General features: G+C 43.6%; 1 protein-coding gene, 2 long non-coding RNA genes, 33 other non-coding genes and 2 pseudogenes across 36 annotated transcripts; 22 read left to right on the top strand and 16 right to left on the bottom strand.

The window, feature by feature from the left end:
• Positions 1–3,853: 3,853 nt before the first annotated feature.
• trnal-cag (transfer RNA leucine (anticodon CAG)) lies at positions 3,854–3,935 on the top strand. Its single transcript has one exon. It is a non-coding gene; the product is annotated as a tRNA-Leu (tRNA).
• Positions 3,936–4,226: 291 nt separating this feature from the next.
• trnai-aau (transfer RNA isoleucine (anticodon AAU)) lies at positions 4,227–4,300 on the top strand. The gene has a single exon. It is a non-coding gene; the product is annotated as a tRNA-Ile (tRNA).
• Positions 4,301–4,470: 170 nt separating this feature from the next.
• trnas-uga (transfer RNA serine (anticodon UGA)) lies at positions 4,471–4,552 on the bottom strand. Its single transcript has one exon. It is a non-coding gene; the product is annotated as a tRNA-Ser (tRNA).
• Positions 4,553–6,723: 2,171 nt separating this feature from the next.
• On the top strand, positions 6,724–6,883 carry LOC131727568 (small nucleolar RNA U3; annotated as a pseudogene).
• Positions 6,884–17,791: 10,908 nt separating this feature from the next.
• trnal-cag (transfer RNA leucine (anticodon CAG)) lies at positions 17,792–17,873 on the top strand. Its single transcript has one exon. It is a non-coding gene; the product is annotated as a tRNA-Leu (tRNA).
• Positions 17,874–18,171: 298 nt separating this feature from the next.
• trnai-aau (transfer RNA isoleucine (anticodon AAU)) lies at positions 18,172–18,245 on the top strand. The gene has a single exon. It is a non-coding gene; the product is annotated as a tRNA-Ile (tRNA).
• A 170-nt stretch (positions 18,246–18,415) lies between these two features.
• Positions 18,416–18,497, bottom strand: trnas-aga (transfer RNA serine (anticodon AGA)). Its single transcript has one exon. It is a non-coding gene; the product is annotated as a tRNA-Ser (tRNA).
• Positions 18,498–20,626: 2,129 nt separating this feature from the next.
• On the top strand, positions 20,627–20,844 carry LOC131727579 (small nucleolar RNA U3). The gene has a single exon (XR_009322208.1). It is a non-coding gene; the product is annotated as a small nucleolar RNA U3 (small nucleolar RNA).
• Positions 20,845–21,524: 680 nt separating this feature from the next.
• Positions 21,525–21,606, top strand: trnal-cag (transfer RNA leucine (anticodon CAG)). The gene has a single exon. It is a non-coding gene; the product is annotated as a tRNA-Leu (tRNA).
• Positions 21,607–21,872: 266 nt separating this feature from the next.
• trnai-aau (transfer RNA isoleucine (anticodon AAU)) lies at positions 21,873–21,946 on the top strand. Its single transcript has one exon. It is a non-coding gene; the product is annotated as a tRNA-Ile (tRNA).
• A 170-nt stretch (positions 21,947–22,116) lies between these two features.
• Positions 22,117–22,198, bottom strand: trnas-aga (transfer RNA serine (anticodon AGA)). Its single transcript has one exon. It is a non-coding gene; the product is annotated as a tRNA-Ser (tRNA).
• Positions 22,199–27,023: 4,825 nt separating this feature from the next.
• Positions 27,024–37,426, bottom strand: LOC117395245 (reticulon-4 receptor-like 2; the record flags this gene model as incomplete). The annotated part of the gene is made up of 4 exons (XM_059018931.1): positions 27,024–27,229; positions 35,062–35,791; positions 36,501–36,758; positions 37,241–37,426. Coding segments are annotated over 4 exons (1,380 nt in total), but the record flags the coding sequence as incomplete, so codon positions are not given.
• Positions 37,427–50,948: 13,522 nt separating this feature from the next.
• Positions 50,949–53,792, bottom strand: LOC131727561 (uncharacterized). The gene is made up of 4 exons (XR_009322197.1): positions 53,772–53,792; positions 53,331–53,351; positions 52,662–52,715; positions 50,949–51,669 (listed from the first exon to the last, which is right to left on the bottom strand). It is a non-coding gene; the product is annotated as an uncharacterized LOC131727561 (long non-coding RNA).
• A 7,024-nt stretch (positions 53,793–60,816) lies between these two features.
• Positions 60,817–65,347, bottom strand: LOC131727562 (uncharacterized). The gene is made up of 3 exons (XR_009322198.1): positions 64,144–65,347; positions 62,662–62,953; positions 60,817–61,610 (listed from the first exon to the last, which is right to left on the bottom strand). It is a non-coding gene; the product is annotated as an uncharacterized LOC131727562 (long non-coding RNA).
• Positions 65,348–66,393: 1,046 nt separating this feature from the next.
• Positions 66,394–66,466, top strand: trnaf-gaa (transfer RNA phenylalanine (anticodon GAA)). Its single transcript has one exon. It is a non-coding gene; the product is annotated as a tRNA-Phe (tRNA).
• Positions 66,467–67,995: 1,529 nt separating this feature from the next.
• trnaf-gaa (transfer RNA phenylalanine (anticodon GAA)) lies at positions 67,996–68,068 on the top strand. The gene has a single exon. It is a non-coding gene; the product is annotated as a tRNA-Phe (tRNA).
• Positions 68,069–68,690: 622 nt separating this feature from the next.
• On the top strand, positions 68,691–68,763 carry trnak-cuu (transfer RNA lysine (anticodon CUU)). The gene has a single exon. It is a non-coding gene; the product is annotated as a tRNA-Lys (tRNA).
• Positions 68,764–72,843: 4,080 nt separating this feature from the next.
• Positions 72,844–72,916, top strand: trnaf-gaa (transfer RNA phenylalanine (anticodon GAA)). The gene has a single exon. It is a non-coding gene; the product is annotated as a tRNA-Phe (tRNA).
• A 135-nt stretch (positions 72,917–73,051) lies between these two features.
• Positions 73,052–73,125, bottom strand: trnan-guu (transfer RNA asparagine (anticodon GUU)). Its single transcript has one exon. It is a non-coding gene; the product is annotated as a tRNA-Asn (tRNA).
• Positions 73,126–73,539: 414 nt separating this feature from the next.
• On the top strand, positions 73,540–73,612 carry trnak-cuu (transfer RNA lysine (anticodon CUU)). Its single transcript has one exon. It is a non-coding gene; the product is annotated as a tRNA-Lys (tRNA).
• Positions 73,613–76,949: 3,337 nt separating this feature from the next.
• Positions 76,950–77,021, top strand: trnae-uuc (transfer RNA glutamic acid (anticodon UUC)). The gene has a single exon. It is a non-coding gene; the product is annotated as a tRNA-Glu (tRNA).
• Positions 77,022–77,418: 397 nt separating this feature from the next.
• On the top strand, positions 77,419–77,490 carry trnaw-cca (transfer RNA tryptophan (anticodon CCA)). Its single transcript has one exon. It is a non-coding gene; the product is annotated as a tRNA-Trp (tRNA).
• Positions 77,491–82,327: 4,837 nt separating this feature from the next.
• LOC131727573 (small nucleolar RNA U3) lies at positions 82,328–82,533 on the top strand. The gene has a single exon (XR_009322202.1). It is a non-coding gene; the product is annotated as a small nucleolar RNA U3 (small nucleolar RNA).
• Positions 82,534–83,249: 716 nt separating this feature from the next.
• Positions 83,250–83,360, bottom strand: trnal-caa (transfer RNA leucine (anticodon CAA)). The gene is made up of 2 exons: positions 83,323–83,360; positions 83,250–83,295 (listed from the first exon to the last, which is right to left on the bottom strand). It is a non-coding gene; the product is annotated as a tRNA-Leu (tRNA).
• Positions 83,361–83,707: 347 nt separating this feature from the next.
• On the bottom strand, positions 83,708–83,780 carry trnak-cuu (transfer RNA lysine (anticodon CUU)). The gene has a single exon. It is a non-coding gene; the product is annotated as a tRNA-Lys (tRNA).
• A 1,766-nt stretch (positions 83,781–85,546) lies between these two features.
• Positions 85,547–85,752, top strand: LOC131727574 (small nucleolar RNA U3). Its single transcript, XR_009322203.1, has one exon. It is a non-coding gene; the product is annotated as a small nucleolar RNA U3 (small nucleolar RNA).
• Positions 85,753–86,468: 716 nt separating this feature from the next.
• Positions 86,469–86,579, bottom strand: trnal-caa (transfer RNA leucine (anticodon CAA)). The gene is made up of 2 exons: positions 86,542–86,579; positions 86,469–86,514 (listed from the first exon to the last, which is right to left on the bottom strand). It is a non-coding gene; the product is annotated as a tRNA-Leu (tRNA).
• A 346-nt stretch (positions 86,580–86,925) lies between these two features.
• Positions 86,926–86,998, bottom strand: trnak-cuu (transfer RNA lysine (anticodon CUU)). The gene has a single exon. It is a non-coding gene; the product is annotated as a tRNA-Lys (tRNA).
• Positions 86,999–89,137: 2,139 nt separating this feature from the next.
• LOC131727571 (small nucleolar RNA U3) lies at positions 89,138–89,343 on the top strand. Its single transcript, XR_009322200.1, has one exon. It is a non-coding gene; the product is annotated as a small nucleolar RNA U3 (small nucleolar RNA).
• A 716-nt stretch (positions 89,344–90,059) lies between these two features.
• On the bottom strand, positions 90,060–90,170 carry trnal-caa (transfer RNA leucine (anticodon CAA)). Its single transcript has 2 exons — positions 90,133–90,170; positions 90,060–90,105 (listed from the first exon to the last, which is right to left on the bottom strand). It is a non-coding gene; the product is annotated as a tRNA-Leu (tRNA).
• Positions 90,171–90,517: 347 nt separating this feature from the next.
• Positions 90,518–90,590, bottom strand: trnak-cuu (transfer RNA lysine (anticodon CUU)). The gene has a single exon. It is a non-coding gene; the product is annotated as a tRNA-Lys (tRNA).
• A 2,139-nt stretch (positions 90,591–92,729) lies between these two features.
• LOC131727572 (small nucleolar RNA U3) lies at positions 92,730–92,935 on the top strand. Its single transcript, XR_009322201.1, has one exon. It is a non-coding gene; the product is annotated as a small nucleolar RNA U3 (small nucleolar RNA).
• A 716-nt stretch (positions 92,936–93,651) lies between these two features.
• On the bottom strand, positions 93,652–93,762 carry trnal-caa (transfer RNA leucine (anticodon CAA)). Its single transcript has 2 exons — positions 93,725–93,762; positions 93,652–93,697 (listed from the first exon to the last, which is right to left on the bottom strand). It is a non-coding gene; the product is annotated as a tRNA-Leu (tRNA).
• A 3,204-nt stretch (positions 93,763–96,966) lies between these two features.
• On the top strand, positions 96,967–97,181 carry LOC131727580 (small nucleolar RNA U3). The gene has a single exon (XR_009322209.1). It is a non-coding gene; the product is annotated as a small nucleolar RNA U3 (small nucleolar RNA).
• Positions 97,182–97,828: 647 nt separating this feature from the next.
• Positions 97,829–97,910, top strand: trnal-cag (transfer RNA leucine (anticodon CAG)). Its single transcript has one exon. It is a non-coding gene; the product is annotated as a tRNA-Leu (tRNA).
• A 298-nt stretch (positions 97,911–98,208) lies between these two features.
• On the top strand, positions 98,209–98,282 carry trnai-aau (transfer RNA isoleucine (anticodon AAU)). Its single transcript has one exon. It is a non-coding gene; the product is annotated as a tRNA-Ile (tRNA).
• Positions 98,283–98,452: 170 nt separating this feature from the next.
• Positions 98,453–98,533, bottom strand: trnas-uga (transfer RNA serine (anticodon UGA)). The gene has a single exon. It is a non-coding gene; the product is annotated as a tRNA-Ser (tRNA).
• Positions 98,534–115,618: 17,085 nt separating this feature from the next.
• LOC117395528 (reticulon-4 receptor-like 2) lies at positions 115,619–118,173 on the bottom strand (annotated as a pseudogene).
• Between the last annotated feature and the right edge of the window lie 12,125 nt (positions 118,174–130,298).

Here is a 130,298-nt window from a genome sequence, read left to right as displayed (position 1 = left end):
CATCAATATAAACAAAACAAGATACTCCCTTTAATTCACCGAGGACCTGTTCCATTAGCCGCTGAAACGTGGCAGAGGCGTTCTTCAATCCAAAAGGCATAACGTGGAATTGAAACAATCCAAAAGGGCTGGTAAAGGCAGTCTTCTTCTTGCTATCCTCAGCCATCGTCACTTGCCAGTACCCTGACTGTAGGTCAAGAGAACTGAAAACACTAGCTCCTTTAACCCTTTGTGGTCCTATGTCAGATCTGGTCCGACATTGCAATTATAACTATCCGGTCCATTGTCGGACCCTGTCCGACATCAAAAAACGCAAAAAACAGCTTTCTAGTCGTTTTTTCTCCGGAAAAAGCCAAGAAAACCATTCAATAGCCGAGTGGGAGCAACAGGATCCGAGACAAGCCAATAAAAAAAAGGCGTATCTTTAATAGTCATACTTGCCCCTAGCATCCCATATGGGCGGTCATAAGGAAACAAGCTGGCTGTTACTGTAGCAGTGCACAGAGACTATCACGGACATTTGCCGAGCTTTTTGAGATGTTATAGTAATAAAATAATGACTTGGATTGCATTATTGAGGAGTTTGGTGATAAAACGAGTGATCAGGAGATGATTGATCGGGATGTACGACTATTATTATTATTATTATTTATTTCTTAGCATATGTGAAAGCGATAGCGAACGAAAGGGTGGGGAGGGGCTGGAGATGCCTAGTGAGTGCTTTGTTGATATGCAGGGCCTTTTAAACCTGTTTGACTGTGGAAAAAAATACTTTTAAACAGCACGTCTAAAATTAACTGCACGTGTGAAAATAAATTGGACCTGACGCACCTGACGCACACTTAATAAATGGACTGCAAAGGGTTAAAAGACTAGAGGATATCATGTATCAGGGGCATGGGGTATGCATCAAAATGTGTTTTTACGTTAATCCGCCGATAATCCACACAAAAACGCCAAGATCCATCTGCCTTAGGCACCAGCACAACAGGAGAAGCCCAGGCGGAAGTCGAAGGTTCAATAACCCCATCCTCTTTCATCTGGTGCAGATAATGCTCAATGATGGCTCGCTTCTGTGGAGAGACTCTATAGGCACGTGAACGCACAGGAACTTCATCAATGGTATGTATTACATGCTTTGTAACATTGGTTCTTCCCAACTGGTTTGAACACACCCGTGTCCACTGCCTCATCACTCCCACAAGGTCAGGTCATAACAACGACAATAAATCACTCAACGCACCTGATGGTTCTGTGATAATAGTGCTAATGTGCGCCGTGATAGTTTTTGGGCTCTGAGGTGGAAGCGCATAATGCAAACAGATTCTGGGCAACAAGTCTCTGGGACGCCATGCCTGTTCCCATGCTGTCTTTTCCAGGAAGAGATGAAAGATATATCTCCCTCCATTCCAAACTCCATACTTTCTATTTGCCACGTCAATTCTTGTCTTGGTCTTGTCGAGAAAATCCAGCCCGAGGACGATAGGAAACGCCAGGTCTTTATCTGCCAGGATGAAAACAGGAATTGACCAGAACGTGTCATGAAAGCTGAAAGTAACGTGAGCTTTACCCATTGCTGTGTGAGAGGTTCCATTTGCCAAGGAAAACTGCTGCTCCGCACAAGGTGTCAGTTCTTCTTCTGGACGGCAAAGCCCCTTCCATAGCTTGCAGCAGATTAGAGAGTATGTGCTACCTGTGTCCAGTAAAGCTTGTCCGCAAACCCCTCTTGCTTCTATCTGCACTGCTAAAAGTGATAAAACATCCAGGCCAGGTTTCATTAAACGTTTTTTTAGGCCTGCTGTGGATAACACTCACCTCTGCCAGTTTCTTTGGCTTCTTTTGTGGGCGTGACTATGGAAGGTTCTTGTTATTCACCTTCGCCCAATATTCCTTTTGATTAGCCCAGTCTCTCTCAATCATCGTGCCCACCTGCACGAGCTCAGACACAGACTTAATTGCCCCACGCAGCCCACTAGCAAGTTTGGGATTGGCATTATTGAGGATTCGGTGCACCACGTCTGCTTCTTCAATCTTCAGGTCTCCACTTAATGCACAAGGCACGATAGTCATCGGCAGAATCTCAAATGCACTCCTGGGGGGACTGCACTCTGTTCCTCAGTCGATCTTCTATTTCGGTTTGGAAATCGGAGGGTAAAAAAAGCCTAAAAAAAGAGATTTTAAAAGCATACCATGAATGTAAATTGTGGCGTTCCGCAATCCACCAACTTTTTGTTGATCCTTTCAGAACAGACGACAAGGTAGCCATCAATCCAGGGTCAGACATAGGGCGCAAGGCTAAAAACTCCTCACACAGCTCCACATATATCATTGCGTCAGATGTTTGTTCATCTGTACCAAATTCTGGAAAATTAATTCTAATAGGCAACTTTGACCCTCTTCCTTCACTAGGTAATGCTTCTCAGCCTGGTTCACAGCTGGAACCGAAGACAATAAAGGGATACTAGCCTTTCTGGCTAATTTGTTAAGTTTATGCTCCCAAGCTTTATCTCGCTTGCCTAAAGAATCAATAATAGCCTTTTCCAATTTTAACACAGGCTGTACTACAAATTCTTGAGTTTGCCCAAAACGTGTTCGCACCTGCTCTCTGAATATCTCCTCCCGATTAAAGCTACTCGTTTGAGCTTGATGTACATCCTGCTCTACATTCCTTATACGGTCATTTATGGCTTGTATATCCTGTTTCACTTGTTCCAACTCCTGTACACTATTAACCAAGTCTCCTTCATCTTCACTCTCTGGCTCACTCAGATATAAGAGACTAAGAGAAGAAGCTAAATGATCTGTTTGATCCCTCCTAGTCACCACAGGTGCATTTATGTCAGTAAAAGCAACAGGGTCTGAACAACCAGTGTCAGTAACAGCAATGGGCGAGAGTGTGGTAGAATCTGAAGCCATGATAGACAAAATTGCACAGATGCACAAAGGGAAAGGTGTATACCCACTTTTTTATAATTCTTAATTGAACAAGTATGTGACCACTTTGAGATAATTACATTTTGGATTAAGGTGTCCTGCCAGACTAACTGCAAACAATTAAGTTGCAGATGGGAGTTTCTTACCCCATTATATGTGGTCGGTGTCACAAACTCATGTCATTTATTTGATTTCTTGTCCTTGCCATTTACAGCATGTTGGTAAAAGTACTAGACAGTTACGATTGCACATTAATGAGCGATCATAAAAGTTCAATTAGGAGAAAAGATATCCACTCACCACTAGCTAGACATTTTATAGATGCCAAACATTCCGTTTCAGATCTTAAATACCGTGGCATACAAAAAATATTTCAAGCTTGAGGAGGTGATAATCTCGATCAAAAACTATTACAATGTGAATCCAAATGGATTTCTATTTCCATACGGTACAACCCGAGGGATTAAATGAAGAGCTAGGATTATCATGTTATCTGTGATATAATGTGCAAGCATACTTGTCTTTCATAAGAGCTGAAAATAAATGATAGCGCTTTGAGATAATGTCTGCTACTGGCGGATTGTTTACAAATGTACTCAATTATGTTACAACCTTTTTGTCTATGAAAGATATCTGTAACATTTATGTAATGCCTGTGTGGTTTTTTCATGAAGTTAATTTGCTAACAGACTGTTCTGATTTGTTTCTAACCGTGAAGCGATCACTCTGTTTGATGTATATTTTCTTTCTGTAAGAGGAGTGTCCTTGTGATCCCATATAAAATGCGACGAAACAGGTCGCCCTCCTTAATATAAACAGATAAAGAATAAGTTCAAGCACACACCAGGTCATTTACTGTAGCGTCAGACATTGGAGGTTCAGCAGTGTACTGCAGTGTTGTGCAAAGTCGTCGGTGTAAGTCAGGATGGCTGAGCGGTCTAAGGCGCTGCGTTCAGGTCGCAGTCTCTCTGGAGGCATGGGTTCGAATCCCACTTCTGACAAATCTGTTTGTTTATTCTTAAAACGTCCACCGAATGCTTGGTAATTTGATTTGTTTTTCTTGTTAGTATTCAAATCACAAGGTCGTTAAATGAGAGAAAGTCACCGCAAGCCTGCACCTCACCACATCCTTCACACTGTTAAACTGCCTCCTTATGACGAGGCCTCTAATTATGCCTTTCCAATACTTTGAATGTGTTATTGTTGTTTAACATGAGAACATCTTGGTAGAACAATCATAATGTCCGCAGGACTTATTTTCCTCGGGTTCTAGTATCAAGTTTTCAGTGTGTGGCCGGTTAGCTCAGTTGGTTAGAGCGTGGTGCTAATAACGCCAAGGTCGCGGGTTCGATCCCCGTACGGGCCACGGCTTTTCTTCTTTAAAGAAACCACAGCATTTGTAATGGTGCCAAAATGAACATTCTTTAACAAAATGAACCGAAGCGATATGAAGTACAACCAGTAATATTTCAGACTTCCTGAGCTTTAAACATGTATTAACAATGAACACATACAATCAATTAAAAACAAAGCTTACGTAGTCGGCAGGATTTGAACCTGCGCGGGGAAACCCCAATGGATTTCAAGTCCATCGCCTTAACCACTCGGCCACGACTACGTGCTCGCACGGTTAGTTGTGAAAATATCCAAAAGAAGTAAACGGCTCCCGCAGTAATGCTGTAGATGGCAGTATAGGCTAACTAATGAACCCAAGTCAAATGCCTTTGTTGAAACTGTCAGATTTGTACAAGGCAAGCACACGTGGGAAAAGTAAATACAATATACTTTCTGTTAACGTTCATAATAATGAATACATCTTTATTTCAAAATACGTAGCTATTTAACTGATCTTTTCAAACCACCCCCATCCACAAAAACAAAGTAGTTATTTATTTCAACTGAAAAACTGACTTGCTTCATGGCTGCTGCCAGAGCACTCGAGAACGTTCTGGCTAGCGTGAGCGGACTAAGCAGATAACAAGATCTACAAAATATCACATGCCAATAAAACTTACCATAATTATGTTCATTTTATTATTATTTATTTAGCAGACCCTTTATCCGTGGCGACTTACAGAGACTAGGGTGTGTGAACTATGCATCAGCTGTAGAGTCACTTACATTTACATCTCACCCAAAAAACGGAGCACAAGGAGGTTAAGTGACTTGCTCAGGGTCACACAATGAGTCAGTGGCTGAGGTGGGATTTGTACCAGGGGGACCTCCTGGTTAAAAGCCATTTATCTTTAACCACTGGACCACACAGCCTCCTATAACAAAATCACACCCCAGATGGGACTCGAAACCACAATCCATGGCTTAGAAAGCAAGTGCCTTATCCATTAGGCCACAAGGGCTGACACGAAAAGCACATTTGGTAGTAATAAAGAAAGTGGGAACAATAGTATCGTGGTTTAATACATCATATCCAAGCCATCGTTGGTGTTCAAACACAGCAGAGTGTTAAATTGGGAAAGGGCCGTACTTGTCAGTACGTATTTGACATTCATGTGGGAAGATTTAAGATTGTGAAGAAGTTTAAATATGCTGCGTATTTGCGCATTGGGAACCTTACATAATTAGGTTTTTGTAATGCCACTTTCTTATGGAGAGTAATCAAGGTGACGATACAAGACCAGAGCCAATAAAGCAGTTATTTTCCTGTCCTTTCATTACCATATTCTAGTGTGCTTGTTCAGAATATGCGTGAATCGTGAAAACGTCTTGCGAATATGTGAACAAAGCCAGCATTCACTTTATTGATCACCATGTGGATTAACCGCTATTGGAACACAGATGATTGTGTTAAAGATGTTAATAGACTTTTAATGTACACGTTTTAGAGCTAAACGTTTGTTGAGACAGTTCAAGCGCTTTAGCAGTGTTTAACTATTTCCTGGATGTTTGCCTTTTGGTCTTACTCTGGAAAAAGTAATAATAATAATAAAAAGTAGGCAAAACCATTTTTTGAGAAACCGCATTTGGGAGAAAATCTAACAGTTTGGAAACACATTTGCAAAGGCATTGGATTCTATTGTGGTGTTTCCGAACTGTTGAACGTTTCTCATTACATGCAGGTTTACTGGCTTGACAAAAAGGCGATTGACGAAAAGAATGCTGTCTCGATAGCAAAATCGCGTCAAGCTGAAATAGCTCAGTTGGGAGAGCGTTAGACTGTAACGGTCCCTGCTTCGATCCCGGGTTTTTGCAAACAGCACGACTAGGGCTATTTTTTCTTAATTAATTTTTTGAATTAAAAAAACAGCACATTTTTTCTTCAGTGTAATTGGAGGAAATAAAAACGTATTATAGTGCCATTTTCTAATGCGATAAAGAAATGCAAAAAGCATCATCTCTGCGTGGGCTTGAAACACCAAAATTTCGATTAACAGCCGAACGTGCTAACCGATTATGGTGTTTTATTAGATAACACCCTGGGAGTCTCAACAGAACAGTGTGTATGCATAGAGCTAAAATGGAAACCAAATATATACGATTCAAATGGAATCGTATTCAGATTTTAAGCACAAATTTGATAGACTTCACAGTGCAAAGGAGGAAGGCCGACAATGCAAATGAGGCAACTGGCTCCTACTTTTTAAATCATACGAGAAACTTGAACCCAATTTAGCTTTTAACCGCCTGCAGTCTGGAATGAGTTTGAAATGTTGTTGTAACACCTCACTGGGCAACAGCAATTGCATTATATGAAAGCTCCTGTTTATTTGTCAGCGGCACAGCTACCGGTGCCACTCAGAGTTGGAGGGAGACGGTCGGCCACTTGCCCATAAAACAATACTTTCCGGGATCATTTCTATAGTGATTTGCCAGCGAAATGCGTTTATAAAGTGTTTGGACTCGCTATCCATGAGTAAGAGTGAGAGTGTTCGCTTTTGACCCCTCCAGTGTTCCTTAGGGGGCTGGAGGAAGCGGACATGTTCTGAGTGGGTATCTTACCAAAAGGTCAGCATGACGAACTACAGTTACAAAGCACTGCTGCTTTTTCGATGATTGATTAAAACTATCAATCTGACTGAAAACACGGAGACATTAATTGTGATCGGTTTGATACCAATCGGCTTACATGACAGGTATTGTGTATAGACAATGTCATATACACAGAAATGAACACAGACAGTGTTTTTTCAAGGCTGACTCATTGAAATGTTCGAGAGATCTCGGTGTACTGGACAAATATACTGGATTTTTTCCATGTCGTAATTGTGCCGCCTGTGATAATGCGTTTGAAACTAAGAATTTTACAAGCCATACAATGAAAAAAAAAGAGTACAGTATTTCACAAGTGATGACCTGTGCTTCAACTTGTAAAGGTTTTATTTGAAAGACTAAGGCCAATCTATGTATCTTTAGAAAGAAAAAAGATTATTAAGAGTAATCTTAAAGAAAGTCTTAACCAAACCAACTGACATAAAAAACCTGAATCCATGGTTCTAAACAAACTATCCTTTAATGCATCTCAGCGGAAATATATCTACATGTACCCATATCCACACACTCAATCGAGCAAAACAATGTGTTATGAAAAACAAGCACAGGACAGACAGAGAGAGATATAAATAGATACATTGTTGGGCCCAAACTCCTTGAGATAAGTCCAGCTCCAGGTAAGAAGCAAAAAAACATAATCCAATGCACACAACAAAACAAAGTAACAAAATAAACAAATCCAACAATGAAACGAAGCAAAGCAACAAAGTAAACAAATCCAGCAATGAAAATTGGTAAAAAGGAATGGTCTCACCACTTTCCTGATGCCGATCCTCTTTTAGCTTTCAGATCATTTCCTGCTAATGGCATAATTTTGTATCCACATGTCGCTTTATCCAGCAATTACAGATTACATAGGCTTCTTAGAAAATTCAATCAGGAGCACAGGTGCAGAGGCAGCAGGAGGTCAAAAAGTAGAAAAAAACCACCCACCTTGATAGATAGACCTGTGCTTTTATACTACCCCTCTTAAAGTTGTATACCCACTTTTTTATAATTCTTAATTGAACAAGTTTGTGACCACTTTGAGATAATTACATTTCGGATTAAGGTGTCTGGCCAGACTAACTGCAATCAATTAAGTTGCAGATGGGGAGTTTCTTACTGCATTATATGTGGTCGGTGTCACATATTTCCCCCCCCCCCCAAACAAGAGGCACAACTGGGTTTAAAATCAAAGTAGGGTTTTAAGTTAACTACATTTAAGGTGTCACACTTGTGATCACCAAACTGCACTTGATAATTAACCGGTCCAAGTCGCTTCATTACTGTAAATGGACCAGTCCATTTGGGTGCAAGCTTAGCTGAAAACTTAGAAGCAGCTTCAGATAAAGGGTGTGACCTAACCCAGACCAAATCACCCTCCTCAAATGTTACATATTTACGTTTGGAGTTGTAATAATTGGCCTGCCTAGTCTGAGCCTTATCTACATTACTAACCACCTAATGAACTAACAGCTGTTGCCTTTCAAGTAAGTTTTGTCTTAACGACTCTTGCTGGGGAGCTACATTACAAAGCCGATCCAATGGCCCTTTTAATCTTCTCCCCAATGCCCGTTAAGTGGGACTAAATCCTGTGGATTCCTGGCGAGCAGAATTGATGGCGAATCGGAATCAGTAAATCCACTTATCCCTTTCTTCATGGTTATTCCCCACATAAGAGGTGATCATTGTCTTCACCGAGCGGTTTATAAGTTCTTTGAGGTTGATTTGCAGGTGGTATGCTGTAGTGAGCTTGTTCACAACTCCCCAGGTCTTACAGATACCTTTCAGGAGTTGACTGGTGAACTGGCTCCCTCTGTCAGACACCAAATAGCGTGGTGTGCCCCATCGAGTAAAGATGTCCCTAATCAGGATGTTAATAATCCGGGGAGTCTTGCCATCTCATAATGGAAAAAAACTCAACCCATTTTGAGTAATAATCAACAACTACCACAAGTATGGTGTTACCGCTCTTACTGCGGGGAAATGGGCCCATCAGGTCGATTCTAAGCATTTCTCTCTGTTCGGGAACAGTGGTGGATTGTAAAATTCCTGCAGGTTTTGTGTTCGATGCCTTATACTGCTGACAGGTCTGGCATTCCTTAGTATGTCTCCAAGTTTCCTTGCGAATCTCTGGCCACCAGGCCACCTCCAGCATTCTGAGAAGTGTCTTTAGCCTGCCCAGATGTCCCCCTAGTGGATTGTTGTGGAAGTATTGTAAGAAAGTTGATGTTAACTCAGGGGACCACAAGCTGAAACTTGAATGCATCGCCTTTGATTGGTACCCGCCTATATACAACTCCCTGGTGTTCCACATAGGTGATGCGGTCAGGTTTGGTGGTGGTGTTGGAAGATGTTAATGAACCGAGGATCTCCTGGATGTTCTTATCCCTTGACTGAGAGGCCGCAATTTCGTCAAACAAAACAGGCAAATCCAAGCTGAAGCTCTGTGAATTGCTGGAGTAGACTGCAATATTGGATGGACCAGATACTGGAACCTTCGATAAAGCATCAGGAACGGTATTGAGACTTCCTTTTCGATACAGCACAGTGAAGTCAAATTGTTGAAGTCTGAGTGTCCATCTAGTGAGCCGGGAGGATGTCTTTGGACAATTGAAGGCCCAGGCTAGAGCTGCATGGTCGGTTACAACTTCAAATTGACCAGACTGCACCCAGCTACCTCCAGACCCTCATCTCTCCCTACACCCCCACTCGACCTCTCCGCTCCTCCTGCACTAGAGGACTGGCTCTACCTCCTCTACGCTCCCCTGCCTCCAGAGCCCGCTCCTTCTCCACCCTCACTCCGCAGTGGTGGAATGACCTACCTACAGATGTCAGGACCACCCAGTCCCTGAACACATTCCGGCGCCTCCTTAAGACTCACCTCTTCAGACAGCACCTGTAGAACTCCTCTGTTTTTCCTCTGGGACACTATCATCCTCCCTTAAATGCGCTTTATTTGCTCTTATCTGCCCCCTATTTTACTGCATTTAATCCTGTACTTCAGAATACTGTAATCTGCCAAGTGTTTAATCTGTAGTATTTTGTATTTAATCATATCTTGACGTAACTATCACTGTGTCACAAAGACGGCCAGAGTGGGTGGCGTCAGACCGGTAGCAGGAAGGAATTCAAACACAGACAGACGGTGATGGTGATGAGCTGAGTGCAATGGCTGCACTCAGCGTTTATTAACAAATAAAAGGGTTGTAAACAGTACAAAAACAGGACATGGCACTTGCGCCAAAATAAACAGACATACAAAACGGACTAACACTAAACAAACGGTGCACAGACAGACAAACAGACACGGTGAGAACAAACACTTTACGTTTACGATCTTACTTATTTTAACTCTCCTCTCTCTCTCACCCGTTCTCCTCTTCCGAACACCCAACCCCGACTGCAAGAAATGTGCGTCTATATATACTATTGTGCTGGGATTCAATTACTAATTAATTATTCACTTGAATCCCAGCACGTGAATTAATTCTGTGCAACCCCGTGCTCACATATTACATTTAACCAGCACGTGAAGTGATTTGTGCTCTCCTCGTGCCTAAATACAAATCTACACTTTTTAAACACACGTGAAACACAGACCCGTTTATATCCCGTGTACCAATCTATACACCAACATTTAACATACGCACGCATACATACAACATAGAACACACAAATGCACACAGGGGCGGGGCACTTTGCCACATATACCCCCCCTTGTGCGCAGCACACATGGCCTCAACGGCCACCTCCCCCCTTATAAATCCAGCAGTCCAGGACAAAGTCTCGGGCTGGGAAGGGAGGCTTCAGTAGGCCCATGGCTGGCAATGCTGTCAGCTCCCCTGCCGGTAGTGGCACGGCTGACAGCATGCTGGTCCCGTCCTGCAGCGAAAAAGCTGCGGGGGCGGGTGGTCCCCCGACCTCCCCCTTCTTCGTAGCCGGCAGCTCCCTCCTGTGGGGCTCCGGCCACAAGAACTCCTGCAGCGAAACTGCTGCTGGGGAAAGTGGTCTCCAGACCTCCTCCCCCTTCTTCGTGGCCGGCAGCTCCCCTTTCTGGGGCTCCGGCCACCGTACTCCCTGCGGAGGTACGGGCAGCAGAGGCAGCTCCTGCTCCTCTGCTCCGGGCGGTGGCTGAGGCAGTGGCAGCTCCAGCTCCTCTGCTCCTGGCGGTGGTGGAGGCAGAGGCAGCTCCAGCTCCTCTGCTCCTGGCGGTGGTGGAGGCAGAGGTAGCTCCAGCTCCTCTGCTCCTGGCGGTGGTGGAGGCAGAGGCAGCTCCAGCTCCTCTGCTCCTGGCGGTGGTGGAGGCAGAGGTAGCTCCAGCTCCTCTGCTCCTGGTGGTGGTGGAGGCAGAGGCAGCTCCAGCTCCTCTGCTCCTGGTGGTGGTGGAGGCAGAGGCAGCTCCAGCTCCTCTGCTCCTGGCGGTGCTGGCTCCCTCTGCTGTGGCGGCTGGGCATGTGCGCGCCGTGCTGCCTTCAGCAGCATAGCTAGAGGCTGCTGGGGGACACCAGCATCCTGCCCTTCTCCCCCCAAAAAATTTTCAGGGGGTTGAGCCTGTAACCCCTCCCCTTCCGGCTCTTGGGGCTGAACCAGCAGGCATTTTCCCTCTGCTGGTGGCTTGGGTCCCAGGGCTGTGGAAGCCCCGACTTGCCTCCCTTTGGGCTGTGGACGCAACGACTCCTCCCTTTTGGGCTGTGGACGCACCGACTCCTCCCTTTTGGGCTGTGGACGCACCGACTCCTCCCTTTTGGGCTGTGGACGCACCGACTCCCCCCTCTTGGGCTGTGGACGTTCGGGCTCCCCCCACTCAGGCGTATGACGTTCGGGCTCCTCCCACTCAGGCGTAGGACGTTCGGGCTCCTCCCACTCAGGCGTAGGATGTTCGGGCCCCTCCCATTTGGGCTGTGGACGCTCAGGCTCCTCCCGCTTGGGCTGTGGACGCTCAGGCTCCTCCCCATAACTGCGAAAGGGACAGTGGGTGAACAGGTGATCCTGGTCGCAGAGGAGGCACCCCGGCGATGGCTTGTTACATCGCCGTGGATGCCTGGCCCTTAGGCGGCACTCCTCCTCCCTGTTCTTCACCTCTTTATCCGTCTCTGCCTCCCGCTTGGGCTGTGAATGCAAAACCAGCAGGCATTCACCCTCTGCTGGTGGAGATGGGGACAGCAGGTACTCACCCTCTGCTGGTGGAGATGGGGACAGCAGGTACTCCTCTGCTGGTGGTCCTACTACCTGGGCTGCTGTTCCATTTATGGTTGCCTCCAGGTAGCTGAGGACAAACTCCACACCTTCCTCCAAGGTGTTTGGGGTGTGTTCCTCCTTATAGGCCTCCCATCTCTCACTGTCCATCATCCACAGGGCCCGGACGACTATGGGCAGAGACTGGGCCTCCAGCCCAGCATTCTCCAGGACCCAGCCCCGCAGTTTGATGGCGTCTTCTGCCATTGACTTTTTTCTTCTTTTTTTTTTTTTCCCCCCAAAAACAATATTTGTAATCCTTTATATATGTATTTTTTTTTTAATCCAGACCCCTCCTGGTCTGACGCTTGGAGGCGCGGCTATCCCACGAAGACACCACGTGTCACAAAGACGGCCAGAGTGGGTGGCGTCAGACCGGAAGCAGGAAGGAATTCAAACACAGACAGACGGTGATGGTGATGAGCTGAGTGCAATGGCAGCACTCAGTGTTTATTAACAAATAAAAGGGTTGTAAACAGTACAAAAACAGGACACGGCACTTGCGCCAAAATAAACAGACATACAAAACGGACTAACACTAAACAAACGGTGCACGGACAGACAAACAGACACGGTGAGAACAAACACTTTACGTTTACGATCTTACTTATTTTAACTCTCCTCTCTCTCTCACCCGTTCTCCTCTTCCGAACACCCAACCCCGACTGCAAGAAATGTGCGTCTATATATACTATTGTGCTGGGATTCAATTACTAATTAATTATTCACTTGAATCCCAGCACGTGAATTAATTCTGTGCAACCCCGTGCTCACATATTACATTTAACCAGCACGTGAAGTGATTTGTGCTCTCCTCGTGCCTAAATACAAATCTACACTTTTTAAACACACGTGAAACACAGACCCGTTTATATCCCGTGTACCAATCTATACACCAACATTTAACATACGCACGCATACATACAACATAGAACACACAAATGCACACAGGGGCGGGGCACTTTGCACACACTGTCACTGTCATCTGCTGTATTATTGAATTGTATTTTGTCACACTTGTACTTGCTTGAACCAAAGTCATTGTATTTATCTTGCTCATATTGTATTACTTGTACTGTAACACTTGAAATGTATTTGCTTACGATTGTAAGTCGCCCTGGATAAGGGATCTGCTAAGAAATAAATAATAATAATAATTGTATTCCTTCCAAGAAATAACGCCATTTCTCCACAGCCCAAACGATTGCCAAACACTCCTTCTCTGAAGTGGAATAGTTCTTTTCAGCACTACTGAGGATTCGGGATGAGAAGGCAATAACATGCTCTCCATCAAAGTTCTGAGCCATCACTGCGCCCAACCCCACATCACTGACATCTGTGTAGACCTTAAAAGGTTTAGAAAGATCAGGATGCGCGAGGATGGGTGGAGACTGTAGTGCTGCTTTGAGTTTCATCCAGCTCTCATGACACTCTGTAGTCCAATTCCACAGCATGTCCTTCTTCTTCGGGTTATTTAAGGGTACTGCGATGTCAGCAAAACCTGGAATGAATTTATGGTACCATCCGGTCAACTCCCAAAACCGCTGGACCTCCTTCAGGTTTGTGGGCTCAGGGTAAGACTGAATGGCATCTAATTTTTTTGGATCTGCAGAAATGCCATCTCCCGAAACCACATGACCTAAAAAAGTCAAAGTGTGATTAAACAAATGACACTTCTTTAAATTTAAAGAAAGGTGAGCTTGGTGTAATCTCTTAAAAACCTCTCCAAGGTCCCTTAAGTGCTGCTCCTCCGTCCTTGAATACACATTAGTATCATCAATATAAACAAAACAAGATACTCCCTTTAATTCACCGAGGACCTGTTCCATTAGCCGCTGAAACGTGGCAGAGGCGTTCTTCAATCCAAAAGGCATAACGTGGAATTGAAACAATCCAAAAGGGGTGGTAAAGGCAGTCTTCTTCTTGCTAAACCTCAGCCATCGTCACTTGCCAGTACCCTGACTGTAGGTCAAGAGAACTGAAAACACTAGCTCCTTTAACCCTTTGTGGTCCTATGTCAGATCTGGTCCGACATTGCAATTATAACTATCCGGTCCATTGTCGGACCCTGTCCGACATCAAAAAACGCAAAAAACAGCTTTCTAGTCGTTTTTTCTCCGGAAAAAGCCAAGAAAACCATTCAATAGCCGAGTGGGAGCAACAGGATCCGAGACAAGCCAATAAAAAAAGGCATATCTTTAATAGTCATACTTGCCCCTAGCATCCCATATGGGCGGTCATAAGGAAACAAGCTGGCTGTTACTGTAGTAGTGCACAGAGACTATCACGGACATTTGCCGAGCTTTTTGAGATGTTATAGTAATAAAATAATGACTTGGATTGCATTATTGAGGAGTTTGGTGATAAAACGAGTGATCAGGAGATGATTGATCGGGATGTACGACTATTATTATTATTATTATTTATTTCTTAGCATATGTGAAAGCGATAGCGAACGAAAGGGTGGGGAGGGGCTGGAGATGCCTAGTGAGTGCTTTGTTGATATGCAGGGCCTTTTAAACCTGTTTGACTGTGGAAAAAAAATACTTTTAAACAGCACGTCTAAAATTAACTGCACGTGTGAAAATAAATTGGACCTGACGCACCTGACGCACACTTAATAAATGGACTGCAAAGGGTTAAAAGACTAGAGGATATCATGTATCAAGGGCATGGGGTATGCATCAAAATGTGTTTTTACGTTAATCCGCCGATAATCCACACAAAAACGCCAAGATCCATCTGCCTTAGGCACCAGCACAACAGGAGAAGCCCAGGCGGAAGTCGAAGGTTCAATAACCCCATCCTCTTTCATCTGGTGCAGATAATGCTCAATGATGGCTCGCTTCTGTGGAGAGACTCTATAGGCACGTGAACGCACAGGAACTTCATCAATGGTATGTATTACATGCTTTGTAACATTGGTTCTTCCCAACTGGTTTGAACACACCCGTGTCCACTGCCTCATCACTCCCACAAGGTCAGGTCATAACAACGACAATAAATCACTCAACGCACCTGATGGTTCTGTGATAATAGTGCTAATGTGCGCCGTGATAGTTTTTGGGCTCTGAGGTGGAAGCGCATAATGCAAACAGATTCTGGGCAACAAGTCTCTGGGACGCCATGCCTGTTCCCATGCTGTCTTTTCCAGGAAGGGATGAAAGATATATCTCCCTCCATTCCAAACTCCATACTTTCTATTTGCCACGTCAATTCTTGTCTTGGTCTTGTCGAGAAAATCCAGCCCGAGGACGATAGGAAACGCCAGGTCTTTATCTGCCAGGATGAAAACAGGAATTGACCAGAACGTGTCATGAAAGCTGAAAGTAACGTGAGCTTTACCCATTGCTGTGTGAGAGGTTCCATTTGCCAAGGAAAACTGCTGCTCCGCACAAGGTGTCAGTTCTTCTTCTGGACGGCAAAGCCCCTTCCATAGCTTGCAGCAGATTAGAGAGTATGTGCTACCTGTGTCCAGTAAAGCTTGTCCGCAAACCCCTCTTGCTTCTATCTGCACTGCTAAAAGTGATAAAACATCCAGGCCAGGTTTCATTAAACGTTTTTTTAGGCCTGCTGTGGATAACACTCACCTCTGCCAGTTTCTTTGGCTTCTTTTGTGGGCGTGACTATGGAAGGTTCTTGTTATTCACCTTCGCCCAATATTCCTTTTGATTAGCCCAGTCTCTCTCAATCATCGTGCCCACCTGCACGAGCTCAGACACAGACTTAATTGCCCCACGCAGCCCACTAGCAAGTTTGGGATTGGCATTATTGAGGATTCGGTGCACCACGTCTGCTTCTTCAATCTTCAGGTCTCCACTTAATGCACAAGGCACGATAGTCATAGGCAGAATCTCAAATGCACTCCTGGGGGGACTGCACTCTGTTCCTCAGTCGATCTTCTATTTCGGTTTGGAAATCGGAGGGTAAAAAAAGCCTAAAAAAAGAGATTTTAAAAGCATACCATGAATGTAAATTGTGGCGTTCCGCAATCCACCAACTTTTTGTTGATCCTTTCAGAACAGACGACAAGGTAGCCATCAATCCAGGGTCAGACATAGGGCGCAAGGCTAAAAACTCCTCACACAGCTCCACATATATCATTGCGTCAGATGTTTGTTCATCTGTACCAAATTCTGGAAAATTAATTCTAATAGGCAACTTTGACCCTCTTCCTTCACTAGGTAATGCTTCTCAGCCTGGTTCACAGCTGGAACCGAAGACAATAAAGGGATACTAGCCTTTCTGGCTAATTTGTTAAGTTTATGCTCCCAAGCTTTATCTCGCTTGCCTAAAGAATCAATAATAGCCTTTTCCAATTTTAACACAGGCTGTACTACAAATTCTTCAGTTTGCCCAAAACGTGTTCGCACCTGCTCTCTGAATATCTCCTCCCGATTAAAGCTACTCGTTTGAGCTTGATGTACATCCTGCTCTACATTCCTTATACGGTCATTTATGGCTTGTATATCCTGTTTCACTTGTTCCAACTCCTGTACACTATTAACCAAGTCTCCTTCATCTTCACTCTCTGGCTCACTCAGATATAAGAGACTAAGAGAAGAAGCTAAATGATCTGTTTGATCCCTCCTAGTCACCACAGGTGCATTTATGTCAGTAAAAGCAACAGGGTCTGAACAACCAGTGTCAGTAACAGCAATGGGCGAGAGTGTGGTAGAATCTGAAGCCATGATAGACAAAATTGCACAGATGCACAAAGGGAAAGGTGTATACCCACTTTTTTATAATTCTTAATTGAACAAGTATGTGACCACTTTGAGATAATTACATTTTGGATTAAGGTGTCCTGCCAGACTAACTGCAAACAATTAAGTTGCAGATGGGAGTTTCTTACCCCATTATATGTGGTCGGTGTCACAAACTCATGTCATTTATTTGATTTCTTGTCCTTGCCATTTACAGCATGTTGGTAAAAGTACTAGACAGTTACGATTGCACATTAATGAGCGATCATAAAAGTTCAATTAGGAGAAAAGATATCCACTCACCACTAGCTAGACATTTTATAGATGTCAAACATTCCGTTTCAGATCTTAAATACCGTGGCATACAAAAAAATATTTCAAGCTCGAGGAGGTGATAATCTCGATCAAAAACTATTACAATGTGAATCCAAATGGATTTCTATTTCCATACGGTACAACCCGAGGGATTAAATGAAGAGCTAGGGTTATCATGTTATCTGTGATATAATGTGCAAGCATACTTGTCTTTCATAAGAGCTGAAAATAAATGATAGCGCTTTGAGATAATGTCTGCTACTGGCGGATTGTTTACAAATGTACTCAATTATGTTACAACTTTTTTGTCTACGAAAGATATCTGTAACATTTATGTAATGCCTCTGTGGTTTTTTCATGAAGTTAATTTGCTAACAGACGGTTCTGATTTGTTTCTAACCGTGAAGCGATCACTCTGTTTGATGTATATTTTCTTTCTGTAAGAGGAGTGTCCTTGTGATCCCATATAAAATGCGACGAAACAGGTCGCCCTCCTTAATATAAACAGATAAAGAATAAGTTCACGCACACACCAGGTGATTTACTGTAGCGTCAGACATTGGAGGATCAGCAGTGTACTGCAGTGTTGTGCAAAGTCGTCGGTGTAAGTCAGGATGGCCGAGCGGTCTAAGGCGCTGCGTTCAGGTCGCAGTCTCTCTGGAGGCGTGGGTTCGAATCCCACTTCTGACAAATCTGTTTGTTTATTTATTTCTTAAAACGTCCACCGAATGCTTGGTAATTTGATTTGTTTTTCTTGTTAGTATTCAAATCACAAGGTCGTTAAATGAGAGAAAGTCACCGCAAGCCTGCACCTCACCACATCCTTCACACTGTTAAACTGCCTCATTATGACGAGGCCTCTAATTATGCCTTTCCAATAATTTGAATGTGTTATTGTTCAGTTTAACATGAAAACATCTTCGTAGAACAATCATAATGTCCGCAGGACTTATTTTCCTCGGGTTCTAGTATCAAGTTTTGAGTGTGTGGCCGGTTAGCTCAGTTGGTTAGAGCGTGGTGCTAATAACGCCAAGGTCGCGGGTTCGATCCCAGTACGGGCCTCTGCTTTTCTTCTTTAAAGAATCCACAGCATTTGTAATGGTGCCAAAATGAACATTCTTTAACAAAATGAACCGAAGCGATATGAAGTACAACCAGTAATATTTCAGACTTCCTGAGCTTTAAACATGTATTAACAATGAACACATACAATCAATTAAAAACAAAGCTTACGTAGTCGGCAGGATTCGAACCTGCGCGGGGAAAACCCAATGGATTTCTAGTCCATCGCCTTAACCACTCGGCCACGACTACATGCTCGCACGAGTATTTGTGAAAATATCCAAAAGAAGTAAACGAAACCCGTAGTAATGCTGTAGATGGCAGTATAGGCTAACTAATGAACCGAAGTCAAATGTCTTTGTTGAAACTGTCAGATACGTGGGAAATGTAAATACAATATAATTTTTGTTAACGTTCATAATAATGAATACATCTTTATTTCAAAATATGTAGCTATTTAACTGATCTTTTCAAAAAACACCCCCATCCAAAAAACAAAGTAGTTATTTAATTGAACTGAAAAATTGACTTGCTTCATGGCTGTTGCCAGAGCACTCGAGCACGTTCTGGCTAGCGTGAGCGGACTTAGCAGATAACAAGATCTACAAAATATTTCATGCTAATAAAACATACCATAATTATTTCCGATTTTATTATACATGGCAACTTACAGAGACTAGGGTGTGTGAACTATGCATCAGCTGTAGAGTCACTTACATTTACATCTCACCCGAAAAACGGAGCACAAGGAGGTTAAGTGACTTGCTCAGGGTCACACAATGAGTCAGTGGCTGAAGTGGGATTTGTACCGGGGGACCTCCTGGTTAAAAGCCCTTTATCTTTAACCACTGGACCACACAGCCTCCTATAACAAAATCACACCCCAGATGGGACTCGAAACCACAATCCATGGCTTAGAAAGCCAGTGCCTTATCCATTAGGCCACAAGGGCTGACACGAAAAGCACATTTGGTAGTAATAAAGAAAGTGGGAACAATAGTATCGTGGTTTAATACATCATATCCAAGCCATCGTTGGTGTTCAAACACAGCAGAGTGTTACACTGGGAAAGGGCCGTACTTGTCAGTACGTATTTGACATTCATGTGGGAAGATTTAAGATTGTGAAGAAGTTTAAGTATGCTGCGTATTTGCGCATTGGGAACCTTACATAATTAGGTTTTTGATTAATGCCACTTTCTTACGGACAGTAATCAAGGTGACGATACAAGACCAGAGCCAATAAAGCAGTTATTTTCCTGTCCTTTCATTACCATATTCTAGTGTGCTTGTTCAGAATATGCGTGAATCGTGAAAACGTCTTGCGAATATGTGAACAAAGCCAGCATTCACTTTATTGATCACCATGTGGATTAACCGCTATTGGAACACAGATGATTGTGTTAAAGATGTTAATAGACTTTTAATGTACACATTTTAGAGCTAAACGTTTGTTGAGACAGTTCAAGCGCTGTAACAGTGTTTAACTATTTCCTGGATGTTTGCCTTTTGGTCTTACTCTGGAAAAAGTAATCATAATAATAAAAAGTAGGCAAAACCATTTTTTGAGAAACCGCATTTGGGAGAAAAACTAACAGTTTGGAAACACATTTGCAAAGGCATTGGATTCTATTGTGGTGTTTCCGATCTGTTGAACGTTTCTCATTACATGCAGGTTTACTGGCTTGACAAAAAGACGATTGACGAAAAGAATGCTGTCTCGATAGCACAATCGCGTCAAGCTGAAATAGCTCAGTTGGGAGAGCGTTAGACTGTAACGATCCCTGCTTCGATCCCGGGTTTTTGCAAACAGCACTAGAGCTATTTTTTCTTAATTATTTTTTTGAATTAAAAAAACAGCACATTTTTTCTTCAGTGTAATTGGAGGAAATAAAAACGTATTATAGTGCCATTTTCTAATCATATAAAGAAATGCAAAAAGCATCATCTCTGCGTGGGCTTGAAACACCAAAATTTCGATTAACAGCCGAACATGCTAACCGATTATGGTGTTTTATTAGATAACACCCTGGGAGCTCAACAGAACAGTGTGTATGCATATTGCTAAAATGGAAACCAAATATACACGATTCAAATGGGAATCGTATTCAGATTTTAAGCACAAATTTGATAGACTTCACAGTGCAAAGGAGGAAGGCAGACAATGCAAATGAGGCAACTGGCTCCTACTTTTTAAATCATATGAGAAACTTGAACCCAATTAAGCTTTTAACCGCCTGCAGTCTGGAATGAGTTTGAAATGTTGTTGTAACACCTCACTGGGCAACAGCAATTGCATTATGAAAGCTCCTGTTTATTTGTCAGCGGCACAGCTACCGGTGCCACTCAGAGTTGGAGGGAGACGGTTGGCCACTTGCCCATAAAACAATACTTTCAGGGATCATTTCTATAGTGATTTGCCAGCGAAATGCGTTTATAAAGTGTGTGGACTCGCTATCCACGAGGAAGAGTGAGAGTGTTCGTTTTTGAGCGTGAAGGAGACAGCGAGTGGTTTTTTTTTTTGGCCAACTGCTCCCTTTATTGATGACCGCTCAAGTGTTCCTTAGGGGGCTGGAGGAAGCGGACACGTTCTGAGTGGGTATCTTACCAAAAGGTACGCAAGACGAACTACAGTTGCAAAGCACTGCTGCTTTTTTCGATGATTGATTAAAACTATCAATCTGACTGAAAACACGGATCACATTAATTGTGATCGGTTTGATACCAATAGGCTTACATGACAGGTATTGTGTATAGACAATGTCATATACATAGAAATGAACACGGACAGTGTTTTTTTAAGGGCTGACTCATTTTAATGTTCGAGAGATCTAGGTGTACTGGACAAATATACTGGATTTTTTCCATGTCGTAATTGTGCCGCCTGTGATAATGCGTTTGAAACTAGAGATAGTGTGAGATAATGTCTGTTACTGGCGGATAGTTTACAAATGTACTCAATTATGTTACAACTTTTGTGTCTACGAAACATATCTGTAACATTTATGTAATGTCTGTGTGGTTTTTTAATGAAGTTAATTTGCTAACAGACTGTTCTGATTTGTTTCTAACCGTGAAGCGATCGCTCTGTTTGCCGTATATTTTCTGTCTGTAAGAGGAGTGTCCTTGTGATCCCATATAGAATGCGACGAAACAGGTCGCCCTCCTTAATATAAACAGATAAAGAATAAGTTCACACACACACCAGGTGATTTACTGTAGCGTCAGACATTGGAGGTTCAGCAGTGTACTGCAGTGTTGTGCAAAGTCGTCGGTGTAAGTCAGGATGGCCGAGCGGTCTAAGGCGCTGCGTTCAGGTCACAGTCTCTCTGGGGGCGTGGGTTCGAATCCCACTTCTGACAAATCTGTTTGTTTATTTATTTCTTAAAACGTCCACCGAATGCTTGGTAATTTGATTTGTTTTTCTTGTTAGTATTCAAATCACAAGGTCGTTAAATGAGAGAAAGTCACCGCAAGCCTGCACCTCACCACATCCTTCACACTGTTAAGCTGCCTCATTATGACGAGGCCTCTAATTATGCCTTTCCAATACTTTGAATGTGTTATTGTTCAGTTTAACATGAGAACATCTTGGTAGAACAATCATAATGTCAAGTTTCGAGTGTGTGGCCGGTTAGCTCAGTTGGTTAGAGCGTGGTACTAATAACGCCAAGGTCGCGGGTTCGATCCCCGTACGGGCCACGGCTTTTCTTCTTTAAAGAAACCACAGCATTTGTAATGGTGCCAAAATGAACATTCTTTAACAAAATGAACCGAAGCGATATGAAGAACAACCAGTAATATTTCAGACTTCCTGAGCTTTAAACATGTATTACCAATGAGCACATACAATCAATTAAAAACAAAGCTTACGTAGTCGGCAGGATTCGAACCTGCGCGGGGAAACCCCAATGGATTTCTAGTCCATCGCCTTAACCACTCGGCCACGACTACATGCTCGCACGAGTATTTGTGAAAATATCCAAAAGTAGTAAACGAAACCTGTAGTAATGCTGTAGATGGCAGTATAGGCTAACTAATGAACCGAAGTCAAATGTCTTTGTTGAAACTGTCAGATTTGTACAAGTCAAGCACACGTGGGAAATGTAAATAAAATATAATTTTTGTTAACGTTCATAATAATGAATACATCTTTATTTCAAAATACGTAGCTATTTAACTGATCTTTTCAAGAAACACCCCCATCCACAAAAACAAAGTAGTTATTTAATTGAACTGAAAAATTGACTTGCTTCATGGCTGTTGCCAGAGCACTCGAGCACGTTCTGGCTAGCGTGAGCGGACTTAGCAGATAACAAGATCTACAAAGTATTTCATGCTAATAAAACATACCATAATTATGTTCGATTTTATTATACATGGCAACTTACAGAGACTAGGGTGTGTGAACTATGCATCAGCTGTAGAGTCTCTTACATTTACATCTCACCCGAAAAACGGAGCACAAGGAGGTTAAGTGACTTGCTCAGGGTCACACAATGAGTCAGTGGCTGAGGTGGGATTTGTACCGGGGGACCTCCTGGTTAAAAGCCCTTTATCTTTAACCACTGGACCACACAGCCTCCTATAACAAAATCACACCCCAGATGGGACTCGAAACCACAATCCATGGCTTAAAAAGCCAGTGCCTTATCCATTAGGCCACAAGGGCTGACGCGAAAAGCACATTTGGTAGTAATAAAGAAAGTGGGAACAATAGTATCGTGGTTTAATACATATCCAAGCCATCGTTGGTGTTCAAACACAGCAGAGTGTTACATTGGGAAAGGGCCGTACTTGTCAGTACGTATTTGACATTCATGTGGGAAGATTTAATATGCTGCATATTTGCGCATTGGGAACCTTACATAATTAGGTTTTTGATTAATGCCTCTTTCTTACAGACAGTAATCAAGGTGACGATACAATACCAGAGCCAATAAAGCAGTTATTTTCCTGTCCTTTCATTACTATATTCTAGTGTGCTTTTTCAGAATATGTGTGAATCGTGAAAACGTCTTGCGAATATGTGAACAAAACCAGCATTCACTTTATTGATCACCATGTGGATTAACCGCTATTGGAACACAGATGATTGTGTTAAAGATGTTTATAGACTTTTAATGTACACGTTCCCTTTCAAGTCGAAAATAACCCATCAAGGTATGGGACATTGCCGTCAGGCAGTAGGGATTGGCTGAGCTTTATGTCAAAGCTGCCGATAGGCCTCCGCGCAAGCCTCTTTTGCCTTCAGCCTCAGTAGCGGTAGGACTTAGAGCTATTTAACTGATTGTACTTACTAAAGCTTAGGCTTGAGTAGCTGGTTTATCCCCTTCTCCGAGTTTATTTCAGTTATACTCTCCGGAGTTATTATTATTATTATTATTATTATTATTATTATTATTATTATTATTATTATTGTTATTGTATTATTATTTAGGATTATATATTGTTTTACTTTATATATTCCTTCTCGCTTTGCTTCGGCATCGCGTTTCTTCATGGTCTCCCCGTCTTTCCTCTGTTCTTATAATTTATTGTGTTGGGTTTTTGTATTTTATTGTGTATATATATATATATATTTGTTATATATATTGTATATATTTTGTCTTTCGGACGCGTGTTGCGTTGGCCTTGGCCCACGCGCATTTTGCTTCCCTTCACTATACAGAGGAAGACAACCACCAACGTGCAAAATCCCCAGCATCTTCAGGTAGGTATTGCACAGCATCAGACGCCGTACCAGCACTTAGCGTCTCCGCATGGCGGGTCAGCTGACGCTTAGGCGTCTGTGCTAGTGTTCCAAACTCGGTACTCGCGCTTTGGCGCTCGCGCTCCGGCGCTTTTGGTGTCAACGCTTGTGCGCTTGGTGCAGCGCTTCGGCGCTTTGTGCAGCGCTTCTGCGCTTGGTGCTTAGTGCTTCTGCACTTGGGGCTCAGTGCTCGACGCTTCGACGCCTCGACGCGCGCACCCTCGACGTTTGACGCACGCACCTCGGTGCTCGACGCTTCGGCGCTCGACGCACGCACCCTCAACGCTCAACGCACGCACCTCGGCGCTCGACGCGGCGGCGCTCGACGCACGCACTTCAGGTGCTTGACGCTGGTGTCCGACGCTTTGGCGTTCGACGCGCGCACCTTGGCGTTTAATGCGACAGTGCTCGACGCACACTCTTGGTGCTTGGCGTCAATACTAGACGCTTCAGCGTTCTACTATGTCTGGGTTCCACCGTTGCGTGACCTGTCAGGCCAAGTTGCCTGCTAGCGACCCTCATGAGGACTGCGTCGCATGCTTGGGGCCGGACCATGCCGCATCTGCCCTGGCAGATAGGGCATACTGCCAGCTATGTGCGGAGTTTCAGACACGCACCCTTCGCCAGAGAGCTAGGAAGGCAGTTGGAGGTCGTTCCCCATCCTCGGGCTCGTCCCACACCGTCTTGGCCCCACCATCATCTGTCGTGTCGCTGCCGGTGACGTCTCAGCTCCCTCTGAGCCCATCTTCCCAGCTTACAGCTGGTCAGAGGTCTCCAATTAGAACCGAGCTGGGTGCAGTTGCGCATCTTTTGGTTAAGCTGGCTCAGCTGAATGCGCGAGCACAGGGCAGGAGCATTGCTTCCCTTGTGGTGGCAAGGAGGCAGCTCTGGCTCTCTCAGGCCAGGGTACAGGAGCCTGATAAGGCCCCTTTGCTAGATGCTCCTATATCCCCGGGGCACACGTTTGGCCCAGCGGTGGAGGAGATGCTGCAACGCTCCGTCAAGGCGCGTGAGGCGTCGCAGCAGTTGGCTAAGATGTGGCCAAGCAAGCCTTTCCAGCCAAGGCAGCCGCAGGAGCGCCAATGGCGCAGGGCGCCGCCACAGCAGCAAGCGCACTCACAGGGCAGTAAAACCGTCCCTTTGGGGGTTTCAGCACGCAGCCAACCCGCGTTTGCAAGACCGCAGCGAGGAGGGTGGCGCCCCAGAGGAGGTAGCAGACCACGCCCTCGTGGCTCTGGCCAGGCCCCTCGTGAGCGAGCGCAGCCTAAGCAGCCCTGAGAAACCCCGGCAGCCGTTAACCCACCCCTACACTGTTCCACAGCTCCTGTTCTGGCAACAATGCACCAACGACATCTGGGTGCGCAAAACTATACTCACCGGGTACACCCTTCAATTCCGGTTAAACCCCCCCCCCCCTTCAGGAGAGTGGTGGTAACTGCAGTGAAGGACTCGGTTCAGTCCTCAGCTCTAAATGCAGAAATACAGGCATTGCTCAAATAGCGTGCCATTCAACTAGTAGACCCTGCTCTGACCGACCAGGGGTTCTACTCCAAGTACTTCCTAGTGCCAAAAAAGGACGGTGGGCTCCGCCCTATTTTAGATCTGTGAGTACTGAACAAATACCTATGGGTGTTGTCGTTCAAGATGCTTACGCACAGGCACATTGTCCAGTCTGTCCGGCAAGGCGACTGGTTTACCACCGTAGACCTCACAGATGCATACTTTCACGTTCCCATCTGTCCGGGTCACAGGAAGTACCTACGTTTCGCATTTCAGAGCAGGATCTACGAGTTTTGTGTCCTGCCATTCGGCCTGTCTCTAGCTCCTCGAACCTTTTCGAAGTGTATGGACGCCATTTTAGCCCCCTTGCGGGCTCAAGGCATCCGACTGCTGAACTATCTGGACGACTGGCTCGTCTGCGCGCAGTCAAAGGAGCAGTTGGCACAGCACACAGCTCGAGTTGATGGCGTTCCATCCTCCTCCTTTTTCTTCCCCAGAGGAAGAGCGGTTACACATGCTCTGCCCTGTGCGGGCATTGAGGTGTTATATTGATCGCACAAAGACTGTGAGGCAAACAGAACAGCTATTCATATGCCATTTTTCTAAAACTTTGGGTCAGCCGTTGTCTAAGCAACGCCTTTCTCATTGGATAGTGGATGCTATTCAGTTAGCATATGATTCTATGGGCCTTCCGCCACCAGGGCAGTTGAAGGCACATTCCACTAGGGGTATGGCAACATCCTGGGCCCTCTTTAGAGGGGTGCCGATGTCTGACATTTGCGCTGCAGCCAGTTGGGTTACACCGCATACATTTATGAGGTTTTACCGGTTAAATGTACTGGAATCCTCTGCTCCGTCATTTGGAGCATCTGTGTTGCACTCTATGACGCCTCAGGTTGCGGACGTCTAGAGTGGTTGACAATATGGTGTGACTATTCCACCTTGGGACAGGTGTCATTGCGAGCATAGACGCTGAGGCGCAGCTCCGCATATGTGTAGATGTACTGCCTACGCAGTTGCGTTATGACGTAAGGCTGTCCTACTGCCGAGAATCCTCCCTCGCGACGGCTTGGGTACATTGTTCCCATACCTTGATGGTTATTTTCGACTTGAAAGGGAACAATAGGTTGTGGATGCAACCCCGGTTCCCTGAAAGAGAAAATAACCATCAAGCCGCCAGGTCGCTCTGGAGGCCTTCACGGCCTGAAGGGCAAAAGAGGAGGTGACTCTCCGCGCGCTGCGTATAGTAAGCTCCCAGGGGGGCGGGCTCACACGGCAGCTTGCGCGGAGGCCTATCGGCAGCTTTGACATAAAGCTCAGCCAATCCCTACTGCCTGACGGCAATGTCCCATACCTTGATGGTTATTTTCTCTTTCAGGGAACCGGGGTTGCATCCGCAACTTATCGTATCGATCCCTCTTGTAAGATTGGCGAGCGGCTATTACTCTTTTCTACTACATGAGGCCTCGTGTAGTTGAAGATACCGTGTGGAGAGCTGTTCTGGTGCTGTAAGGAGACCCCACGGGCCTAGCAGCTCGGCTGAATCGGCTGCATACCCCGGCATCCACCGCGGTTCTCCCGCCGACCTTCAGGCTTGGAACAGCGCCTACCCGGCACCGATTGACTTGGCACTGGTGTAACCATCTCCGTGCCGACCGCGCCCACCATCGGCACAGACTGTCTCGGCACCGAGTGTTCGGCACCGACAGCGTTCTCCTCGGCGCCGATCCCGCCTAGTCACCATGTCAGTGCAGTCAACTGAGTCCTCCGCTGGTTTCCACCAGGGCGACCAGTGCGCGACAAAGCTGCCCAGTCAGGATGAGCACCGGTCCTGCGCCAGATGCTTAGGGGCAGACCATGCGGTCAAAGCACTGGCGGGTGAGTTGGACTGCTCTCCATGCAGGAAGTTCTCCAAAAGAACTGAACGCAGGAGAGCAGCCCCATCCCCAGCTGAGTATCTCTCCCCAAGCCATGGCAGAATGAGGTCAGTGGTTCAGGGTCCTCCTAGGACCCCACGTCAGATTAGAACTCATTAATTAGAACTACATTTATTTATTACACAAATAATAATCTCTACATCTGTGAATAACTTATTTTAACATGCTTTGTGTTTTAGTGGTCAGATTTAATTTACCAGCATCAGCCAAATCAATATTGTTGTGCTACATGTATTCATTTATAGCAATATTTATTCAAACATTTTAATAATTTCTATATTTAAAAAGTATGTATTTCTACGTGTATTTGTTTACATTTGCATTCATGTATTTATTCATTTATAAAATCGTGCTGTGTTTTGTACTTGCTCTTACTAGAACTGAAGTCATTGGGCCCGATCTTGGATAGATTTGCGCACCACTTAAACGGCCGTTATGTGCAAATGCGCATAATGTTCTATATTCGAAACGTCCTTTTGCGCGTCACAATCCATTCTGCGCTGTGCAGAAATAAAATGTATGCATCGCACAATATGGGGGGAGTGGCCGACAATATGCGTGATCCTGCTATTTTCAAAAGTATGTGCCAAGCACAAAACCAGTTTTGCGAGGCATAGAATAACGCTTTTAAAAAGCAAGCGTTAACTCCGCGCACATCCCCCCAGGACTCACACAAGCACGGAACAGCAGGAGCTTTCCAAGGTACCGCTATGGGAAACACCCCGCGAGCGCACAAGACTCCGTCCACATCTACAGTGGGACTATTATATGGTGATTATAGGACAGGAATTCAAAAGAACGATTGTGATAATTGCTTCACTGTTTAAAAAAAAAACATGTTTAAAAAACAATCTGCAGGAAGCTGCTATCTCGACCGCTCTTTCAGACTGAAACATTAGGCTACTATTTACTTTTCTAAGCAAGCATTCTTGGTGCTGCAAGAATAGCTCCCAAAACAGAATGGAGAGTACAGTACGGTATGTGACATAGACCGAGCTGGCAAATACAAAACAACTGTCTGGAGAAGGAGCGGGCTCTGGAGGCAGGGGAGCATAGCGGAGGTAGAGCCAGTCTTCTAGTGCAGGTGGAGTGGAGAGGTCGAGTGGGGGTGTAGGGAGAGATGAGGGTCTGGAGGTAGCTGGGTGCAGTCTGGTCAAGGCATCTGTAGGCTAGTACAAGAGTCTTGAACTGGATGCGAGCGGTGATCGGGAGCCAGTGGAGCGAGCGGGAGTAGTGGAGTAGCGTGGGCGAAGCGAGGCAGAGAGAACACCAGGCGGGGAGCAGAGTTCTGGATGAGCTGGAGCGGACGGGTGGCGGACGCAGGGAGGCCGGCCAGGAGGGAGTTGCAGTAGTCTAGGCGGGAGAGTACCAGGGCCTGGACCAGGAGCTGGGTAGCATAGTTGGTGAGGAAGGGTCGGATTCTTCGGATGTTGCTCAGGAAAAATCGGCAAGTGCAGCCAGAGTGGAGATGTGCTGGGAATAAGAGAGGCAGGGGTCCAGGGTGACTCCAAGGTTCTTAGCTGAGGAAGAGGGAGAGAGTGTGGTAGATTCCAGAGGAACAGAGATGGAGAGATCAGAGGAGGGGGAGGAGGAGGGAAAGAAAAGGAGGTCAGATTTAGAGAGGTTGAGTTTGAGGTGATGCAAGTGCATCCAGGAGGAAATAGCAGACAGACAGGTAGAGATACGGGAGGAGATGGTGGAGTCAGAGGTGGGGAAGGAGAGGAAAATCTGAGCATCATCAGCATAGAAATGGTATGAGAAACCATAGGATGCGATGAGGGGGCCCAGGGAGCGGGTGTAGAGAGAGAACAGGAGAGGACCCAAGACTGACCCTTGGGGGACTCCAGTTAAGAGAGGGTGAGGTGTGGCGGTTGCTCCACGCCAGGTTACCTGGTAAGTGCGGTTGGAGAGGTAGGAGGAGAACCAGGCCAGAGCAGTGCCAGAGATCCCCAGGTCAGCGAGAGATGATAGTAGAATAGAGTGATCAACAGTGTCAAAGGCAGCCGAGAGGTCGAGGAGAATTAGGACAGAGGAGAGAGAGGCAGCTCGGGCACACTTAAGTGAGTTGGTGACAGACAGGAGGGCGGTTTCAGTGGAGTGAGCAGAGCGGAAGCCAGATTGGAGAGGGTCAAGCAGAGAGTGGTTGGACAGGAAAGCAGAGAGCTAGCGGTGTACAGTCCGCTCGAGGGTTTTGGAGAGGAAGGGTACGAGGGAGACAGGACGGTAGCTCTGGAGGGAGGTGGGGTCGAGGGTAGGTTTTTTGAGGAGGGGAGTGATAGAGGCTTTTTTGAAGGCAGAGGGAAAGATACCAGAAAGTAGAGAGGTGTTGAGGAGGGAGGAGATGAAGAGGAGTAGAGTAGGAGCAGCAGCTTGAAAGAGGTGAGTGGGGAGGGGGTCCAAGGTACACGTGGTGGGTTTGTGACCCTGGAGCAGGGAGGAGAGGTCAGAGTCTGAGAGGGGCAAGAAGGTGGAGAAGGGGGGTGAGTTAGTAGGGGTTGCAGTGGGTGTAGGAGTTGGAGCGGGAGGGGGTGCGGGGGAGGGAGAGGTGTTAAAGAGTTTGCGGATATCTGAGATTTTAGAAGAGAAGAAGGAGGCAAAGTCATCAGGGGAGATAGAGGAGGGAGGAGGAGGGGGGGAGGGTTTAGGAGGGAGGAGAAGGTAGAGAATAGTTTACGTGGGTTGTTAGTGGAGGCTTGGATTACAGATTGGAAATAAGCACATTTAGCAGAGGAGAGAGTAGAGGAGAAGGAGGAGAGGAGAGTGCGGTAAAGGTCTAGGGCAGCAGGGAGTTTGGTTCTCTTCCATTTCTTTTCAGCAGATCGCAGTGTGATTCTTGCCGAGCGGAGCGCAGAGGAGAGCCAGGGATGGGGAGGGGAGGAGCGAGCAGGACGGGAGGTGAGGGGACAGAGGGAGTCGAGGGAGGAGGTGAGTGAGGAGAAGAGGGTGGAGGTAGCAGAGTCTACGGAGAGTTGTGAAAAGGAGTCGATAGGAGGGAGGTGAGAGAGAGCAGTGGAGGCAAGGACAGAGGGGGAGAGAGAGCGGAGGTTACGGCGAGAGGTGACAGTGGGGGTAGGAGGAGCAGGGAGAGGGGGGAGAGACAGAGAAAAAGAGATGAAATAGTGATCATAGAGGTCCAGGGGGGTGACAGAGAGGGTGGAGGGGCAGCAGGCCCTGGAGAAGGTGAGGTCCAGTTGACGGCCAGCTTTGTGGGTAGGAGGGGACGGAGAGAGACAGAAGTCGAAGGAGTGCAGGAGAGGGAGGAATCCAGCAGAGTGGCTGGGGTTGGAGAGATGGATGTTGAAGTCACCCAACAGGACAGTCGGGGTAGACAGAGAGGGGAGGGAGGAGAGTAGATAGTCGAGTTCATCCAGAAAGTGAGTGAGAGGCCCAGGGGGGCGGTACAGAACAACGAGCAGGAGTTGACAGGGAAAGGTTAGTTGGACTGCATGAAATTCAAAGGTATTGACAGAGAGCGAGATGAGATCGGAGGGGACAGAAAAGAGTAAGGAGGGAGAGAGGAGAAGACCCGTCCCACCTCCCCGTCCAGTGAGACGCGGGGTATGGGTCAGGACGTAGAGAGAGGACAGGGCAGCAGGAGTAACAGTGTTATCAGGGGACAACCAGGTTTCAGTGAGAGCAAGGAAATCGAGCGAGAGGTGGGAGGCAAAGGCAGATATGAAATCAGCTTTGTTAGCAGAAGAGTGACAGTTCCAGAGTGCACCAGAGAGTGTGCGGGAGGGGGGGAGAGGCAGAGAAATGAGGTTAGAGGGGTTGGAGGAGCAGCAGCGGAGGGAGGGCAGAGGACGAGGACGAGAGGACAGAACAGGGATGTGAGAGACAGTCATAGCAGGGCAAGCAGGACAAAAGGCACAGTAGGAGCAGTAGGGTGGAGGGTACAGACCTGACTAGTAGATAGCTTCTTCTAGAGCCCAGTTAGGTTTAGATCTATTGGAATAGCGTCTCAGCGCAGGCCTCCCCTTGCTGGACTCCCACAGCTAGACTCCCGGCTCTTTTGTTGAGGCTCTTCTGTTGGCTGGCGCAGAAATAGGCTGCTTAATATAAAAAGAACAACTGCGTGGAAACCAATCAGATAGCAAATCAACTTCTGTACAATTAAACCACTCACCTGGTACTAATCACACACCAACTCAGCTAATTCAAACACCACCTTACAAAGTTACCAAATGTAGTTAATTAAAAATTACTTGAAGCAGGAACTTGCCTATTGCCTCAGTCCCTGGTTCCTGTAGACTGACCACTATTATATGCCCACCCTTAAATAGAGTTATATTTAAGAGCAAGTAGTAACTGCAGTAGAGTATTTAATTATGGATGGACCAAACTTGCAGGTCGCCACTGTCACATTTTCCAGGAAATCACGGCTAATACTGAGAAAGAAAACAGATGAGAACCTAACAGAAAACTAGTGAAAAACACTGCACTGATTAACTGAACGGGTCAAATGTAGCCTACTGAATTACTGAATTGATGAATTGTTGAGGGGGGAGAGTGGCGCATCCAGCTGAGGCGCTTCATCTGAAATGCAGGGTGTGCCCTATAGCCTGGAGATCGCTGGTTCCAATCCAGACTATGCCATCGCCGACTGTGGAACAATGCCATCGCCGACAGGAACGCCGAGGGGGCGGCGTACAATTGGCAGAGTGCCACCCGGGTTGGGAGGGCTTAGGTCAGCTTGGTAATCATTGTCTCAACAAGCTCCAGCAACTCCTGTGGCGACCGGTCGCCTGCGAGTTGTGGGCGGAACTGCGTTTCCTCCAACACCGCTACAGCCAGGTGCGGTTGTCTTTGCTGTTGCAGTGTGACAAGAGGAGGGTGGCTGACGGCGTTTGTTTCAGAGGATGCGCATGATGAGTCTTCGTTCTCCCGAGTCGATACGGGAAGTTGCAGCAGCGCCATAAAAATAACAATTGGATATTCCAAATTGGGAGATTTTTTTAAAATATTACAACAAAATAAATTAAATAGTTAAGCTTCAAAAAATCTATTTTTGACTGAGCGAGTTAAGTGTGTACGGTATCCTGACAACACAACACGTTGAAAACACAGAAAAGACATTGAGAAAAAAAAGTTTCCTATTTCCTGTTTAATTAAGAAAATACAATAAATAAAGATTATTCTCTTACTTGTCTTCCTGCCATATCCCCTCGTTTTTTCATTTTTTCGTTTTTTTTCTGTTTGTTGTTGGGCTGCCATCTTGGTAAGAGCTTGTCAATTGTCGCATGTGAACACATTCCCTACCAAAATGTCCAGTACAGTACAGTACCGTGCTGTTAGATTAGACTGGACTGTATTGAATTAGCTGGCTCTCAGATCCCCAGTACAGTACCGTGCTGTTAGATTAGACTGGACTGTATTGAATTAGCTGGCTCTCAGATCCCCAGTACAGTACCGTGCTGTTAGATTAGACTGGACTGTATTGAATTAGCTGGCTCTCAGATCCCCAGTACAGTACCGTGCTGTTAGATTAGACTGGACTGTATTGAATTAGCTGGCTCTCATATCTCCAGTACAGTACCGTGCTGTTAGATTAGACTGGACTGTATTGAATTAGCTGGCTCTCAGATCCCCAGTACAGTACCGTGCTGTTAGATTAGACTGGACTGTATTGAATTAGCTGGCTCTCAGATCCCCAGTACAGTACAGTGCTGTTAGATTAGACTGGACTGTATTGAATTAGCTGGCTCTCAGATCCCCAGTACAGTACCGTGCTGTTAGATTAGACTGGACTGTATTGAATTAGCTGGCTCTCAGATCCCCAGTACAGTACAGTGCTGTTTTTAAAATCCATAAAATGTTGTAAAAAGTTAAATTCCTGAGATCTAACAATTATGAAAATGAATGAACAAAATAAACAAATAAAAATACATAAATGAAAAAAATCAATACACAACTTTATAAACAAATTCCTAAAATTACACAAATTCAGTCAATCCAACACCTTTAGAAAAAAAAAAGTACAAAGTAACACGGAACAGTCCATTTTAGATAGTATAGGGGGTGATTGGTCAAAGGCTATTGTGCATATTATTATTATTATTATTATTATTATTATTATTATTATTATTATTATTATTATTATTATTATTATTATTATTATTATTATTATTATTATTAGTAGTATTAGTATTATTATTATTATAGTATTATTACTAGTCCAAACTCCCTCACCCCTCTCTTTGACTGCACCTAAATGGACCAGTCCCTTAAAAAAAAAAAAAAGTCATTTTCCACTGAAATTAAATAAAATACACGCAATTTCAAACTAAAAAGAAAACAGTTTCAAATTGTAACACCTGAAACACATTTTGTGTGTATATATATATATATATATATATATATATATATATATATATATATATATATATATATATATAATCTTTAAACATCTTAAAACAGTTGCAGAATATTTTGTAGGGATTTTCGTAGCAATTAAGAAAGTCAAAGAGAGAGAGAGACATAAAACTGGGAAAAAAATGGCAAAACACTTTAAAAGAAGTGTAATTTGTAATTCATTATGAACAGAGCTGCACAGAGCAGGTCTATAGGAAACTCAACACTGCAGAGCTGCACAGAGCAGGTCTATAGGAAACTCAACACTGCAGAGCTGCACAGAGCAGGTCTGTAGGAAACTCAACACTGCAGAGCTGCACAGAGCAGGTCTGTAGGAAACTCAAGACGGCAGAGCTGCACAGAGCAGGTCTGTAGGAAACTCAACACTGCAGAGCTGCACAGAGCAGGTCTGTAGGAAACTCAACACTGCAGAGCTGCACAGAGCAGGTCTATAGGAAACTCAAAACTGCAGAGCTGCACAGAGCAGGTATATAAGAAACTCAACACTGCAGAGCTGCACAGAGCAGGTTAAAAGGAAAGAGAGATCAACACTGCAGAGCTGTACAGAGCGAGTCTATAGGAAAGACAAAATTTCATTTTTTTATATAACTTTTTAGATTAGTTCCTTTTAAAACAGTGCTTTCCCTGGGTCTCTCTCAAACACTTTCAATGAGACTCCCTATCGCACAGCAGTTTCAATGAGACTCCCTATTACACAGCAATTTCAATAAGACTCCCTATCACACAGCAGTTTCAATAAGACTCCCTATCACACAGCAGTTTCAATGAGACTCATCCTATTTCACAGCAGTTTCAATGACACTCCCTATCACACGGCAGTTTCAATAAGACTCCCTGTCACACAGCAGTTTCAATGAGACTGCCAATTGCACAGCAGTTTCAATGAGACTCCCTATCACACAGCAGTTTCAATGAGACTCCCTATCAAACAACACTTTCAATGTGACTCCCTATTGCACAGCAGTTTCAATAAGACTCCCTATTGCACAGCAGTTTCAATAAGACTCCCTATTGCACAGCAGTTTAAATGAGACTCATTATCACACAGCAGTTTCAGAGCAGAGCTGGTCTATAGGAAACTCAACACTGCAGAGCAGTAATTGAATCGTAATATCTTTTCAATATAGACTTTAAGGGGAAATTCACAAATGCTCTTCACATGGTTTCAGGAAAAAGAAAGTGAAGGGTGAGAGAGAGGGAGAGGGTGAGAGTGAGGGAGAGAGAGAGGAGAAAGAGGGACGCGTCTGGACAAACACCTCTGGATTTCCCGTTTGCTTCTTTCAAACAATCCAACTTGTAACAACGAATAGTGGAGTCTTCGTTTTCATATTTCTCCCAGTAGTCTTGCTCTTTAACTTTCGTCAATGTGGACTCAGCTTCGTAACTTTTGGTTTGACTTTTATCTGGACTGATGTAACTGTTGTCTTGCTGTTGTCCTTTCTTTCCATCCAAGCCTTTAGATTTGTCCGAATTCCCCCCGCTTGCCTTGCCCGATTTGGGGAACCACCATCTCGTTCTGGTGCTGAAGGTGTAAGTGACGCGGGCTCTCGGATAGTAAGGCATCATGGGGCAGGGAGCGAAATCGATTTCTCTCAAGAACCTCAAATCTAGACCTTTCCTTTCCTCGGGACCGGCGCAGAGGATCTCGGAGCTGGAGATCCGGACCTGACGGAACCATTCCCAGAGAGGGCGGGCCTGGCAGGAGCAGCTCCAGGGGTTTCCGTTGAGTCTGAGGAACTGCAGGGACGAGAGATAGTAGACGGCCGAAGCAGGGAGGTCTGTTAGGGCGTTGTTGAAGAGGAACAGGGTGGTGAGGTGACCCAGGTCCCTGAAGGATTTGCAGTTGACCCGTCGCACTCGGATCTCGTGGAGGAGGAGCCTGTCCAGGTTGACCAGCCCTCTGAAGACATTTTCAGACAGGACTCGGATTCGGTTGCCGTGGAGGAAGAGGTGAGTGAGATTCACCAGGTCTGAGAAGAGATTGTCCTGAGAGGGGGAGAGAGAGGGAGGGGGAAGGGGAGGGACAGAGATTGATATTTGGCACAAAATTCAGTACTACCAAAAATTTGTATGTTAAATTATGAAATTAAAATTATTTGTGTTATAGCTCTCCTGTATGTATCTGCCTCCTGTCAACCCCACCAGGAGCAGGATTGAGACACACTGTATTAGATAGGATAGAGGGGGCTCTCCAGGAGCAGGGTTGAGACACACTGTATTAGATAGGATAGAGGGGGCTCTCCAGGAGCAGGATTGAGACACATTGTATTAGATAGGATAGAGGGGGCTCTCCAGGAGCAGGATTGAGACACACTCTATTAGATAGGATAGAGGGGGCTCTCCAGGAGCAGGGTTGAGACACACTGTATTAGATAGGATAGAGGGGGCTATCCAGGAGCAGGATTGAGACACACTGTATTAGATAGGATAGAGGGGGCTCTCCAGGAGCAGGGTTGAGACACACTGTATTAGATAGGATAGAGGGGGCTCTCCAGGAGCAGGGTTGAGACACACTGTATTAGATAGGATGGGGGGGGTGGGGGGGGCTCAAGGAGCAGGGTTGGAGACACACTGTATTAGATAGGATGGGGGGGATGGGGGGGCTCCAGGAGCAGGGTTGGAGGCACACTGTATTAGATAGGAGGTCTCTCTCTCTCTCTCTCTCTCTCTCTCTCTCTCTCTCTCTCTCTCTCACCTGGATGTGTTGCAGCAGGTTGTCCTGCAGGTAAAGGAACTGCAGGCTGTAGAGTTTTTTGAAGATGTTTCCGGGCAGGGTCCCCAGCTGGCAGCGGTATATGTGCAGGCTCTGCAGCTTGTCCAGCCCCCGGAAGGAGTCGGGATGGAGGGTGCGCAGGGAGGGGTTATCCCCCAGGTCCAGCTCCTCCAGATCTCGCATGTCGCTGAAGGAATCGGGTTTGATGGAGCAGATGTTGTTGGAGTAGAGCCACAGGACCTGATGAGAGGGAGAGAGAGAGGAGGGGGAGAGAGAGGAAGATCATTTTCAAGCTCAATTTCGAGTTACAGTCAAACCTGTATTAAGAGACCTGCACTCAAGGGACAGTCAAATAGTGTCTCTTAAAAGAGGGACCCCCCCATACATTTTCTATTTGTCTCCGACATCCTACCTTCCTGTAATTATATATGTATGTTTAAAAAACTCTGTAAAAGACTACATATATGAACAAAATAAGTACTGGAATTGAATTACATTTAGATTATTGTGTGGGCTTGCACGTTGTTGTTTGAGGACAAAAGCTTGAGTGCGTTTGTCTATCTCCAGCCTCTCCCAGCCGAGAAGGAGTCACTGCGGGGGAGATCGCAGCAGCAGCAGCAGCAGCAGTGGTGAGGCAGACATAGTCTTAAAAACAATTTATAAATTGGGGGAGAAAAGGGGGTTACAAATAATTGTGAAGTGTGAACAGGGCAAGATGGTACCTGTGTCTGGAAGCCGAAGGACTGCGCCCGCAGCTCTGTGATGCAGTTGTTTTGGAGGAATACTCTTTGGCTGTCGTAGGGAATGCCGGCCGGCACCGCCGAGAAGTTCTGAGACTGGCAGCTGACCGTCATCGGGGAGAGGTAACAGACACACAGCCTGGGGCAGGAATAGGCAGGGCTAGGGGAGCAGACTGCCAGCCAGAGCAACAGCCAGACAGACACCGAGCCTGCGTGGGGAGAGAGAGGAGAGAGTGTGAAGAGGAGAAGGGAGGGGAGAGAGATAGACTGATAGATAAACAATATGACAGACAAGACAGAAAGGCAGATAAACAAATATACAGACAGATTTGAAGTCATGTCTCAATGAACATTTGTGGCACTGCCACTTAAATTGAATGTTTGGTTCTACATGGTACAATAAACGTACCATGTGTTGCGCCTTAATTGGGCAGCACGGAAGCCTGGCCAGGTTCCAAATACATTTCGAGGTTCTTATTCGCTGGAAGCGGCAGCGTTGTTAATGGAAAGATTGTTTTAGACAAGTATAAATAGTACCTTTGTTACGCCATAGGGGGGAGCTGCTTACCTGCCTTTTGAGTTCCTGTCGTCTCCTTAGTTCCTGTTTAGAGACTCTTCCTTGTTTTTGAAAAGTCCGCGGCGTTCTTTTTCCCGGGGTGGTTTGCCATGGTAGAGCGATCCTGTTTACCTTCGACTGTCGTTCTTGTTGGAAGTTGATTTGTTTTTTTATCAGCAAGTGCTTTGTTCCAGTTTCAGGCTGTTTAGCCGGTGTTGTTCACCTTTGCTGCCCACGATCGCTAAAGCCTGGAGCCGGCTTGTAATGCACCACGTTGCTGATGGGGTTGGTTTTTCAAGTGCATGTTCATAGTTTTTGTGGATTACTGGTCATCATCTTCCGAGAGGATCTTCAAGCAAGCGGGTACCCAGGAGTTTGGTGAGATCGTTGTTTTTTTATTTTTGTTGCGGGACTGTTTTGTTTTTTTGTTTTATTTTGTTACTTTGTTCTCGCAATGGATATTTTGCTGGCTTGTTTATGTTTTGTTTTTTTGCTCGGAACTTCTTTTCCATCTTGTTTTGTTGAACAGTTTCAATTATTTTAGCCAATAAATGTTTAAGGTTATCCCGTGTTTCTATAGTGTATTTATTGGGGGATCTCGCGTCCTTGATGCACTGTCGCTTCGCCCTTCCCCTTGTTAATAATTTGAGTATATTTGATACAGGGAGGTAATCCTGCCGTTGGGATTAGTTTTGTGCTAAGAGCGAGACGTTACAGATTGGTGGCCCGTACGGGGAATGTTAGACATTTTGTTTAGGCTGAGTTTATGGATTTTCAAGATGGCAGAAGGTGAAGATCACGAATATATACAGGATAGTATGGATTTTGCAAATTTTACTGCTGGTCCAGGTGTCACACGTAGACAGCCGCTAGCTGAGTTAACTTCAAAGTTGGAAGAGTTATATATCAGTGAATCCCCCACAGCTGCTCAGGGAATAGCTGATGATAGTAATGTTCCCGATTTTGGTTTTATTTTCAGTAAGATGGAGCAAATTACTGCACGTATAGACAAACTGGAACATGAAATGTCCATGGCATCTCAGAGCAGTATCAATCGAGAGGAACTGTTAAGAACATTTATTGATAACAAATTTGAAAGTATTGATAGTTCTGTGGCTAAAATGCTAGATCAGTTGGAGAGTTCAGTGGTCAGGTGTTTTGAGCGAAGGGAGGCGAAATGGCAGGCAGAATTAAGGGATATGCGGAGCAGAACAAGCACTCCGAAAGTATCTTTTATTCCACGCTCTTATCAGCCTTACCAGCCTGATATGGCTGATGTGTCTAATAGCTCTTTGGAAGCTTTGTCACTGAGACCTATGGTGACTGAAAGTGTTAGATCCCGTGCATATAATTATAAACCACCTATTAAACTAAGTTTTCCAGTTTTTGGAGAGGGTGAAGGTTCCACTGATGTATTGAGTTTTATAGATGCCTGCCAGGATTTCTTGTCGGTAGTAACCATGACGGAATCAGAAATCTTGGCTACACTGTCAACAGTGTTAAAGGGTTCTGCAAAGAGTTGGTGGATTGCAGAACGCCATAAAATTCAGACATGGGCACTTTTCAAAACTGCTTTTATTGAGGCTTTTCTTCCCACAGATTATTTAACTGAGGTGGAGAAAAGGTTGCGTGATCGGGTTCAAGATCCAGCTGAAAGTGTAAGAGATTTTGCATACGATTACCGAGCACTTTGTCTTAAGTGGCGTCCGGGTATGACAGAGGCGGAAATAGTAGATAGAATTTTGGGCAATGCAAACCCCAAGCTAGCAAGTTTTATTAGGGGGTCGGTGTCGTCGGTGGCAGATTTGGTGAGAGTTGGGGCCATGGTAGAAAGGGATTGGTCCTCTCAGAAAGAGTATTGGGGGAAAGTAAATGCAAAAACTGAGAGAGGGGCAAAGAAGCCGTTGAAAGGATCAGTTAGAATAGCAGCTGATATGTCTGTCATAAACAATGCAAGCACTCCTCAATTAGCACCCACTGGTAATGGCCATCTTTCATTGTTGGCTTTGAAGCTATCTGTGCGGGGGTGGGAAGGTTTAGCATTGATTGACACTGGATGTACGTACACTTTAATGAGGAATAATCTTTGGTTACAGCTTTGTCAATCAAAGGATCGTTTATCTCCAAGTACAGAAAAGTCTTTTGTGTTGGCCAATGGTCAGGCATATACTGCACTGGGCAAGTTTCGTTTGACTTATAATCTTCATGGAGAGTTTTGGTCTGTAGACACCTACATAATGGATGATGCTCATTTAGCTCAGCCTTTAGTTTTAGGACTTGATTTCCTAGTCAAAACATCTACATTGCTTGACTTGGGGAAGCAGGTGTATGGAGTAAAGAAGCCTGAGGGATATTCATTTTTTCCATTTTCTCGTGAGAATGTGTGGGGGGCAGAGTGGCAGCTAATGGCACAGCTTTTTGTGGCAGTTCCCACTAAGGTGGTGAGGAAAGAGCTAGATCTGGGATTAAGAGAGAGACCGATATTAGAATTGAATGTTACGATTGAAGGGCAAAGGTTGTTGGAACCACTGATGCTGCAGTGGCCGTCAGTTTGTACTTCCCGTTTGGGAAAGACAGACTTAATCCACCATGTGATACTTACTACCGATGAGATTCCAGTGCGTGTCCGAGCTTATCGAGTATCGGAACACAAAAAAACCATTATAAAGCAACATCTTGATCAAATGCTACAGGATGGCATTGTAGAACCGTCTGCTTCAGCCTGGGCCGCACCTGTGGTTTTGACCGAAAAAAAGGATGGGACATTTAGGTTCTGTGTTGATTACCGAGGGGTAAATAAGAAAACTGACCTTGATGCATATCCCATGCCCAGAGTTCATGACATTTTGGAATCATTAGAGGGAGCCGCAGTTTTTAGTTCCTTAGATTTGCGTTCTGGTTACTGGCAGGTGGCTATGAATGATCAAAGTAAACCAAAAACAGCTTTTATTACTCCATTCGGTCTGTATCAGTTTAAGGTGATGCCTTTCGGTTTGAAGAATGCTGCAGCGTCATTCCAACGTCTGATGGAACAAGTGCTGGTAAACCTGAAGGGTAACAGTTGCTTTGTATACATAGATGATATCATTGTGTACTCTCCCACTAAAGAGCAGCATGTGAGAGATCTGGCATCTGTATTTCAAGCCCTGGATCAAGCCAATCTCACCCTCAACTTAGCCAAGTGTCATTTCTTTCAACCTTCACTTAAGTTCCTGGGGTTGGTTGGGTGGTATCACAAGTTTATTCCGCGATTTGCTGATAAAGCTGCTCCACTGAATCGGCTGAAAAAGAAGGGGGTGAGCTGGGTGTGGTCGAAAGCTGAGCAAGATAGCTTTGAACAATTAAAGGAAGCCTTGCAGAGAGCTCCTGTGTTGTCCCACCCTGATTTAATGAAACCGTTCCGGGTGTATACTGATGCCAGTGATGTGGGATTAGGAGCTGTTCTGGCTCAGGGGTGCTCAGAAAACGAGTGGGTTGTTGCTTATACATCTCGTGTTTTAACAAAACCTGAATCTAACTATTCCACATCCGAGAAGGAATGCTTGGCGGTTATCTGGGCCATTGAGAAATGGAAGCATTACCTGGAAGGGGTGGAATTTGAGGTTGTGACAGATCATGCTGCTTTAACTTGGGTTTTTAATTCTCCTAAAGTGACGTCCCGCCTAACTCGTTGGGCTTTGCGTCTCCAATCGTATACATTTCGAGTTGTATATCGAAAGGGAAGTTTAAATGTAGTACCAGATGCCTTGTCTCGATCTCCTCAGATAGAAAAGGCAGGACTTGCCGTTTTTTCAGAGGAAAAAAAGCATGTTGCCGTTCTTGATATGCCCTCTGAAATGAGTGAGATCGCAGAGGCTCAGGCTCAAGATCTTAACCTTCAAGAATTGAAGAAGAAGATGGACGGTCAGCGGTCTGACCGTATAGGGTTTGTGGTTGAACAGGGGGTGTTGTATAGGAGAATGTCTCTACCCAGAGGTGAGGGTCAGCGCTACCAAGTGGTTGTTCCCGAGTCATTAATTACCATATTTTTACAATACTATCATGACAACCCATTGAGTGGGCATCTGGGTAGAATGAAGACTCTGCTTCGTGTGTTGGAGGTAGCATGGTGGCCTACAATTAGGCGAGATGTTACAAAGCATGTTAAGGAGTGTATAGCTTGTCAAATATACAAGCCATCAAATCAGAAACCTGCAGGGTTTTTACAGTCCACGACCGTGGAAGAGCCAGGTTACATGCTAGGAATTGACTTGATGGGGCCTTTCCCACGCAGTAAGAAAGGTAATACTTGCTTGGTGGTGATTGTGGATTATTACACCAAGTGGGTGGAGGTATTCCCACTGCGTGATGGAAAGACTCATCGCATCGTGCAGCTTTTAACTCAGGAGATTTTTACGCGCTGGGGGACACCAAAGTACCTGGTGTCTGACAGAGGGGCTCAATTTACCAGTGGTGTTCTGATTGAGGTTTGCAAAAAGTGGGGTGTTACACGAAAACTTACTACAAGTTATCACCCTCAGTCTAATCTTATGGAGAGAGTCAACAGAACTCTGAAGCCGATGATAGCTTCCTTTGTGGGTCAAAATCAGCAGTTGTGGGATCAATGGTTGCCCGAATTTAGATTTGCCATAAATTCAGCAAAACAGGAGACAACTGGCTTTACTCCCGCTGAGCTAATGTTAGGAAGGGTTCTTAAAGGTCCTCTTGATCGTTTAGTGTCCAAATCTCCTTCACCTGGGGAGTCCAGTTACTCTGTACTTGAGAGACAGGCTGGTATTGCCAAGCTGGTTAGAGAGCGTGTGAAGGAAGCTCAAGGGCGTCAGGCTAAAAGTTATAATGCCCGGAGAAGGTGTGTGATATTTAGCGAAGGAGACTTAGTGTGGGTGAGGAGTCACCCAATTTCTAATGCAGCTGGTTTTTTTTCAGCTAAATTAGCCCCAAAATGGTCTGGACCAGCCTCAGTAATAAAAAAACTGGGACCAGTTAATTACAGATTGAAGTGGGTGGATCGTCCTGAGAAGGTCGAAACAGTAAATGTGGTAAATTTAAAGCCATATTTTGGGGTATTACCCTAGTTACTCCGCTGGGGGGGGGGGACTATGTGGCACTGCCACTTAAATTGAATGTTTGGTTCTACATGGTACAATAAACGTACCATGTGTTGCGCCTTAATTGGGCAGCACGGAAGCCTGGCCAGGTTCCAAATACATTTCGAGGTTCTTATTCGCTGGAAGCGGCAGCGTTGTTAATGGAAAGATTGTTTTAGACAAGTATAAATAGTACCTTTGTTACGCCATAGGGGGGAGCTGCTTACCTGCCTTTTGAGTTCCTGTCGTCTCCTTAGTTCCTGTTTAGAGACTCTTCCTTGTTTTTGAAAAGTCCGCGGCGTTCTTTTTCCCGGGGTGGTTTGCCATGGTAGAGCGATCCTGTTTACCTTCGACTGTCGTTCTTGTTGGAAGTTGATTTGTTTTTTTATCAGCAAGTGCTTTGTTCCAGTTTCAGGCTGTTTAGCCGGTGTTGTTCACCTTTGCTGCCCACGATCGCTAAAGCCTGGAGCCGGCTTGTAATGCACCACGTTGCTGATGGGGTTGGTTTTTCAAGTGCATGTTCATAGTTTTTGTGGATTACTGGTCATCATCTTCCGAGAGGATCTTCAAGCAAGCGGGTACCCAGGAGTTTGGTGAGATAGTTGTTTTTTTATTTTTGTTGCGGGACTGTTTTGTTTTTTTGTTTTATTTTGTTACTTTGTTCTCGCAATGGATATTTTGCTGGCTTGTTTATGTTTTGTTTTTTTGCTCGGAACTTCTTTTCCATCTTGTTTTGTTGAACAGTTTCAATTATTTTAGCCAATAAATGTTTAAGGTTATCCCGTGTTTCTATAGTGTATTTATTGGGGGATCTCGCGTCCTTGATGCACTGTCGCTTCGCCCTTCCCCTTGTTAATAATTTGAGTATATTTGATACAGGGAGGTAATCCTGCCGTTGGGATTAGTTTTGTGCTAAGAGCGAGACGTTACACATTTATTCAGTTGTCTGTCATAGATCTCTGTAAGATTGACCCCAGACCCCGAGTGACCCAATGATATAATGTTCTCAGCACATAACAGAACTGACTGGGCGAACAGTCACTCAGAGAGAGGCTCAGAAACTTTGGTGACATTTATAGAAGAACCCGAATACTCGGAAAAACAGGAACGCCTTCTATAATTCAGGAAAGACAATGAATAGAGGAGAACACTGTCAATGTGTGTGTGTGTGTGTGTGTGTGTGTGTATGTGTATGTCTCTCAATGTGTGTCTGTGTCTCGGTGTGTTTCTATCTCAATGTGTGTGTGTGTGTGCTCCAGTGTGTGTATGTGTGTGTCTCAGTGTGTGTCTCTCTCAATGTGTGTGTGTGTGCTCCAGTGTGTGTATGTGTGTGTGTGTGTGTGTGTGTGTCTCAGTGTGTGTCTCTCTCAATGTGTGTGTGTGTGTCTCAGTGTGTGTCTCTCTCAATGTGTGTCTATCTCAATGTGTGTGTGTGTCTCTCTCAATGTGTGTGTGTGTGTGTGTCTCATTGTGTGTGTGTGTGTGTGTGTCTCGGTGTGTTTCTCAGTGTGTGTCTCTCTCAATGTGTGTGTGTGTCTCAATGTGTGTCTTGGTGTGTTTCTCTCTCAGTGTGTGTGTGTCTCAGTGTGTTTCTCTCTCAATGTGTGTGTGTGTGTCAGTGTGTTTCTCTCTCAATGTGTGTGTGTGTGTCTCAGTGTGTTTCTCTCTCAATGTGTGTGTGTGTCTCAGTGTGTTTCTCTCTCAATGTGTGTCTCAGTGTGTTTCAGTGTGTTTCTCTCTCAATATGTGTGTGTCTCAGTGTGTTTCCCTTGCAATGTGTGTGTGTTCCAGTGAGTGTATGTCTCTCAATGTGTGTGTGTCTCAGTGTGTGTCTCTCTCAAGTGTGTGTGTGTGCTCCAGTGTGCGTATGTGTGTCTCTCAATGTGTGTGTCTCTCTCAATGTGCGTGTGTGAAAGCCTGAACACATTTCACTCCAGATTAGCACTCTCACACAGCAGCACATCAGCAGCACGGTGGAAATGACTTCATCAGGAACAAGAAGCCGCTTTATTTATGGTGGATCTGTTGACCTACAAATCTGATTATAATATTTTATTATCTTTAACAATAATAGGGGACTCCCGAGTGGTGCATCCTGTAAAGGCACACCCTGGAGTGCAGAATGCACTGTTTCGAATCCGGGCCTATGCCATCGCCAGCTGTGGCCAGGAGCTCCTAGGAGGTACCTAGGGGATTCCTAGAGGATTTCCAAGGGGCTCCCAGGGGACAGTGCACAATTAGCAGTGAGACAGGGGCTGTCTTAAAAACAATTGGGCATTCCAAATTGGGGAGAAATCACGGGGTAAAAATAATTGACGATTCCAAAAAAAAAAGAAACTAAACTTTGATATGCTTTGATGTTAACATTTGAGGGGGTGACTGCTTGAAAAGGCATCTGTGACGGGGGACTGCCCCGTCTTTAAGAACGTGGTTGGGACTGGCAGGGAGGGGGTTAAATTCCTCCGTGCCAGGAAAACATGTGAGAATGTGGCTGGAGCCCTAATTGAATAATCAGCAATTATTGATTAATTGGGCTCCAGCCACAGGGGATAAAAGCCAGGGGAGAGGCCCTGGCTAGGGGGAGTGTTCTAGAAGAAGAAACAAGAGTGTTTTGTGTGTGCTGTTTTTCTGTTTGTTTTTTTTTTTAAATCCAGTGAAGGCAACACCCAGCCTGGAAAACTTTATTTTTGTAAGTTTTGCTTTTTTTGTTTTGTGTTTATTTTATGTTTAATACCTTTTTGTTTGGCCCTTGTGCCGGTTTATTTTGTATTTTTGTTTATTAAAAACTTTATTTTTGAACGTTTAAACTGTCTCTGAGTCTCAACCTCGGTCATTTCCTGTCACAGCATCCCTCAGACAAACGGTTATAAACTTCTATCTATCTTTCAGTCTCCAGAATTGCAGTGATTAATTTGTTGATTCATTCATTAGTTCATCCCTTTACACTTCCAAACGAGTCACTCGTTCTCGCTCTCCCTCTTGCTGTTCTTTCTCTCACTTCCTTTTCCTCCCTCCCTCTCCCTCCCACTCTCTCATTAGTTTGTTTAATTTATTTATTTACACATTCATTCACAATTTGAGTGATTCACTAGTGCCCTGCAAGCTGTTTGAAAACCAAAATGATTGATTTACATCATAGACACGCAAACACAGAGACGCAGAGACACAGGTGCACATTCTGAAACACGCACACAGTGACTCATGCACAGAGAAATACGCACACTGACACACAGAGAGACATGAACACGCGTACACACAGGGAAACACACACACACTCACTGAGACACGAACACACACACACACACACACAGAGGGTATACAACTTAATAATTAGCTTGTCAGCTTGTAACCTGCTGATGAAGCCCTATGGCATAAACTTCAGTAAAAAAAGACTATGCCAGTTTCAATAAGACTCCCTATTGCACAGCAGTTTCAATGAGACTCCTGTGGCACAGCAGTTTCAATGAGACTCCTATGGCACAGTAGTTTTACTGAGACTCCTGTGGCACAGCATACATTCTACTGTTTAGCAGACTCTGATATTTTATTTCTTAGCAGACACCCGTATCCAGGGTGACTTACAATTGTGATATTATTATTTACATACAATTACCCATTTATACAGTTGGATTTTTTAATGGAGCAATCTAGGTAAAGTACCTGCTTGCTCAAGGGTACAGCAGCAGTGTGTGTGTCCCCACCTGGGACTGAACCCATACAAGAGCCTCCGGTCAAGAGTACAGAGCCCCCCTGACCACTACTCCACACTGCTGCTCCAGATATTGATTGCGACATCTGAAATCGATGAAATTGATTAAGCATGTCTGAAATCTCTTTATAATACACAGCAGCAGATACTGATATGGATTGAGCATGTCTGAAATCTCTTTAAAATACACAGCAGCAGACCCGGATATTGATTAAGCATGTCTGAAATCTCTTTATAATACACAGCAGAAGACCTGGATATTGATTGAGCATGTCTGAAATCTCTTTATAATACACAGCAGCAGACCGATATTGATTGAGCATGTCTGAAATCTCTTTATAATACACAGCAGCAGACCCTGATATTGATTGAGCATGTCTGAAATCTCTTTATAATACACAGCAGCAGATACTGATATGGATTGAGCATGTCTAAAATCTCTTTATAATACACAGCAGCAGACCCTGATATTGATTGAGCATGTCTGAAATCTCTTTATAATACACAGCAGCAGATACTGATATTGATTGAGCATGTATGAAATCTCTTTATAATACACAGCAGCAGATGCTGATATTGATTGAGCATGTCTGAAATCTCTTTATAATACACAGCAGCAGACCCTGATATTGATTGAGCATGTCTTTAATCTCTTTATAATACACAGCAGCAGACCCTGATATTGATTGAGCATGTCTGAAATCTCTTTATAATACACAGCAGCAGATACTGATATGGATTGAGCATGTCTGAAATCTCTTTATAATACACAGCAGCAGATGCTGATATTGATTGAGCATGTCTGAAATCTCTTTATAATACACAGCAGCAGACCCTGATATTGATTGAGCATGTCTGAAATCTCTTTATAATACACAGCAGCAGACCCTGATATTGATTGAGCATGTCTGAAATCTCTTTATAATACACAGCAGCAGATGCTGATATTGATTGAGCATGTCTGAAATCTCTTTATAATACACAGCAGCAGACCCTGATATTGATTGAGCATGTCTGAAATCTCTTTATAATACACAGCAGCAGATATTGATATTGATTGAGCATGTCTGAAATCTCTTTATAATACACAGCAGCAGACCCTGATATGGATTGAGCATGTCTGACATTTCTATCAAACGGAAAAACGACTAAAAATAAGGAATACTAAAAGACCATGTTCGCAAACTCAAAACAAGCGATACAAAGAAATACATACATAGACCAAACCCGTATATTTAATAATATAATATAGATTTTGTTGAATATATATGTGAATGATCAAATATATAACATTTCAAAGTACATAACTGAATATTTGAAAAGAGATGAAAAAAAAATAAACAAACGAAGTCTATCTGCTCATTTATGTTATTAGTTGCTCCTCACTGCGTGTTAAACTTAACAAAGACTTAAAATAAATGACAATAAATAAATAAATAAAACACATCATTGTCAATGTAAATCCATACTTCTATAAGATTCAGTATTTATTTTTACTTACCTTTGACATTTCGAGTACGGGAACCGCTTCGTAAATTCGACCGAGTCCCCATTTCTACTCTGTGCCGGGTGTATTCGTGTGCGGCGCTGCTGCTGCTATCTCTCCGCTGGAGTCTGGTGCTCTCTTTCGGCTCGACTGCGCCTATAATAGAGGGCAACTGCCTACGAAGCACTTGGGGGCTGCGACGGGAAACCCACACGAACCAAGCCGGGGCATTGTGCGCTAAAGGCGGGGGACAAAACCCGGCACTCTGCCCGCTGACGGAGCTCAGAAGCGAGGGAGGGAGTGGGGAGGAGACTCCGAGGAGGTCTATAAAAAGATCAATTTCTCCGCTAAATATCAAAAGAAAAGAGGAAGGGATGAATGAAGAAAGGATGAAAAGAAGACGTCTGCGTCAATTTTTTAATGCTATTCCAAATTAATACGGATCTTATTTTTTTTACTTTGAAGGTTCTGCGCTCTAAGACACGGCTCACACCGCCGTTCACTCGCAGACTGACAGGCGCTCCGATACGGCAGGAAAGTTATAGGGGAGCCGCTGCAGGATTGAGGCTCTCTTTAGGACCATGGGTTAGCGACTCCTGAACTAGATGGATGGACAGACAGACAGCTAGCAAGCAACTACTTTACCTCCTAGATTGTTCCAGTAAAAACCCAACTGTATAAAAGGGTGGCAGAATTTGTATACATTTGTGATTCTTGAAATGTGTATTATTATTATTATTTTATGTAGGCTGTGTGTGACAACTGTAAAATAAATAATAGGCTACTAATGTAAAAATAATGTGATATCGTCATCTCAACACTTAATGTGTCATGAGTATATCTTGTTATTTTCCTTGTATAACACTGTACAACTGCTGCCTCTGTGTGTGTGTGTGTGTGTGTGTGTGTGGGTGTGTGTTTGTGTGTGTGTGTTTTGTACTGGTAATAGACAGGACTGTTTCTAGCCTTTTGGGGGCCCTAAGCAGGATTTGGTTTGCCCAATTCTAATATTCTTTTGTCTGTATAAATCGATGATAGGAAGTAGTACAGTACTTCAGGCGGGGGAAACCGGTCGCAGAGGTCCCGGTACTGCCTGGCGCACAGGCCGGGTCGCTATAGATGCAAATACACAGCCCGAGATTATAGTAATGTGAAGAAATTAAAAATAACATTTTATATATATATATATATATATATATATATATATATATATATATATATATATATATATATACATATATATAAATTTTACATTCTTAAAAAAGAAAGTGGGTACATTTTTTATTATTATTTTGGTCTTCAAAATTAAGAATTGAGTCGATTTTTACCGAGGGCCTCGGCTGCCTCAATGTGTACACTGTGACTACGCGCCTTGGCACAGCCAGCATGCAAGCAAGCTACAGCAATAAAAACGGAGCTAAATCAAATAATACAATACCTTTCTCATGTTGTTTTTCTTCCTCAGTTGTTTTCTTTTTACGCTTCTTCTCGCCAGATTGGTACATTCTTGATCTTTTTTCAGTCATAATTTGTTCGCAATCCTCAAAGAAGCCACCGGAGGCAGATATCACCGTGTAACAATTATTATTATTTTTTTTTGGTTCCTGGGTAGTAAGTGTTATTTTCTAATTGCTTATGCCTCAAAAGTATAGAAAATGGCTATTATTCCCCACAAACTTTGCTTTTGTGACCAGGACAGTGATATTTTGAAATGTACCTTTTTTCCAGAACATTCCAAATAGATTCAGTGCTGAGTAAACTTGGAGTAACTTCTAGAACTTTCTAGAACTTTCCAGTAATATAAATAGTAGTATAAATACAGGGGCCTTAAGCCCACCAGTTACGTTTAGTTCCAGCTGCCTAAGTGGATACATATCTGCATTTTTCTGAGATGGCATCAAGAGGCTGCAAGCATCCGGCAGACGCATTTTGCTATGTCTGCGGCCAATTTATCAAGACAAGAGTGAAAACGTACTCCGTGGAAGCATCTGCTAAGATGTGTGAGGCCTACAAGGCCTATTTCGGCATGTCTGTCGGGGATCAAGACAAACCCTGGGCACCTCATTTCACCTGCGAGCACTGCAAAAAAACTCTGGAAGGTAAGATGGACAATTGTTGCTCTGAATTTTATGTTATAAAATTTGTTAAAATTTTTTAAATTGTATAAGTTTCTAATTTTAAAATGTTTTACAATTTTCAATGTTATTGAATAAATATATCATATATGAAAAATGTTGCGAGAATCTCTTACACATTAGTCATGGGTGAAATAAATCTATTTTTGTAGGATGGTACAGAGGGCAAAAGAGAGCCATGAAGTTTGCTATGACAAGAATTTGGCGGGAACCCACTGACCACTCAAGCAACTGCTACATCTGCATGGTGGACCCTTCCAAATGTCGGACTGGCAAGAATGCACCTGCTATCACGTATTCGGACCTTCCTTCATCCATCGCCCCGGTGCCACACTGCCATGAGCTCCCCGTACCCACTCCTCCGGAGAGAGAGCAGCCGTCTTTAGAAGTAAAGAGAAGGGTCTTTCAGGTACCTTCAAGACTTCTTCCCTAAGCTGTCTGAGGCAAAGTTCAAACCCGGTGTCTTCGTCGGACCACAGATAAAGAAGATCCTGGAATGCAATGAATTCCCCAAGAAGCTCACTAGTAAGGAGAAAGCGGCTTGGAACAGCTTTGTCGCAGTGGTTCGGGGCTTTCAGTGGTGGTAGTTTGACAAGAATGCATGTCATGTGAAATAAACCAGTCCAAAACGAGACATTGATGCTAATAGTTTTATTGCTTAAAAAGCTTTACAGAAAGAGACAGGCTTTTACCCAGTTTCATGTAACAGCAGTGTTGTTTTGGCAGGACAGCATTTATACTGGTCAACAGTTGGAGCATTTGTTGTCATGAATGCAAATAAAGAGATTTTAAAATAAGTGAGAGATGAAGATAATCTCTACATAAACACAATGTTTTTGTCAGTCTGTGAACAAGGTCTGTCACGGGTCACTTGTGACATCACAGGGTGGCTGTGAGGAGCTGGGAGAAGAAAGGAGTCTACTGGTCAAACCTGACTCGGTGCAGTGATTATGAGCTGGGGCAAATCAATCAAGCAGGCTCTCCAAGTAACGCTTTGTATATGTGCCCATGTGGAGTTGTATTTCTATTCAAACATGTGTGAGCATGTGATCTCACTGAGAATCTGAGACTACATGTTAAATAAGGACACCATTCCATACAATGTAAAGACCTGCTTCATGAGAGGCAGGGAATCACCCAATAGAAAAATAATGTTGTCTCTATTATATATCCTTGACGAGATTGACCAAATGCACAACAGGGAGCAGCTGTTTTAAACAAGCTGTGAATGGCCTGATAGAAATAAGTATGGCTCTGTAGCTGTGTGTGGGGAGAGGGACCAGAACAGAAAGGTTACAGTGATGCTATAAAAGAAGGTTGCTGGTGTGTTTAAGCTTTGCTTGCAGGTCTGCTGTCAGGTAAACTCCAGCACTGTGATCCCTGGGTGCTGCTGCAGCTCAGTAGTGCTGGCATCGCCTGCAGCGGTAGGTACGCCGGTCTGAAACCAATTGAAGACATTATCAGCAACCTGGGCAGAAAAGCTATTGTTCTGATCCATACCCTACAGAGCATTGCACAGCTAGGTAATGAGATTGTGGGGTGGTAATGGTCAGCATTGTCTAATAATATAGACAATCAGTGTCACACTGAGCTGCAGAATTGAACTCCCTCCCATGTGTAGATAGCATCCTCCACACTCTTTGTATTGCACTCCTTTGAATTACAAATTTGAAAAATAAGCTTTGTGTAATTCAGCATGCAATTTCACAATCCCAAAGGGTATGGAATCAACTGCTAAACTGTGGAGCCACCACAACCTCTCAATACAATCCTATCAATAAAAAACACGGAAACCCTCTATACTAGTTCAAATGCCAAACATGCTTCTGAGGTTTTATTCAGAGCAATCCTAGATCAAAGCTCCTCTGTTTTGTCCCCTGCTTTTATATTTTGTTTCACTGAAATGACAAAAGTTCCACAGGAGATTGAGGTCAGTGGACCCTTCTTCTCAACTCAAAGCCAACCCTGACATAATGACCTCCCACAGAGAACTACTGTACACACACCATAAAACAGCAGCAATCCCATTCATCAGATCTCCTGGGATTATTTGTGGAGTTGGTTACTCCAGCATGAGATCACACACATGTAATAAGTTTAAGTATACATTTCTTGATTGCAGGAGACAGGTTAGACTTTCCTCTTTCCAATAAGTTACGAATGGCCTCAAATCGATCAATAGTTTGAGACAATGCTGTAGAAAGATGAATCATAAACTCATCTTGATATTTCCAGTTGAAGGATTATGATGGATGGCATCTGTTATAAAACTTATTCCAACAATTCTGTGTCTCTCTTGGAGTTCCATCCATATTTGACCTGGTCGACCTCATGTTCTAAACTGTTATGGAATGACACTTGGTTTTCTATTTCAAATTGTTCTAATATATCCCACAACCAATGTATACAGAAATAATAAGGCATACTCACAGCGAGCGCAGCGGTACCCATGACGGTAGTAGAAATAGTAGTGATAGTGATGAGCTACACAAAAAAAGAAAAGATAATTAGGAACAGTCTATTTTTAACACAGAGCTTCTTAAACCCACTGCCTTCCACACTGTAGCCCAGAACTCAACCCCCTGAGCTACCCAGGGACAGTGGCCCAGTGGTTAATGAAAAGGGCTTGTTATCAGGAGGTTCACATCCCGGCTCAGCCACTCACTCACTGTGTGTGACCCTGAGCAAGTCAAAACGTAAAACTGGAGTCCTATTGTAAGTGACTGCAGCAGCAGTTGTTGATGCATAGTACACCCCCTAGTCTCGAAGGCACTTTGGAGAAAAGCGACTGCTAAAAGACTAATGAATAAAAAAGTAATACTCAGATCCACAAGCATGCACATTGCCTTCCACTCTGCAGGGCCCCACTTTCTCTAAAGACTGAGCTATCAAACCCATTAACTCCTATACTACAGCCCAGCACTAACCACTAAACTGCTCAAACCCACTACCTTCCACACTGCAGCTCTGCACTCTAGTCACTGTGTCACCGAAGCCTCTCAGCAAAGCTACACTGATAAACAATTCATGCCCTGATTGAAAATAATAAATAAAACCCACTGATTGCTGCATAAAATAAAGTAGAATCCATTTACTTACCATAGTAGCATCTGTACCTTACTGTGAAAGATACAAGTGATATATTGAGTTCAATCCATTTGAAGTCACTGCAGTGGCTGCTTTGTACAAGAATGGGGCCTCAGTAGTGTATTAGAGAGCTATATAATTCAAAGGAGTGTCTCTCTATTTGTACATTTCTATTATTGGCAAAATCCAAAGACAGGGCTCCTTCTTTATATCCCCTCCCACAGGATACAGAACACCTCACTATGTGAGTATGTATTAAATAAAGATGGCATTTCATATTAAGAGCAGCTAATTCATACTATTATACAATAATACCCCATTCCATATTCTCAACATCAGCTGTAGGAGGCCCCATTGTTAACATGTATTCATTTCTTGTGACGCGCACAGTACATGTGTATTGTATTGTAGTGTACAGTCACATTTTTATTAAAATATCAGATTCACACTTACCACGAGCACAGATGCTATAATCTGGAAATGAAATAAACATACACCATTAAATACAATTTAAATATATATATACAATTCATTTCTACATATTAATGTACCATAATAAAATAAAATACTTACAACAGTAAGCTGTTCCAAAGAAAAAGAAAAACAGAAACAGTGGTTATTGGATTTAATAGTTCACTTTATATTCATGTTTGAGTTCCATTTACTGGAATGTTTTCTGTTCCTCTGAGAATATCAGTTGATTTTGATAGCTGTTACAGGCTTAATGAAGACACCAAGGGGCACATTTCAAAGTGTTTCCTCCAGTCTGTCCAAAACTATGAAACCACTCCATGGTAGAATATGTTGTAATACTGAAGTGTTTCTCAATGTCTTCAATCAATTGACCTTCAGTCTACAATCCATGCAGTTCACCCAAACCAGGAGCCAGCTCCAGAGAGACACACACTTACTTCTGTAGTATCTTTTGGACAGGGCATCCTTCTTCACTACCATGGACTGTGTCAGGACCACTTCAGAATCCACTTCAGGAGACAGAAAGCACGTGAAGATCATTAAACAAACAGTAGGTTGCATCCCTTCTATTTAAACACAGACCATGTTGAGGAACTCTCCAAATTTGGATTAGGATTTCAATGTACATTAAAGAAGATTGCTGAACAGTAAGGAGCTTCAGATTTCATTTTGTTAGAGTGTGTGTTACAATGTTTTCACCTGAGTTCAGGAGCTGCTCTTCAGTTCTAGTTGCCTGTCTTAGATATATGTACATAATGTAGGCTGGATCAGTCAAAGTGTCTTTATAGAAGAGCCAGTGACTGGATCACGCTTCCTTCTGCTTTCAATTCACTGCTATGCACTAGATGGTGATGGCACTTACTAACAGAAAGATATTTCAGTCTGCATTACATATGAAAAGAATCACACAGACTTATGCACAAAACAACTGTGGTGAACTATGAAAGGTGCTATATAAAATAAATATTGATTGATAAAAAGGTAAGGGAACAGGACAACCTTTTAGTCAAGTTATTATATCTCAGTTGGGCGATCCTTCTTACTGACATTTAAGGTGATCAATTAATACAATACGTCTTATTAAAGGTGCTGCATCAACACATTTAAATGCACATGTTAAATGCAAACAGGTGAAATATTTTCAAAGTGTATATCCCTCAAGCTTTGTGTTTTCCTCTTCCGCATCAGTGTGACAGACAGACAGACAGACAGACACTCAACCGAAGAAGCTACAGGCTTTCTGTACTCACTGTCAGCTCTTTTCTCCATCATATTGTCTCCTATCAGGTAAAACAGAAATAGGTTTATACAGTTAGACGTACATTAGGAAACAGATCTGGGCACTTTGTGTTAGTGCCAGTAGAGAAACAGCAGCTAAATATGCTCAGATTCACTGGGGTTTGGCCTTAAGTCTATCATCTGTAATTCACAAGGTTTAACCTTGTACCCACACACTACCCAGACGTGCTTTTCAAAGGACTCACCCAACTCCCGCTCTCCTTTGAGTCCATCACTGTCCAGTTCAGCATCACTGTCACCTGAATCCTCTGCCTCTGGAACAGGGAGAAGAGAGCTTCATGAAGCAATGAAGGATTCCCTCGACTGCAGTGAACAGCTTCATAGGACACTCAACACAGGGAGGCAGAGAGTTCCCCATTACATTGCAATGCAGAGCTGTGAGGTTTAACCAGGAGATTTCTGGATATACAGTAGCCCTTGATGTTATGCATGATAAGCGATGATTAGTCAGGTTAAGTTTCTAAACAAATGTGTGGTCTGTCCAGGACTGTGCTTTTTTGTCATTGCTTAACTTAAATCCTGCAAATAAGAAACTTTCTTTCTTTCTTTCTTTCTTTCTTTCTTTCTTTCTTTCTTTCTTTCTTTCCTTACCCAGTGCTCTCTTGTTCTCCAGTGCTCCTTCCTGCTCCTCTGAGTCTTCCAAAGTGTTGCTGAGATCTGTAAACACAGGCTGTGGTTACATTTTTAATGAGAGCAGTCCTGTGTTGTATCCAGTGCTATGAAAGGAATGACAGCATGGAATGGAGAATGCAAACAGACCGATTAGGAAAACTGGGATTTTTTAAAATTGTATTAAGATTTTTGTATCTGTATTGAAAACATGTAATTATGGTCATAAAATTCTGCACTTTTGTTAATAACTGCAACAGTGTAGAATAGTTGAATTAATATTATATAAATAAACCACTTTAAAGTGCCACATATTATATAAGGCAAAGAATTGTAATAAATCAACTTGCAGTAAACAGTTTGCATTTTTAATATCTCTTAAATAAATTATTATATTAAATCTGCTGTATAAAAAGTGGTTTGAATATTAGCACAATAAATGAAAGAGCAGGTCTATATGTTTCAAGGATATGTATATTTTGTGAAAAAGGTAAATCAAACTGAATGAACATTTTAAAATCTCAGTGTATTTTATTCACACCCTGCAATGCTTTATAGAAGAGATGAGCAGGAGGCAAGATCGACTCGAAGGGAAATTTCAAATGCAAACCTTGATTTGTTTCCCCCCCCCCCCCCCCCAATATATTTAAATATTTACTGTTTATGACTGTTTCATTTCTAATAAGTTCTTATAAATGATAAGAAACGACGAGTTGATTTGGCTATTCACGTGGATAAGCCACAGCTGCATTTTACAGTACCAGGGAATCCTTCTGGTCTGAAGCAGCCTCTTAATAAGGGGTCCCCATGGTGGGAGGTGGTTGATGCAACACATGGGAGTTTTCAAGTTCTTTAAATGCTGTGTCTTATTCTAGTGGAGTACAGACTCATCAAATCAATCCCCAAGACAAGTAGACAAACCTCTGTGTTGAGAATATAGGATTGAGTTCTGGAAGAATGGATCTTACCCAGTTCTCTCTTGCTGGCCTGGTAACCATCATCTCCCAGCTCTTCAGAGTCCTCAAGGAGGCTCCTTGCATCTGCACACAGAGGAAATGGAGGGGGTGGAATCATTCTTTTAAATGGCAATGTACAAATTAAGAACAAAGAAGGATATTCTTATGGTAAGTTGATTATTCAATGATGCAGCATTGAGGAAAAGCCTGCCTTCTCCACTATGTTATCCCATGGAAGACTGTCTGCTATCTCCCTACCCTTCTGTTATTCTGATGAAAGTCAGTCAATGCCATCTCTTCCCCCATTTATTTTAGGTTGATGGCAATCAATGAAATCCCTCCCTCCCTCCCCATGTTACTCAGGAGAAAGGCAGTCTTACCAGCCCCTGACAGAAGACATGCTGTCAGGACCGAGAGGAGAATGGCTCTTGTAGTCCAGGCTTTCATCTTGACAAGGTGCTGATGCTGCTTTTCCACTCTTCAGCTGCTCTGGTCCCTCCACCCTGCTCTGTTTTATACCCTCTCCCAGGCAAATGCACTCCTTCACCACTAAACCCTCATCAAGGACCCTTTCTTTCTCTACACTGTGATACTGTGTGATGCCCTCCTCTTCCAAATTTCCATACTTCACTTGAAAACTATTTCCTCTATACCCTATGATCCAAATCTATTGACACAGTGTCAGTGATCTTCATTGTTCTCTTAACACAGAGCAGGATCAGTGCTGGGATCAGCAGGTGCAGACAGGTGGCCCCATATACAGTATTAAAGGCAATAGAATGATTAGTTATCAGTCATGCAAAATGAAGCCTTCTCTGGAATTTCATATCTACAGCACAGTACTGCAAACACCTGGCTCACAAACATGTTCATTATACCAGGTGTTGTGGTTGAGCTGCTTCTTTCATTAGCAAATCAATCAGCTGCTGTACAGTGTGGAGTGCATGTGTCGTATTGAAACATTTCACAAATGTATTACCAAGTCTCTTTTTAGAAGGAAAAAAGTAGGATTGAAATACACAGTGGGTGTGAGAGAAAGACCTTGGTGTTGTGATAGACTCATTTCTACCAGCAACAGGGATGCAATCATAAAGGTGAAGACTAATCCCGGGGCTTAAAGGAACGAGCTGTGAAGAGGGTACTGAATTTGTTTAGCTTGAACACAGAACAATTAGGCGGACTTGACTGAAGTCTTTAAAAACTTGAAAGGTGTTGACAAAGTTAACCCAAACTAATACCTCAAGCATAGCACTGACACCAGGGTGAGAGGGCACTGTTGGAAATTAAGTGTGGATAGCTATAGGACGGAGGGTAGGAGATACCTTCTCACAGAGTGTGGTGAGGGGATGGAATGGGTTACCAAGTCATGTTGTTAGGGCTGGGATCCTTTAAGACCCGACTTAACAGGTTTGAGATCAATCAGCTGCTGCACTGATGGGCCGAATGTCCTCCCTGGTTCTGTGTTCTGAATTCTGGATCTCCAGTGTGCTGGCATTGATTGGTAACTCCTCTCCAGAGTCAGTTGTTTTCCTTGTACACTCAACCAATCCTAAATATGCTGAGAGAACAGTTGAGGGAACTAAATCAATTCAGTCTGGAACAAAAAAAGACTAGAGGAGACTAAAAAGCTTTTAAAAAGTTGGAGTTAACTGTAGTCACTCTTTTAAGCACAGCAGAGAGACCAGGACTAGAGTACACAGTTATAAACTGAGTGGAGACAGACTTAGGACAGAGGTTAGGAGACACATCTTCTCACAGTAAGTTACTTAACCTCCTTGTTCTCCGTCCTTCGGATGAGATGTAAAACCGAGGTCCTATTGGAAGTGACTCTGCAGCAGAAATTGTTGGTGTATAGTTCATTCCCTAGTCTGTGTAGTTGCTTTGGATAACAGCGTCTGCTAATTGACACATTTATTATTACACCCAGAGTCAAAAAGGGCTCGGGTTGACGTGCTCCTCCGACTGGGCAACATCCCTTGCAGTGGAGTTAACAGACAATCAACAGACAAGAGAACTGAATCTATTTAGCCTGGAACAAAGAAGGATTAGAGGAGACACTTCTCACAGAGTTGGGAGTGTTTGAAATGGGTCACTAGAATGGTGCTGCTGCAGAGTCATTAGGATGTCTTTAAAAGCCAACTAGATGAAAGCCAGGGATCAGTCAGCTACTAGAAAAGTATTGACGCATTAAATTCCCTGATTTTGTTCATAACTTTTCTTATATTATTAAATCAATGCCCTATTGTAAGTGACTCTGCATATAATGCACAGTTCACAGCCTACCTCTGTAAAGTACTGTGAGATGGTGGTCCACTATGAAAGGTGCTATATAAAAATAATGATATTATTATTATATTATTACAAGCTAAAAAGATTATTATTTATTTATTTCTTAGCAGACACCCTTATCCGTCTTACAACATTTGGAATTCAAAGAGAAAGAATAAATATGGTGTTTAACTTGTAATGCAATATATGAACATGTGAGCCTCCACACCTTGCATTACACTCAAATGCAGGTGCATAAGCTTCTATATGAAACCAAAGGAGTAACTGCACCTGCACAGAAAACAGCACATACTCAAGTATAAGCGCATGCGTCAATTCCTAGTGAGTATACGGTAATAAAACTAAACTTGATCTCATTGCTAAACATTACTACAGTACTAGCTTCAATAATTCCTTTAAACAAACCTCTCCCAATTCCAATAATATGACATTATTAGTACATAAATAGGTTACTTTTTAATTAACCAACCATTAAGAACACAATGAACAATGTTTGATAGTTTTAATGAGCTCGTTGCTAACAGTTACTAGACTAAACAAGCAGCACTTCAAATGAAGCGTGACCACTGCTCCCACTGAACACCTGATTGTGCATTTCAAAGGAACTTTGATGGATATCACATCACTGATGCATGTGCTGAAATATGGAAATATAAAAAACAAATGTGTCACCAGTAGTTCAATTGCTTTTTGAGTAATGGCTTCTTTCTTGCCACCCATCCATACAGGCCAGCTTTGTGTAGGGACTGGCTTATTGTTGATGTGTGAATGCTGACTCCCACCTTAGACACAGAACTTTGCAGATCTCTCAAGGTCATTGGTGGCTTCAGTGACATCCCGAACCAGTTTCCTGCTTGTCCAGCTGCTCAGTTTGGGAGGGCGACCTGATCTGGGTAGTGTCTGGGTGGTATGATGCATCTTCCACTTCTTAATGATGGCCTTCACTGTGCTGAGAGGGATAATCAGAGCCTTTGAAATGTTCTTGTACCCTTCTCTGTGCCTCTCTACCACTTTATCCCTGACTTGTATCAAAAGCTCCTTGGTCTTCATGGTTGCTTTGTTGGTTCACTATGTGAGTTGCAGCTTGAAAGTCTTTATATGCCTGAATGTAATTATCTACAAGTTAAACCACTTTGAGTACATACAGGCTAAAACTATTTCACTAATTTTGTGACCTTTAACTTTATCAATGTGGAGTAGTTTGTGTAGATTCTACATGTAAAGTCTAATTTGAAAGCGTCGTGGAGTACGCTCAGGTGCCAACAAAATGTGAAAACTTTGTAGGGGGGTGAATACTTCTGCAAACCACTGGAATTGCTTAATAAAAATATCTTGCGCAAAATGCTTTTTCGGGTTCCCATTCGCTCAGTTTACTTTACTTGAGAAAACCTGGCTTTCATCAGACGTCATGTAAATGAAGGGGAAAGGTAGGGGTTGCCATATAAATTAGCCATGTGTAAAGTTCTTGTGCTGTTTTCACAGATGGCTCATGAAAATGTTGTTTCCATGCACAGAGAACTGGTACACGAGAGAATCTAAGCTGATGTAATAAAGCTGTGATTTCTAAATACCTTGTGCCTGTTTGTTTAATAGAGTCCCCCAGAGAGAGAGGGGAGTATTCAACACATCAGGAGCAGAAATCACCTTGTTAAGAAGCAATGGTATGCAGCCCATTAAAGTGCTAAAAGGTCTCTGGCACACCCTGCTGGAAACAGTATTGATTTTCCACTTCAAGCTGCCCGCATGATAACTGTGGTATACTGTGCTGCGTCTTGAGGTACCGCAGATTCACCATGGTATCAGGGAAGATTCCACACAACACACTGCAAGAGGCTGAGCAATGCAGGAGGAAAAAAAAGAGAAACTTGCACTCATAATAACAATCTATTTAATATATTACTAATGTGATGTAACACAATCAGAATGCTCAACAACATGATGAACACAGATTTTGGTGAGTTTTTGATCTGAACAGATTGTGATTAGGGGTGACCCTATTTATCAAGCAAGTTTATTCTTTTGTTTTCAGTTAATATTTCTGTATTTAGTCGAATGCACTCCTGTTGTTTAGGTGTCCCCAAGTGTCTGCATTTCTGAGAATGTTCTCAAGTCCTGTAAGAGCCTGCAACTGACTTAACTTCTTCACACTAAGTGCAGGGATAGGATTACACATATGTGTGAATGTTATGGTGTCTTGTGCGGTTTCCTAACTGACTGAATCTCTTCCCACAAACAGCACAGTGATAACGTTTCTCTCCTGTGTGAATGCGCTGGTGCCTTTTAAGCAGTGATATATGATTGAAACTCTTCCCACAATCAGCCCAGGAACACGGAGTCCCTCCTGTGGGATTTCCGTTGTGAGTTTTAGGAACATCTAATTGACAGGAACTCTTCCCACCTTTAATAGTATGAGGTAAGGTCTTCAAGTTGCCCTGGGTTTCAGAATTGTTAAAACATACAGAATGTGCCCTCTCTGTACTCTCCACAGTAAGTGGGTGTCTGTCTTGTAAAGAAGGAATTGTAACTGAGTGAGTTCTCAATGTCTTCACATTTTCTTCTTGGGGTGTTGTTTCTCTGTGTTTCTTACACTGTGGTTTGCCTCTAGAAGCGTTTTTGCACTGGGGTGATAGAGTGGAGTCGTGTTCTCCTTCATCTACTTTAGAAGCTAAAGAAAGAAAGAGAAGAGAGACAAAGGTTATTGTACAGCATTCTTCCACATGCACTGTTCTGAACACAAGTGAATGAGCAGTTCAGTGATTGGTTGCTTGAGATGAGGTGGATTCATTCACCAGTTAGTGTCCCGCAAGTTTCAGTCACAGCAAAAATGATGTCAACATGTCAGCCAAGTGGAAAATGAAAAAACATGCTTTTTTTAATGTTTAAAATGGAATATTTTAAATCGAGCCAACAGAGCATCATGAAAAATCCTATTTAGTACCTGCATTTTGATAGTACTGCAATGTATCTAATATTTAATTTGTTTTTTGATAATTCATAATTAATATAGAAATTATCTGTTGAGCTGGTCTGCTGTACAGAACACCTCCACACACATATTTACTGTACTGTGACAATAATAACACAGCAATGCTTACTGTGAGACACACAAAAGTGAAATGTGGCATTGCGAGCAAACATTACAGTCCTCGGGATAGTTGCAGTGAGATGAGCGTTTAAAAATGATATTGTATTTGCATAAAGTGTAAGAAATAAAATAAGACTCATGTTGGTGATCCTGCTGCATACATTCTCCACAGAAATTCTCTACTGAAATGTTTCTTCTGGTGACGCTGAGCAACCCGACTGGATTTGGCATCACCCAGTGATGGGACATGTGATCCCTGCAGCTCTGTAAAGCTGTGGGAGCAGAACTGCAAACAGCCTACCAGGAATGAGGAAAGGCAAAGATCTAACACAGGGGTGTCCATCCAGACACAGGAGTATCACTTTATATAACTGAACCTGTTCAATGTGGAGTGGAATGGCCTCCAGGAGCGTGATTGGACACCGCTGATCTCACAACATTCTAAAGAGGCGTGGCAGCGGCTGCACATCTAGCAGGTGCCTCAGAAGCAAGCACAGTGATGTCCTTGTTGACATAGTGGTTGGGCAGCTCCCCTTGGTTAAAATATGAATCTCAAGCACACTGCTGGTGTTCAGTACCAGTTTCTGCAGGATGAATAGGCAGCTCAATGCTGCTTGTTTTGTAAGATTACCTCTAAATCCCAGTTCACATTCAGATGGAGAGTCATCACACAGGTTGGATCCCAGCTTGTTGTTCTCCTCAAGTGTACAGACATGATTTTCATGAGGAAGTTCCTCTGCGATGGGGACACATTCCTGCTCTATGAATTCCTCTTTAATAGGAACACATTCCTGTTGAGGGACCTCTTCATCTTTAACACATGCCAGCTCTGTAACCTGCATTAAACTTGCACAGCACTCCTGCTTCTATCTTTGGCCCTTCCTGTGCTTCAGATTCAGGGATAGCGTGGCTCTCTTTGGGATCTGTGGGAAACAAAACTGTATACAATTAGATTTCTTACTTACCAGCTAGGTTTGTTAGTTGCTTTGATCAGGGATTTAAAGTTACTGTTCCTCAGTTATTTCGTATAGGGGTGAGCCGGTATAATAGTTTGGTGGTTTAGGTACATGATGGCATTGATACCATTCCTGTTATTCTACATTGCAATTATTGGTTAACGCTGTGTTTGTGTTCCTATGAACAAAGTGAAGGAAAAGGCATTTTCATATGAACATCTTTTTATTCTACGTCCTGTACAAAACAAGACTCAGTGCTGCTGGGCTTTCTCACCTCCTGTAGCCTCACACTGGAGCATTGCATCCACTTCTACCTCCCTGTCAATCACCATCATGACCGCCGTTCTGCCTTTGCATTGTTCTAATGCAAACATCCATTTCTCTACTGCAAACATGCTTAGAAACCAAGCCAGGAGACTTGCAGTCTTAGCAAAGTGTCTGAGGAATGTCTTTTTGTTACCTGATACAGTATTGAGAATGGTTTTGAAGGAAATGGTCAATGCAGGATGTAAGTTGAGCAGACAAGCGACTACAGCAGGATAGCCTGCTTATTCTCAAAGCAGTTTCATTTAAACAGGTGATTTACACAACTCAAACTTTTTAAAGTGCAGCAATATGTTTTTTGTACAAACTCCACATGTGTAATAATCATTAGCAACAACACTGGAAGCTTACTTGAGCAACGTCACATGACCTGTAGATATAAATCCAATAACATCCCTTGTAGTATTAAAATACATTTGTAATGGTGTGGCTCTCCCTATTGTATGTATCCCGTGCAAACTCATCTCTGCTCTTAAATAATAACCTGGATTAGTAAATGTTTATAAGCAATATGAGCGATCGTTTCCTAATTCTGCTTACCATCAGCTGAACAAAGTACTTTATTTAGAGACTCAATCTAGAGACTCAATAAAATGATACAATTCAGTTGACACCTTACTGTGTTGTATTTACTTCCTCCAACTTCAACCCTTAATTGAACTTGTGGAACCACTCGGGTCCAAAATCTTACACCAGGTTGGTGCAGGCAGGGTGCTGCTGCCGCCCCTTTATTCACATTGTCTTAAGAGAAATTCTAACCAAAATCTTTCCAATGAAGGTAGTTTAAGGTGTTTGATTGACCAAGCAATAACACACAATAACATCAATCTTACCTTGAAATATTAAAGGTTGTTTAATGTCTGCATGTGTAGCGTTTATACACCCTCGCAAAGCTTTCAGCTCGCTCTCTGATATTTCCAATCTCAGCTTCAGACTTTCATTCTCTTTCTCCTTTTTGTTCCATTTCCACTCTGAATTCAGTGAATTTGCTGCCGACAGCTTTAGTAATCGCGCACAAGACGGTGTGTAGAGCCGCTTTCACTGCGTGCTCGATGGTAGAGGCGAGCTCGTCTTGAAAGAGCGACACGGACACGCTGACGCGTCCATCTTCACTGGTTTGAGTTTCACACTGGTCTAGCGGAATCCTCTTTTCAATCAGAAACACCGCCTGCGGTTTGTATTTAGTAATATTTATTTTTTACTGTAGCCTTCCCATTCAAATATATTCATCACTTCTTCTGGTGTGATAAAGAAAGAACACAAACAACAGGCTTTGCAAGGAGTAACTTTACTTTGGTCTTTCAGAATCGCGCAGAGCTCTGCTGGAGCTTCAACGCGTTTGTTTCTCAGTAAATCATCTCATTGAAAAGCTCGACTTGTCTGTAGCTGCGACTGACGCGCTCCGCTCTGTGTGTGAAATTCAACACAGAAAAGGGATGCTTTCCTTTTCACGGAACTCCGTGCAGGTAATAAACAAACACAAAAATCACTAATTATTAGAAAACATTTAATCCCAGCCTAAATACTTTAAACAGCAGGAGACAGCGTGTTGTAAAATCATCACTGACTGCAGCCACCTCTCCACACATGAACAAAACAAACCTCTCTATTTCCTGGACTGAAATGAAAGCGTCACCAGCAGAAGGCGGGTCTGGTTGGAGTCATCGCGTATTATTGGCTGTAGAAACACTCTATCCCCAGCATGTGAGTCTGATTGGCTGTAGAAACACTCTATCCCCAGCATGTGAGTCTGATTGGCTGTAGAAACACTCCATCCCCAGCATGTGAGTCTGATTGGCTGGCCTCCCTGTCGAGGCGGTTATGAAACTGGATGTCAGAGTTCGCCATGTTGGCTCTTTCAGCGCTGTGTTCAATGCGATGCATTCAGGCGCGTTAAGTAAGTGAGCCGCTCAGAAAGCACACGGAGCTGAATTTAAATGACTTAACGCTCTGCTACAGGAGAGCGCTGAGCGACTTTTAAAAATGGAGAATAATAATGATTTGCTTGTTAGTGTTTGTGAGGTGATGGTTGATGAAATGGCCCCGTGTGAAGTTACTGTCCCCTGCTGGACCTCGCTGAGTTCGGCGCTCTGTTTGGACTGAACCCCATATCTGTCTGTGTTTAATACCGACAATACCGACGTTAATAATGAACATTATGAATAATATTAATACTACAAGCCTAATAATAATACATTAATAAATATAAAACAGCTCTACATTTAAAAAGAAAAATGAAATTAAATGATACAAATTCGAAAACAACCATTTTCACATTATTGTCTACATGCATCATCTCAAATAATTACAATGTCATTTATCAGACCCTTCGGCGTTGTCTTTTGAAGAATTAAACCTGCCAGACCGAACGCAGGCTAACAGTCAATCAATCAATCAATCAATCAATTAATTAATTAATTGATCATATATATATTCTATAGCGCCCGATATGCGCTTCACAAAATCTACTTCAAAACAAGAAAATATCTAATTGTAAGCCTGGTCGAACAAAATAAGTCTTCAGTGTAATTTTAAACAAAGAGCGCTTTCCACGATTTAAGATGCTTTCGAGAGACAGAATATTGGAATTGGCCGCCGAAACTGGGGGATAAAACTGCCTGTGATCAAAGTCATAACATATTTGGGAGAAAAGAAAACGGATCATCTCTGATTTGCAACGTTTTCATGGTTCGGCCCGGCCACTGCCGTGTGACTGGTTAAAATGATGTTCAGATTTTTTTTCTGCTGCTTGGTAATTCAGTCCTGAGGCAGCTGTAGCAGAGTGGCGCAGCGGAAGCGTGCTGTGCCCATAACCCAGAGGTCGATGGATCGAAACCATCCTCTGCTAGCTTGTTTTTCTTCTGTTAGCAAAGTAGTTTTTTTAAATATTAACTGAAGCAATTAATTAATATTACATATTGTAATCAAGGATGATATAATGCACAAAGATACTTGTCTCATAAGAGCTGAAATAAATTATAGCGCGTTGATATTATGTTACTAACGGATTGTTTAGAAATGTACGTAATTATATTACAACTATTCTAAAAAAGAATGTTATCTCGAAAAAGGAGGCTTGACAAGCCGAAATTGCTCAGCTGGGAGAGCGTTAGACTGAAGATCTAAAGGTCCCTGGTTCGATCCCGGGTTTCGGCAAACAACTAGGTATCTCCTAGTTCCATGCTCCCAGTCTCTTAGTTCCTCACCCTTTTTATACCTCAAAGCCCTTCTAATTCCAGGTGTGTACAGGTACCTGCAATTGTTTGGGGCGGGACCTGAGGTCCGTGTGCACAGTGCTTCTGATAAACAAAACAAAAAATACTTTAATTACGAACTCCGTTTCACCCGTGCACCAAACAGAACAGACAAATAATAATCAACACAGCAAAAACACAGTGCAAAGCAAACAGAAAATTATGAAAAGAAAAAAAACGATCTAAATAAAATATTCACACAATACTAATTAATACGTGCAGAAAATAAATAAATAAACACAGGCATATGATTCCCAGCCAATACAACTGTGTTTATGCCCACGTTTCAAATAATGAAATTTCTAAAAGCAAATCGTATTGTTTTATGTTTTCTTTACTTTTAAAGCTGAGAATCAAACACACTTCCGACAACTTCATAGCCCTGCTGGCTACGAACAAGTATTGAGGGCTGTTTCCCATGACCCTGGTGATACCCCGTGTTTTCCTAGTATCAGCGTCGGCATTACCATGTGTTTGGCGCGTCTGACTCCAGATCAGAAGGTTGAGTGTTCAAATCACGTCGAGGTCAAAGCCGCCTTTGTTTTTATTCCGCACTATTTCATTTTTTAACGTGTTTGAATTTGACTGTTTCCGGACATTTATTTATCCAATTTAGCCTATACAACATATTGGTTGTATAGCGATCAAACAGATATTTATTATATTGCGATTATTTTTATGTTTCATTTGATACAGCACAATAAACTAAAGTGAATCCGAAATTACTGTTGACCAGTCTTCATTGACACAGTTGGGTAATAAAGTCATATTAACACTTCCTTGCATGAGATAGTTAAAATGTGTGTAACCTTTCAGTAAGTATTTTAAATTCATTTGGGAAGGTTTAAGATTGTGAAGAAGTTTAAATATGCTGCGCATTTGCGCATTGGGAACTTTGCATAATGACGTTTTTATTAATGCCACTTTCTTACGGACAGTAGTCAGGGTGATGATACAAGACCAGAGCCAATAAACCTGTTATTTGCTTGTCCTTTCACTACCATATTCTATTGTGCTTGTTCAGAATACGCGTGAATCCTGAAAACATCTCGTTAATATTTAAACAAAGCCAGCAGTCACTTTATTGATCACCCTGTGGATTAACCGCTATTGGAATACAGATGATTGTGTTAAAGATGTTAATAGACTTTCTATGTACACGTTTTAGAGCTAAGCGTTTCTTGAGGCAGTTCAAGCGCGGCACTTTCAGGCAACCAGTTCCAGTGTTTGCCTTTTGGACTTAATCTGGAAGGAATACAAAAAAAAAAAAAAAAAAAGAGAACCGCATTTGGGAGAAAACTTAACAGTTTCGAAAAGCATTTGTAAAGGCAACGGATTCTATTATGGTGTTGCCGAGCTGTTGAACGTTTTTCATTACAGGTTTACTGGATTGCCAAAAAGAATGCTATCTCGAAACATCAGTCTCGTCACGCCGAAATAGCTCAGTTGAGAGAGCGTTAGACTGAAGATCTAAAGGTCCCTGGTTCGATCCCGGGTTTCGGCAAACAACAAAACGATATTGGTTTTGTATTATTTTGAACTAAAAAAACAGAGCACATTCATTCTTCAGCGTAATTGGATGAAATAACAGCGTATCAGAGTGCCATTTTCTAATGTTATTAAGAAATGCAAAAAACATCGTCCCTGGGTGGCTTGAACCACCAACCTTTCGGTTAACAGCCGAACGCGCTAACCGATTGCGCCACAGAGACCAACTTGTTAAGCAGCCAAAGCATACGGGAGTGATGAGCAAGGCGAGATGCTGCAGAACGTGATCGGGGGAGCAGAACTCATCAGAACCTGAGATCACATCTAAGAAGAAAGCAACACGGGGCAGGAAAGTCTATGTAATCGATTATGGAAGCACAGCATATGTCGTTTTGTTAGATAACACCCTGGGAGACAACAGAGCAGTGTGTGTAAATAGCTACAATGGAAACCATATACTTACGACTTAATTTTGATACAGAACTGTGGTCATGTGTAATCTGTTTTCATTATGATAAGAAAACTACAGTTCAGTGGATTATATTTGGAATCTTTGGTTCTGTCATTCACTTTTTTCTCAAATAAGATGACAAATTAAAAGCTCAGTTGGTTACAGTTAAAGACACCTCGAAAAGACAGCCCGGCTAGCTCAGTCGGTAGAGCATGAGACTCTTAATCTCAGGGTCGTGGGTTCGAGCCCCACGTTGGGCGTCCTTTTTAAATACAAATTGAAGATGTTTCTTCGAGACAACGGAGCAAAGTCTGATTCTGTTCACATTGTATACAGTATTGCAACAAAATTACTTATTGGTCATTGTCAAATAGCAATTGCTATTGTAAAAAGCATGCATCGTTTATAGCTATAACGAAATTGAAATAAATAATCTTACTTTTTTGGGTTGACTTCAATCCGTTTCTTTTTTTTAGAATTGTCTTAGCATCATTCATGGAGCATCAGTTGGTATGTGCGTAATAAACCCAATCGGGCCTTGATACGACCCCCTAGTGTGTGCTGAAATAAATAATGCGGTTTTCTACATTAACAAACGCAGCTTGTCACAATGGCCGAGTGGTCTAAGGCGCCAGACTCAAGGACTCTGTCGTTCTAAAGAATTGTGTGTCCTGTTCTCTGAATGGAGGCGTGGGTTCAAATCCCGCTTCTGATAGTTGACGTTTACTTATTTTTAAAAATAATAAATTTCAGCACTCAATACCATTTTAATTTCCATTTTAAATCGGACTAAAATAGTGTTCCTAACACAGATTGCATTTTTGTTGTAAACAGACTAATTGTTAACGTCAATGAAAAATATTTTGTGTCCAAACATGTTATTTAACTTGATTGTTTTAAAATTCCAAATAACATATTACTTTGAAAAACATCTCCGTCGACCACTGGATCGTGGTCTCAGGCTGGGATGTGGACCATTGAGAACAGTATAAACCATCTATTACTAGACGCAGCTTACAGGAGAAATGCCCTCGTTTAACATGCTAGGATGATCGACTTCGGCATTCTCCAACTACACGTTATGAGGAAGAACAATATATTGGTGTCCAAACATGTGTTATTTAATTTGATTGTTTTAATATTCCAAATAACATATTACTTTGAAAAACATATATATTTTTTAATACAGTCCTATTTGAGTATTTAAAATATGGTTATATTCAAATGCCAGCAACGGTGTGTTAATTTAACGAAGCGCCTAACGCCGCTCGGAACGTTCGCATTTTTAAATCCTAACGGTCTCTCCTCAGCTGAGCGGAATGTTCACGAGCCGGCTGCCTAGCAGCGTCTCCCCCTCCTCCTCTGCCCCGCCCTCTCGCCCTCTCTCGTTGCTCCAGCTAGGAGTTCAAATTTAGCTTCGTTATATTAGCGCAATTCTTTACTTACTTTTACAAATTAGCTTATTAGGGGCTTCGTGTTTTTAAGATGGTTCAGGTGCAGTCCGGACAGACTGACTGGAGCATCATTACAGTATACCGCACTGCGCTCAGCTTTGTGTGGCCGCTGATACACAAAATAATGAACGACTGTTTAAATAAATCACATGTATTGCTTTTTAATGCTAAATATGTATCTGGTATTCTAAGTATTATCAACAATTAATAATTCAGCTCTATTCATATTCAGAATGTAATACAGTATTAAAACTATCAAACTGACTGGAAACATGGAACACATTAATTGCGATCGATTCGATACCAATAGGATTACATAAGAGCTGTTGTGTATAGACAATGTCAGAAACGCCGAAATGAACACGGACGGTCTTTATTAAGGGCTGACTCGTTTAGATGTTCGAGAGATCTAGGTGTACTGGACAAATCTACTGGATTTTTTCCAAATCGTAAGTGTACCGCCTGTGATAATACATTTAAAACTAAGAAAATGCACAAGCCATACAAAAAAAAAGAGTACAGTATCTTACAAGTGATTGTGCTTCAGCTCATGTCATTAATGTGATTTCTTGTCCTAGCCATTTGCAATATGATGGTAAAACTACTAGACAGTTACAATTGCGCATTAATGAGCGAACATAAAAGTTCAATTAGGAGAAAATATATTCATCCACCACTAGCTAGACATTTTGTAGATGCCAAACATTCCGTTTCAGATCTTAAATTCTGTGGCATACAAACATTTTCAAGATCGCAGTGGTGGTAATGTCACGGGTGACGAATGTGTTGATTATTATTTTATTCAGTGTTATCACTTATGATTTTTGAATTTTAATTGGATTGGTTTTCCTTTTTTGCACAGTTTGTTTATTTGAATTATTGTTTTATTTTTGAGCATTAGATGCATTTTAATGTGTATTTGCTCACTTAACCATACGTCATCCACTCTCTGGTCCAGACCTCCTCTTAGGGCTCCTGTCCAGACGCCTGTTCATAGGGTGCTGCGCTTCAGCTGAAGTCCTCAGGAGAGATCCTGATTTCCTGACATAAACCACGAACGCAAAGGTTCTTGTCAGTACCTCTTTTCAAATGTCTTCAATCGCCAAATTCCGCAGTCCTCCCAGAGTGAGTCTACGAGAAAAAATAACAAAACAAAACTGACACTGTCCGTGCACAAAAAAAACCCCAACCACTCGCTGTCTAATCTCGTCCTCTTTATTTTCGTTTACTTCCCTCAGCTTCTCTCTCTTTCCTATTCCGGTATCTCCTAGTTCCATGCTCCCAGTCTCTTAGTTCCTCACCCTTTTTATACCTCAAAGCCCTTCTAATTCCAGGTGTGTACAGGTACCAGCAATTGTTTGGGGCGGGACCTGAGGTCCGTGTGCTCACTGCTTGTGATAAACAAAATAAAAAAATACTTTAATTACGAACTCCGTTTCACCCGTGCACCAAACAAAACAGACAAATAATAATCAACACAGCAAAAACACAGTGCAAAGCAAACAGAAAATTATGAAAATTATGAAAAGAAAAAAAACGATCTAAATAAAATGTTCACACACGATCTAAATAAAATATTCACACAATACTAATTAATACGTGCAGAAAATAAATAAATAAACACAGGCATATGATTCCCAGCCAATACAACTGTGTTTATGCCCACGTTTCAAATAATGAAATTTCTAAAAGCAAATCGTATTGTTTTATGTTTTCTTTACTTTTAAAGCTGAGAATCAAACACACTTCCCACAACTTCATAGCCCTGCTGGCTACGAACAAGTATTGAGTCGGCTGTTTCCCATGACCCTGGTGATACCCCGTGTTTTCCTAGTATCAGCGTCGGCATTACCATGTGTTTGGCATGCTTGCTGTACACTCTAGCATTGCATAATAAGCTGCCATTACAGCTGGACTCCGTGGCGCAACGGCAGCGCGTCTGACTCCAGATCAGAAGGTTGCGTGTTCAAATCACGTCGAGGTCAAAGCCTCCTTTCTTTTTATTCCGCACTATTTCATTTTTTATCGTGTTTGAATTTGACTGTTTCCGGACATTTATTTATACAATTTAGCCTATACAACATATTGATTGTATAGCGATCAAACAGATATTTATTGTATTGCGATTCATTTTTATGTTTCATTTGATACAGCACAAGAAACTAAAGTGAATCCGAAATTACTGTTGACCAGTCTTCAATGACACAGTTGGGTAATAAAGTCATATTAACACTTCCTTGCATGAGATAGTGAAAATGTGCGTAACCTTTCAGTAAGTATTTTAAATTCATTTGGGAAGGTTTAAGATTGTGAAGAAGTTTAAATATGCTGCGTATTTGCGCATTGGGAACTTTGCATAATGACGTTTTTATTAATGCCACTTTCTTGCGGACAGTAGTCAGGGTGACGATACAAGACCAGAGCCAATAAACCTGTTATTTGCTTGTCCTTTCACTACCATATTCTATTGTGCTTGTTCAGAATACGCGTGAATCCTGAAAACATCTCGTTAATATTTAAACAAAGCCAGCAGTCACTTTATTGATCACCCTGTGGATTAACCGCTATTGGAATACAGATGATTGTGTTAAAGATGTTAATAGACTTTCTATGTACACGTTTTAGAGCTAAGCGTTTTTTGAGGCAGTTCAAGCGCGGCACTTTCAGGCAACCAGTTCCAGTGTTTGCCTTTTGGACTTACTCTGGAAGGAATACAAAAAAAAAAAATTGTTGAGAACCGCATTTGGGAGAAAACTTAACAGTTTCGAAAAGCATTTGTAAAGGCATCGGATTCTATTATGGTGTTGCAGAGCTGTTGAACGTTTTTCATTACATTTTTACTGGATTGCCAAAAAGAATGCTATCTCGAAACATCAGTCTCGTCACGCCGAAATAGCTCAGTTGGGAGAGCGTTAGACTGAAGATCTAAAGGTCCCTGGTTCGATCCCGGGTTTCGGCAAACAACAAGACTATATTGGTTTTGTATTATTTTGAACTAAAAAAACAGAACACATTTATTCTTCAGCGTAATTGGATGAAATAACAGCGTATCAGAGTGCCATTTTCTAATGTGATTAAGAAATGCAAAAAACATCGTCCCTGGGTGGGCTTGAACCACCAACCTTTCGGTTAACAGCCGAACGCGCTAACCGATTGCGCCACAGAGACCAACCTGTTAAGCAACCAAAGCATACGGGAGTGATGAGCAAGGCGAGATGCTGCAGAACGTGATCGAGGGAGCAGAACTCATCAGAACCTGAGATCACATCTAAGAAGAAAGCAACACGGGGCAGGAAAGTCTATCTAATTAATTATGGCAGCACAGCTTATGTCGTTTTGTTAGATAACACCCTGGGAGACAACAGAGCAGTGTGTGTAAATAGCTGCAATGGAAACCATATACTTACGACTTAATTTTGATACAGAACTGTGGTCATGTGTAATCTGTTTTCATTATGATAATAAAGCTACAGTTCAGTGGATTATATTTGGAATCTTTGGTTCTGTCATTCACTATCTTCTCAAATAAGATGACAAATTAATAGCTCAGTTGGTTACAGTGAAAGGAACCTCGAAAAGTCAGCCCGGCTAGCTCAGTCGGTAGAGCATGAGACTCTTAATCTCAGGGTCGTGGGTTCGAGCCCCACGTTGGGCGTCCTTTTTAAATACAAATTGAAGATGTTTCTTCGAGACAACGGAGCAAAGTCTGATTCTGTTCACATTGTATACAGTATTGCAACAAAATTACTTATTGGTCATTCTCAAATAGCAATTGCTATTGTAAAAAGCATGCATCGTTTATAGCTATAACGATATTGAAATAAATAATCTTACTATTTTGGGTTGGCTTCAATCCGTTTCTTTTTTTTTAGAATTGTCTTAACATCATTCATGGAGCATCAGTTGGTATGTGCGTAATAAAACCAATCGGGCCTTGATACGAGAACCCTAGTGTGTGCTGAAATAAATAATGCGGTTTTCTACAATAACAAACGTAGCTTGTCAGAATGGCCGGTTGGTCTAAGACGCCAAACTCAAGGACATTGTCTTTCCAAAGAATTGTGTGTTCTGGTCCCTGAATGGAGGCGTGGGTTGAAATCCCACTTCTAACAGTTCACTTTTACTTATTTTTAAAAGGAATAAATGTGTTCATTTTACTATAAAAGATTGTTTTAAGGAAATCAACAGCTAATAACAAACTCTTGTCAGCACTCAATACCATTTTAATTTCCATTTTAAATCAGACTAAAATAGTGTTCCTAACACAGATTGCAATTTTTGTTATAAACAGACTACTTGATGAAGTCACTGAAAAATATTTTGTGGCCAAACATGTATTTAACTTGATTGTTTTAATATTCCAAATAACATATTACTGAAAAACATCTCCGTCGACCACTGGATCGTGGTCTCAGGCTGGGATGCGGACCATTGAGAACAGTATAAACGATCTATTAGTGGAAGTAGCTTACATGAGAAATGCCCTCGTTTAACAGGCTGGGATGATAGACTTCGGTATTCTCCAACTGCTGTTTACATTTTCTAACACGTTATGAGGACTAATACAAAGTTTGACACTTTCCTTGTAAGTGGGGGTAAGCACAAGTTATTTTCAGATGTAATGTCTTTATTTAAGCTCAATCTAGTCCTGCGTAGTGCAAATCACATTACTGTTTAAAGTGTTCTTAATTTGTTTTAACATTAGCAGTGATCCATTTGAAATTTGCTTAATGATTTAAACAACTGAACTTATTGTCAGTTCGGTGCTGAGAAGAAAACACTCCCACTCCTCCTGGTGGATACCGAGACAAATCCCTTCAAAACAGTTTCACTCTAGAAATGATCCTTGCAAATATAGTCTTATCTTTTATTGGCAGACCGTCACCCCCAGCTGGCAAGCTCTACTTCATATGATACAATGACTGGGCAACAACGAGGTGTTACACAATACAAACTAACTTGAGACAGCCAAGCCGTTAAAGCATACCTTAAGTTTGTCATGTGATACAAAAGCAAGTTTTGGCATTTTTGCATTGCCTGCCTCGTCAAAGAAGCTCGAGCCACAGCACACAGCGCTGCTGCATCGGGACACAGAGGTGGATTTTAAAGCGACTGAATCAACGAGCTGAGACTACTTTTTGAAGAAATTGAAAACATGCCTCTCGTCGAAATATTTGCTATTTAATTAAAAAAATGTTTTGAATTTGCAAATGGCAGACTACAAAAAAAAAAAAAAAGATAATCTGAATTGCTCATATCAAGCTGCGATGTAGCCTATGAGAATCGCTGACACATTTCGAGGGAAATTAGCTCAAATGGTAGAGCGCTCGCTTAGCATGCGAGAAGTAGCGGGATCGATGCTCGCATTCTCCAAATAGTTTTAACGTATCTGCGTATTTAGTCCCAACGCAATATGGATTGTTTTAAGGAAATCAACAGCTAATAACAAACTCTTGTCAGCACTCAATACCATTTTAATTTCCATTTTAAATCAGACTAAAATAGTGTTCCTAACACAGATTGCAATTTTTGTTATAAACAGACTACTTGATGAAGTCACTGAAAAATATTTTGTGGCCAAACATGTATTTAACTTGATTGTTTTAATATTCCAAATAACATATTACTGAAAAACATCTCCGTCGACCACTGGATCGTGGTCTCAGGCTGGGATGCGGACCATTGAGAACAGTATAAACGATCTATTAGTGGAAGTAGCTTACATGAGAAATGCCCTCGTTTAACAGGCTGGGATGATAGACTTCGGTATTCTCCAACTGCTGTTTACATTTTCTAACACGTTATGAGGACTAATACAAAGTTTGACACTTTCCTTGTAAGTGGGGGTAAGCACAAGTTATTTTCAGATGTAATGTCTTTATTTAAGCTCAATCTAGTCCTGCGTAGTGCAAATCACATTACTGTTTAAAGTGTTCTTAATTTGTTTTAACATTAGCAGTGATCCATTTGAAATTTGCTTAATGATTTAAACAACTGAACTTATTGTCAGCTCGGTGCTGAGAAGAAAACACTCCCACTCCTCCTGGTGGATACCGAGACAAATCCCTTCAAAACAGTTTCACTCTAGAAATGATCCTTGCAAATATAGTCTTATCTTTTATTGGCAGACCGTCACCCCCAGCTGGCAAGCTCTACTTCATATGATACAATGACTGGGCAACAACGAGGTGTTACACAATACAAACTAACTTGAGACAGCCAAGCCGTTAAAGCATACCTTAAGTTTGTCATGTGATACAAAAGCAAGTTTTGGCATTTTTGCATTGCCTGCCTCGTCAAAGAAGCTCGAGCCACAGCACACAGCGCTGCTGCATCGGGACACAGAGGTGGATTTTAAAGCGACTGAATCAACGAGCTGAGACTACTTTTTGAAGAAATTGAAAACATGCCTCTCGTCGAAATATTTGCTATTTAATTAAAAAAATGTTTTGAATTTGCAAATGGCAGACTACAAAAAAAAAAAAGAGATAATCTGAATTGCTCATATCAAGCTGCGATGTAGCCTATGAGAATCGCTGACACAATTCGAGGGAAATTAGCTCAAATGGTAGAGCGCTCGCTTAGCATGCGAGAAGTAGCGGGATCGATGCTCGCATTCTCCAAATAGTTTTAACGTATCTGCGTATTTAGTCCCAACGCATTATGGATTCTTTGTAACAGAGACGCCCGCCCTACATGTGTATTTTAAAGCACATTCTCCTAATTTGTAATATTCCCCAGACTGAAAAACTGCAGTGCGCCGTCCATCGTATGTCTTCCGAGAAACACAAAGGGAGATTATTTATTTATTTATTTATTTATTTATTTATTAGCAATTAAAGAGTTTGTGTTAATTGAGAATAAAAATTAATGGCTTGAAGTTTGCTTTCATTTGTAACGTGTTTATAATGAAATATTGGTTCTTGTGTTTTTACCAATCATTGTACGGTATACTATCTACTGTTGCATGTCCATGGTTTTGTTTCACAGCTTCCCATATGGTCTAGCTGTTAGGATTCCTGGTTTTCACCCAGGCGGCCCGGGTTCGACTCACGGTATGGGAACGTCCTTATTATTGTCATTTTGTTACAGAACTGTGGTCATGTGTAATGTGTCTTAAATATGATAATAAAGCTACAGTTACTCGAAATATATATTATATATATACAGAATGATGCAAATGTATTTGACTCTATTCACATTCCCATCGCGTGGAACCATCGCAGTTTGTTTTTAAATTATATTAATCCCTGGTCAAGACAAAGTCTCTCTGGGGTGGGACGATCATTAGAATGCGGATTTAAGGTCTCCGGTCCCATCATAGAAGCAAGATAGTTTATTCACAAATAAATACCTACACATTTATTTATGTTTCTTTTGTTGTTAAATTAACACATTATTGCATTCTGTCATGTCACGCTGTGCACTCTAGGATTGCATAACAAGCATGCATTACATCAGGGCTTCGTGGCGCAACGGTAGCGCGTCTGTCTCCAGATCAGGTGGTTGCGTGTTCAAATCACGTCGAGGTCAAAGCCTCTTCATTTCTATTCCACTTTATTTCATTTTTTAACGTGCCTGGATTTGAATGTCTCCGGACATTTATTTATACAATTTATTGATTATATAGCGACAAACAAATTTCAATCAAGTTCCAGTCTCTCTGCCATTATCTTGCGCTGCTGTGTTTGGTCAGGTAAAAAGGGCGTGACCAGAGCGGTATGGGCAATCCCGTTAGGTAGCTTGCATGTCAATCTCTCCTTCTTTTCTATTTATACACCCAGCACTGCTTCCGCCCTTCGTCTGTGTTTGTTTTTGGTCTGTGTTTGTCTTTTTGTTGTTCGCTCCTTTCACTGCAGGTCATTTCTCTGCTCAGCGCTGGTAGACAGTATCAGCTATTTTCCTACCTGCTCAGGTGATTCTTTTCATCATTCAGCTTTTGTATTTTTCTGCAGGAGCTCCAACTTTAGTCTTCTCTGCTCCCTCCAGTCTCCAGCGCAGCTACAGCGCCGTTCAAAGCGCAGCGTCATTCTCAGCTTGCTCTGCGTTTTCATCAGAAAGACTGTTCCGACGTCACCGCTGCACTGCAACTCTTTAACACCGGCGCCTCACAGACCATGGTTACCACGGCAACGCCTCATCGAGTGACTACTGGGAGTGGTAAGTTGCCATGGCGACCAGGCAGCTTTAACAGGCAATGCGAGCCTGTGCCTCACTACTGCAATCTTCTGGCTCCTGCTGCTGCGCTTTTGCAACATGAGAGCTTCAACTCGCCGAATTATGACATCTAAATACTGCAGGCTCCTCTTCTAGACCTACGTTAACTTACTTATATCATCACTAACTGTTCTAAAGCAAACGTTTTATCCATAGACAAGGATTTTAATCGCAATAACCAAATATATGTTACTCTGCTTCACTGAAGCCAAAAGTTTCAATTCCAATCGCAACCTCTAGATGGCAGCATAACACCACAAACTACATAATTTAAACTGATTTGCTATAGCTGCGAATCTCGCACACTCCAAACTTTCTATCAATTCCTGCAGTTCGTTGTCTTTCCGAGGGATTCTCAGTCCCGTCCTGCCTCAACCTCTTTTGCTTCATATATTAACTTGATTATTTCAAATCAAAACCCCTCCCTTCGAGGATCTGGTCATGAAGCCATGCTTATCAGCTTTCTGAGATGTTAAGAATCCACTGTCACATTAATTTTCCAGCTTCCTTGCATCAGGCCATTCCTGCAACCTTCTTGTTCCCGGATTTGCACTTCCTCATTTGCCCCCAACTTCATCAAGGCACTTAATACAACTTTCAAAGTCCATTTCATTCAATTTGAGCTTCCAGGCACATACGGAAACTATGTCCTACGATTATCAACATTTCAGTCAAGAGTACTCCAACACCGCAATAGACAATACACTCTTAGACTGCTCCTGATCAAATCAATAGGTTTTGCAGCAGCCTCCGAGCAACGCATTCTCATCCTCTCAGGTTCTGCAGAGGCCTCAAATCTACGCATTCTTCATCTCTGCCCAAAGGCAGACCCATCTCCGACATCATCTTAAACGCCTTAACTCTCAAATACCAATTTTCACTGCATTCAGCAGCTCTCTGCTCTCTATAGCAGGCCATTGCACACTACTGACAGCATTCCATCGTTTCTCTGTTTCCGTCTGTCCTAAACGGAGGGGGTTCTCTGTTTTTGTCTCTCCTAAACGGACCCGAGACACATTTCCAAAGCTCTCCACGCTGCCCAGCTGACAGCTTAGCTGCCTGAGGATGCCGCACTGAGTTGCGAAGGATCTGTCCTTTTGTCCTGTTGGTCCCCTTCCTGTCTCTTGTTCCACTAAATGCCCAGCAGCCAGAGGATGCTGCCTGACCCGTCGGGAGCGAGTGTCAGATTGTTGTATGTTATGTGTTTAAACTTTGCTCTTTCTCTCTCACTTTTACGTCACCCCTCTCAAGCCCTCGTAGGCAACCAGTGAAATGTGAGGTGATGTGAATAGAGTCAAATACATTGCATCATTCTGCAGTAACATTGCAGCAGTAACTGTAGGTTTATCATCATAATGAAAACACATTACACATGACCACAGTTCTGTAACGAAATGACAATAACAAAGACGTTGCCATACCGGGAGTCGAACCCGGGCCACCTGGGTGAAAACCAGGAATCCTAACCGCTAGAACATATGGGAAGCTGATTAACAAGCTCCTGGACATGCAACAGTAGCTAGTATACAGTACAATGATGGTAAAAAACCACTAATTCATTACAAACACGTTACAAATTAAAGCAACTTCAAGCCATTTATATTTATTCTCAATTAACACAAACTCTTCAATTGCTAAAAAATATAAAAAATCTCCCTTTGTGCTTCTCGGAAGGCATACGATGGAGGGCGCACTGCAGTTTTTCAGTCTGCGGGAATATTACAAATTAGCAGACTGCTTTAAAATACACATGTAGGGCGGGCGACTCTGTTACAAAGAATTGTCACACTTTGTATTTATCTCCATAATGCGCCGGGACAAAATACGCAGATACTTTAAAATTATTTGGAGAATGCGGGCATCGATCCCGCTACTTCTCGCATGCGAAGCGAGCGCTCTACCATTTGAGCTACTTCCCCTCGATTTATGCCATGATGATGTAATGACAAGTGTAAAAAAAGAAACAGATTGAAGCCAACCCACGAAAGTAAGATTCTTTATTTCAATATCGGTATAGCTTTAAAGGATGCACGCATTTTACAATAGCAATTGCTATATGACAATGACCAATAAGAAATTGTGTTGCAATACTTTATACAATGTGAACAGAATCAGACGCGCTGTGTCTGTGTCTGCGCTGTTACAGCCGTGTGAGTATATTCCAAAAGTAAAGTGTTGGATAATTCGAGAGCTAGTCTGTTGAATAAAGCTCTGAGACGTGTTGTTAAATCCCGGTCTCATCAATTTTGTTTTGTTAGATTAAAAGTGTTCCAGCAGCAGGTAAATGTCCCCACACCTTTTGGTTCTGTTTACTTATGCTACACCGCTGCTAAACCTCAACGTTGCTGCTAATTATCTTAACTAAACTTGTATTGTTGTTGAATTGCTCTAATATAGTTAAACCTGTAATGTTGCAGCTAGCGTTCCCTAATACTGTTAAAACTTGTGTGTATTAACAATCTGGCTTTTGTTGTTGTACCCTTGCTGCGAAGAGCTGTTTCCAATCACCTAGCACTCTTAAAGAGAAGTGTAATCGCTGCTATATGTTGGTCTAATACCCCATGATTTTAAAATGAGGCTATTGGCTGGCTTTATTCAATTTCCCCTCCTTGTTTTTAGTACAACTTTAATACATTTTATTGTTAGTTATTTGAACTGATTTATGTGAATCATGGATCATTTTAATAAAGCTTTGTGAATTGTTATTCTGCCTTTGTCATTCTGTTGCCATTCCTATTCCAAACCTTTTAATTAATTTTTAGTAGTGTCGGTATTAGGACTCTCACTGGGTGTCACTGGGTGTGGCTGCTACAATCCCATATAGAATGCGACAAAACAGGTCGCCCTCCTTCATATAAACAGAAAAAGAATAAGTACACACACACACACACGAGTTGATATACTGCAGCGTCAGACATCGGAGGTTCAGCAGTGTACTGCAATGTTGTAAAAAGACGTGTCTAATTCAGGATGGTTGAGCGAGCTATGGCGCTGCGTTCAGATCACAGTTACCCTGGAAGCGTGGGTTCGAATTCCATTTCTGACAGCTCTGTTTGTTCATTAACCACTCAGCCACGGCTACATGCTCTCACGGTTTTCCGTGAAAACAGCCGTATTATTGTCAAAAGAAGCAAACGACACCCGCAGTAATGCTGTAAATGGCAGTATAGGCTAAATAATGAACCCAAGTCAAATGCCTTTGTTGAAACTCTATCAGATTTGTACAAGTCAAGCACACGTGGGAAATAATAATACAATATCCTTTCTGCCAACGTTCATAATAATGAATACATCCTTATTTCAAAATACGTAGCTATTTAACTGATCTTTTCAAAACACCCATACACAAAAGCCTTATTTCTACTGAAAAACTAACTTGCTTCATGGCTGCTGCTACAGCACCCGGGCACGTTGTGCCCAGCGTTAGCGGACATAGAAGATAAGAAGACCTACAAAATATCACGCGCTGCAGTTTTTCAGTCCGGGGATTATTACAAATTAGCAGACTGTGCATTAAAATACACATGCATGGTGGGCGTCTCTGTTACAAAGAATTGTCACACTTTGTATTTATCTCCATAATGCGCCGGGACAAAATACGCAGATACTTTAAAAATTTTTGGAGAATGCGGGCATCGATCCCGCTACTTCTCGCATGCTAAGCGAGCGCTCTACCACTTGAGCTAATTCCCCTTTAATGGTGCCAGGGATTCTCATAGGCTTCATCGCAGCTTGATACGAGCAAATCAGATTGTCAGTTGTTTTTTTATTTTTATTTTGGCAATGTAGTCTGTGATTGCAAATTTAAAAAAATAATTTAATTAACTAAATAGTATATATTTCGACTAGAGGTATGTTTTCAATTTCTTTAAAATGTAGTCTCAGCCCGTTTATTCAGTCGCTTAGAAATCCACAATCTGTGTCCCAATGCTGCAGCGCTGTGTGCTGTGGCTCGAGCTTGTTTGACGAGGCAGACAATGCAAAAATGTCAATACTTGCTTTTGTATTACGCGACAAACTTAAGGTATGTTTTAACGGCCTGGCTGTCTCGAGTTAGTTTGTATTGTTAATGTAACACCTCGTTGTTGCCCAGTCATTGTTTCATATGAAGTAGAGCTTGCCAGTTGGGGGCGACGGTCTGCTAATAAAAGTTAAGACTATATTTGCAAGGATCATTTCTAGAATGAAACACGTTTTGAAGGGATTGGTCTCGGTATCCACCAGGAGGAGTGGCAGTGTTTTCTTCTGAGCACCGAGCTGACAATGAGTGTTGTTATCGGGAACCTACTCGCTGCAAGGAATGACCACTTCAGTCTTCAGTCGGGGGTTGCTGAAGGAAGGGGACACATTTTGAGTGTGTATCTCATTCCGGTAGAAACGCAGAAAAAAGAAACCATCAAGCCCACAATTGTTCAGTTGTTTAAATCAATAACCACATTTAAATTGATCATTGCTAATGTCAAAACAATTTAAGAACACTTTAAATAGGGCTTGACTAATATAAAAATATAGCAATGTCTTTTGCACTACGCAGGACTAGATTGAGTTTAAAATAGACATTACATCTGAAAATAACTTGTGCTTACCCCCACTTACAAGGAAGCTGTCAACCTTTGTATTCGTCCTCATAACGTGTTAAAAAATGTAAACAGCAGTTGGAGAATACCGAAGTCGATCATCCTAGCATGTTAAACGAGGGCATTTCTCATGTAAGCTACTTCCACTAATAGATCGTTTATACTGTTCTCAATGGTCCGCATCCCAGCCTGAGACCACGATCCAGTGGCAGTCGGAGATGTTTTTCAAAGTAATATGTTATTTGAAATATTAAAACAATCTTTAGTTAAATAACACATGTTTCTACACAAAATATTTTTCAGTGACTTCGACAAGTAGCCAGTTTACAACAAAAATGCAATCTGTGTTAGGAACGCTATTTTAGTCCGATTGAAAATGGAAATTAAAATGGTATTGAGTGCTGAGAAGAGTTTGGTATCAGCTGTTGATTTCCTTGAAACAATCTTTTATAGTAAAATGAACAAATTGATACATTTAAAAAATAAGTAAAAGAGAACTGTCAGAAGTGGGATTTGAACCCACGCCTCCATACGGAGACCAGAACACACAATTCTTTAGAAAGACAGCGTCCTTGAGTCTGGCGCCTTAGACCACTCTGCCATTCTGACAAGCTGCGTTTGCTTTAGTAGAAAACCGCATTATTTCATTTCAGCACAGACTAGGGTTGTCTATTGTATCAAGGCCCGATTGGGTTTATTACGCACATACTAACTTGCTCCATGAATGATGTAATGACAAGTGTAAAAAAAGAAACAGATTGAAGCCAACCCACGAAAGTAAGATTCTTTATTTCAATATCGGTATAGCTTTAAAGGATGCACGCATTTTACAATAGCAATTGCTATATGACAATGACCAATAAGTAATTGTGTTGCAATACTTTATACAATGTGAACAGAATCAGACATTGCTCCGTTGCCTCGAAGAAACATCTACAATTTGTATTTAAAAAGGACGCCCAACGTGGGGCTCGAACCCACGACCCTGAGATTAAGAGTCTCATGCTCTACCGACTGAGCTAGCCGGGCTGTCGGGAGATAGTTTCTTTCTTTGAGGCGGGGGTGAGAGAGGAAGTACCGACAGGTGCGTGGGACCTGAGATTCGGTGTGCTGCTGCTGTAGATGAGTGTTCTGGAGACGCGCTGTGTCTGTGTCTGCGGTGTTACAGCCGTGTGAGTATATTCCAAAAGTAAAGCGTTGGATAATTCGAGAGCTAGTCTGTTGAATAAAGCTCTGAGACGTGTGGTTAAATCCCGGTCTCATCAATTTTGTTTTGTTAGATTAAAAGTGTTCCAGCAGCAGGTAAATGTCCCCACACCTTTTAATTCTGTTTACTTATGCTACACCGCTGCTAAACCTCAACGTTGCTGCTAATTATCTTAACTAAACTTGTATTGTTGTTGAATTGCTCTAATATAGTTAAACCTGTAATGTTGCAGCTAACGTTCCCTAATACTGTTAAAACTTGTGTCTATTAACAATCTGGCTTTTGTTGTTGTACCCTTGCTGCGAAGAGCTGTTTCCAATCACCTAGCACTCTTAAAGAGAAGTGTAATCGCTGCTATATGTTGGTCTAATACCCCATGCTTTTAAAATGTGGCTATTGGCTGGCTTTATTCAATTTCCCCTCCTTGTTTTTAGTACAACTTTAATACATTTTATTGTTAGTTATTTGAACTGATTTATGTGAATCATGGATCATTGTAATAAAGCTTTGTGAATTGTTATTCTGCCTTTGTCATTCTGTTGTCATTCCTATTCCAAACCTTTTAATTAATTTTTAGTAGTGTCGGTATTAGGACTCTCACTGGGTGTCACTGGGTGTGGCTGCTACAATCCCATATAGAATGCGACAAAACAGGTCGCCCTCCTTCATATAAACAGAAAAAGAATAAGTACACACACACACACACGAGTTGATTTACTGCAGCGTCAGACATCGGAGGTTCAGCAGTGTACTGCAATGTTGTGAAAAGACGTGTCTAATTCAGGATGGTTGAGCGAGCTATGGCGCTGCGTTCAGATCACAGTTACCCTGGAAGCACTCGGGCACGTTGTGCCTAGCGTTAGCGGACATAGGAGATAAGAAGACCTACAAAATATCACGCGCTGCAGTTTTTCAGTCCGGGGATTATTACAAATTAGCAGACTGTGCATTAAAATACACATGCATGGTGGGCGTCTCTGTTACAAAGAATTGTCACACTTTGTATTTATCTCCATAATGCGCCGGGACAAAATACGCAGATACTTTAAAATTATTTGGAGAATGCGGGCATCGATCCCGCTACTTCTCGCATGCTAAGCGAGCGCTCTACCATTTGAGCTAATTCCCCTTTAATGGTGCCAGGGATTCTCATAGGCTTCATCGCAGCTTGATACGAGCAAATCAGATTGTCAGTTGTTTTTTATTTTTATTTTGGCAATGTAGTCTGTGATTGCAAATTTAAAAAAATAATTTAATTAACTAAATAGCAAGTATTTCGACTAGAGGTATGTTTTCAATTTCTTTAAAAAGTAGTCTCAGCTCGTTTATTCAGTCGCTTAGAAATCCACAATCTGTGTCCCGATGCAGCAGCGCTGTGTGCTGTGGCTCGAGCTTGTTTGACGAGGCAGACGATGCAAAAATGCCAATACTTGCTTTTGTATCACACGACAAACTTAAGGTATGCTTTAACGGCCTGGCTGTCTCGGGTTAGTTTGTATTGTTAATGTAACACCTCGTTGTTGCCCAGTCATTGTTTCATATGAAGTAGAGCTTGCCAGTTGTGGGCGACGGTCTGCTAATAAAAGTTAAGACTATATTTGCAAGGATCATTTCTAGAATGAAACACGTTTTGAAGGGATTGGTCTCGGTATCCACCAGGAGGAGTGGCAGTGTTTTCTTCTCAGCACCGAGCTGACAATGAGGGTTGTTATCGGGAACCTACTCGCTGCAAGTAATGACCACTTCAATCTTCAGTCGGGGGTTGTTGAAGGAAGGGGACACATTTTGAGTGTGTATCTCATTCCGGTAGAAACGTAGAAAAAAGAAACCATCAAGCCCACAATTGTTCAGTTGTTTAAATCAATAACCACATTTAAATTGATCATTGCTAATGTCAAAACAATTTAAGAACACTTTTAATAGGGCTTGACTAATATAAAAATATAGCAATGTCTTTTGCACTACGCAGGACTAGATTGAGTTTAAAATAGACATTACATCTGAAAATAACTTGTGCTTACCCCCACTTACAAGGAAGCTGTCAACCTTTGTATTCGTCCTCATAACGTGTTAGAAAATGTAAACAGCAGTTGGAGAATACCGAAGTCGATCATCCTAGCATGTTAAACGAGGGCATTTCTCATGTAAGCTACTTCCACTAATAGATCGTTTATACTGTTCTCAATGGTCCGCATCCCAGCCTGAGACCACGATCCAGTGGCAGTCGGAGATGTTTTTCAAAGTAATATGTTATTTGAAATATTAAAACAATCTTTAGTTAAATAACACATGTTTCTACACAAAATATTTTTCAGTGACTTCGACAAGTAGCCAGTTTACAACAAAAATGCAATCTGTGTTAGGAACGCTATTTTAGTCCGATCTAAAATGGAAATGAAAATGGTATTGAGTGCTGACAAGAGTTTGGTATCAGCTGTTGATTTCCTTGAAACAATCTTTTATAGTAAAATGAACAAATTGATTCATTTAAAAAATAAGTAAAAGTGAACTGTCAGAAGTGGGATTTGAACCCACGCCTCCATTCGGAGACCGGAACACACAATTCTTTGGAAAGACAGCGTCCTTGAGTCTGGCGCCTTAGACCACTCGGCCATTCTGACAAGCTGCGTTTGATTTAGTAGAAACCGCATTATTTCATTTCAGCACAGACTAGGGTTGTCTATTGTATCAAGGCCCGATTGGGTTTATTACGCACATACTAACTTGCTCCATGAATGATGTAATGACAAGTGTAAAAAAAGAATCAGATTGAAGCCAACCCACGAAAGTAAGATTCTTTATTTCAATATCGGTATAGCTTTAAAGGATGCACGCATTTTACAATAGCAATTGCTATATGACAATGACCAATAAGTAATTGTGTTGCAATACTTTATACAATGTGAACAGAATCAGACATTGCTCCGTTGCCTCGAAGAAACATCTACAATTTGTATTTAAAAAGGACGCCCAACGTGGGGCTCGAACCCACGACCCTGAGATTAAGAGTCTCATGCTCTACCGACTGAGCTAGCAGGGCTGTCGGGAGAAAGTTTCTTTCTTTGAGGCGGGGTGAGAGAGGAAGTACCGACAGGTGCGTGGGACCTGAGATTCGGTGTGCTGCTGCTGTAGATGAGTGTTCTGGAGACGCGCTGTGTCTGTGTCTGCGGTGTTACAGCCGTGTGGGTATATTCCAAAAGTAAAGTGTTGGATAATTCGAGAGCTAGTCTGTTGAATAAAGCTCTGAGACGTGTGGTTAAATCCCGGTCTCATCAATTTTGTTTTGTTAGATTAAAAGTGTTCCAGCAGCAGGTAAATGTCCCCACACCTTTTGGTTCTGTTTACTTATGCTACACCGCTGCTAAACCTCTGAACGTTGCTGCTAATTATCTTAACTAAACTTGTATTGTTGTTGAATTGCTCTAATATAGTTAAACCTGTAATGTTGCAGCTAACGTTCCCTAATACTGTTAAAACTTGTGTGTATTAACAATCTGGCTTTTGTTGTTGTACCCTTGCTGCGAAGAGCTGTTTCCAATCACCTAGCACTCTTAAAGAGAAGTGTAATCGCTGCTATATGTTGGTCTAATACCCCATGCTTTTAAAATGTGGCTATTGGCTGGCTTTATTCAATTTCCCCTCCTTGTTTTTAGTACAACTTTAATACATTGTATTGTTAGTTATTTGAACTGATTTATGTGACTCATGGATCATTGTAATAAAGCTTTGTGAATTGTTATTCTGCCTTTGTCATTCTGTTGTCATTCCTATTCCAAACCTTTTAATTAATTTTTAGTAGTGTCGGTATTAGGACTCTCACTGGGTGTCACTGGGTGTGGCTGCTACAATCCCATATAGAATGCGACAAAACAGGTCGCCCTCCATATAAACAGAAAAAGAATAAGTACACACACACACGAGTTGATTTACTGCAGCGTCAGACATCGGAGGTTCAGCAGTGTACTGCAATGTTGTAAAAAGACGTGTCTAATTCAGGATGGTTGAGCTAGCTTTGGCGCTGCGTTCAGATCACAGTTACCCTGGAAGCATGGGTTCGAATTCCATTTCTGACAGCTCTGTTTGTTCATTAACCACTCAGCCACGGCTACATGCTCTCACGGTTTTCCGTGAAAACAGCCGTATTATTGTCAAAAGAAGCAAACGACACCCGCAGTAATGCTGCAGATGGCAGTATAGGCTAAATAATGAACCCAAGTCAAATGCCTTTGTTGAAACTCTATCAGATTTGTACAAGTCAAGCACACGTGGGAAATAATAATACCATATCCTTTCTGCCAACGTTCATAATAATGAATACATCCTTATTTCAAAATATGTAGCTATTTAACTGATCTTTTCAAAACACCCATACACAAAAGCCTTATTTCTACTGAAAAACTAACTTGCTTCATGGCTGCTGCTACAGCACTCGGGCACGTTGTGCCTAGCGTTAGCGGACATAGGAGATAAGAAGACCTACAAAATATCACGCGCTGCAGTTTTTCAGTCCGGGGATTATTACAAATTAGCAGACTGTGCATTAAAATACACATGCATGGTGGGCGTCTCTGTTACAAAGAATTGTCACACTTTGTATTTATCTCCATAATGCGCCGGGACAAAATACGCAGATACTTTAAAATTATTTGGAGAATGCGGGCATCGATCCCGCTACTTCTCGCATGCTAAGCGAGCGCTCTACCATTTGAGCTAATTCCCCTTTAATGGTGCCAGGGATTCTCATAGGCTTCATCGCAGCTTGATACGAGCAAATCAGATTGTCAGTTGTTTTTTATTTTTATTTTGGCAATGTAGTCTGTGATTGCAAATTTAAAAAGATAATTTAATTAACTAAATAGCAAGTATTTCGACTAGATGTATGTTTTCAATTTCTTTAAAAAGTAGTCTCAGCTCGTTTATTCAGTCGCTTAGAAATCCACAATCTGTGTCCCGATGCAGCAGCGCTGTGTGCTGTGGCTCGAGCTTGTTTGACGAGGCAGACGATGCAAAAATGCCAATACTTGCTTTTGTATCACACGTCAAACTTAAGGTATGCTTTAACGGCTTGGCTGTCTCGAGTTAGTTTGTATTGTTAATGTAACACCTCGTTGTTGCCCAGTCATTGTTTCATATGAAGTAGAGCTTGCCAGTTGGGGGCGACGGTCTGCTAATAAAAGTTAAGTCTATATTTGCAAGGATCATTTCTAGAATGAAACACGTTTTGAAGGGATTGGTCTCGGTATCCACCAGGAGGAGTGGCAGTGTTTTCTTCTGAGCACCGAGCTGACAATGAGTGTTGTTATCGGGAACCTACTCGCTGCAAGGAATGACCACTTCAATCTTCAGTCGGGGGTTGCTGAAGGAAGGGGACACATTTTGAGTGTGTATCTCATTCCGGTAGAAACGTAGAAAAAAGAAACCATCAAGCCCACAATTGTTCAGTTGTTTAAATCAATAACCACATTTAAATTGATCATTGCTAATGTCAAAACAATTTAAGAACACTTTAAATAGGGCTTGACTAATATAAAAATATAGCAATGTCTTTTGCACTACGCAGGACTCGATTGAGTTTAAAATAGACATTACATCTGAAAATAACTTGTGCTTACCCCCACTTACAAGGAAGCTGTCAACCTTTGTATTCGTCCTCATAACGTGTTAGAAAATGTAAACAGCAGTTGGAGAATACCGAAGTCGGTCATCCTAGCATGTTAAACGAGGGCATTTCTCATGTAAGCTACTTCCACTAATAGATCGTTTATACTGTTCTCAATGGTCCGCATCCCAGCCTGAGACCACGATCCAGTGGCAGTCGGAGATGTTTTTCAAAGTAATATGTTATTTGAAATATTAAAACAATCTTTAGTTAAATAACACATGTTTCTACACAAAATATTTTTCAGTGACTTCGACAAGTAGCCAGTTTAGAACAAAAATGCAATCTGTGTTAGGAACGCTATTTTAGTCCAATTTAAAATGGAAATGAAAATGGTATTGAGTGCTGACAAGAGTTTGGTATCAGCTGTTGATTTCCTTGAAACAATCTTTTATAGTAAAATGAACAAATTGATTCATTTAAAAAATAAGTAAAAGTGAACTGTCAGAAGTGGGATTTGAACCCACGCCTCCATTCGGAGACCAGAACACACAATTCTTTGGAAAGACAGCGTCCTTGAGTCTGGCGCCTTAGACCACTCGGCCATTCTGACAAGCTGCGGTTGCTTTAGTAGAAAACCGCATTATTTCATTTCAGCACAGACTAGGGTTGTCTATTGTATCAAGGCCCGATTGGGTTTATTACGCACATACTAACTTGCTCCATGAATGATGTAATGACAAGTGTAAAAAAAGAATCAGATTGAAGCCAACCCACGAAAGTAAGATTCTTTATTTCAATATCGGTATAGCTTTAAAGGATGCACGCATTTTACAATAGCAATTGCTATATGACAATGACCAATAAGTAATTGTGTTGCAATACTTTATACAATGTGAACAGAATCAGACATTGCTCCGTTGCCTCGAAGAAACATCTACAATTTGTATTTAAAAAGGACACCCAACGTGGGGCTCGAACCCACGACCCTGAGATTAAGAGTCTCATGCTCTACCGACTGAGCTAGCCGGGCTGACGGGAGAAAGTTTCTTTCTTTGAGGCGGGGTGAGAGAGGAAGTACCGACAGGTGCGTGGGACCTGAGATTCGGTGTGCTGCTGCTGTAGATGAGTGTTCTGGAGACGCGCTGTGTCTGTGTGTGCGGTGTTACAGCCGTGTGAGTATATTCCAAAAGTAAAGTGTTGGATAATTCGAGAGCTAGTCTGTTGAATAAAGCTCCGAGACGTGTGGTTAAATCCCGGTCTCATCAATTTTGTTTTGTTAGATTAAAAGTGTTCCAGCAGCAGGTAAATGTCCCCACACCTTTTGGTTCTGTTTACTTATTCTACACCGCTGCTAAACCCGAACGTTGCTGCTAATTATCTTAACTAAACTTGTATTGTTGCTGAATTGCTCTAATATAGTTAAGCCTGTAATGTTGCAGCTAACGTTCCCTAATACTGTTAAAACTTGTGTGTATTAACAATCTGGCTTTTGTTGTTGTACCCTTGCTGCGAAGAGCTGTTTCCAATCACCTAGCACTCTTAAAGAGAAGTGTAATCGCTGCTATATGTTGGTCTAATACCCCATGCTTTTAAAATGTGGCTATTGGCTGGCTTTATTCAATTTCCCCTCCTTGTTTTTAGTACAACTTTAATACATTTTATTGTTAGTTATTTGAACTGATTTATGAATCATGGATCATTGTAATAAAGCTTTGTGAATTGTTATTCTGCCTTTGTCATTCTGTTGTCATTCGTATTCCAAAACTTTTAATTAATTATTAGTAGTGTCGGTATTAGGACTCTCACTGGGTGTCACTGGGTGTGTGCTACAATCCCATATAGAATGCGACAAAACAGGTCGCCCTCCTTCATATAAACAGAAAAAGAATAAGTACAAACACACACACGAGTTGATTTACTGCAGCGTCAGACATCGGAGGTTCAGCAGTGTACTGCAATGTTGTAAAAAGACGTGTCTAATTCAGGATGGTTGAGCGAGCTATGGCGCTGCGTTCAGATCACAGTTACCCTGGAAGCGTGGGTTCGAATTCCATTTCTGACAGCTCTGTTTGTTCATTAACCACTCAGCCACGGCTACATGCTCTCACGGTTTTCCGTGAAAACAGCCGTATTATTGTCAAAAGAAGCAAACGACACCCGCAGTAATGCTGTAAATGGCAGTATAGGCTAAATAATGAACCCAAGTCAAATGCCTTTGTTGAAACTCTATCAGATTTGTACAAGTCAAGCACACGTGGGAAATAATAATACAATATCCTTTCTGCCAACGTTCATAATAATGAATACATCCTTATTTCAAAATACGTAGCTATTTAACTGATCTTTTCAAAACACCCATACACAAAAGCCTTATTTCTACTGAAAAACTAACTTGCTTCATGGCTGCTGCTACAGCACTCGGGCACGTTGTGCCTAGCGTTAGCGGACATAGGAGATAAGAAGACCTACAAAATATCACGCGCTGCAGTTTTTCAGTCCGGGGATTATTACAAATTAGCAGACTGTGCATTAAAATACACATGCATGGTGGGCGTCTCTGTTACAAAGAATTGTCACACTTTGTATTTATCTCCATAATGCGCCGGGACAAAATACGCAGATACTTTAAAATAATTTGGAGAATGCGGGCATCGATCCCGCTACTTCTCGCATGCTAAGCGAGCGCTCTACCATTTGAGCTAATTCCCCTTTAATGGTGCCAGGGATTCTCATAGGCTTCATCGCAGCTTGATACGAGCAAATCAGATTGTCAGTTGTTTTTTATTTTTATTTTGGCAATGTAGTCTGTGATTGCAAATTTAAAAAAAATTATTTAATTAACAAATTAGCAAATATTTCGACTAGAGGTATGTTTTCAATTTCTTTAAAAAGTAGTGTCAGCTCGTTTATTCAGTCGCTTAGAAATCCACAATCTGTGTCCCGATGCAGCAGCGCTGTGTGCTGTGGCTCGAGCTTGTTTGACGAGGCAGACGATGCAAAAATGCCAATACTTGCTTTTGTATCATGCGACAAACTTAAGGTATGCTTTAACGGCTTGGCTGTCTCGAGTTAGTTTGTATTGTTAATGTAACACCTCGTTGTTGCCCAGTCATTGTTTCATATGAAGTAGAGCTTGCCAGTTGGGGGCGACGGTCTGCTAATAAAAGTTAAGACTATATTTGCAAGGATCATTTCTAGAATGAAACACGTTTTGAAGGGATTGGTCTCGGTATCCACCAGGAGGAGTGGCAGTGTTTTCTTCTGAGCACCGAGCTGACAATGAGTGTTGTTATCGGGAACCTACTCGCTGCAAGGAATGACCACTTCAATCTTCAGTCGGGGGTTGCTGAAGGAAGGGGACACATTTTGAGTGTGTATCTCATTCCGGTAGAAACGTAGAAAAAAGAAACCATCAAGCCCACAATTGTTCAGTTGTTTAAATCAATAACCACATTTAAATTGATCATTGCTAATGTCAAAACAATTTAAGAACACTTTAAATAGGGCTTGACTAATATAAAAATATAGCAATGTCTTTTGCACTACGCAGGACTCGATTGAGTTTAAAATAGACATTACATCTGAAAATAACTTGTGCTTACCCCCACTTACAAGGAAGCTGTCAACCTTTGTATTCGTCCTCATAACGTGTTAGAAAATGTAAACAGCAGTTGGAGAATACCGAAGTCGATCATCCTAGCATGTTAAACGAGGGCATTTCTCATGTAAGCTACTTCCACTAATAGATCGTTTATACTGTTCTCAATGGTCCGCATCCTAGCCTGAGACCACGATCCAGTGGCAGTCGGAGATGTTTTTCAAAGTAATATGTTATTTGAAATATTAAAACAATCTTTAGTTAAATAACACATGTTTCTACTCAAAATTTTTTTCAGTGACTTCGACAAGTAGCCAGTTTACAACAAAAATGCAATCTGTGTTAGGAACTCTATTTTAGTCCAATTTAAAATGGAAATTAAAATGGTATTGAGTGCTGACAAGAGTTTGGTATCAACTATTGATTTCCATGAAACAATCTTTTATAGTAAAATGAACAAATTGATTCATTTAAAAAATAAGTAAAAGTGAACTGTCAGAAGTGGGATTTGAACCCATGCCTCCATTCGGAGACCAGAACACACAATTCTTTGGAAAGACAGCGTCCTTGAGTCTGGCGCCTCAGACCACTCGGCCATTCTGACAAGCTGCGTTTGCTTTAGTAGAAAGTGTTCTGTAGATGAGTGTTCTGGAGACGCGCTGTGTCTGTGTGTGCGGTGTTACAGCCGTGTGAGTATATTCCAAAAGTAAAGTGTTGGATAATTCGAGAGCTAGTCTGTTGAATAAAGCTCCGATACGTGTGGTTAAATCCCGGTCTCATCAATTTTGTTTTGTTAGATTAAAAGTGTTCCAGCAGCAGGTAAATGTCCCCACACCTTTTGGTTCTGTTTACTTATTCTACACCGCTGCTAAACCCGAACGTTGCTGCTAATTATCTTAACTAAACTTGTATTGTTGTTGAATTGCTCTAATATAGTTAAGCCTGTAATGTTGCAGCTAACGTTCCCTAATACTGTTAAAACTTGTGTGTATTAACAATCTGGCTTTTGTTGTTGTACCCTTGCTGCGAAGAGCTGTTTCCAATCACCTAGCACTCTTAAAGAGAAGTGTAATCGCTGCTATATGTTGGTCTAATACCCCATGCTTTTAAAATGTGGCTATTGGCTGGCTTTATTCAATTTCCCCTCCTTGTTTTTAGTACAACTTTAATACATTGTATTTTTTAGTTATTTGAACTGATTTATGTGACTCATGGATCATTGTAATAAAGCTTTGTGAATTGTTATTCTGCCTTTGTCATTCTGTTGTCATTCCTATTCCAAACCTTTTAATTAATTATTAGTAGTGTCGGTATTAGGACTCTCACTGGGTGTCACTGGGTGTGGCTGCTACAATCCCATATAGAATGCGACAAAACAGGTCGCCCTCCTTCATATAAACAGAAAAAGAATAAGTACACACAGACACACGAGTTGATTTACTGCAGCGTCAGACATCGGAGGTTCAGCAGTGTACTGCAATGTTGTAAAAAGACGTGTCTAATTCAGGATGGTTGAGCTAGCTTTGGCGCTGCGTTCAGATCACAGTTACCCTGGAAGCGTGGGTTCGAATTCCATTTCTGACAGCTCTGTTTGTTCATTAACCACTCAGCCACGGCTACATGCTCTCACGGTTTTCCGTGAAAACAGCCGTATTATTGTCAAAAGAAGCAAACGACACCCGCAGTAATGCTGCAGATGGCAGTATAGGCTAAATAATGAACCCAAGTCAAATGCCTTTGTTGAAACTCTATCAGATTTGTACAAGGCAAGCACACGTGGGAAAATTAAATACAATATACTTTCTGTTAACGTTCATAATAATGAATTCATCTTTATTTCAAAATACGTAGCTATTTAACTGATCTTTTCAAAACACCCCCATCCACAAAAACAAAGTAGTTATTTATTTCAACTGAAAAACTGACTTGCTTCATGGCTGCTGCCAGAGCACTTGAGAACGTTCTGGCTAGCGTGAGCAGACTAAGCATATAACAAGATCTACAAAATATCACATGCCAATAAAACTTACCATAATTATGTTCATTTTATTACTATTTATTTAGCAGACGCCTTTATCCGTGGCGACTTACAGAGACTAGGGTGTGTGAACTATGCATCAGCTGTAGAGTCACTTACATTTACATCTCACCAGAAAAACGGAGCACAAGGAGGTTAAGTGACTTGCTCAGGGTCACACAATGAGTCAGTGGCTCAGGTGGGATTTGTACCGGGAGACCTCCTGGTTACAAGCCCTTTATCTTTAACCACTGGACCACACAGCCTCCTATAACAAAATCAGACCCCAGATGGGACTCGAAACCACAATCCACGGCTTAGAAAGCCAGTGCCTTATCCATTAGGCCACAAGGGCTGACACGAAAAGCACTTTTGGTAGTAATAAAGAAAGTCGGAACAATAGTATCGTGGTTTAATACAACATATCCAAGCCATCGTTGGTGTTCAAACACAGCAGAGTGTTACATTGGGAAAGTGCCGTACTTGTCAGTACGTATTTGACATTCATGTGGGAAGATTTAAGATTGTGAAGAAGTTTAAATATGCTGCGTATTTGCGCATTGGGAACCTTACATAATTAGGTTTTTGATTAATGCCACTTTCTTACAGACAGTAATCAAGGTGACGATACAAGACCAGAGCCAATAAAGCAGTTATTTTCCTGACCTTTCATTACCATATTCTACTGTGCTTGTTCAGAATATGCGTGAATCGTGAAAACGTCTTGAGAATATGTGAACAAAGCCAGCATTCACTTTATTGATCACCATGTGGATTAGCCGCTATTGGAACACAGATGATTGTGTTAAAGATGTTAATAGACTTTTAATGTACACGTTTTAGAGCTAAACGTTTGTTGAGACAGTTCAAGCGCTGTAGCAGTGTTTAACTATTTCCTGGATGTTTGCCTTTTGGTCTTACTCTGGAAAAAGTAATAATAATAATAATAAAAAGTAGGCAAAACCATTTTTTGAGAAACCGCATTTGGGAGAAAAACTAACAGTTTGGAAACACTTTTGCAAAGGCATTGGATTCTATTGTGCTGTTTCCAAACTGTTGAACGTTTCTCATTACATGCAGGTTTACTGGCTTGACAAAAAGGCGATTGACGAAAAGAATGCTGTCTCGATAGCAACATCGCGTCAAGCTGAAATAGCTCAGTTGGGAGAGCGTTAGACTGTAACGGTCCCTGCTTCGATACCGGGTTTTTGTAAACAGCACGACTAGGCTTATTTGTTCTTAATTAATTTTTTGAATTAAAAAAAACAGCACACTTTTTCTTTAGTGTAATTGGAGGAAATAAAAACGTATTATAGTGCCATTTTCTAATGCGATTAAGAAATGCAAAAAGCATCATCCCTGCGTGGGCTTGAAACACCAACCTTTCGATTAACAGCCGAACGTGCTAACCGATTATGGTGTTTTATTGGATAACACCCTGGGAGCTCAACAGAACAGTGTGTATGCATATTGCTAAAATGGAAACCAAATATACACGATTCAAATGGGAATCGTATTCAGATTTTAAGCACAAATTTGATAGACTTCACAGTGCAAAGGAGGAAGGCAGACAATGCAAATGAGGCAACTGGCTCCTACTTTTTAAATCATATGAGAAACTTGAACCCAATTAAGCTTTTAACCGCCTGCAGTTTGGAATGAGTTTGAAATGTTGTTGTAACACCTCACTGGGCAACAGCAATTGCATTATATGAAAGCTCCTGTTAATTTCTCAGCGGCACAGCTACCGGTGCCACTCAGAGTTGGAGGGAGACGGTCGGCCACTTGCCCATAACAATACTTTCCGGGATCATTTCTATAGCGATTTGCCAGCGAAATGCTTTTTTAAAGTGTTTGGACTCGCTATCCACGAGGAAGAGTGAGAGTGTTCGCATTTGAGCGTGAAGGAGACAGTGAGTGTTGTTTTTGGCCAACTGCTCGCTGTTATTGGTGACTCCTCCAGTGTTTCTTAGGGGGCAGGAGGAAGCGGACACGTTCTGAGTGGGTATCTTACCAAAAGGTACGCAAGACGAACTACAGTTGCAAAGCACTGCTGCTTTTTCGATGATTGATTAAAACTATCAATCTGACTGAAAACACGGATCACATTAATTGTGATCGGTTTGATACCAATAGGCTTACATGACAGGTATTGTGTATAGACAATGTCATATAAACAGAAATGAACACGGACAGTGTTTTTTTAAGGGCTGACTCATTTTAATGTTCGATTTTTTACATGTCGTAATTGTGCCGCCTGTGATATTGCGTTTGAAACTAGAGATAATGTGAGATAATGTCTGTTACTGGCGGATAGTTTACAAATGTACTCAATTATGTTACAACTTTTGTGTCTACGAAACATATCTGTAACATTTAGGTAATGCCTGTGTGTTTTTTTCATGAAGTTAATTTGCTAACAGACTGTTCTGATTTGTTTCTAACCGTGAAGCGATCGCTCTGTTTGCCGTATATTTTCTGTCTGTAAGAGGAGTGTCCTTGTGATCCCATATAGAATGCGACGAAACAGGTCGCCCACCATAATATAAAGAGAAAAAGAATAAGTTCACACACACACCAGGTGATTTACTGCAGCGTCAGACATTGGAGGTTCAGCAGTGTACTGCAGTGTTGGGCAAAGTCGTCGGTGTAAGTCAGGATGGCCGAGCGGTCTAAGGCGCTGCGTTCAGGTCGCAGTCTCTCTGGAGGCGTGGGTTCGAATCCCACTTCTGACAAATCTTTTTTGTTCATTTATTTCTTAAAACGTCCACTGAATGCTTGGTAATTTGATTTGTTTTTCTTTTTAGTATTCAAATCACAAGGTTGTTAAATGAGAGAAAGTCACCGCAAGCCTGCACCTCACCACATCCTTCACACTGTTAAACTGCCTCATTATGACGAGGCCTCTAATTATGCCTTTCCGATACTTTGAATGTGTTATTATTCAGTTTAACATGAGAACATCTTAGTAGAACAATCATAATGTCCGCAGGACTTATTTTCCTCGGCTTCTAGTAACAAGCTTTGAGTGTGGGCCGGTTAGCTCAGTTGGTTAGAGCGTGGTGCTAATAACGCCAAGGTCGCGGGTTCGATCCCCGTACGGGCCATGGCTTTTCTTCTTTAAGGAAACCACAGCATTTGTAATGGTGCCAAAATGAACAATCTTTAACAAAATTAACCGAAGCGATATGAAGTACAACCAGTAATATTTCAGACTTCCTGAGCTTTAAACATGTATTAACAATGAACACATACAATCAATTAAAAACAAAGCTTACGTAGTCGGCAGGATTCGAACCTGCGCGGGGAAACCCCAATGTTTTCAAGTCCATCGCCTTAACCACTCGGCCACGACTACATGCTCGCACGGTTAGTTGTGAAAATATCCAAAAGAAGTAAAAGGCTCCCGCAGTAATGCTGTAGATGGCAGTATAGGCTAACTAATGAACCGAAGACAAATGCCTTTGTTGAAACTGTCAGATTTGTACAAGGCAAGCACACGTGGGAAAAGTAAATACAATATACTTTCTGTTAACGTTCATAATAATGAATACATCTTTATTTCAAAATACGTAGCTATTTAACTGATCTTTTCAAAACACCCCCATCCACAAAAACAAAGTATTTATTTATTTCAACTGAAAAACTGACTTGCTTCATGGCTGCTGCCAGAGCACTCGAGCACGTTCTGGCTAGCGTGAGCGGACTAAGCAGATAACAAGATCTACAAAATATCACATGCCAATAAAACTTACCATAATTATGTTCATTTTATTATTATTTATTTAGCAGACGCCTTTATCCGTGGCGACTTACAGAGACTAGGGTGTGTGAACTATGCATCAGCTGTAGAGTCACTTACATTTACATCTCACCCGAAAAACGGAGCACAAGGAGGTTAAGTGACTTGCTCAGGGACACACAATGAGTCAGTGGCTGAGGTGAGATTTGTACCGGGGGACCTCCTGGTTACAAGCCCTTTATCTTTAACCACTGGACCACACAGCCTCCTATAACAAAATCACACCCCACATGGGACTCAAAACCACAATCCGTGGCTTAGAAAGCCAGTGCCTTAGCCATTAGGCCACAAGGGCTGACACGAAAAGCACATTTGGTAGTAATAAAGAAAGTGGAAACAATAGTATCGTGGTTTAATACATCATATCCAAGCCATCGTTGGTGTTCAAACACAGCAGAGTGTTACATTGGGAAAGGGCCGTACTTGTCAGTACGTATTTGACATTCATGTGGGAAGATTTAAGATTGTGAAGAAGTTTAAATATGCTGCGTATTTGCGCATTGGGAACCTTACATAATTAGGTTTTTGATTAATGCCACTTTCTTACAGACAGTAATCAAGGTGACGATACAAGACCAGGGCCAATAAAGCAGTTATTTTCCTGTCCTTTCATTACCATATTCTAGTGTGCTTGTTCAGAATATGTGTGAATCGTGAAAACGTCTTGCGAATATGTGAACAAAGCCATTATTCACTTTATTGATCACCATTTGGATTAACCGCTATTGGAACACAGATGATTGTGTTAAAGATGTTAATAGACTTTTAATGTACACGTTCCCTTTCAAGTCGAAAATAACCATCAAGGTATGGGACATTGCCGTCAGCAGTAGGGATTGGCTGAGCTTTATGTCAAAGCTGCCGATAGGCCTCCGCGCAACCTGCCGTGTAAGCCCGCCCCCCTCGGAGCTTACTATACGCAGCGCACGGAGAGTCACTTCCTCTTTTGCCTTCAGCCTCAGTAGCGGTAGGAATTAGAGCTATTTAACTGATTGTACTCACTAAAGCTTAGGCTTGAGAAGCTGGTTAATCCCCTTCTCCAAGTTTATTTCAGTTATACTCTCCGGAGTTATTATTATTATTATTATTATTATTATTATTGTTATTGTATTATTATTGAGGATTATATATTGTTTTACTTTATATATTCCTTCTTGCTTTGCTTCGGCATCGCGTTCTTCGTGGTCTCCCCGTCTTTCCTCTGTTCTTATAATTTATTGTGTTGGGTTTTTGTATTTTATTGTGTATATATATATTTGTTATATATATATTGTATATATTTTGTCTTTCGGACGCGTGTTGCGTTGGCCTTGGCCCACGCGCATTTTGCATCCTCGGTCTAGCTTAGGCTAGACCTAGCTAGACCGTGTGTGTGTGCGTGTAGTCTGCTCTGCAGTGTTCCCACCCGCGGCGCATTCCCGCCACGTGGTATTGCACTACACTCTTACCTTCTGCAGCGGCCAAAAAAAAAAAAAATTCCCTTCACTATACAGAGGAAGACAACCACCAACGTGCAAAATCCCCAGCACCTTCAGGTAGGTATTGCACAGCATCAGACGCCGTAACAGCAAGCGTCTCCGCTTGGCGGGTCAGCTGACGCTTAGGCGTCCGTGCTAGCGTTCCAAACTCGGTACTCGCGCTTCGGCGCTCGCGCTCCGGCGCTTTTGGTGTCAGCGCTTGTGCGCTTGGTGCAGCGCTTCGCCGCTTTGTGCAGCGCTTCTGCGCTTGGTGCTTAGTGCTTCTGCACTTGGGGCTCAGTGCTCGACGCTCGACGCTTCGGCGCTCGGTGCTCGACGCTCGGTGCACGTTCCATCAACGTTGGTGCTCGGTGCTCGACGCTCGGTGCTCGACGCTCGGTGCTCGACGCTCGGTGCTCGACGCTCGGTGCTCGACGCTTAGGCGCTCGGTGCTCGGCGCCTCGACGCACGCACCCTCGACGCACGCACCTCGGCACTCGGCGCTCGACGCCTCGACGCGCACACCCTCGACGTTTGACGCACGCACCTCGGTGCTCGACGCTTCGGCGCTCGACGCACGCACTTCAGGTGCTTGACGCTGGTGTCCGACGCTTTGGCGTTCGACGCACACACCTCGCGTTTAACGCGACAGTGCTCGACGCACACTCTTGGTGCTTGGCGTCAATACTAGACGCTTCGGCGTTCTACTATGTCTGGGTTCCACCGTTGCGTGACCTGTCAGGCCAAGTTGCCTGCTAACGACCCTCATGAGGACTGCGTCGCATGCTTGGGGCCGGACCATGCCACATCTGCCCTGGCAGATAGGGCATACTGCCAGCTATGTGCAGGGTTTCAGACACGCACCCTTCACCAGAGAGCTAGGAAGGCGGTTGGAGGTCGTTCCCCATCCTCGGGCTCGTTCCACACCGTCTCGGCCCCACCATCATCTGTCGTGTCGCTGCCGGCGACGTCTCAGCTCCCTCTGAGCCCATCTTCCCAGCTTACAGCTGGTCAGAGGTCTCCAATTAGACGTGCTCGGGAACGTTCCGGCAGTCCCTCCCCTCGCGGGGCTCGCCCCCGTCGGGAGTCTCGATCCAGATCTCGATCGCCTCGCCGGAGAAGGGGTAGGCGCTATCAGGACACATCTGGGGTGGCTGAGCTCACCTCCAAGATGTCGCAGTTTATGGAGCTCATGATGGGACAATAATCCTTCCTCATGACCCTAGCGAATGTGGCGCCTCGGGCCCCAGAGATGGTAACAGGACCCAGCGCTAGTCAGCCGATGGTTCCTCCACCAGTGCCCCAGGAAGTAGAGTGGGACGCCGATGCTGTCTCAAGGGACGCATCTGACGCAGACCCGCTCTTTGAAGACACTGAGGTGGCATCCCAGCACTCTGGGCAGGACGACCCTGAAATGTTGGATACTAATGACCCTATCTGGTCAGTGGTGGAGAGGGCAGCCCGTCACTTGGGCGTGGACTGGCCTGCGTTAGAGCCAACACGGCGCTCTCTATTTGAGTTGCCATCGGCTCCGCCACTTCAGTCCAGGATGCTCCCGGCATTCCCGGATTTTATTAAGGAGGTGCAGTCCACCTGGGGAGCTCCGGCCTCCGCCCCTGCGACTTCTCGCAAGGCTTCGGCTTTCACCATGCACGGGGCGAGCGAAGCTGGGTTAGCGTCTTTTCCACCAGTGGGCGCCGCGTTCGCCGCGCTAGTAAAGGCGGCGACATTATCGGGGCTGGCTAAGGACCCTTCCTGCCCTAACAGGCAGTGTAGGACTACGGAGGCCCACCTAAAAAAGGGTTATGCCGCGGCTACAGAGGCAGTTAGACTGTCTAACGTGGCCAGCCTCCTGACAGTCTACCAGGCGGCGCTGATTCGCGACCTGCCTGAGTCCCCATCCGTCGGACTTAGAACCGAGCTGGGTGCAGTTGCGCAGCTTTTGGTTAAGCTGGCTCAGCTGAATGCGCGAGCACAGGGCAGGAGCATTGCTTCCCTTGTGGTGGCAAGGAGGCAGCTCTGGCTCTCTCAGGCCAGGGTACAGGAGCCTGATAAGGCCCCGTTGCTAGATGCTCCTATATCACCGGGGCACACGTTTGGCCCAGCGGTGGAGGAGATGCTGCAACGCTCCGTCAAGGCGCGTGAGGCGTCGAAGCAGTTGGCTAAGATGTGGCCAAGCAAGCCTTTCCAGCCAAGGCAGCCGCAGGAGCGCCAATGGCGCAGGGCGCCGCCGCAGCAGCAAGCGCACCCACAGGGCAGTAAAACCGTCCCTTTGGGGGTTTAAGCACGCAGCCAACCCGCGTTTGCAAGACCGCAGCGCGGAGGGTGGCGCCCCAGAGGAGGTAGCAGACCACGCCCTCGTGGCTCTGGCCAGGCCCCTCGTGAGCGAGCGCAGCCTAAGCAGCCCTGAGAAACCCCGGCAGCCGTTAACCCACCCCTAAACTGTTCCACAGCTCCTATTCTGGCAACAATGCACCAATGACATCTGGGTGCGCAAAACTATACTCACCGGGTACACCCTTCAATTCCGGTTAAATCCCCCCCCCCTTCAGGGGAGTGGTGGTAACTGCAGTGAAGGACTCGGTTCAGTCCTCAGCTCTAAATGCAGAAATACAGGCATTGCTCAAGAAGCGTGCCATTCAACTAGTAGACCCTGCTCTGACCGACCAGTGGTTCTACTCCAAGTACTTCCTAGTGCCAAAAAAGGACGGCGGGCTCCGCCCTATTTTAGATCTGCGACTACTGAACAAATACCTATGGGTGTTGTCGTTCAAGATGCTTACGCACAGGCACATTGTCCAGTCTGTCCGGCAGGGCAATTGGTTTACCACCGTAGACCTCACAGATGCATACTTTAACGTTCCCATCTGTCCAGGTCACAGGAAGTACCTACGTTTCGCATTTCAGAGCAGGGTCTACGAGTTTTGTGTCCTGCCATTCGGCCTGTCTCTAGCTCCTCTAACCTTTTCGAAGTGTATGGACGCCATTTTAGCCCCATTGCGGGCTCAAGGTATCCGACTGCTGAACTATCTGGACGACTGGCTCGTCTGCGCGCAGTCAAAGGAGCAGTTGGCACAGCACACAGTGATGGTTACAGACCATCTTCAGCGGCTAGGTCTGAAGGTCAATTCAGAAAAGAGCCGCCTTGTGCCGAGCCAACAGACCGAATTCTTGGGTCTGCATCTGGACTCTGTGTCCATGGAAGCGACCCTGTCGACACAAAGAGTTGCCTCACTGGAGCGGTGTCTCTCCCTATTCAGGTTGAGAGAAACAGTCAGCATGGAGCTCTGTCAGCGCATGCTGGGGTTGATGGCTGCCGCCTCGCAAGCCCTTCCTTTGGGCTTACTACACCAGAGACCTCTGCAGGCCTGGTTCAATGCCTTCGCGTTGCATCCGCAGAGAGACAAACACCGCAGGTTGAGGGTATCCCGAACCTGCTGGGAAGCACTGCGCTGGTGGAAAGTTCCGTCGAACATCCGCCAGGGCGTATGCTTGGGTCCCATCTTCCGAAGGGAGGTTATTACGACCGACGCTTCCAACCAGGGTTGGGGAGCAGTCTGGAACGGGTCGGGGACTCGCGGAGTGTGGTCAGGACCCTGGAGGTCGGCCCACATCAATACTTTGGAACTTCTTGCCAGTGCTTCTAGGCAAGCACGTGTTAGTGCGGTCCGACAACACCACGGTAGTGGTGTATATCAACCGCCAGGGTGGCTTGCGGTCCCCCGGTCTTCACCGGATGGTAACACGGCTATTGCTTTGGGCTCAACCGCGTTTAGCCTCTCTGCGGGCGGTTCACCTACCGGGCAGAGTCAATTACGCAGCGGATCTCCTGTCCAGAGGAGGTCCTCTTGCAGGCGAATGGCGTCTTCACCCTCGGGTGGTGGAGCGCATTTGGGACTGGTTCGGCACAGCGCAAGTCGATCTCTTCGCTTCGCGAGAGACCACGCACTGCCCCCTATGGTTCTCGGTGAAGGACCTCGACAGCCCCCTAGGAGTCGATGCACTGGCTCACGAATGGCCGCCAGGGCTCCTGTATGCATTTCCACCGATTTCGATGCTCCCCGCCTTCTTGGAGAAGGTCAGGGTAGAGCAATCGACAGTGATCCTGATCGCTCCTCGGTGGCCTCGGAGGATATGGTTCCAGAGTCTAGTGCAGTTGTTGCACTGTCGCCCGAGGGAGCTCCCTCTGCGAGCGGACCTGTTGTCCCAAGCCCAAGGAGGGCTATGGCACCCGAAACCCAAGCTCATGCAGCTATGGGCTTGGCCCCTGAGCGGGAGCGCCTGTCAGCCTTAGGGCTTTCAACGGCGGTTATATCCACCATTCAGAGTGCGAGAGCGCCCTCTACTCGGTCGCAATATGCGTATAAGTGGCAATTATTTCAGAGTTGGTGTCTGGCTGAGGGCCATGACCCGGTCTCCTGCCCTATGGCAGTGATATTACAGTTTCTGCAGAAGCTGTTAGATGAGGGTAAGTCTCCCTCTACACTTAAAGTGTATTTGGCCGCTATTTCGGCTTGCCATGTACGCATTGACGGGTTATCACCTGGTTGCCATTTCCTGGCATCTCAGTTCCTAAAGGGCGCAAGACGCTTGCGGCCTCCAAGGTCGACCAGTTTACCGTCATGGAGCCCTGATGTGGTGCTAGAAGCCCTTTCCAAGGCACCGTTCGAGCCTCTCCACAGTGTGGATATGAAGTTCGTGTCTATTAAGACTGCGTTTTTGCTGTCAGTGGTATCAGCAAAACGTGTGGGCGAGTTACATGCACTTTCGGTGCATCCATCATGTACTCGTTTCGCAGGAGACGGTTCTAAGGTCTCCATGCGTCCAAATCCGGCCTTTTTACCCAAGGTCATATCCCCGTTTCTCATGAACCAACCAGTCGAGTTGATGGCGTTCCATCCTCCTCCTTTTTCTTCCCCAGAGGAAGAGCGGTTACACACGCTCTGCCCTGTGCGGGCATTGAGGTGTTATATTGCACAAAGACTGTGAGGCAAACAGAACAGCTGTTCATATGCCATGGTTCTAAAACTTTGGGTCAGCCGTTGTCTAAGCAACGCCTTTCTCATTGGATAGTGGATGCTATTCAGTTAGCATATGATTCTATGGGCCTTCCGCCACCAGGGCAGTTGAAGGCACATTCCACTAGGGGTATGGCAACATCCTGGGCCCTCTTTAGAGGGGTGCCGATGTCTGACATTTGCGCTGCAGCCAGTTGGGTTACACCGCATACATTTATGAGGTTCTACCGGTTAAATGTACTGGAATCCTCTGCTCTGTCATTTGGAGCATCTGTGTTGCACTCTATGACGCCTCAGGTTGTGGACGTCTAGAGTGGTTGACAATATGGTGTGACTATTCCACCTTGGGACAGGTGTCATTGCGAGCATAGACGCTGAGGCGCAGCTCCGCATATGTGTAGATGTACTGCCTACGCAGTTGCGTTATGACGTAAGGCTGTCCTACTGCCGAGAATCCTCCCTCGCGACGGCTTGGGTACACTGTTCCCATACCTTGATGGTTATTTTCGACTTGAAAGGGAACGATAGGTTGCGGATGCAACCCCGGTTCCCAGAAAGAGAAAATAACCATCAAGCCGCCAGGTCGCTCTGGAGGCCTTCACGGCCTGAAGGGCAAAAGAGGAAGTGACTCTCCACGCGCTGCGTATAGTAAGCTCCCTGGGGGGCGGGCTTACACGGCAGCTTGCGCGGAGGCCTATCGGCAGCTTTGACATAAAGCTCAGCCAATCCCTACTGCCTGACGGCAATGTCCCATACCTTGATGGTTATTTTCTCTTTCAGGGAACCGGGGTTGCATCCGCAACTTATCGTTTCGATCCCTCTTGTGAGATTGGTGAGCGGCCATTACTCTTTTCTACTACATGAGGCCTCGTGTAGTTGCAGATACCGTGTGGAGAGCTGTTCTGGTGCTGTAAGGAGACCCCACGGGCCTAGCAGCTCGGCTGAATCGGCTGCATACCCCGGCATCCACCGCGGTTCTCCCGCCGACCTTCAGGCTTGGAACAGCGCCTACCCGGCCCCGATTGTCTTGGCACCGGTGTAACCACCTACGTGCCGACCGCGCCCACCATCGGCACCGACTGTCTCGGCACCGAGTGTTCGGCACCGACAGCGTTCTCCTCGGCGCCGATCCCGCCTAGTCGCCATGTCAGTGCAGTCAACTGAGTCCTCCGCTGGTTTCCACCAGGGCGACCAGTGCGCGACGAAGCTGCCCAGTCAGGATGAGCACCGGTCCTGCGCCAGATGCTTAGGGGCAGACCATGCGGTCAAAGCACTGGCAGGTGAGTTGGACTGCTCTCCATGCAGGAAGTTCTCCAAAAGAACTGAACGCAGGAGAGCAGCCCCAACCCCAGCAGAGTATCTCTCCCCAAGCCATGGGAGAATGAGGTCAGTGGTTCAGGGTCCTCCGCAGAGGTCCTCTAGGACCCCACGTCGGATTAGAACTCATGACCCCTTGGGTTACATTTATTTATTACACAAATAATATTATCTCTACATCTGTGAATAACTTATTTTAACATGCTTATGTGTTTTAGTGGTGGGATTTAATTTACCAGCATCAGCCAAATCAACATTGTTGTGCTACATGTATTCATTTATAGCAATATTTATTCAAACATTTTAATAATTTCTATATTTAAAAAAGTATGTATTTCTACGTGTATTTGTTTACATTTGCATTCATGTATTTATTCATTTATAAAATCGTGCTGTGTTTTGTACTTGCTCTTATTAGAACTGAAGTCACTGAGCCCGATCTTGGATAGATTTGCGCACCACTTAAACGGCCGTTATGTGCAAATGCGCATAATGTTCTATATTCGAAACGTCCTTTTGCGCATCACAATCCATTCTGCGCTGTGCAGAAATAAAATGTATGCATCGCACAATATGGGGGGAGTGGCCGACAATATGTGTGATCCTGCTATTTTCAAAAGTATGTGCCAAGCACAAAACCAGTTTTGCGAGGCATAGAATAACGCTTTTAAAAAGCAAGCGTTAACTCCGCGCACATCCCCCCAGGACTCTCACAAGCACGGAACAGCAGGAGCTTTCCAAGGTACCGCTATGGGAAACACCCCGCGAGCGCACAAGACTCCATCCACATCTACAGTGGGACTATTATATGGTGATTACAGGACAGGAATTCAAAAGAACAATTGCGATAGTTGCTTCACTGTTTAAAAAAAAAACATGTTTAAAAAACAATCTGCAGGAAGCTGCTATCTCGACCGCTCTTTCAGACTGAAACATTAGGCTACTATTAACTTTTCTAAGCAAGCATTCTTGGTGCTGCAAGAATAGCTCCCAAAACAGAATGGAGAGTACAGTACGGTATGTGACATAGACCGAGCTGGCAAATACAAAACAACTGTCTGGAGAAGGAGCGGGCTCTGGAGGCAGGGGAGCGTAGCGGAGGTAGAGCCAGTCTTCTAGTGCAGGTGGAGTGGAGAGGTCGAGTGGGGGTGTAGGGAGAGATGGGGGTCTGGAGGTAGCTGGGTGCAGTCTGGTCAAGGCATCTGTAGGCTAGTACAAGAGTCTTGAACTGGATGCGAGTGGTGATCGGGAGCCAGTGGAGCAAGCGGAGTAGTGGACTAGCGTGGACAAAGCGAGGCAGAGAGAACACCAGGCGGGCAGCAGTGTTCTGGATGAGCTGGAGCGGACGGGTGGCGGACGCAGGGAGGCCAGCCAGGAGGGAGTTGCAGTAGTCTAGGCGGGAGAGTACCAGGGCCTGGACCAGGAGCTGGGTAGCATAGTTGGTGAGGAAGGGTCGGATTCTTCGGATGTTGCTGAGGAAGAATTGGCAAATGCGTGCCACAGTGGAGATGTGCTGGGAATAAGAGAGGCAGGGGTCCAGGGTGACTCCAAGGTTCTTAGCTGAGGAAGAGGGAGAGAGTGTGGTAGATTCCAGAGGAATAGAGATAGAGAGATCAGAGGAGGGGGAGGAGGAGGGAAAGAAAAGGAGGTCAGATTTAGAGAGGTTGAGTTTGAGGTGATGCAAGTGCATCCAGGAGGAAATAGCAGACAGACAGGTAGAGATACGGGAGGAGATGGTGGAGTCAGAGGTGGGGAAGGAGAGGAAAATCTGAGCATCATCAGCATAGAAATGGTATGAGAAACCATAGGATGCGATGAGGGGGCCCAGGGAGCAGGTGTAGAGAGAGAACAGGAGAGGACCCAGACTGACCCTTGGGGGACTCTAGTTAAGAGAGGGTGAGGTGTGGAGGTTGCTCCACGCCAGGTTACCTGGTAAGTGCGGTTGGAGAGGTAGGAGGAGAACCAGGCCAGAGCAGTGCCAGAGATCCCCAGGTCAGCAAGAGATGATAGTAGAATAGAGTGATCAACAGTGTCAAAGGCAGCAGAGAGGTCGAGGAGAATTAGGACAGAGGAGAGAGAGGCAGCTCGGGCACATTTAAGTGAGTTGGTGAAAGACAGGAGGGCGGTTTCAGTGGAGTGAGCAGAGCGGAAGCCAGATTGGAGAGGGTCAAGCAGAGAGTGGTTGGACAGGAAAGCAGAGAGCTGGCGGTGTACAGTCCGCTCGAGGGTTTTGGAGAGAAAGGGTAGGAGGGAGACAGGACGGTAGCTCTGGAGGGAGGTGGGGTCGAGGGTAGGTTTTTTGAGGAGGGGAGTGATAGAGGCTTTTTTGAAGGCAGAGGGGAAGATACCAGAAAGTAGAGAGATGAAGAGGAGTAGAGCAGGAGCAGCAGCTTGAAAGAGGTGAGTGGGGAGGGGGTCCAAGGCACATGTGGTGGGTTTGTGACCCTGGAGCAGGGAGGAGAGGTCAGAGTCTGAGAGGGGCAAGAAGGTGGAGAAGGGGGGTGAGTTAGTAGGGGTTGCAGTGGGTGTAGGAGTTGGAGCGGGAGGGGGTGCGGGGGAGGGAGAGGTGTTAAAGAGTTTGCGGATATCTGAGAATTTAGAAGAGAAGAAGGAGGCAAAGTCATCAGGGGAGATAGAGGAGGGAGGAGGAGGGGGGAGGGTTTAGGAGGGAGGAGAAGGTAGATAATAGTTTACGTGGGTTGTTAGTGGAGGCTTGGATTACAGATTGGAAATAAGCACATTTAGCAGAGGAGAGAGTAGAGGAGAAGGAGGAGAGGAGAGTGCGGTAAAGGTCTAGGGCAGCAGGGAGTTTGGTTCTCTTCCATTTCTTTTCAGCAGATCGCAGTGTGATTCTTGCCGAGCGGAGCGCAGAGGAGAGCCAGGGATGGGGAGGGGAGGGGCGAGCAGGACGGGAGGTGAGGGGACAGAGGGAGTCGAGGGAGGAGGTGAGTGAGGAGAAGAGGGTGGAGGTAGCAGAGTCTACGGAGAGTTGTGAAAAGGAGTCGATAGGAGGGAGGTGAGAGAGAGCAGTGGAGGCAAGGACAGAGGGGGAGAGAGAGCGGAGCTTACGGCGAGAGGTGACAGTGGGGGTAGGAGGAGCAGGGAGAGGGGGGAGAGACAGAGAAAAAGAGATGAAATAGTGATCATAGAGGTCCAGGGGGTGACAGAGAGGGTGGAGGGGCAGCAGGCCCTGGAGAAGGTGAGGTCCAGTTGACGGCCAGCTTTGTGGGTAGGAGGGGACGGAGAGAGACAGAAGTCGAAGGAGTGCAGGAGAGGGAGGAATCCAGCAGAGTGGCTGGGGTTGGATAGATGGATGTTGAAGTCACCCAACAGGACAGTCGGGATAGACAGAGAGGGGAGGGAGGAGAGTAGATAGTCGAGTTCATCCAGAAAGTGAGTGAGAGGCCCAGGGGGGCGGTACAGAACAACGAGCAGGAGTTGACAGGGAAAGGTTAGTTGGACTGCATGAAATTCAAAGGTATTGACAGAGAGCGAGATGAGATCGGAGGGGACAGAAAAGAGTAAGGAGGGAGAGAGGAGAAGACTCGTCCCACCTCCCCGTCCAGTGAGACGAGGGGTATGGGTCAGGACATAGAGAGAGGACAGGGCAGCAGGAGTAACAGTGTTATCAGGGGACAACCAGGTTTCAGTGAGAGCAAGGAATTCAAGCGAGAGGTGGGAGGCAAAGGCAGATATGAAATCAGCTTTGTTAGCAGAAGAGTGACAGTTCCAGAGTGCACCAGAGAGTGTGCGGGAGGGGGGGAGAGGCAGAGAAATGAGGTTAGAGGGGTTGGAGGAGCAGCAGCGGAGGGAGGGCAGAGGACGAGGACGAGAGGACAGAACAGGGATGTGAGAGACAGTCATAGCAGGGCAAGCAGGACAAAAGGCACAGTAGGAGCAGTAGGGTGGAGGGTACAGACCTGACTAGTAGATAGCTTCTTCTAGAGCCCCGTTAGGTTTGGATCTATTGGAATAGCGTCTCAGCGCAGGCCTCCCCTTGCTGGACTCCCACAGCTAGACTCCCGGCTCTTTTGTTGAGGCTCTTCTGTTGGCTGGCGCAGAAATAGGCTGCTTAATATATAAAGAACAACTGCGTGAAAACCAAACAGATAGCAAATCAACTTCTGTACAATTAAACCACTCACCTGGTACTAATCACACACCAACTCAGCTAATTCAAACACCACCTTACAAAGTTACCAAATGTAGTTAATTAAAAATTACTTGAAGCAGGAACTTGCCTATCTGCCTCAGTCCCTGGTTCCTGTAGACTGACCACTATTATATGCCCACCCTTAAATGGGTTCCACCTCACTTTGCAAGGGGACTGGCACAACTGCTAACTGCTCTATTGACAATACTTTTACACACTTCAAAGGGGATCACACCACTACAGGAGACTGTGTGGAGACCAATCCAAATGCAAACAACTCTCTTCAAGTTAATAAACCACCCTCCCTGATAATTACAAATTGCAAATCACCTTATTATTCAAATAACCACACTACCTGGTTTAAAATCACATACACACACTCCTCCCTAAATTGAAACACCAACTAATAATGATACTTAAATTGTTAATTAAAAATTAGTAGGAGCAGGACCAATTACCTATCTTGCCTCAGACACTGGTTACCTGTTGACTCCCACAGCTAGACTCCCGGCTCTTTTGTTGAGGCTCTTCTGTTGGCAGGCGCTTCTGGCTGGCGCAGAAATAGGCTGCTTAATATATAAAGAACAACTGCGTGGAAACCAATCAGATAGCAAATCAACTTCTATACAATTAAACCACTCACCTGGTACTAATCACACACCACATTACAAGTTACCAAATGTAGTTAATTAAAAATTACTTGAAGCAGGAACTTGCCTATCTGCCTCAGTCCCTGGTTCCTGTAGACTGACCACTATTATATGCCCACCCTTAAATAGAGTTATATTTAAGAGCAAGTAGTAACTGCAGTAGAGTATTTAATTATGGATGGACCAAACTTGCAGGTCGCCACTGTCACATTTTCCAGGAAATCACGGCTAATACTGAGAAAGAAAACAGATGAGAACCTAACAGAAAACTAGTGAAAAACACTGCACTGATTAACTGAACGGGTCAAATGTAGCCTACTGAATTACTGAATTGATGAATTGTTGAGGGGGGAGAGTGGCGCATCCAGCTGAGGCGCTTCATCTGAAATGCAGGGTGTGCCCTATAGCCTGGAGATCGCTGGTTCCAATCCAGACTATGCCATCGCCGACTGTGGAACAATGCCATCGCCGACAGGAACGCCGAGGGGGCGGCGTACAATTGGCAGAGTGCCACCCGGGTTGGGAGGGCTTAGGTCAGCTTGGTAATCATTGTCTCAACAAGCTCCAGCAACTCCTGTGGCGACCGGTCGCCTGCGAGTTGTGGGCGGAACTGCGTTTCCTCCAACACCGCTACAGCCAGGTGCGGTTGTCTTTGCTGTTGCAGTGTGACAAGAGGAGGGTGGCTGACGGCGTTTGTTTCAGAGGATGCGCATGATGAGTCTTCGTTCTCCCGAGTCGATACGGGAAGTTGCAGCAGCGCCATAAAAAACAATTGGATATTCCAAATTGGGAGATTTTTTTTAAAAATATTACAACAAAAAAAATAAATAGTTAAGCTTCAAAAAATCTATTTTTGACTGAGCGAGTTAAGTGTGTACGGTATCCTGACAACACAACACGTTGAAAACACAGAAAAGATGCTGAGAAAAAAAAAAAGTTTTCTATTTCCTGTTTAATTAAGAAAATACAATAAAAAAAGATTATTCTCTTACTTGTCTTCCTGCCATATCCCCTCTTTTTTGGTCAAATATTGAATATATTCGTATTCAATTTCAAACCACTGTTCTTTGTTCCCATGATGCATCTGTGATGGGCTGGGTTTTAAGCGATCGTGATAATTTCTGATATTTTATAGTGGCTGGACTTTATAATAATAAAAAAATGAAAAAGGGTAACGAGCGACAAATGCATTAATTTCTGTCGATTTGTTCTATTTTAATGGGTTATAATTTTACAAATTTAAAAGACATTCATTAAGAAAAGATAAAACTAATTTAATAACCTTTAAGAATTATGTTTTTATTGACAGAAATATATTTGATGTATGTGTGTTTGGCATGAAATCAAATAAAGTCCCATTGGATTTTGCTTGAAAAGAGGAAACACAAAAGGTGTTTTTTTAGGTTTTTATTTTTTAAATAAAGCATTTATTCAACATGTTTTTTTTTTTACAAAAATACATAAAAATACAACACAATACAACACGGAATGTTTTTTGACTGGACTGTATTGCATTAGCTGGCTCTCAGATCACCAGTACAGTACAGGGCTGTTAGATTAGACTGGACTGTATTGCATTAGCTGGCTCTCATATCTCCAGTATAGTACAGTGCTGTTAGATTAGACTGGAATGTATTGAATTAGCTGGCTCTCAGATCCCCAGTACAGTACAGTGCTGTTAGATTAGACTGGACTGTATTGAATTAGCTGGCTCTCAGATCACCAGTACAGTACCGTGCTGTTAGATTAGACTGGACTGTATTGAATTAGCTGGCTCTCATATCTCCAGTACAGTACCATGCTGTTAGATTAGATTGGACTGTATTGAATTAGCTGGCTCTCAGATCCCCAGTACAGTACAGTGCTGTTAGATTAGACTGGACTATATTGAATTAGCTGGCTCTCAGATCCCCAGTACAGTACAGTGCTGTTAGATTAGACTGGACTGTATTGAATTAGCTGGCTCTCAGATCACCAGTACAGTACCGTGCTATTAGATTAGACTGGACTGTATTGAATTAGCTGGCTCTCAGTTCCCCAGTACAGTACCGTGCTGTTAGATTAGACTGGACTGTATTGAATTAGCTGGCTCTCAGATCCCCAGTACAGAAGCGTGCTGTTAGATTAGACTGGACTGTATTGAATTAGCTGGCACTCAGATCACCAGTACAGTACTGTGCTGTTAGATTAGACTGGACTGTATTGCATTAGCTGGCTCTCATATCTCCAGTATAGTACAGTGCTGTTAGATTAGACTGGAATGTATTGAATTAGCTGGCTCTCAGATCCCCAGTACAGTACAGTGCTGTTAGATTAGACTGGGCTGTATTGAATTAGCTGGCTCTCATATCTCCAGTACAGTACAGGGCTGTTAGATTAGACTGGACTGTATTGAATTAGCTGGCTCTCATATCTCCAGTACAGTACCGTGCTGTTAGATTAGACTGGACTGTATTGAATTAGCTGGCTCTCAGATCCCCAGTACAGTACAGTGCTATTTTTAAAATCCATAAAATGTTGTAAATCTTAAATTCCTGAGAAATAACACTTATGAAAATGAATGAACAAAATAAACAAATAAAAATACATAAATGAAAAAAATCAATACACAACTTTATAAACAAATTCCTAAAATTACACAAATTCAGTCAATCCAACACCTTTAAAAAAAAAAAGTACAAAGTAACACGGAACAGTCCATTATAGTTAGTATAGGGGGTGATTGGTCTAAGGCTATTGTGCATATTATTATTATTATTATTATTATTATTATTATTATTATTATTATTATTATTATTATTATTATTATTATTATAGTATTATTACTAGTCCAAACTCCCTCACCCCTCTCTTTGACTGCACCTAAATGGACCAGTCCCTTAAAAAAAAGAAAAAAGTCATTTTCCACTGAAATTAAATAAAATACACGCAATTTCAAACTAAAAAGAAAACAGTTTCAAATTGTAACACCAGAAACACATTTTGTGTATATATATATATATATATATATATATATATATATATATATATATATATATATATATATATATATATATATATATAATATATAATCTTTAAACATCTTAAAACAGTTGCAGAATATTTTGTAGGGATTTTCATAGCAATTAAGAAAGTCAAAGAGAGAGAGAGAGACATAACTGGGAAAAAAATGGCAAAATACTTTAAAAGAAGTGTAATTTGTAATTCATTATGAACAGAGCTGCACAGAGCAGGTCTATAGGAAACTCAACACTGCAGAGCTGCACAGAGCAGGTCTGTAGGAAACTCAAGACGGCAGAGCTGCACAGAGCAGGTTAAAAGGAAAGAGAGATCAACACTGCAGAGCTGTACAGAGCGAGTCTATAGGAAAGACAAAATTTCTTTTTTTTTATATAACTTTTTAGATTAGTTCCTTTTAAAACAGTGCTTTCCCTGGGTCTCTCTCAAACACTTTCAATGAGACTCCCTATCGCACAGGAGTTTCAGTAAGACTCCCTATTACAGAGCAGTTTCAATAGAACTCCCTATTGCACAACTGTTTTAATGAGACTCCCTATCACACAGCAGTTTTAATGAGACTCCCTATCGCACAGGAGTTTCAGTAAGACTCCCTATCACACAGCAGTTTCAATGAGACTCCCTATTGCACAGCAGTTTCAATAAGACTCCCTATCACACAGCAGTTTCATTAAGACTCATTATCGTACAGCAGTTTCAATAAGACTCCCTATCGCACAGCAGTTTCAATAAGACTCACTATCGCACAGCAGTTTCAATGAGACTCCCTATTGCACAGCAGTTTCAGTAAGACTCCCTATCACACAGCAGTTTCAATGAGACTCCCTATCACACAGCAGTTTCAATAAGACTCATTATCGCACAGCAGTTTTAATAAGACTCATTATCGCAAAGTAGTTTCAATAAGACTCATTATCGCACAGCAGTTTCAGAGCAGAGCTGGTCTATAGGAAACAACACTGCAGAGCAGTGATTGAATCGTAATATCTTTTCAATATAGACTTTAAGGGGAAATTCACAAATGCTCTTCACATGGTTTCAGGAAAAAGAAAGTGAAGGGTGAGAGAGAGGGAGAGGGTGAGAGTGAGGGAGAGAGAGAGGAGAAAGAGGGACGCGTCTGGACAAACGCCTCTGGATTTCCCGTTTGCTTCTTTCAAACAATCCAACTTGTAACAACGAATAGTGGAGTCTTCGTTTTCATATTTCTCCCAGTAGTCTTGCTCTTTAACTTTCGTCAATGTGGACTCAGCTTCGTAACTTTTGGTTTGACTTTTATCTGGACTGATGTAACTGTTGTCTTGCTGTTGTCCTTTCTTTCCATCCAAGCCTTTAGATTTGTCCGAATTCCCCCCGCTTGCCTTGCCCGATTTGGGGAACCACCATCTCGTTCTGGTGCTGAAGGTGTAAGTGACGCGGGCTCTCGGATAGTAAGGCATCATGGGGCAGGGAGCGAAATCGATTTCTCTCAAGAACCTCAAATCTAGACCTTTCCTCTCCTCGGGACCGGCGCAGAGGAGCTCTGGAGATCCGGACCTGACGGAACCATTCCCAGAGAGGGCGGGCCTGGCAGGAGCAGCTCCAGGGGTTTCCGTTGAGTCTGAGGAACTGCAGGGACGAGAGATCGGAGAGGGCCGAAGCAGGGAGGTCTGTTAGGGCGTTGTTGAAGAGGAACAGGGTGGTGAGGTGACCCAGGTCCCTGAAGGCTTTGCGGTTGACCTGTCGCACTCGGTTCTCGTGGAGGAGGAGCCTGTCCAGGTTGACCAGCCCTCTGAAGACATTTTCAGACAGGACTCGGATTCGGTTGCCGTGGAGGAAGAGGTGAGTGAGATTCACCAGGTCTGAGAAGAGATTGTCCTGAGAGGGGGAGAGAGAGGGAGGGGGAAGGGGAGGGACAGAGATTGATATTTGGCACATGAAAATTCAGTACTACCAAAAAGTTGTATGTTAAATTATGAAAATAAAATTATTTGTGTTATAGCTCTTCTGTATGTATCTGCCTCCTGTCACCCCTCCCCCCCAGGAGCAGGGTTGAGACAGACTGTATTAGATAGGATAGAGGGGGCTATCCAGGAGCAGGATTGAGACACACTGTATTAGATAGTTTAGAGGGGGCTCTCCAGGAGCAGGGTTGAGACACATTGTATTAGATAGGATAGAGGGGGCTCTCCAGGAGCAGGATTGAGACACATTGTATTAGATAGGATAGAGGGGGCTCTCCAGGAGCAGGATTGAGACACACTGTATTAGATAGGATAGAGGGGGCTCTCCAGCAGCAGGGTTGAGACACACTCTATTAGATAGGATAGAGGGGGCTCTCCAGGAGCAGGATTGAGACACACTGTATTAGATAGGATAGAGGGGGCTCTCCAAGAGCAGGATTGAGACACACTGTATTAGATAGGATAGAGGGGGCTCTCCAGGAGCAGGATTGAGACACATTGTATTAGATAGGATAGAGGGGGCTCTCCGGGAGCAGGATTGAGACACACTGTATTAGATAGGATTGGGGGGGGGGCTCCAGGAGCAGGGTTGGAGACGCACTGTATTAGATAGGATGGGGGGCTCTCCAGGAGCAGGGTTGGAGACGCACTGTATTAGATAGGATGGGGGGGATGGGGGGGCTCCAGGAGCAGGGTTGGTGGCGCACTGTATTAGATAGGAGGTCTCTCTCTCTCTCTCTCTCTCTCTCTCTCTCTCTCTCTCTCTTTCTCTCTCTCACCTGGATGTGTTGCAGCAGGTTGTCCTGCAGGTAAAGGAACTGCAGGCTGTAGAGTTTTTTGAAGATGTTTCCGGGCAGGGTCCCCAGCTGGCAGCGGTATATGTGCAGGCTCTGCAGCTTGTCCAGCCCCCGGAAGGAGTCAGGATGGAGGGTGCGCAGGGAGGGGTTATCCCCCAGGTCCAGCTCCTCCAGATCTCGCATGTCGCTGAAGGAATCTGGTTTGATGGAGCAGATGTTGTTGGAGTAGAGCCACAGGACCTGATGAGAGGGAGAGAGAGAGGTGGGGGAGAGAGAGGAAGATCATTTTCAAGCTCAATTTCGAGTTACAGTCAAACCTGTATTAAGAGACCTGCACTCAAGGTACAGTCAAATAGTGTCTCTTAAAAGAGGGACCCCCCATACATTTTCTATTTGTCTCCGACATCCTACCTTCCTCTAATTATATATGTATGTTTAAAAAACTCTGTAAAAGACTACATATATGAACAAAATAAGTAGTGGAATTGAATTACATTTAGATTATTGTGTGGGCTTGCACGTTGTTGTTTCGGAGGACAAAAGCTTGAGTGCGTTTGTCTATCTCCAGCCTCTCCCAGCCGAGAAGGAGTCACTGCGGGGGAGATCGCAGCAGCAGCAGTGGTGAGGCAGACATAGTCTTAAAAACAATTTATAAATTGGGGGAGAAAAGGGGGTTACAAATAATTGTGAAGTGTGAACAGGGCAAGATGGTACCTGTGTCTGGAAGCCGAAGGACTGCGCCCGCAGCTCTGTGATGCGGTTGTTTTGGAGGAACACTCTCTGGCTGTCGTAGGGAATGCCGGCCGGCACCGCCGAGAAGTTCTGAGACTGGCAGCTGACCGTCATCGGGGAGAGGTAACAGACACACAGCCTGGGGCAGGAATAGGCAGGGCTAGGGGAGCAGACTGCCAGCCAGAGCAACAGCCAGACAGACACCGAGCCTGCATGGGGAGAGAGAGGAGAGTGTGAGAGAGGAGAAGGGAGGGGAGAGAGATAGACTGATAGATAAACAGAATGACAGACAAGACAGAAAGGCAGATAAACAAATAGACAGACAGATTTGAAGTCATGTCTCAATGAACATTTATTCAGTTGTCTGTCATAGATCTCTCTAAGAGTGACCCCTGACCACCAGTGACCCAATGATATAATGTTCTCAGCACATAACAGAACTGACTGGGCAAACAGTCACTCAGAGAGAGGCTCGGAAACTTTGGTGACATTTATAGAAGAACCTGAATACTCGGAAAAACAGGAACGCCTTCTATAATTCAGGAAAGACAATGAATAGAGGAGAACACTGTCAATGTGTGTGTGTGTGTGTATGTGTGTCTGTGTCTCGGTGTGTTTCTATCTCAATGTGTGTGTGTGTGTGCTCCAGTGTGTGTCTCTCTCAATGTGTGTGTGTCAGTGTGTTTCTCACTCAATGTGTGTGTGTCTCAGTGTGTGTCTCTCTCAATGTGTGTGTCTCAGTGTGTGTCTCTCTCAATGTGTGTGTGTGTGTGTCTCTGTGTGTGTCTCTCTCAATGTGTGTGTGTGTCTCAATGTGTGTCTCAGTGTGTTTCTCTCTCAATGTGTGTGTGTGTGTCTCAGTGTGTTTCTCTCTCAATGTGTGTGTCTCAGTGTGTGTCTCTCTCAATGTGTGTGTGTGTCTCAATGTGTGTCTCAGTGTGTTTCTCTCTCAATGTGTGTGTGTCTCAGTGTGTTTCTCTCTCAATATGTGTGTGTCTCAGTGTGTTTCTCTCTCAATGTGTGTGTGTGTCTCAGTGTGTTTCTCTCTCAATATGTGTGTGTCTCAGTGTGTTTCTCTCTCAATGTGTGTGTGTGTCTCAGTGTGTTTCTCAATATGTGTGTGTCTCAGTGTGTTTCTCTCTCAATGTGTGTGTGTGTGTGTGTCTCTCTCAATGTGTGTGTGTCTCAGTGTGTTTCTCTCTCAATGTGTGTGTGTGTGTGTCTCAGTGTGTGTCTCTCTCAATATGTGTGTGTCTCAGTGTGTGTCTCTCTCAATGTGTGTGTGTGTGTGTGTGTGTGTGTCTCAATGTGTGTCTCAGTGTGTTTCTCTCTCAATGTGTGTGTGTGTCTGTGGCAAAGTGGCTGGTAAGGGGAACAGGTGTAGCGGTGATGCGATGCAGGAGTGACAGGCAGACAACGGTAATTTTGTGAATAAGTGTTTATTGTGCTGTTTCCAGGTCTGGCGACCGTCAAATAATAAATCCCCGGCAGTACACAACAATGTGTAAAGCACGGGGAGCGTGAATAATCCCACACAGTCCTGAACAGAAAAACAAAGGCACGGTCATCAGTCCTGGGTGAATTCAAACATGCAGGTGCTCTGTGCAGTGGTGCTCCGGATAGTGCTTTTGTGGAGACAGCTCCGGAGGTGTGCTTTAACTGTCTAGTAGTGCGAAAAAAGACAGACAATTACAGACAGACAGAAATAACACACAACACGTAACACTTAATTCTTTTTATATTTCTGAGAGCTCATCTCTCAGTCCTTCTCTCCTCACGTTTAACCCAAACGAAGGAAAAGAACAGCGTTACCCTGGCCCCTATATGTAATCCCGCATGATATCTAGGTAAACGGTTGCAGCTGCCTTATTACTTGCAGCTGCCCCTCATTTACCTGTCAAATCAATACGGTCTTACAACAGAGTCTCGCTTCCTTCCAGGCTGACCCACTTCCCGGTCCCGGAAATGAACTGTCAGGCCAGCCCTTCCAGATACTTCTCCTCCCGTTCTTTAGCGCCCTCACAGATCGGGAGGTAGATTTATCACCAGAACTCATTGTATTTCTGTCACATATCCCACCGCTCAGAGTGGAGCCGAAGGAACACTCGGCTGAATCTACCTTTCCCATTGCTCCCCCCTCCCGGGAAAAATAATCCGCATTTTGGTGGTCTTTCCCCGCACGGTGTACCATATGGTACATGAAGGGCTGCAATGCCAGATACCACCGAGTTATCCGGGCATTGCTGTCCTTCATTGTGCTTAACCACTTGAGTGGGGTGTGGTCTGTGACAAGATCAAATGAGTGTCCCAGCAGGTAGTATCGTAAAGAGTGAGTAGCCCATTTAATGGCCAAACACTCTTTTTCGACTACGGAATAGTTACGTTCCCGAGGTAACATTTTTTTGCTCAGGTACAATATCGGGTGTTCTACTCCAGCTACTTTTTGGGACAAGACTGCACCCAAACCTACATCCGAGGCGTCGGTGTGGAGGATGAATCTCTTGGTGAAATCTGGGGTAATAAGAGTGGGGGGCCTGGCAAAGTTTACGCTTAATCGTATCAAACGCCCCCTGACACTCAGCTGACCATTTAATTAAATTTGGAGCACTCTTTTTGGTGAGGTCGACTAACGGGTTAACCACTGTGGCGTACTCGGGGATGAAGCGGCGGTAATAACCGGCTAAGCCCAGTAGTGACCTCACCTGAGTCTTGATTTTGGGGATCGCTGCATCAACCAAAGCCTGGATTTTGGTGACCACAGGTTTCACCCTTCTATTTCCCATTACAAATCCCAAATATTGAGTCTCTATTTTGGCAAACACACATTTTCTCAAGTTAGCTGTCAGCCGGGCTGCCCTTAGAGACTGAAGAACGGCTGCAAGCCTAGCCAAATGCTCTCGCCAGGTGGAGCTGTAAATCACCACATCATCAATATACGCTGCTGCATATTCATGATGTGGGCGTAAAACCTGGTCCATCAGTCTCTGAAAGGCAGCGGGCGCACCATGTAGCCCAAATGGCATGGTTTTAAAGTGGAACAGCCCTTCTGGTGTTGAAAATGCAGTTTTCTCTCTGGAGCTGCGGGTTAAAGGGATTTGCCAGTATCCCTTCTTCAGGTCCAGAGTGGAAATAAACCTCGCTTTTCCCAGTCTGTCTAAAAGCTCGTCGACCCGAGGCATGGGATACGCATCGAACTTAGCAATAGCGTTCACCTTTCTGAAATCCACGCAGAAGCGGTTGGTGCCGTCTTTCTTAGCCACTATGACAATGGGGCTGCACCACTCGCTCCTGGAAGGTTCAATTACCCCAAGCTCGAGCATATCCCATACCTCTTTGCGCACGCCACTTTGTCGACTTTCCGGGATCCGGTACGGTCTCTCTCGCACTGTGACACCTGGTGGAGAGATAATGTCATATTCAACTAAGTTTGTTCTGCCGGGCACGTCAGAAAAAACATCGCTGAACTCTTCAATAAGCTTACGCAGCTCTCTTTGCTGATCCGGAACCAACTGTTCCCCCATCGAAATCGCTCTTGTGCTCGGGGTCTCTGGAGAGGGGCCTAAATCATCCTCCATATTGCCTGGGGCTATAAATAAGACCTCCCTTGCCTGCCAGGGCTTTAACAAATTAACATGGTAAATTTCACGTTCATTCCGGCGATCGGGCTGTCTAATTTCATAATTTACTTTCCCTATAGCCCGAATCACCTCATACGGCCCCTGCCATTTAGCACACAGTTTTGATTCTGATGAGGGAAGTAGCAACATTACCTTGTCCCCTGGTCGAAAGGTTCGAATTCGTGCATTTTTGTTGTAATGCTGCTGCTGTCGGTGCTGAGCCGATCTGAGGTTGTCTCGAGCCAAACGACCGACCAAATCCAGGCGATCTCTTAGTAGGAGCACATACTTCACTACATTTTTAGACGAGCCTTTGTGCTCCTCCCACCCCTCTCTCAGCAGGTCGAGAATGCCGTGAGGCTGCCGGCCGTACAGGAGCTCAAAGGGGGAGAACCCCGTGGAACTCTGCGGCACTTCTCTCACCGCAAAAAGGAGGTAGGGAAGAAGCGATGCCCAATGTTTCTGCTCTTGTGTTACAAATCGCCTCAGCATCGACTTTAAGGTCTGATTAAAACGTTCAACCAGACCGTCCGATTGTGGATGACGTATTTTCAATATTTTGTACACCTGCTGTAACGTATTTGACAGAAAATTGGTTCCGTGATCGGTCAAAATCTCCTTGGGGATCACTACTCTAGCCATAATCTGCGCTAACTTGGTGGCTATTGCAGCGGCACTAGTGGACCTCAATGGAACTGCCTCCGGGTATCGCGTTGCATAATCCACCACCACTAATATATGCGTATACCCGGAGTCAGAAGGTAGCAAAGGGCCCACTATGTCCATTGCAATGCGTTCAAAAGGAGTGGAAATAATCGGCAGTGGGACCAAAGGGGCAGGGGCAGCACCTCTACCCCAGCTGGGGGCCAACCTTGGTCTCCATGGGGGGGAGGCAAGGGGGCCCAATGGGGTCGGTGTTCTAGGAGGTCTGGGTCCCTGGAACGCGGGGGGGGTGGTGGTGGTGGTGTTGGAGGAGAGGGAGGGAGAGGTCGGCTGCTCCGAAGGGCAGGGGCCGACAGGATCCCGATCCGGGCAGAAGTCAGGGAGTCCTCGAAGTCTTCAGCCAATTTGACCGCCTCCTCCAGGGTGTCGGGATTGTGGCGCCGTATCCACGCCTGGGTTTCGGCGCCGACCACATGGCAAAATTGCTCTACCACAATGGCTTCCCCCATCTGCTGGGCGGTCTTCTTCCCGGGGGTCAGCCAATGCACCATGTGGTCGCACAACCGCTCTGCAACCACCCTGGGGCGTGTCTCCGGGGCTCTCCGGTACTCCCTAAACCAAGCCCGGTGGGTCTCTGTGGTGATGTTCAGCCGGCGGAGGATAGCCTGCTTGACCAGGTCATACTCGGTGGCGTGATGGTCGCTCATGGCTTGGTAGGCTGCCTGAGCCTACCCAATCAGGCAGGGTCCCAACTGGCTGGCCCAGAACTCCCGCAGCCAAGCCGCCGCGGTAGCCAGCCGCTCGAACGCCACCTTCGGGGGCGACATCAGCGGTGTTGTGGTAGGGGTCGTTGCTGCGGCAATGGCCAGCCCTACCCGTTCAATGAGCGCCGTGTAGCGCTCCTCCCTCCTCCTCTCCTCTGCACCGCGTCTGCTCTCCAGCGCCTGCAGCAGCTCCGCCAGTGCGTTGCGATCCATGATCCCGGATCTGACACCAAGTGTGGCAAAGTGGCTGGTAAGGGGAACAGGTGTAGCGGTGATGCGATGCAGGAGTGACAGGCAGACAACGGTAATTTTGTGAATAAGTGTTTATTGTGCTGTTTCCAGGTCTGGCGACCGTCAAATAATAAATCCCCGGCAGTACACAACAATGTGTAAAGCACGGGGAGCGTGAATAATCCCACACAGTCCTGAACAGAAAAACAAAGGCACGGTCATCAGTCCTGGGTGAATTCAAACGTGCAGGTGCTCTGTGCAGTGGTGCTCCGGATAGTGCTTTTGTGGCGACAGCTCCGGAGGTGTGCTTTAACTGTCTAATAGTGCGACAAAAAGACAGACAATTATAGACAGACAGAAATAACACACAACACGTAACACTTATTCCCTTTTTATATTTCTGAGAGCTCCTCTCTCAGTCCTTCTCTCCTCATGTTTAACCCAAACGAAGGAAAAGAACAGCGTTACCCTGGCCCCTATATGATATCTAGGTAAACGGTTGCAGCTGCCTTATTACTTGCAGCTGCCCCTCGTTTACCTGTCAAATCAATACGGTCTTACAACAGAGTCTTGCTTCCTTCCAGGCTGACCCACTTCCCGGTCCCGGAAACAAACTGTCAGGCCAGCCCTTCCAGATACTTCTCCTCCCGTTCTTTAATGCCCTCACAGGTCGGGAGGAAGATTTATCACCAGAACTCATTGTATTTCTGTCACAGTGTCTCAGTGTGTTTCTCTCTCAATATGTGTGTGTGTGTGTGTGTGTGTCCCAATGTGTGTCTCAGTGTGTTTCTCTCTCAATGTGTGTGTGTGTGTGTGTCAATGTGTGTCTCAGTGTGTTTCACTCTCAATGTGTGTGTGTGTCTCGGTGTGTTTCTCTCTCAATATGTGTGTGTCTCAGTGTGTTTCTCTTGCAATGTGTGTGTGTTCCAGTGAGTGTATGTCTCTCAATGTGTGTGTGTCTCAGTGTGTGTCACTCTCAATGTGTGTGTGTGTGTGTGTGCTCCATTGTGCATATGTGTGTTTCTCTCTCAATGTGTGTGTGTGAAAGCCTGAACACATTTCACTCCAGATTAGCACTCTCACACAGCAGCACATCAGCAGCACGGTGGAAATGACTTCATCAGGAACAAGAATCCGCTTTATTTATGGTGGATCTGTTGATCTACAAATCTGATTATAATATTTTATTATCTTTAACAATAATAGGGGACTCCCGAGTGGTGCATCCTGTAAAGGCACACCCTGGAGTGCAGAATGCACTGTTTTGAATCCGGGCCTATGCCATCGCCAGCTGTGGCCATGAGCTCCTAGTAGGTACCTAGGGGATTCCTAGAGGATTTCCAAGGGGCTCCCAGGGACAGTGCACAATTAGCAGAGTGCCACCCAGGCACTCTGCTAATTCAGCAGGGGGGCTCAAGTCAGCTGGGTAATCACGGTCTCACCGCACACCAGTGACTCCTGTGGGTGGCCAGACGCCCGCCTGCCTGCCTGCCTGCCTGCCTGTGAGCCGGCTGTGTTACACTGGGCTTGCAGTGTGAAAGAAAGAAACAAAAAAACAAAGAAAGAAGAAAGTGGACAGCTTGACTTGACAGCTTGAGTGCGCTTGTCTGTCTCCAGCCTCTCCCAGCCGAGGAGGCTTCACTGCGGGGGTGGGGGGGGAGGTGGGGAGGTGGGGTGGGGGGTTGTAGAATCAGTGAGACAGGGGCTGTCTTAAAAACAATTGGGCATTCCAAATTGGGGAGAAATCACGGGGTAAAAATAATTGACGATTTTTAAGTTTTTAAGACAGCCCCTGTCAGTGAGACAGGGGCTGTCTTAAAAACAATTGGGCATTCCAAATTGGGGAGAAATCACGGGGTAAAAATAATTGACGATTCCAAAAAAAAAAGAAACTAAACTTTGATATGCTTTGATGTTAACATTTGAGGGGGTGACTGCTTGAAAAGGCATCTGTGACGGGGGACTGCCCCGTCTTTATGAACGTGGGTGGGACTGGCAGGGAGGGGGTTAAATTCCTCCGTGCCAGGAAAACATGTGAGAATGTGGCTGGAGCCCTAATTGAATAATCAGCAATTATTGATTAATTGGGCTCCAGCCACAGGGGATAAAAGCCAGGGGAGAGGCCCTGGCTAGGGGGAGTGTTCTAGAAGAAGAAACAAGACTGGTTTGTGTGTGCTGGTTTTCTGTTTGTTTGTTTTTGAATCCAGTGAAGGCAACGCCCAGCCTGGAAACCTTTATTTTTGTAAGTTTTGCTTTTTTTGGTTTGTGTTTATTTTATGTTTAAAACCTTTTTGTTTGGCCCTTGTGCTGGTTTATTTTGTATTTTTGTTTATTAAAAACTTTATTTTTGAACGTTTAAACTGTTTCTGAGTCTCAACCTCGGTCATTTCCTGTCACAGCATCCCTCAGACAAACGGTTATAAACTTCTATCTGTCTTTCAGTCTCCAGAATTCCAGTGATTAATTTGTTGATTCATTCATTGGTTCATCCCTTTACACTTCCAAACGAGTCACTCGTTCTCGCTTTCCCTCTTGCTGTTCTTTCTCTCACTTCCTTTTCCTCCCTCCCTCTCCCACCCACTCTCTCATTAGTTTGTTTAATTTATTTATTTACACATTCATTCACAATTTGAGTGATTCACTATTGCCCTGCAAGCTGTTTGAAAACCAGAATGATTGGTTTACATCATAGACACGCAGAGACACAGGTGCACATTCTAAAACACGCACACAGTGACACATGCACAGAGAAATACGCACACTGACACACAGAGAGACATGAACACGCGTACACACAGGGAAACACACACACACACTCACTGAGACACGAACACACACACACACACACACACACACAGAGGGTATACAACTTAATAATTAGCTTGTCAGCTCGTAACCTGCTGATGAAGCCCTATGGCATAAACTTCAGTTAAAAAAGACTATGCCAGTTTCAATAAGACTCCCTATTGCACAGCAGTTTTAATGAGACTCCCTATTTCACAGCAGTTTCAATGAGACTCCCTATTGCACAGCAGTTTCAATGAGACTCCACATTGCACAGCAGTTTCAATGAGACTCCTATGGCACAGCAGATTATATGAGACTCCTATGGCACAGCAGTTTCAATGAGACTCCCTCCTATGGCAAAACTTCAGTAAAAAAAGACTCTGCCAGTTTCAATGAGACTCCTATGGCACAGCATACATTCTACTGTTTAGCAGACTCTGATATTTTATTTCTTAGCAGACACCCGTATCCAGGGTGACTTACAATTGTGATATTATTATTTACATACAATTACCCATTTATACAGTTGGGTTTTTTAATGGAGCAATCTACGTAAAGTACCTGCTTGCTCAAGGGTACAGCAGCAGTGTGTGTGTCCCCACCTGGGACTGAACCCACACAAGAGCCTCCGGTCAAGAGAACAGAGCCCCCCTGACCACTACTCCACACTGCTGCTCCAGATATTGATTGAGACATCTGAAATCTCTTTATAATACACAGCAGCAGATACTGATATTGATTGAGCATGTCTGAAATCTCTTTATAATACACAGCAGCAGATACTGATATGGATTGAGCATGTCTGAAATCACTTTATAATACACAGCAGCAGACCCTGATATTGATTGAACATGTCTGAAATATCTTTATAATACACAGCAGCAGACCCTGATATTGATTGAGCATGTCTGAAATATCTTTATATTACACAGCAGCAGATACTGATATTGTTTGAGCATGTCTGAAATCTCTTTATAATACACAGCAGCAGACCCTGATATTGATTGAGCATGTCTGAAATCACTTTATAATACACAGCAGCAGACCCTGATATTGATTGAGCATGTCTGAAATATCTTTATAATACACAGCAGCAGACCCTGATATTGATTGAGCATGTCTGAAATCTCTTTATAATACACAGCAGCAGACCCTGATATTGATTGAGCATGTCTGAAATCTCTTTATAATACACAGCAGCAGACCCTGATATTCATTGAGCATGTCTGAAATTTCTTTATAATACACAGCAGCAGACCCTGATATGGATTGAGCATGTCTGACATTTCTATCAAACGGAAAAACGACTAAAAATAAGGAATACTAAAAGACCATGTTCGCAAACTCAAAACAAGCGATACAAAGAAATACATACATAGACCAAACCCGTATATTTAATAATATAATATAGATTTTGTTGAATATATATGTGAATGATCAAATATATAACATTTCAAAGTACATAAATGAATATTTGAAAAGAGATAAAAAAAAATAAACAAACAAAGTCTATCTGCTCATTTATGTTATAAGTTGCTCCTCACTGCGTGTTAAACTTAACAAAGACTTAAAATAATGACAATAAATAAATAAATAAAACACGTCATTGTCAATGTAAATCCATACTGCTATAAGATTCAGTATTTATTTTTTACTTAACTTTGACATTTCGAGTACGGGAACCGCTTCGTAAATTCGACCGAGTCCCCATTTCTACTCTGTGCCGGGTGTATTCGTGTGCGGCGCTGCTGCTGCTATCTCTCCGCTGGAGTCTGGTGCTCTCTTTCGGCTCGACTGCGCCTATTATAGAGGGCAACTGCCTACGAAGCACTTGGGGGCTGCGACGGGAAACCCACACGGGCCAAGCCGGGGCATTGTGCGCTAAAGGCGGGGGACAAAACCCGGCACTGTGCCCGCTGACGGAGCTCAGAAGCGAGGGAGGGAGTGGGGAGGAGACTCCGAGGAGGTCTATAAAAAGTTCAATTTCTCTGCTAAATATCAAAAGAAAAGAGGAAGGGATGAATGAAGAAAGGATGAAAAGAAGACGTCTGCATCAATTTTTAATGCTATTCCAAATTAATACGGATCTTATTTTTTTTTTTACTTTGAAGGTTATGCGCTCTAAGACACGGCTCACACCGCCGTTCACTCGCAGACTGACAGGCGCTCCGATACGGCAGGAAAGTTATAGGGGAGCCGCTGCAGGATTGAGGCTCTCTTTAGGACCATGGGTTAACAACTCCTGCACTAGATGGATGGACAGACAGACAGCTAGCAAGTACTTTACCTCCTAGATTGTTCCAGTAAAAACCCAACTGTATTAAAGGGTGGCAGAATTTGTATACATTTGTGATTCTTGAAATGTGTATTATTATTATTATTTTATGTAGGCTGTGTGTGACAACTGTAAAATAAATAATAGGCTACTAATGTAAAAATAATGTGATATCGTCATCTCAACACTTAATGTGTCATGAGTATATCTTGTTATTTTCCTTGTATAACACTGTACAACTGCTGCCTCTGTGTGTATGTGTGTGTGTGTGTGTGTGTGTGTGTGTGTGTGTGTGTGTGTGTGTGTGTGTGTGTTTTGTACTGGTAATAGACAGGACTGTTACTAGCCTTTTGGGGGCCCTAAGCAGGATTTGGTTTGAACCCCCCCCCCCCCCCCCCCAATTAGCCCACTCCACTTGGCACGACATCAAAGCAACATAGGCTTAAGACTACTGTCTTTCTTGAAACGTTTGTAAGAGCACACATATGTACGAGCAAACATACAATGTACAAATAAACATTTAGATTTTTACTGAGGCAAAAAAAAAAAGTTGAACAAACCTCTTGCAGATCCTGTTCATGTTACAAAGGTAAAAGTTATCATCTTACAAAGCCTGAATACTGTTCATGTAAACTGCAAAGCAATATTAAGTCTCTTGGATGGTGATGTTAATGTTAAAATTTGATGACCCATATTATTTCAAAGATTAAAACGAATTGTCTCCCAGCAAAACCACAGCAACCTACAATGACCATATTCACACTGTCAGAAATATGTGATTTTAAAAGGACAAGAATATAACATCACTATTAATAAGTAGATGGGTTCATACCTTTATTGACTTGCATTTGGTTCACTGCTACTTAAGTTGCCTTACACTGCTGGGACTGGTAAGACTGGTGCTGATACTGCTGGGACTGGTGCTGACACTGGGACTGGTGCTGACACTGGGACTGGTGCTGACACTGTGACTCGTGCTTTGAACGAGTTTAGCACACAGTTTCTCTCTCAATTCTAATATTCTTTTGTCTGTATAAATCGATGATAGGAAGTAGTACAGTACTTCAGGCGGGGGAAACCGGTCGCAGAGGTCCCGGTGCTGCCTGGCGCACAGGCCGGGTTGCTATACATGCAAATACACAGCCACTATGCTGTAATAAAACGCTATGCTATGGCAGGTAGGGGGATACTTGGACGAGCTGACTGTCCAGTTAAAGTGACAAGAAAAAAACAAACAAACATACAGCTAGCTATCCCGGTTTAAATACACATTTAATGTCACCATAAAAACAGGTAATTGTATTTTTGCTCTGCTGGCATCAAAACATTCTACATGAAAAAAGGCTTTATCAAAACGTATTGCAGCTAAACATCACATTGCGCAGGGGAAAAACAACAATATAAATGACAAATTCACTTAACATTGATTCTTACCAAGAGTTGGCTTCTTACAATACCTTTCTCATGTTGTTTTTCTTCCTCTGTTTTTTTTTCTTTTTACGCTTCTTCGCGCCAGATTGGTACATTCTTGATCTTTTTTCAGTCATAATTTGTTCGCAATCCTCAAAGAAGCCACCGGAGGCAGATATCACCGTGTAACAATTTTTTTTTTTTTTTGGTTCCTGGGTAGTAAGTGTTATTTCCTAATTGCTTATGCCTCAAAAGTATAGAAAATGGCTATTATTCCCCACAAACTTTGCTTTTGTGACCAGGACAGTGATATTTTGAAATGTACCTATTTTCCAGAACATTCCAGATAGATTCAGTGCTGAGTAAACTTGGAGTAACTTCTAGAACTTTCTAGAACTTTCCAGTAATATAAATAGTAGTAGCTCTCTGCTTTCCTGTCCAACCACTCTCTGCTTGACCCTCTCCAATCTGGCTTCCGCTCTGCTCACTCTA

This window comes from Acipenser ruthenus, unplaced genomic scaffold, assembly GCF_902713425.1.
Source record: "Acipenser ruthenus unplaced genomic scaffold, fAciRut3.2 maternal haplotype, whole genome shotgun sequence".
NCBI lineage: Eukaryota > Metazoa > Chordata > Actinopteri > Acipenseriformes > Acipenseridae > Acipenser > Acipenser ruthenus.
This window is presented reverse-complemented; position numbering and strand designations above follow the sequence as displayed.